This window comes from Aplidium turbinatum, chromosome 8 (assembly GCF_918807975.1).
Source record: "Aplidium turbinatum chromosome 8, kaAplTurb1.1, whole genome shotgun sequence".
NCBI classification, from domain to species: domain Eukaryota; kingdom Metazoa; phylum Chordata; class Ascidiacea; order Aplousobranchia; family Polyclinidae; genus Aplidium; species Aplidium turbinatum.
Genome location: NC_137479.1, coordinates 7617243 through 7745770, shown reverse-complemented (window position 1 = coordinate 7745770; position 128528 = coordinate 7617243). Strand labels below are relative to the sequence as shown.

At 37.2% G+C, this 128528-nt stretch overlaps 6 protein-coding genes across 9 annotated transcripts in view; 3 read left to right on the top strand and 3 right to left on the bottom strand.

Moving 5' to 3' along the window:
• The first annotated feature begins 22020 nt into the window (after positions 1 to 22020).
• On the top strand, positions 22021 to 34885 carry LOC145776349 (alpha-1,3-mannosyl-glycoprotein 4-beta-N-acetylglucosaminyltransferase A-like). The gene is made up of 7 exons (XM_082587744.1): positions 22021 to 22268; positions 23625 to 23810; positions 26085 to 26264; positions 27357 to 27569; positions 31327 to 31476; positions 31967 to 32082; positions 32560 to 34885. The coding sequence occupies exons 1-7, from the start codon at positions 22086 to 22088 to the stop codon at positions 32630 to 32632; spliced, it is 1101 nt and encodes a 366-aa protein (XP_082443870.1). The 5' UTR covers positions 22021 to 22085; the 3' UTR covers positions 32633 to 34885.
• Positions 34886 to 35090: 205 nt separating this feature from the next.
• LOC145776348 (sperm-specific sodium:proton exchanger-like) lies at positions 35091 to 81901 on the bottom strand. Its single transcript, XM_082587743.1, has 32 exons — positions 81523 to 81901; positions 73629 to 73768; positions 73169 to 73281; positions 72161 to 72357; positions 70802 to 70930; positions 66412 to 66581; positions 66043 to 66134; positions 65074 to 65214; positions 63173 to 63316; positions 54970 to 55169; positions 54233 to 54261; positions 53277 to 53358; positions 52842 to 53020; positions 52286 to 52324; positions 51354 to 51428; positions 50774 to 50871; positions 50375 to 50494; positions 49705 to 49861; positions 48790 to 48840; positions 48132 to 48286; positions 47711 to 47842; positions 46583 to 46734; positions 46108 to 46215; positions 44936 to 45073; positions 44443 to 44570; positions 42244 to 42368; positions 41656 to 41770; positions 41096 to 41224; positions 40667 to 40852; positions 38567 to 38666; positions 37894 to 38049; positions 35091 to 35573 (listed from the first exon to the last, which is right to left on the bottom strand). Exons 1-31 carry the CDS (start codon positions 81695 to 81697, stop codon positions 37898 to 37900), a joined length of 3951 nt encoding a protein of 1316 aa, XP_082443869.1. The 5' UTR covers positions 81698 to 81901; the 3' UTR covers positions 35091 to 35573; positions 37894 to 37897.
• Positions 81902 to 82041: 140 nt separating this feature from the next.
• Positions 82042 to 94642, top strand: LOC145775573 (uncharacterized). Of its 4 annotated transcripts, XR_014290161.1 has the most exons (8): positions 82042 to 82165; positions 85016 to 85140; positions 85731 to 86221; positions 87287 to 90210; positions 90292 to 90368; positions 91756 to 92096; positions 92896 to 92979; positions 94187 to 94642. XR_014290161.1 is itself a non-coding variant. In XM_082586880.1 (7 exons), the coding sequence occupies exons 3-7, from the start codon at positions 85073 to 85075 to the stop codon at positions 92048 to 92050; spliced, it is 3855 nt and encodes a 1284-aa protein (XP_082443006.1). In that variant the 5' UTR covers positions 82046 to 82165; positions 84224 to 84343; positions 85016 to 85072; the 3' UTR covers positions 92051 to 92261. The 4 variants fall into 4 exon arrangements, 3 of the variants coding, with proteins under 3 accessions (XP_082443005.1, XP_082443004.1, XP_082443006.1); XM_082586880.1 differs by lacking the exons at positions 92896 to 92979; positions 94187 to 94642 and adding an exon at positions 84224 to 84343 and having other exon boundaries at positions 82046 to 82165; positions 91756 to 92261; XM_082586879.1 differs by lacking the exons at positions 92896 to 92979; positions 94187 to 94642 and having other exon boundaries at positions 90292 to 90353; positions 91756 to 92261.
• Positions 94643 to 99360: 4718 nt separating this feature from the next.
• LOC145776015 (uncharacterized) lies at positions 99361 to 110388 on the top strand. Its single transcript, XM_082587425.1, has 12 exons — positions 99361 to 99500; positions 100291 to 100516; positions 101785 to 101898; positions 102090 to 102209; positions 103016 to 103139; positions 104065 to 104219; positions 104642 to 104906; positions 105477 to 105608; positions 105939 to 106052; positions 107269 to 107353; positions 109077 to 109204; positions 109757 to 110388. Exons 1-12 carry the CDS (start codon positions 99423 to 99425, stop codon positions 109962 to 109964), a joined length of 1749 nt encoding a protein of 582 aa, XP_082443551.1. The 5' UTR covers positions 99361 to 99422; the 3' UTR covers positions 109965 to 110388.
• Positions 110389 to 116366: 5978 nt separating this feature from the next.
• Positions 116367 to 119772, bottom strand: LOC145776014 (monocarboxylate transporter 12-like). Its single transcript, XM_082587424.1, has 4 exons — positions 119586 to 119772; positions 117477 to 117530; positions 116432 to 116868; positions 116367 to 116372 (listed from the first exon to the last, which is right to left on the bottom strand). The coding sequence occupies exons 1-4, from the start codon at positions 119770 to 119772 to the stop codon at positions 116367 to 116369; spliced, it is 684 nt and encodes a 227-aa protein (XP_082443550.1).
• Positions 119773 to 128322: 8550 nt separating this feature from the next.
• LOC145775929 (monocarboxylate transporter 14-like) overlaps positions 128323 to 128528 on the bottom strand; it is a 3972-nt gene continuing 3766 nt past the window's right edge. The window contains exon 4 of the mRNA XM_082587338.1: positions 128323 to 128528. This exon is cut by the window's right edge and continues 1546 nt beyond it. The gene's annotated coding sequence lies outside the window, so the exon portion shown is untranslated.

Here is a 128528-nt window from a genome sequence, read left to right as displayed (position 1 = left end):
CGATTTCGTCTCTAGCCACCCATGTCTATAGCTTAATAAGTTACTTTTAAGGCAAAACTCAACTTTGTTTTTTTTTAAGACTCAAGATACGAACCTCGAAAGAGGTTGGTCCAGTAGAAGAGGTTATAATTGATGCAGGCGTGTAAAAAAAAAACAAAAAAAACAATAGGGTGTTGTTAAACTAAAAGATAATTTGAAAAATATTTCAAAGCAACTGGGAAATATTGCCACTTATAAACCAAATTCCAACGAAATTTTGCCACTTATACACAATTCCTATTAAAATTCCAATGACTGAACGTAAAAGTCAAAAAGCGGCATTTACAAATAGGACGAGCCAGGAATGACGTACGATAGGGCACCGGTTCGACACCATTCGAGAGCATGAGGCTGTGCTTTTGGCAGGACACTTAATAGCATACCTGAAAATGGACAGGACGAATATTGGCTTTATTCCTTCTAGGTTGCCTTTGTCTAAATTTGCAAAGATAGGATGCAAGCCTACAAACAACACTGAGACTTACGCCTTCAATCTTGTAAATTTATCAGTCGAACATGTGCACAGACGAAAACGCCAACTCCAAATTCAGTCATAGCACTTTTTTTGTTTTTATCGATATTCTAATTCTGCTAAGCTAACTTTGTGTTTCAGATAGACCCGCAAATGAGTTGATTGGATGTTGTTGGGTCAGTGGTTTATAATATCATAAACGATCAATTGTTTTCGCATCACTAATGTGTGTTTCACAGTAATGACAACTGTATTCACTGAATGACACTCTCCAACAAAGTAGGCATGACAAACGCAAAGTAAATGACAGACGTAAATGTACAAACGGTTGATTTGCTATCTGGGTGGGTCTGTGAGATCTAAATTCCCTGCAAGTGGGAAACAATGTAATCACACGTAGTAAAACAGTTCATTTCACATTTATTCAACGTCTGCTAGTTATTAATGATGTGTTGTGCTGTTTAATCATCCATGTTCCTTAACAACTTGTCTGTGGTAAATGTGATGCATCGAAGCCTAGATTTCTTCTTCTTAAAATCTTTGTGCAAAGAGAATCACGGATTGCAGATGCGATGAGTTCGCAAGATAAGAGTGACAACCAACTTACCAGACTTCATTTATATTAAAGAAGCAATACTAGACCACAGAATTTTAGATGTGAGTGAGTTTACGACAGAAATGCGTGTGTTGAGCAGCTCTTGTGATTTGCTCACTAGCGCAACCCAGAGAGCAAATCAACCGTTGTTTACATTGGGACAAAATCAAAACATAACAAAAACTGTGGCAGCAGCCTTTCATCTACACAACCAGGAAGCTGATCGTGAGTTGAATGTCCAAAACAGTGAAAAATCTCTGTCAATCTACCTTGAGCCAAAATAACTCCGGCTCCGGGTGACATTAGACAGATAGGCTACGTGGCTTACGTACCGCAAACACTTGGTGTCACGCGCAAGAAACTGTCATTGCGCGCTACGCCTGGCAGACCCAGCTGTACGTAAATAGAAATTTCTTGAAAAACACATTTCGTTTGGTGTGAAATAAGAACAGTGAACAAGCAGGCATTAGGCAATGAATTATATAAACAAAACATTTTTTTCTTGAGGTTTGAAATTTCTCTCCTAATCAACTCAGGGATATCTAAAGAAAGGGATACGAAAGCTTTTGCAGCGACTGCCTTATTCTTACGATTCTACCATCAAGGCGGTAGTTTGTAAAAAACAGTTGAAAAGTTACCAGTAAGCTGTTTTTCTTATTAACAGAGCTTTTGCAGTATAGGCTAGTGGGCTAGATGTAAAGCAAGTAAACCGGTAGATGAATTAACAAGTAAATATGAGCATGCAGTGAATATCCAAGTCTGATGCTAATAGTGCAATGCAGATTATCATAAGATTTATAAAATTACTATCGGTGCCAATTGTCATTTTACGATAAACAGAGATAAATTACAATAAACAAAAGCCCTTCTTTTGTCAGACAATAAAAGCCTTCGTATCCCCTTCTTTAGATATCCCTGATTGAAATAAGCATACGCTTATGTCTGGTCATAGCGACCTATATAAACAGGCCTTGGCAACGTGCAAACTACAGTAGAGACCTGACTGAAGGATAATTTAGTTTCGATTTTGAAAAAGCTAAATTTGCTTTACATCGATTTGAAATGATAGTTTTGACAAACTAAATTGCCGAAGTGTGGTCACTGAATTTCAAATCACTGCAAAACTCCTTTTTTGGGTTAAATAATGTCTATTTTTCCATATAACTAGTGTTGTCAGACGCTATTTGGATTTTCAGCACAAGTGCCAATATCTAGTCCAGGGGTGACGAACCTTTTTGCGGTCGCGGACCACTTTGTCAATTACACGTCAGTAATCGGGCCACACAACTTTTTAATCATAACCTACTAAGAAATTTTTTAGAAGCGACTCAAGATATTATTCATGAAAAGTAACAAACGGCAGATGAAAGTAATAAAACCCACACAGTTGAAATTTTCTTAAGCAGAATCGAAACATACAACAGTAAAAAATAAAAACAAATCAACTTGAGCAAAAAGGATAGAGCAACAGTACTTGCACTGATAGTGAAGACAGTTTACTTTTCGAAGCGTTTGCTTTAATATGAGTATGATTTCTTTGGCTCTATCCTTTTTGTTCAAGTTGACTAAATGTTTCGACCATTATGCTCCGAAACAACAAACCAGTTAATGAAATTTCTTTTTCAAACAACAAACAACAGTCCATGCGAATCAATCAATCACAATCAATCAATCACTGGTTTATTTTTTTCTCAAATTATCACGACAAATACATTGGTACATTACATAGAAGTGAGAGAGGCAGGAAGCGAAAGACCTTATGAGGTCACCAAGTCAGCTTCCACCCCGGCGGCAGTACCGTATTTTACAAAAAGATACTACCAATGAAAATTATACTGAAAACACTTAGAGAAAATAATGAAACGTTGAATAAGGTTACAATCGCAATGTGGGGGTTAGTAAATGCAAGCCAAAACATGAGAAGATTGTGATTGAATCATACAGCTGAAGCTATCTAACGCAGCATTGAAGCATAAAATATTAAAAAATAACATTAAAGCATTGAGTTTTTTTGCTTAAAGGGATTTTTTGAAATTGTTTTGCTTGACTAAGCGTTCAGTATTAGGTCGAACAGACGATGTGGCAACTCTCAACTGCATATTAAGACTTTCATCTGTCAGCCTCGACCTGTAACGACTTTTTGTAAAGTGCATTTTAGAAGTGAAGGCATAAAACAGTTTGTCTTTTAATGCATGAGCGATTGTCAAATTGTTTTGCTGGCCGCACAAAATTCTTTGACCGGCCGCATGCGGCCCGCGGGCTACAGGTTTGTCACCTCATTCTAGTCCATTATTGGTATGGTAACAAGTAACAACAGCACAAAAGTAACAGGAAAAACACAAACAATATGCACCATGCAGTATACAAAGGCTACATTTATTAAACTAATACACAAACCATCATTTCGTATTAACGGTTTTGGCTACTAACACTGACAGGTCGGGGATTCAGTCAAATTTTAATCTGCACCTTGTCATGGCCTGTGAATAAAGGTCGCCATGTGCTTAGTTTGGCTTAGTTGTAATAAATATGAGCTAAATTATCACTACAAAATCATTTAGCAGTCGTAACTTTATAATGCATTTAAGTCATGATTTGATTCAATGATTTCCTGTGAATCAATGAGCGTGAATGCCAGTGTATAAAAATATTTTTGAGCACCGGCTAATTGAACATGATTCAAATGGAGGTATATACGTGCAAGCATTAATGACTTGTTGCAGATCTAGTTGGAAAAGACCTGACGTTTAAAGTGCTTTGTTGTCGCAAATGATCAAAAGTTACCTACCTTCCGCCATGAAGATAAATTCGATCCAATTCGGATCAAAGAAATGCTTATGACGTCTGTAATTTTCTACAAAATTTTAAACTTTATCATTGTGAAAGAACCATCTTTTTTACTAAGCCCTGGTTTACTACAACAGAGCATACTGCTTTAGACTAAAAGAGAAACGTTGGTAGGTTGGATTTTATATGCTTGGACTAATAAAAGCCTTTGATAGGTTATTCCTGGCAGTTTCGCATAGGCCTACTTGTAGAATGTAGAGGCTTTAAACTACTGACTCAGGTCCGGTCACGGAAATTGACAGAGTGGAGTTTTCATTTGTTGCCGGTGAATTATTTTATCCACTGGGTGCCGCTAAATGGAAAGCAGTCCTGAAATGCGTTGCTCAAGCGCACACTTCGATAGTCGAACCAGTGCCGCTTGATCTTGAGATTTCTCCGTGAGCAAAATAGGACGCTTACCACTAAGCTAACGAGCGTGCATCCTGTGGGCTGCAGTCGACTACGACGACTACGACAGGTAGTTTCCTACAAGTCAGCAGTTTAGAACTGAGCAAATGTCAGTTGAGCATGTGACAACTAAGCGAAGAACGTCTCAGCAAATGACTAAAGTTGGCATATGATAAAACTGAGCAAGTAACAGCTGAGCAAGCCAAAATTTGGCATGATTGTTAATCCTTTGAAGGTTGGGGGGGGGAGGCTGTCAATTCAACTTTTTTGTATGAACAGTTGTATCTCTAAAACCACTGAGGTTGCGACTACGAGATTTCTTGACTTTTCCTAACTTTTATTTACCTCTATTGAGCTGAAATTTTGAGCGAATAAAGGTTATAAATTGAGAGATATAAGGCATTTCTCAGCACCTCCTCTGAAATAATTCATATTCTATTTATATGTTATTTTGCATTATATATGTTATTTTGCATTATTATATTATTTTGCATGAAAAATATAGATTCAAATTGTGATTATGTAAAAAAAATTTAATCACAGCATTGCAATGCATGTTTTTCATTACTCTACCAAAAAATAATGTGTAAACTCACGCTACAATTACAGTCAAAAGTCACCTCAACATTTCAACGTATATGAGCAGTTCTAAAATTCACATAGTTTTAATTTTCGGATATGCTCAGCGTGAAAAATTTTACCAAGTGAATCCCAAATTTTGAAATCGTGCCTTAAAAAATAACAAAGATATCACTCCTAAAGCACAAGAAGAATCGACAGCCCCCCCCCCCCCCCCCCCCAAACTGAGCAAGACTCCAGGAGCCCAACCTTCAACATTAAAAGTCAGCAAATCCACTTTAGCAAGCGATGGCCAAGCAAGTTTGATGCCAGCTAAAAATCTCCATTTCTGACTTGACAGCAGCTGAAATATACTTGCTGAGTTGAAGCACTTGCTGAGCTATTGCATGCCGAGTAGTCTGACGACCTACGGCAGGTATGGTCGGCCATGTTGTTTGCGAGGCCAGGTTTCAAAAAGGCGAGCATCAGCAATGAATGACAAAACTGTTAATCGGCTAATCACAGTCTATGAATCGGTTTAAAGCATGGCAAGTGTAATTTTCATACTCTCTGTAAGGTTAATTTAAAATTTTCCTATGTGAAAAGCTTTGCCTTCCAAATTGTGAAGGCGAAGTCTGATAACTGTAAGTGCAGTATTTGATATGCAACATAGCTTACTCCCTGATTTAAGCTTTCCTCTCTAAAAAGATGTTGCCAATGTTTGCTGCACAAAGTCACAAGGGTCAGTTGCATCACAGTGGCACAGGTACTGTATATTCATTAGCTCTATTGTCTTTTAGTTTCGTGGCATCATTGTACAGTGCACACTGTATAGTGCACCGTAATGTTCAGCGATTAAGACTTCACTAACTTTGCTGCCACATGTCACAAATGTGGCTATGTCAAAACGCGACGTCGCCATGCAATAGTTTTCTGTGTAAGTAATATTGATTGTCGTTGCAGGGGTGGCAGTTGCAGGGCCGGTTGGGCCACCCCTGAAACGTGACATGTTAATAAACAAAAAAGGTTCCATGGCAACATAAGGCATGGCCAAGGGCGTAGTCAGAGAGGGGCAATAAGGGAAATTGACGGTTACTCTTTGCCGGGCTCACATGTGCAAAAATACTTATTTGCCTCCTTCCCAAAATTTTATCCTGGGAATCGCCTACTTTTTATCAGTTATTTTATCATTCATTGTTTTATGACAGAAGGATTGCAATGTGCCTTTAAACTCTCTCACAGGAACTTAGAACAGATGTAAAAAATGAAATAGTGCTCCAAAAAGTGACTTGGTGGTTCAGGAGATGAGTGCGAGTTGCAGTTCCACAATAAACTGGTTCAAGTGAAATAAGCATTGAAATTGTACCCTAAAAGCAATCTCACTTTATATATATTTTTTGCGACATCGCGATACTTAGAAGATTGCTTTCGTCCGGACTCGTTGCATTATTTCTGATGATTTCTTGAAAACATGATGTAGGCTATTGCACAACTTAAATTTGATCAGAATGTGCATTGTGCAAGGACTTTTTTGAAAGGTATACAACCTAGACAGCAAAATCAGTCGTTTATTAAATGCTGTTTTAAATTTTTGCATTAAAAAAACGACTAATTTGTTGTATTTCTCTGCAGTCGAGTGTAGCAACAATTGACAGCAATAGACACGTGTTCCGCCCGTGAGGCTAGGCTCATGAGTATCGCACTACTAATTCATGTCACATGGTTCTCAACGGCTGCTTTGGTCAGTCAATTGAATCCGTACCTTTGTAAAAAGAAAACAACTAAACTAACTGTCGCCAAGGATATGCACTGTTGAGAAGGAGCGATCTTTCTGGCGTCAGCACTACCTGACTACTCTATATAATTTGTTGTCTGGGTAGAGATTGATAAACAACATCTCAGCCAACAAAAATAAAGTTGAAGTGCGTCAAAACAACGTCTGTACAAGGTTAACAATCTGGCAACCATTGTGACTATGATCGTGTCTTCAAGTCTCCCTGTGAGCAATACCACGCCGCGTGAAGTCAACCTGGCGGTTTGTCTGCAGACGTTGAATCAATTTAACAAATTACTGGTTTTCTGGCAGAATGCAATCTTTTTTGAAAACACATTTTGCTGGGGATTTCCTATCAGAGATCGCTGCAGATGAAAATCAGTGCCAGACAAAAAGTATTCAAATTTATTGTACCAAAATGGCTAGAACGCAACGTGATTATATGTGTTACCACCTTTGTGCGAATATAGCACCGACACATGCCTGCAATGTGAAATTTCTATTGAAGAACTTTGTTGTTGATCACCACTGCACAGGAAAAGGTTGATGAATCATAAAACGACTCTTCTCCCTAGACACCAGGCAGTAGGTAGGTTATAGGCTTGCCAGGTTGGCATTTTTAATGCCAAATTACACAAATTTGGCATTTTTTTATGTTGTTTCGCATGAAAAAATCAAGTTTGGCATTTTTTCAAAATTTGGCATATTTTTGGCCTTTTTTGTTGTTCTTTTGCTCGAAACATTTTGTTTGGCATTTCTTAATTTGGCCATTTAAACGTTGTTCACATGACTAATTGTGATTGGCAATTTCAATAAAACCATGGATATTTTTATTTCCCTTTGTTGTCTTCACAAAGTTTTGCGTTAGTGACGTCATAGAACCTCGCCAAGCAATGAATGAAGATAGCTAGGTTGTGCACTAGCAGTAAGTGTAGGCTGAACTTTGTTGCTGTTTTTTTCATTTTTTATCAAATCTATTACTCCTTAATGAAAAAACCTTCGATTTTGCAGCGGTTTGCCTATTTGGCATTTTTTTAGGTCATTTGGCATTTTTTGACCAGTTGTTTGGCATTTTTTCCATTAGTGGACCTGGCAACCCTGGTAGGTTATATCTCAGACCAGCCAATGATATGGCACGATCTGTTGGTCTTCTTCGTCGTATGAGCTGTTCTTCTGGACTATATGTTTGGGCATGATGTCATCAGCCACTCGACAGTCTCGTCATCCAGGGCCTTCAGTCCAGGCGCTCCATGTGGTGGTTGATGGATTGGGCAGTCATGGACGACATGATCTACTGTCTGGTCTGTGGCGCCACACTCGCATCCCGGTGAGGGAGCCAGGCTCCATTTGCACATGTCTGAACGAAAGCGACCGACGCCGGTTCGTAGGCGGTTAAGCCGGACCCACGCAAGTCTTGCGAGGGACATTCCCGGAGGATGGGGATCGACGTCGGGTAGGAAATCACGGAGTCGGGAAGTGTTGTTTTGCCACTCCATGTTCCATGTGTAGTTCGTCCAGTGTGCCGCACTTATTCCAAGATCTTCAACGTTGTTCAGAAGCTGTCGTGCGGCGGGCACAAATGGGCGTCTTGATTTCAGTCGCTGCTGTCCTCCAGGTAGGCGCTGGAATGTACTGTGGAGGAGGTGGTAGGGGTCCAGTGCGCGACGAGCAAGGGAAATCATGGCTCCTTTACGGCGAAGCTCAGCAGGTTGGATGCCTGCAAGGATGGGAAGGCAATCCGTTGGAGTGGGACGCAGGCATCCAGTCACAGTGCGTAGTGCGTCATTGATGGCGGTGTCAATGTGGCTGGTGTGAGAGCTGCGGCACCACACTGGTGCGCAGTACTCAGCGGTAGAATGGACAAGGGCCAAGGTAGCTGTGCGAAGGGTTTTCGCATCAGCTCCCCAGCCGGAACCCGCCAGCCGCCTCAAAAGTGCAACGCGCGCAGATAGTTTTTTGCGCAGTGACTCCAGGTGTCGTCGGTACGTGAGTGACCTGTCCAGGGTTACGCCGAGGTAGGTGGGTTCGGCGCAGTAGGGTAGGTGTTCGTCATCGGTGGTAATGTTGATCTCACGTTTTGCTTCCTTGTTGTTTAGGTGGAAGGCCGCCGACACTGTCTTTGCCTTGCTGAGCTGTAGCTTCCATTTCTGGAGATATGTTGATATAGTTGACATGTCCTGGCTTAGGTTCCTCTCCATTGACTGCCAATCTCCGGCTGGATGCAGGAGAGCCAGATCGTCTGCATAAGCATACTTCCTGGAGATGGTGTCAGGCAGGTCATAGATGTAAGTGTTAAAGAGGAGGGGAGCCACGACAGAGCCCTGTGGGACGCCGTTCCTGAGTCGACGTAGTCTACTTCGTCGGCCGCTACCGGTGGAAAGGGTAAAGCTGCGGTTTTGCACAAGTTCCATAATCATATGGACCATGTGCCTGTCAGGAAGGAGACGGAGTAGTTTGCAGGTAAGGCCGCTGTGCCATACAGTGTCGTAGGCAGCCGTGAGATCGACAAACACGGCGCCAGCCTTCTTTTTTGCCGAGAAGCTGTCCTCGATGTCTTGGGTCATCAGAGTGACCTGGTCTACAGTTGATCTTCCGTGGCGAAAGCCGGCTTGTTCCCGAGGGAGCTGAGGGTCTATTATCGGTTCGACACGGGCGTAGATAAGTCTTTCGAGTATCTTGTTGATCTTGTTGGTTATCTGGATAAATGAGGTGATTGCCTGGTTTTCTGGTTTATGTCGGATTTGACGATGATTTACCTTGAATGGTCGTCAAGGATCATAAGTCGCCAGAAGAATTGTAATTATTAAACCTCCTGCTGCACTTTATGAACCGATAGAGGCTTGATGTGTTTGACTCATTGCTATCAAATATTATTTTCTGAGCTTTGGATAAATTGATGCTACTTTTAATGATTTATATCTTATCATTTTTTTTTAAATGAAGTGCACCTCAAGTAGCAATCATAACAAGTTATCTCATGTCGTCACTGTTTATGAGTAAGACACAAATGTTGCAATTAATGAATTTCTATGTTGTTTCACTTTCTAAAAATGCTGGTCCGCATTTTTGCTCAACTTTGCATAAATAATGACACTTCACACCACATGACCAACAATCATGGGCACCGTTAGAGGAGGGCCGGGGGGGTGATTACTCCCCACCAATTGGAGTGGGGGGTAACTAATGCCAAATTACCCCCCCCCCTCCACTAATACAAAAATAAAAATTTCATTTTCAATATTTTTAAACTCCGACTCGCAAGACAACGCCAAACTATGTATCCTGTCAAAAATATACGCATCACAATGCGTTATGTGTGACGTCATCATTTCTCACTGCTACAAACTGCTTAATTTCGCTTTTATCAGTCACGAACGAAATCCGTTACAGTTGCATTGTTTCAATGTCTTTCGGCGTTGAATCGTTGTAACTCAGCGGATTTTTCGCGGTGATAGCTTCTCTTCGCCTTTGTTTGAACCATGCTGGGCTTGATGGTTTTGCCATGCCTTGCGATTTTGCTGATGGCGAGACGATTGGTGGCTTTCAAAATTGATTGCAAGGGATAGCTAAGCCAAGGGATAGCTATTCGCTGAGTCAACTAAAATTCCTATTTATTTTTAAAGAATAGTATTATTTGTAAAATTCAATTTTTTTTGTTTAGTTTTGTTTAGTGTTATTTCTTACATGGCGCGGATGGTAGGCCTTTCTGTAGTATCGATCAAGATGTCTCCCTATTTTCAGTTGTTCTAAAAGTTAATGCATTTTAGCTTTAATTTTATTTTTTTCTGAGTTGAAAGTAAGCCTAGCTTTGACCTTAACGCTTTTGACCTTTTAAATCTAACCTTTTATCATCTAATGTGCAAAATTTGGAGGACTTGAGCAAAGGAAGAATACTGAGAGGGATTTTTGCGTACTTCTTCCAGTCAAAGTCTCAAAGTCCAGTTCAGTGAAATAATTTTTGAATTTAAATCGTGCTGAAAAGCAAAAACTTTGCGTCTTCGGCGCGAAACATGTCGCTAAGAGAAACTGAAGCTTTCAGTAATGCAAAGGAGGTCTGGGGGGTGACCTCCCAGAAGTATGTGATGCGATAATCCAATAAGCCCCCGGTAGATGTCAAAACATCGTTGCCGCCCCTACTTAAATTACCCCCCACTCTCGGGAAGTGTCCGGAGCCCCTGCTAACAATTTTACGCCTAGCCTCCGTTGTCCACTAACTGGGTAGGAACGTTTACGTGCCTTGGATGAAGAAAGTAAAGCCTGGCTGGTTCTTAGTAACATCTATGAGTAGTCCGAAAAACATCGACAATATAGAGTGGTGACTTTAGACTAGGGTGGCTCGTTTTTGAACCTTTTTTTTTAATTCATTCGGGGTAGTGGGGAAATGATGCCAATGAGTGAGAAAACGCTCATGACAAAATTTGAGATTCGTAACAAATTGTCTTCAGCCTCCTCATGGGGCCCAAAAATCGAAAAATGGGGTCAAAAACATTTTTTTTTAAACATTTTTAGTTTGGGTAAATACAATATTGTTTAGATATATCTAATTAACCTAAGAAAAAAAATTGGAGTCATTTGAACTATTCCTTCAGCTTCCTCACAGCTTCTGAAAATTTCTATTTTGCTGAAAATTTTGCATTTTTGTGGGTGGTTACATAATACATAATTGCATTAGACATTTTGCCAACCATAAAACGTCATTGTATTTCTCTTTATAGACCTGCCCTGAGCTGTTGCGTCATTTTGTAATGTAGGCTAATTGGGTTAATTTGTTAGAAAAAAGTGGCGTCTTTTACTTGAATTTACGTCACTGACGAAGTTTGTAGTTACAGTATGTAACCACAAACAAAAATGCAAAATTTCAGCAAAATGGAAATTTTCAGAAGCGCAAAAGAAAAAAAAAAAAAAAACTTCAATTTTTTTTTTCAGGTTAATTAGATATATCTAGACAATATTGTATCTACTCAAACTAAAAATATTTTTAAAAAAATTTTGTTTTTGACCCCATTTTTCGATTTTTGGGCCCCATGAGGAGGCTGAAGACAATTTGTTACGAATCTCAAATTTTGTCATGATTGTTTTCTCACTCATTGGCACCATTTCTCCACTACCCCGAGAGAATTTAAAAAAAAAGTTCAAAAACGAGCCACCCTACTTTAGACCCCGACGACTCATACCCAGACAACTAAATCGGTCATTTTTACATTGATTCAACGTCTGCAAATCAATGGAAAAATGACGGATTTGCTGTCTGGGTTGGAAGACAGATGACAACAACTTGCAAAAAAGCAATGAAAGAAAACAGCGCACTGTGATGCTGAACGTCAGCTGCATAATAATGAAGACCTTCTAACAACGTTTTGTATTCTTAGTTCTCTGCATATGCCTGAACAGTGAACATGGCAAAAATGGCAGAAATCACCGGAAACACAAGACAGGGCAGAACAAATAACTTTGTATCAAGATGATATGTGGCGTAGACTCGGGTGATCAAATTGCTTGGTGGGATTCTATGAAAGAATTGGTGGCCCATATGCTAGGTTCTACTACAATTACCACTTGTCAAGCATTGGCATCTTTCTTCACTGTGTAGATTGGCATCTTTGCTGTGGATTTAAAACAAATTAGTTGCAATGTAAAATAAATGCAAGTAATCGACAAAGAAACAAACTTCAGTTCAATAGATCGAGTTTTGCTTTTAGCAGCGTGATCGTTGCTTACTTCACAATGTAGGCTATTAATGACCTGTTAGAAAATCGGGCATGCAGGAAGTGTTCGCGGGCCGTACAAGAGCTGCCCGCGGCCAGCTTGACATGGTTTGGACCACCCTGATAAAGGGCTGCTCGCTAGTGTGTGCTACTGGACTGTAGCACCCCCAAAAATGTTTTCACAAAAATTTTCTCAAAGAATTTAGCGTTTCTTCTGCTCCATATGTGTTTTATGCGCTCTTTTCACAGAATTGCTGGCTGTTATAAGTGTAAATTATACTTGAAAACCCTGCGTGTTCAAGGAAATATTTTGCACAAGGTTACAATAAAAGAAACACTCAATCGTGACGTCGAAGAGCCGCAAGTTTTTTGAATTGTCAATATAAACAAATAGCAAAACGTCGTTCAGTGTCCAGAGTTCAGACAGCACATTTGAACAGGTATCCCAAGTGGAGCCGAGTGTTGCGTTGTGAAGTTCAAATGTCACGAAAAAAATAATTAATAGTTTACATTTTCGCTGATTTGTATTATGGTAGTCTTAGTAACAAAAGAATGCAAATATGAAGGAACTAGAAAAACTGATTCTTTTTAGTATAGGTCTACTTCTCACCTTTGGAGAAAACTGCTTGAACATTAATAAGTTATGTCATGCAATAAGCAACGTATCTACATCCAAAATGTAAAGTGACATCGACCACGGAAGAATTTTTTGTCGAGTAGGCAACGAAGAAAAACAATCGTTGTCTTTTTTACTATTTAGAACATGTTATTCACATTTGTTATAAGTCAAGCTTCATCTTAAATTTTTACCACAATTTAGAGCTGAAAATACGCTCAGAATGCAATAAATTAAATGCAATTTTTCAGAATTTTCTGAGGGAGGCACCCAGACCTCCCGCTGTTGTGTTCGCTTTCAGCTACAACCTGGGTCCTCATTTCTAGAACTCACCAGCCTCCACTGACCCTGACATAAAGTTTTGGCAATTGAAATGAAGTTTATTTCATAATCGCAGTATCAAGCTAAAACAGGCATTAATATCTACATTGTGAAGTAAACGATCACGCTGCTAAAAGCAAAACTCAATCTATTGAAATGAAGTTTGTTTGCTTTGCGGATTACTTGCATTTATTTTTTATTGTTTTCTCTTTTTATTGTTTTCCAGCTTTGGCATTTGCAAGGAATTTCGGTAGTTGATGGTATAGCAATTTGTCGCATTGGCTACGTCTTTGAACTGTGTAATCTTGACGTATACTTTCAGCAATTAATCTTCATAAAGTATTGTCTTGACTCTTGACACCATGCAACTAATGTGTTTTAAATCCACAGCAAAGATACCAATGCTTGACAAGTGGTAATGGTTGTAAAACTCAGCATATGGGCCACCAATTCTTTCACAGAATCCCACCAAGCAATTTGATCACCCGAGTCTACGCCACATATCATCTTGGTACAAAGTTATTTGTTCTGCCCTGTCTTGTGTTTCCGGTTATTTCTTTGCCATTTTGCCATGTTCAGGCCAGGGGCGCCAGAACGATTTTTGACTGGGGGGGCAAGATTACGAAAAAAGGGCACTTTTGTTTACTAAAAGGCCAATTTTTTTTCAAGTTTTAAGATAAGATATAGCGATAATGCTAATCTATCAGCTCACTATGTGTTGAGTAATGATAGCATACAAGTGTCCGGTATGCAAAGAAGGGCATCATGCTATGTTACTATAGGCTTGCCATACGTCCCGGTTTAGCCGGGACAGTCCCGATTTTAAGGCCTTGTCCAGTTGTCTCGCCCGGTTAACCAATTTGTCCCGGAGTTTTCAATTTAAGATTTGCAAAAAAAAATTCTTGAGCTAGTCATCTTAAACAATTCTTTCTCAAGTGGGTCTGCGGAAAATATCAACAAAATGTTTCAGAAGCAAATGATCAACATCGACTTCTTTTTCGATGAGCACGTTTTGGTAAAGAAATAGATGTCTAAGAGTGAGAGAAAAGAATCATGGCAAAATGCAACGACATCTCTTGAACAAAAGTAAACTTTTAACAAAAACATAACCATTCCAAACTTTCAAAACCTTGTCGAGTTTGTGTTTTGTTTGCCTGGGACATCAGCACCAGTTGAACAAATTTTTTCAATTATGAACAATATGTGGTTTGATGACAGAGGCCAAATGCTAGAACAAAATGTCAAAGCTCTCCTCACTTGCAAAATTAATGTTGATTTGACATGTAGTCAATTTTATGAAAAGATAAAATCTAACACTGTAGCCTACTTTCGAAAAAGGTACTTAGCACAGAAAAATATTATTAGGCCTGATTCATGTGCTCATAAATATTGTTAAGTTCCCTTGCTTTCGTTGGAGAAATAGGCTTAAATATATTGGTAATTTTCCCATATTAAATAATTATAGTTGCATTAAATTATTTTGTATTAGGCCTACATTAAGATTATTTGCAGTTTTATATGCGTCCCGGATTTGCATTTCTAAAAAATGGCAAGCCTATGTTATAATGATGTAACCTACTGTCAAGCCTTAAAGCAGCCTGCGGCCATGGCCGCTAAGTAGTGCTTGAATGACCGCCGGTGCTACCTCCTCAATCGGCCAAGTTTGGCCGCCAGTCTCTTCTAGCCAATTATTTAATTTCGCAATAGAATGATCGTGGATTAACTGTCGAAAATATGTAGTGTCAAAGAGTGACGCAAAATTAGATCAGCGCGTCATAATCGCCTTTGTTGCATTGTGCGGGAATATTTGTTATTGCTGGAATATATCCATCTGCGATCAGCCGATCAACAGCGCTGTGAGTCTTGTTTGTAATTCCCGATGTATATTTGAATAAAATCTTAATCGAAAGTGCTAATTTACATCGGCTGGCAATATTGTCGTTTTTATGTCGAATCGATGTTGTCGGACATTGAATCGTTGTTAAAAAGGAGAACTAGGTTAGTTGACATCCGAGGGGAAAACATTTTATCATCCTATTTTGCAAAAATTATGCTTCTTTTAGTAATGTCCTTCACATCATTGAAATACTTATTTTATTACCTTGCCGTCATTGTCAACACATGTCGAACGTTGCTTTTCGTTGCTAAAAATAATTCTAGATGAGTGGCGAACTTCTTTAAAATCAGCCACATTGGAGACACTCGTGCGAGTGTCGTTAGATGGTCCCGCAGTACTGGATTACAATCCCGATGAAGCAGTTATTGCGTGGTGCAACGATTCTATCGTAGGACGTCGCCCAGACCCAGACTTCAACAACGCTAAGTGATGATTTTAGCATTGTTGCAAGTTTAATTCTATTTACTTGTGCTATCGTTATTTTGTATTTTGGCCTCCAAGCACGCAGATTTGGCCGCCGAGAAGGAGCTCCCGGTAGGCCACGATGGCTGCCGAAAAAACAACGAGTTTTAAGGAGAAAAGCAGAAATTGTTATATTGCAGAATGTGCAGTAGCTTACATGACTTTAAAAGGGCACCATTGCCCCCCTGCCCCCTCATCTGCAGAAAAATTGAGGGCAGGGGGGGCATTCGCCCCCCTGCCCCCCCGCTTCCGGCGCCCCTGGTTCAGGCATATGCAGAGAACTAAGAATACAAAAATGTTGCTTGGTCTTCGTTATTGTGCAGGCAGAGTTGCTACATTCCTGCTTTCATGAGCTTACCAGAATAACTTTGATGCAAAAGGTTTCCAGGTGCAGGCAGCTGATGTTCAGCATCACAGTTGTCGTGTGACGAGCAAGAGCCTGCGTGATGCTCTGGGCTACGGCCGTGTGACACACGATGAAGAAGAAGCATCACAGTGCGCTGTTTTCTTTCATTGCTTCTTTGCAAGTTGTTGCAGTCTGTCTTCCATCCCAGACAACGAAATCCTTTATTTTTACATTGATTTGCTGACGTTGAATCAATCAAAAACTGACGGATTTGCTGTCAGGGTATGAGTCGTCGGGGTCTAAAGTCACCACTCTATGTTGTCGATGTCTTCCGGACTACTGTTAGATGTTACTAAGAACCAGCCAGGCTTTACTTTCTTCATCCAAGACACGTAAACTTTCCTACCCAGTTAGTGGACAACGGAGGCTAGGCGTACAAGTACAATTGTTGGTCATGTAATGTGAAGAGTTATTATTTGGGCAAAGCTGATCAAAAATACGGACCACCATTTTTAGAAAGTGAAACAATACAGAAATTCATTAGTTGCAACTTGTATGTCTTACTCATAATCATAAACAGTGACGACATGAGAAAACTTGTTATTTTTTAAATGAAGTGCACTTGAGGTGCACTTCATTTAAAAAAAAGTGATAAGTTATAAATTAATTATTAAAAGTAGCATCAATTTATCGAAAGCTCAGAAAATAATATTTGATAGCAATTAGTCAAACACATCAAGCCTCCATTGGTTCATAAAGTGCAGCAGGAGGTTTAATAATTACAATTCTTCTGGCGACTTATGATCCTTGACGACCATTCAAGGTAAATCATCGTCAAATCCGACATAAACCAGAAAACCAGGCAATCACCTCATTTATCCAGATAACCAACAGATCGTGCCACATCATTGGCTGGTCTGAGATATAACCTACATACTGCCTAGTGTCTATAGGGAGAAAATGAAATAAAAAGCCAATCAACAAAGAAAAGTTTAATTTCAAATAAAGCAAAAAACTGATTACAACTTTAGTAAGCCTTGCACTAGCCTATATGGTCGTCAAATCCCATTTGCCAGGTGTAAATGACTACAAACAACTTGCATGACAGAATCTCGCCATATCAGCGTTGAAGAAACGAAACAAATTTTAGAAAAATTTGCGTCATAAATTTTGTTACAGGATATTCTATTTTTCTTGCACAATTGACAACAATGTATCTACCAGTTCGCCACTAAAGCTCTACTAATTATAATATTGTTTTATATATTGTCCCTCTTCTTCATCAGCTAAGGTCTTTTAGCGGCAAGCTCATTTTTATTTTTATATCAGATGTACGATGTCATCACATTCTTCTTCTTCTTTTTCTTCAACTGCCTTGCCTGAACCAGGCATCAACGGTCTCGGATGAATAATGAGACAAAGAATTCAAAAGAGCGAACAAATTCTTACAACAATATGTTTCGTAATTTATAACATAGCACAATTAGGATCCCCAGAAGCGGATTCAGGAGGCAGTCGGTTACGTGCCATGCCAAAAAAAAGATCAAAGGATAACTTTTCCACGTTTTTGTTGGTCTTTTCTGAGGGCGTGGTGTTGACTGTTCAGAGATTAACCACTTCAAAGGACTTGTTGCTCTGAAATAAAAAATTTTTTTTTTTTTTCTTGAATATCATAAAACAAATTATGCGACAATTGTCAATAAATTCCATTAAACTAATTCGCCTATTTTTATTTAGGCGACACAAGATGGCTTCAAGAAGTTTTATTTTCTATTAGCAAATATTTGTTTAAAAACAAATGAAAAAGTAAATCGTTTACCGGACAATTGGCAATTCCTGATATAAGTTGGTGTTGTTGGTGTTGGTTTTGTCGGGTTGTTAGGTTAATCTACTTACTTAAACCAACAAACCGACAAAACCAGCACCAACATGCACCTAATGCACTCAGCAAACAACAGAGAATCTTGGAAACTTTTCATGCTAGAGGCAGTCAATGCTTGGAAGTGCGACAATGAAAGAAGCTAAATATGCCAAAAGTTTGGCATAAAAGTTTGGCATAATCATTGGCACAGCAAAGATTTGTTTAAAATCAAATGAAAATCGTTTACTGGACAATTCCTGATATACAGTAGATTATATGGACAAAAAGCAGCAAGGGTGAGTTTGTAGCACACAATTCTACCGCAAATAGCAGCTCTGCCCAATGGGTGTTCCAAAAATGATTTTATAAAAAACTAAATTCTGTGAAAATCGAATTTCATACTTCTACAGTATGATGGCAGCACTGAAGATGAAGACAGTGCAGTTTTCGATGAGTTTATAGTTTCTACATTTTGGCCTCTTTATTGTTTCATTCGATGATATTGTTCATGAAAACTTGATAAAATTTTGTCTCACGTAAGGTCTACGCTTGCGCAACAAACTTTGCCGATGATACATTTGCCACAAATAGATTTCGTCACGGTTTAATGCAAAGATGGGTCTGTGTAGAATGAAATCGCGCTTCCACTGACCAACTAAGCAGTTTATTTGCTGGAGGCAACAAAAAAAACTTCGTGAGCCTGAAACGTCACAGCAACTGGTTTGTGTCAGTAATTTGTCTAGTAAGCAGCTGGTAGGCCTAAGGCTTTCAGTAGTTGGTTACCGTATTTACATGGTTATTATTTGCTGGACCATTGATGTTAACAGACAAGTAGGTTATACAGACAAATATGAGATAGTCCAGTTGTATTGTGGACTGTGGTCAGAAAAAAGTCAAAAATCTATAGCCTACTCACACTGCGTGAAAGTGGACTTTTAGCCAAATGCTGCAAGGCATCTATCTTAATTTTACAGCTTGAAGTATCAAAAGGATTGAGACTTTTGTTTTAGTGTGCGGCAACCTTTGACAGTAACAGATAAAGACAAACAATGTTGGTTGTTGGACATAAACTGTTGTAGCTTGCCCAAACAAAAATAAGCGACACAAACAGAACACTCAAAAGGGAACGATTTAACAAAGAGAACTGATGGCTTTCCTAGAACTTCCGACAGCATTTCCATTGTTTGATCACTTTTTGCACGTTTTTTTACTTTCTATGAAGCTTCTTTTTAAATATGGATACTTTATAATATGTAGGTAAAGCATGATCATCGAGGCAAAACTGAACATTGCAGTTAAAAGCTTTAGTTTAACATTGAAGTTGTGGGTGTGAGATCGATTTCAATTCTACTTTACTGAATATACCAAAGACTTTGAAAATATATTAGGCTATTGCCGATTTTTTTCTTAACATCTTCTTATGAGTAATCGCATGGTATTTTGTAGGACTACTATACTGTACAGTGTGTTCCATTTAAAAGTATTTTTTTCTGTTTAAGACTACTTCAAACTGGAAATGTTTGCAACGATGAGTCAAATTTTAGGGTAGCCTACCGGTATTGTGTATTGCTGAACTAGAGCTTTCTCAGTAAAACAAAATTTATGAAAAGTGTTAAATAGTCTTTGTAAAATCAACCACTGAAAAAACTATCAAACAAAACTATAGAAAAATGAACGTCGCAAGGGACGCGTGCAAAAGCATTATGACCATGGCCTACCAAAAGTAGACCACAATTATGACCTTTACATCTTTCCTTAACCGTGCTGTGACAAATTAAACAGCCTACTGCAGGGCTACTCAACTGGCGGACCGCGGTCCGAATCTGAACCTTCTAGGTGTTGATGGTGGACCTTGAGCTTTTGGAAAAATAACCTCATTGCCACGTTTCTGGGCTTCTTTAAACAGATTTCTACTGGGAGGAAGCAATTTTACTGCTGGGGCTTCGCCCACCAGACTCCCCAAAACTTTCTCAAAAATCCAAGTCGAGTTACATTTTACCTAAAAAAATGGTTTGGTACCGATAGTTTGACTTTTGTGGTTGCGTGTGAAATAACGTACTCACCGGACCGCAAAAAATATTTATCTTGTCAAACTGGACCTTTGTTAACATTAGTTGAGTAACCCTGGCCTACTGGTTGATGTTCGTTATTCTTGACCCATGACCCACTGGAACACGGCCAAATATGTTGCTATTTGAAAACATTTCTAAGAGTCTGAATTGTTACAATCCTAGCTATGACAAACCTGTCATCTTCCCATTTCCAGAAGTAAGTAAAATAAGCAGTATTTGCACCTAGACATATGTTTGGCTTGTTTAACCGGAGATTATGTACATATGTTAAGCACAGTTTACACAATAACAATTTAATATATAAGACTTTTCAACTGCATCTTGGAGGTAGCATCGTTTGGTGCAATTGCATGTTCCATTTAAAATATCAAGGATTGTTTGGGAATTGTATGTTGTAAGCTGTTCATTCGATGTGCCAATTTAAATTTTAGTTTGTTTTGTTTTTCGTCGAGTTTAATTTTGCAAGTAAAATATGTGTTTTGGCGAAAGATCCTGCTATACAAAAAACCTAACGACTGTATGATGAGACTACAGTTGGAATGCAGTTGGAAAGTTTCCAACTAGGATGCAGTTGGAAAGTCTTACCTATTACATTATTATTGTGTAAACTGTGCTCAACGTACATATCTAATCTCCGGTTAAATAAACCAAAAATATGTCTAGGTGCAAACATTGCTTATTTTACTTACTTCTGGAAATGGGAAGATGACAGGTTTGTCATGGTTAGGATTGTAACAATTCAGACTCTTAGAAATTTCCTCAAATAGCAACATCTTTGGCCGTGTTCTAGTGGGTCATGCTTGACCCCAATGAAACGTAGTCCATAAACCAACTTCTCATTCAAAAGAAAAAAAAGAAGTCGTCAGCAAAAGACCAGTCATTGATTGAGACAAGCCCGTGGCTAGTCGTCACTACAAATATGTACACGGTTAGGCCTATTTGCGTTTTGAAATATTCTTCTCTAGTCTTCCTCTATTATTTCATGTTTACAAGAAAAGAGAATTACATGTCTAAAAGAGAATTACATATCTAAGAATTACATGTTACATTACATGTCTAAAGAGAATTACATGTCTACAAGAAAAGAGAATTAAATACTGAAAAGTTTGGGTGTTCTTCAGGACAATTATCGTTTCTAGCACTAGTTGCAACGTTCATCTGATAAAAGTGAAAGTAAAAGCAACGAAAAACAGGTTGATGTGAAGCAATACATCAACCATTCAACCAGTTTGTCGTTGCTTTTACTTTCATTAGATGAACGTTGCAACTAGTGATAGAAACGAAAAAAGAAAATACCTTCTGGATATGAATTCAAGGTGTGCGCTCGAACGCTTATTCTATCAAAAACCATTGCTTTTTTGTGACAACAAACCACCCGGCATTGAAACCGGCAACTGCGGGTGATGTTATCTGACAGAAAAGGGTGCATTAAGAAAACATCTCACCAGATGTTTGTTTAAATTCTTACAAAAGTGTTATTTTAAAATGGTGATTGCCCAATGCTTTACAAAATGTATCTTTTCTTGACACAACTTTTTTACTAGTTGAGTTGTATAAGACTGTTCAATAATGATTTACTTCAGCAACTGCAAAAAATCTTTGAGGTTTTGTACATTGAAAAACATTGGTTGCCGCAGTTTTGATTTCTTCTCACATGAGATGCTCTCTGAATTGGTTTTGTGTGAAGCCTATATAGCCCACTTCGAGTTTTATTTGAAACTTAACACGAGTTCAGTACTTTTATTCTGTTAGTTCTTTCAGCTCCAGTTTTCGTCACTTTTGTAAATTGAAAACAAAGAAAGCAAGAACTCTTTGCACAATTACTTCTGTATTTATCAACAGAGTATTTACTGAGCTTAGCAGCGCTATTCAGAATTTAGTTCTTTTGCTTGAAAGCAGCATTGCTTAGGGGTTATTTAGTTTTTATCTAAAAAATAATTTTAAAACTAGAGTTGCACAAGTAACTATGTATAACCTACTAGACAAAAATCTTGTGGTTTATTTGTTGCAGAAATCCTCAACGGTTTGCACATTAGTTTAAACGTTCCATCAAAATAGATGCATTAGGTTTAAACAGCCAAAAGCGAAGCTTTACTTCATCATACAAAGTAACAGTTGATAAAGACACTAGTCATGCTTTTTTATCGTTCAACAATGAGGAAACGTCGAGTTATGTTGGTGATTATAAGTTTTTGTTTTTTAATGATGTATCAGCTTGGATTCTTCTTCAATTACTATGCACAACAAAATGACAACATCGTAACATTTAAAGAAGCACGACATAATGAGACTGAGCACGTTTTTTTATCAACCCAGGTGAGTCTTAAAATATTGTATCTTTCCCACTAACTATCAATATGTTAATAATTTTGGAGACTTGTATGTATATTACAAAACATTTTCAAATGTTAAAAATGTAGCCTGGGGTTAAGATTTGATTAATACACTAGTGTCTTGTAAATACTGGTAACTTAAAGTAAGATAAATATTAACTTACATAAGTAATCTAAGCATTTACCCCTGAAAAAAAAATATTTCGCATGAATAATTCATTCAAATTATTCTATGCCTATACGACTAAAGAATAAAAATTATAGCCAACTATAACTTTTATTACTACGAAGACATTGCTATGAAGATCACTGCTTTCTTTGTAAAGGTATAGGTATATTTATGTGTTTTGTATTTCATTTAAGCATTTATACGCAGATGTTCACTTGCAATGTAACGATACAAATTGCTTCCTTGTTGACAGTATCGACCTAAAATTAAAGCAGGTTTTAAATTATTGATACGCATTTATGTATTCCCAAGATAAAACCATCTTGTTGCTTTTTGCTTGCACTCTACAACTGTGTGATGTGTTTCTGCTACAAAGCCTTAGGATCAATTCACAAACCCAGAATATTTAAAAATCGTTTCGTTAAACATTATTCTAAAAATTTCTATAAAATCCTTCCTGTTAGCTCAGCGGTTACGCGCCCGGCTCAAGATCACGCGGCGCTGGTTCGACTCTCGGGGTGTGCGCTTGAGCCTACGCATTTCAGGACTGCTCTCCATTCAGAGGCACGTAGTGATGAATAATTCTCCGGCAACAACACTTCAACAATCGGAAAACTTCACTCTGCCAATCTCGGTAACCGGCCTTGCGTCAAGAGCATGTACAAGTTTGCGAAACTACCAGGAATAACCAATCAAGGCTTTGTCAGTCCGAGGATGTAAATTCAAAACCAATTAACCAACCATCTTCAAATTCAGAGGTAATACGTTTGGAGATAAAATGAAAATCTGCAATAAAATTTAGATTACCTTGTGAGAGATTGAATAACTGTAACCAGTGGCCGAGTGGTTAGAGCGTTGGGCTCGCAGTCGAGAGCCTGCATGTTCGACTCCAGCCACTCGCACTTGCTGTTGTTTCTCTGGGCAAGAAACTTTACAATAATTGCCTCTACCCAGTGATAGATTTCGAGTAATGGGTAGTACCAAATTTAAGTCATAAGCAGAGTAGACAACCGGAAACAGACATTGCCGTCGGCTGTAGCGTGGGTCAGGTGTACGTCGGAAGGCGTACACCGATGCATAGCGCTCAAGTCCGCTTTCCCGCAATGCAGGATAAAGATAAACAAACAAACAAACCACGCATCGTTCCAATATATTCATCTTCTACTGCAGATAGGTCGAGACGTCGCCAACCCGAACGTCTACAAACCAAAAGATGCAGCAAGACAATATTCATATGAGCATTTGCTAAATCCAGAGTTCCCTTTAGCCGGTGGTCTGAAATCTCCAATGCCAGGATATAAATTAGGGAACTTGCGTAAGAATGCTGACATCATCATTGGGATAACTACAGTGCGGGTGAGATTTAATATAGTGTTAAAAATTTGGGCTGAAAAGTGCGTTTTTGTTTATCATTAGTGCAAAAGAGTTACATTTATAAAAAAAAATCAGAAGTTAAAAGATAAAAAAATTAAAATTAATAGAAAAGAAATCCGTTTAAGATTCCATACAAAAAGGTGGTTGGTTGCATTTCCAAAGCTTAAGTGCTAATTTATTGCATCGCTTCTAATTTTTAGACTTGCCTATAGAACTTGCTCGGTGGTAAATCCTAGATACGATGACCAAGACAAATCAACCGTTTGGTCCTTTTTTTGAACAAAAACAACAAGGAAGCTGTGTATTCTAGATTATAGTAGTTGCTCATAAACCGGTGTAACGGTCCAGGAGTTACTGCGATCTGAAAGTTACCGTAACTTCTGGACCGCGTATACGCGGTCTGAAAGTAATTGCCAGTCCAGAAGTTACTAAAACAGGGTTGTCAGATTTGACGCTTGCAGCAGATTTGTATAAATGATTTCGACATTGAAAACATGTTGAACTTGAAAACGTATCCACCATTGCATCTTAACAACATAGTTTATAGCAGAAACGTAATTGGGAATGAAGCGAAAATAAGATGAAAGTTAAAAGATGAGCTTTGTACCAGAAATTGTTGCTGTATTGGAATGAAATTTTAATTTGTAACCTAGCAATTTACGTAGGCTATCATTTTAACCTGATTTGTTTGTATTATACCATTTGAAGTTGTGTCCGTGCGTTGGCAAATAAATTTGCATGGGGAGGTGATTGACTAGATGACCACTTAGCCTATAGTCTTTTGCTGTCATCCTGATTGTGCTATGATGCAACCTACGATTCACAATGTAGTATTATGAGTGTTTTATTGACTCGTTGTAGGCTATATGGCTCTGTTGAAACAAATAATTTAATTGATCATCGCTCCAAACATTTCAAAGTTTGAATCGTGGCTATACGTGAATCGGTGACATTTAATAAGCTACAGGCCTTAATATATCGTGCAAAGTTTGCATTTGAAGGCTGACTTGTTATAACCGCTGGTCTTGAGTTGTAGTTGACGAACATAGTCTGTGACCATTATTTTATATATTTCATGAAAGTTAAAACCAAAGTTTTCTAGTGAATGAAGCACTGAGCCTATTTTTGGTCTGGTTTTTCATAACTATCGTTTTGAAGAAATATAAAGTAACTTAGGCTACATGTAGGCCAACCGGTAGTCAAAACGCCATCAACCTTCAGTGAGTAGGCTATCACAGTCTCACACGCGGGGAAGGCTTTAACTTTTACGAAAGTGTTGAACAGTTTGAGATTCCAATGAATTTCCGTTGGACTTCCATCGAAAACACGTGGCACGAAACTTAAAGTCAAGAATAATGGTTTCGTGGTGAGAATATTTATCCTTGGGATTTATCTTTCGCATACTTGCAGAAGGTTTAATCTACTGACCAAGTGAAGTTTCAGTCCATTTACAAGTTTTCCCAAACAAATTTCGAAAAAGCACACCCACTTACAAGAGCAGTAACTTTTGGACTGCTTCTGCGGCATTGCAGTCTGAAAGTTTCTGTCAGTCCAAAAGTTACCAGGGGTGCCCGGCGTTTTCGCAATCGATAGAAAAGCGAAAATTGTTTTAACTAAGTGTAATGAATTCATTGCTCTCAAACTAATGCAAGTTTGTCAATTAACATTACAAAATACTTATAATTATTAATCTGACCTTTTGAGGGGTTAAAAATTTAATTATTTTTCAAAACAAAATTAAATAAAATTTGAATGAAATATTTGGCAACCCTTGTAACTTTTGGCCTGCAGTAACTCTTGGACTGCTACACCGGCAATGTTTGTAGTCTGAAGCATGGACGTATGTTTTAAATGTTACAATCTTACAACTGTTACTACGTAGTTGTAAAAATACAAAGTAACATTTCTTCTACTAACCTATTTATTAAGATGCATATAGGTAATTAGGTATATGGACAAAAACAGTAATGATTTCGGTGGCACGTCTTCAGTCAACAGAATAGTGTATCTCAGCAACTGCCAAAACAACAAAATTTGTCCTTCTTACATTTATGCAATGTTTGTAGACGTTAAATATCATGAAGGACGGCTTTTGATGTGTTGGTATCTAACATCAATGACTGTAACATGGTTACAACAAGGAAAATGTTTATTGATCTGTGACGGTTTTATTTGAGCCGGCGATATATGATTGTATTCCATTTTATAACATTTTTTACTTTAATTCTTTAATCAATGTATGTATTCCATATACAGAGAGACGGTGGGGATTATTTGCTTGATACTGTAGATTCATTGCTACGAAACCGTTTGGACACCGAAGCAAGCGTTAGGATTCTAGTTTATATCGGAGATGCCAACCAAACGTACGTGCAAGAGAGGTGTGATCAAATTTTTGAAGCCTTTAAAAATCAAATTCACTTCGGAGAAGTGGAGGTAAGCAAAAGTTATATTTTTGAAAAAAAAGTTTGATACAACATTAGAAAATGCTTGATACAACATTGTTATGATTCCTGTGAGATGGTAAATGGTGAAGATTCTATGGCAGGTCCATCTTGACTAAATTAAAAAAGGAATACAGAAAAACGATGGCACGGTGGGATGGCGCAACGGATAAGGCGTTAGCTTTCCAATTATGCAAACCTGGTTCGACTCCCGGCATCAGCTGGTTGTTGAAAACACCGCTCACCTTTACCTAGGGTGTAATAAATTGGGTGGGCATAATTGCTGCAGGAAAGGCGGCCGAGAGAAAGGAACTGTACTCTCTTTAATGCCGAAGGCTTAGTACAATGAGAACCTTATCTTCTCATACCCAACACTTGAATCAAGTATGGGATCACCTTTACCTTTTTACAGAAAACCACCAGCATACTTTATCCACTTATCAAATAATAAATGCGATTTTGTTCAGAGTCAATTTCATTGGTTTAAATTATTTAATTCGAATCAGTTCTATTTTAATACGAATCACTGCGATTTTTTTCCAGAAGAACAAGCTTTCGAGGATACAAATTTTTAGTGTCTATACTGTATAGTAATTGGTTATTCTGTATAAGTTCGTATTTAAAAAAGCATAGATAGACTAAACGTGGCACCATATTAAGCATGATACCAATTCTTTTCAAACCGTTCTAAATAGTGCGGTGCATTTAACCGAGCGCATGCTTTCACATTTCTTTACATTATGCAAAAATCAAAAGGACTAAAAAAATTCTTTTATCAGTTCCAACCATAGTTGTGGAGTCGGACGAAAAAATACGTCTCCGACTTCATAACGTTGACTTCAGAAAAACTGTTTAAGCATCAAAACTATGCCCACCGACTAAATACTTTATGTCAAAATGTTATTACAGCATTTGCCTTGTTTATCCGCGAAGTTGTATTTGTTACCTTTTGCGTAGTACAGTAGAGCTACCTTAACCTGCAAATATTAAATTAAATTGAAATTGCAAGCTTATAACCACAGTGAAAACTAGTGAATCAAGACAATTGTTATTAAACTTATTGCTTTTAAATTCTCTTATGCAGGTAATAAGGCCTCCAGATAATTATTATCCAAATTGGGAAACAACTTTAAGAAGCACTTTAAACGATTCCTTAGCAAGAGTAAAATGGAGATCAAAACAAAACCTGGATCAGATTTTTATTATGATGTACGCCTATAACCTCGATGCCTCTTATTACTTAATGATGGAAGACGATGTTATTAGTAAGCCTGGCTACGACCAAAAGATATTTAAGGTAAATTTTTGAAACTTTTTTTTGTGCGAAACAGACAGCTATTGGCTTGTAATAGTTGCTTTATGAATGATCGCATTACAGATTTTTTAAGTTGCTGTAGTTTTTGTATCCAGTTCAACCAATAGGCCAGTTGATGTAATTTTATTTTGGCTGAGTTTTCGTTCTAGCAACTTTCATGTACAGTACATTTTCGATAACATACCGCTCAGCGCTCAGTCTAAGGAAGATACTTAATCGCTTGCATGATGGTGGACATGAAGGTTAGGCTTTGAGGGTAAGTCCCACTTAAACCAAAAGTTTTCAGCAACTTTGACGGAAATCAATGTGGCTTCAATTTACTTAAATTCAACGTAACTCGACCTGTTATCAGCCGGGACCTGATCGTCCCGCCCTTCACTAGTTTTGAAATTTTATATAGAAGGAATTTTCCTGAAACGCTGATATTTCTTGACTTTTACTTTTTATCATTTGAGCATCGTTTAAACCTAATTTGGTTATTTTTGGAACATTATGTGGTTCACAATAAGCATTTTGTCACAGGTTGTTCAGAAATTTTGTCTAAATTTCTATATTTTGGCAATCGGCCTCGAAATGACTCATCGCTTCTGCCATTGTATACACAGTGGCCGCAGTCAACCGCGAGTCAAGTCATCAATCACACATTTAAACTTAGAACTAAACGCAATGGGACTCATAGTGTAATTTATCGTTTTGTCTAAATCCCAGGCAGTTTTTGTTGCGTCATTGCACAATCTCGGCAAGTGAAGTTGACCAGTTTTTACGAAGATTCGACGTGTTCAAAACATGAAAAGCAAACTTTGGCTACTAGGAATGATCTGTTACTTTAGTAAGGGTTGTCCAAAGCCTGGCCCGCGGGCCGCATGCGGCCCGCGACCTCCTTCAATGCGGCCCGCCGCCTCTTCTAGAAAACTTTTAAAAATTACCGTATATCCTCGCATATAAGCCGACCTTAGAAAAACAACCTTAAAATGGTAAATTTATAAAAATCCGCATATAAGTTTTATGTTTAATTTGTAATGAAATGATATCTGTTATGAAAGAGTACAGTGTACAACGACACTACAGCACTCTTCATGTCACTGGCTATGATAAATACACTGGTGAGGCGCGGCGAGCCCTACTCAATGATCTCAATTCAAACCTGCGTAAGCGTCAAGAAAACATGTTTCAATTAGTGAAGCCTTCGTCTTCTACAACCATTGCTTCTTATGATGTATCACTTTTGATGGCTAAATCCAAAAAACTTCAATGTATTCAATGCTCCGCTGACTATAACTATATCAGAAGCCGATGACAATTTGCAGCTTGAATTGTGTGACTTGCAAAGTGACCAGTTTTTATTAAGCAAAGCTACACTGCCAATCACTCAATTTTGGCCTCTTCTTTCTGAAGAGCATTATCCTAATTTACGCCGTTTTGGATTGCACTTGCTGTCAATGTTTGGCAGTACCTACCTTTGTGAAGCAGCATTTTCCGCAATGAAGTCGATTAAATCCAAAGAGAGGAATCTACTTAAACAAACATCTCTCGAAGCCTGCCTTCGTTTAGCCTTAACCTCAGTTGACATTGACACAAAGGAGCTGGCTTCCAAAATGCAGGCACACCCATCTCACTGAATTTTAAGTAAACTGTACCGTTTTACGTACTTCCTTAAATATTGTTTACGAATAAATTTATGGTTTATTCTTATTCATACTTGTCAGTTATTTTTAAGGTTTCCAGACTCACATTGCCAGACTCAAGTTAAACAACCCAGACAGAAAAACCCGTCATTTTTACATTGATTCAACGTCTGAAAAATGACGGGTTTTGCTGTCTGGGAAATTTAGCAAAAAGCAGCAGCCCAGGCAGAAAAGTTGGTTTTTATATCGTTTCAACGTTTAGCTACATTGAAAAGTATCAAAAAGAAGCTTTTTTTTCTGATTCTAAAACATTTTGGCAGGTTGAAATGAAAGCTACACTCTAGTCTATGTTATGAAATGAAACGCCTGAAAAAACAGCTGACTGGAAATCGTGTTACCTACACTTCTAACCCAGCCAGTAAATCAACCACTTTCAACAATGATTCGACGTCTGCAGACGTTAAATAAATGTAAAAAGGACCAATTTTGCTGGCTGGGAAAGAATGTGATAACCTAGAGTTCTTTCAACCAGAAAATCAATCTGCGAAGGTTGAATCAATGTAAAAAAATGATTTGCTGGCTGGGACGCGACAACTATTTTATGCTTTCATTCATCTTGATTTGTCATGAGAGATACTGCGATGCTAAGCAGCCATGACCACATGTGGAGAACCTATCAGTGCAATTCATCACAATAAACTCAAAATCGCTTGATGTAGTATGAATATGAAAAATACTGCATTTATTGTAGGAAAAAATAATTTGTTTCAAAGTATTTTTTTGAATGTTCACAAATCATCAAAATTAAAATTCGAACGAAGAAAATCGGATATAAAATGACTAAATGCCAGCAAAATTCGCGTTTTTAGAGCTTTTTTGCAACATATGTTTTCAGAATACACAAACTAAGCATTTATTTCGAAAACAAATAATTACAATATAAAATAAAAGCATTTGACTATGTACATGCAAATTTTCTCAAATGTGCGATATTTAGCGGCTGAGTTATAAGCCACTAATCAGGGCGTGGCCAAATGGTCCCGTCTCGTGCTTTTCGCGTGTCTTTGACACGAATACCAGAAAGGGCCTAAGAAAGGCCGTAGGCATTTCTCTCTAGAATCGACGGCACACCTTTAGGTGTCTTGCCAAAGGCACAGCCACATGCACTTGAGCGATGTCAAACCGGCGGCTTTTCGAACGTCCAACCAGGGTGTTGATTGCTGTCGTCTCTATTTAACGAAAAGACAATCAGGGATTTATTGGGTTTGATGCTGGCTAATACAACGTTCACCTGGCGAGACAAATAGCAACTGAGTAGACAGAACGAAAAGTAACACAGATTGCGCAACAAGGACAACGTGAAGGTCACGTGATTATACGCACACCAGTTCGTGTGTTGCAGATGCAAAGGGGTAACATCCATGTAAACAGTCTACATTGTTTACAGTAATTGTAATTGTTTACAGAAAGTTTGTACAGATTGTTTACAGAAAGTTGGTACATAAACCAAAAGGCACGACGTGTTCTTAACCGGAATGATAGTCAGAGCTTTCCCTCTGTGTACAATAAATTACTTTGACTTGGTGGTCACTTTTTCCTTTGCTCAGAGCTTTTTCACAATCGCTGTATTTGCTAATTGCATTTCTGTCTTGTCGCATATTATTTCAACGTTTTTGTGACGTTGAGATAAATTTACGTTGTTGGATAGTAGCCTACTGTTGTTAGGCATCCCTGCTTTATCAATTAAACTGAGCTGTAATCTTGTTGCGTTTTTTAACTCTGATTCTTGCTACTTTATTGATTTCGTCAGTAGCCTACGTTTTTTGTGTTGTGCTATTTGTTACGGAACAGGTTGTGTTTACCTGGTTCAGCCCACTTGATAGCCAGTCGTGCTGACCGACGAAACGTCGGTAATAAAATCTAGGTATCATCCTTAAAATCAGGAGGTAACCTAGTAACCTTCAGTCACCAGAAGAACTCAAGTCACTTTAGTTATTTATTGATTAGTTTTTTTATCATGGCCTGTAGATCTACAAACTGACAAGTTTCGTCAACGAACCGAAGAGCTTGTCATGAGCGAAGTAGGCTAACTCAATTTATCGTTTCAACAAAAGGAAATCCAGAAGCGAAAGGACAACAGTTGGTTTTTTCTCTCTTTCTGCGGCCTGGGAGCTATCGGAAAACTCTTTCGAAGGGCTACTCTTCCTTCTTATGCTTCCTTTATCCACACGTTCTGGAACAAAAAACCTCTGGACTGGTTGCAGGTACGTAAGGTAGACTTGCTTTGAAAATCTAAACATAATATATCATGGAAAGCTAAGGCAGTTTATTTTAAACTTTTAAACTAAATCGCAATATACGAAAGAGACCTAGCCACTGTGAGATCAAATTATTTAATCACAAATGCTTTTAAACAATTACATATGGCAAATTCTAAGATAAGTTGAAGACTTTTGCACTCAATATGTTAGTCTCCTATCATATTAATGGTGACAGAGAGGTTTGTTTTCATCACCGTTTTTAGGATAAAAAATGCTGATAAAGAATTCTATAAAACGGTTTATGGATAACGCTTGCATAGATTTTCATAGAACTGTTCAGGAGCCTGGGGAATCAAACCCACCAAACAGTTAAGGGTTCAGCGAATTTACCTGACTTAATTTATTGACTTTTAAACCGACGTGTAGATAATTTAAACAAAAAAAACACTGTTGTTTCAAGTTTTCTTGGTTGATAATTTTTATTACGTTTTAGATTGACTATGTAAAATCAGGCTACTGTAGCCATGATCAAATTGAAAAAGATTGCTTCAAAATAAGATTAAAGAAAATGGTGGGCATTTCACCAGCTTTATTTCAACACATTGGAAAGTAAGTGAAATCATATTACCATAATGATTTCTTGTTTAATTTTAACCAATGCTTAGGCTTACAAATTTATGATGAACCAAGTACGGTAATTTTCCATAATTGGCAATGAATTTACACATGATAATCATTTAATTTAAGAAATTGTTTTATGTATCGTACCAGACATTGTCTGTGTCGGTGGATTAACCTTTAATCAAATATTAAACAGTTTTCCATCTTTAAAAACCAATTTCATTTAAATTTTTCTTTCCAATTGTATCTCGCTTTCTCCTAACTGTAAGCTATGATTGAAAAAAGCACAAAAAATCGCCCAGCTTTTCAGCTTACTTTGCCTTATATAAGCACGGTATCGCTTATAGTATCTTATAAGTTTTATTTGAGCTTTTTATAAATTTTCTAAACTTGGATAATATGTATTTTATTCACTGAATGTCCTATATCGCTTAATCTAAATTGTTTATATGATTGTATTTTTAGATTTTCATCACTGAAAGGAAAGATACAGAAATTACAGGACAAGACATACAACGTTTCAGTCAAGTCAAGTTGAGAGGAATTCGGGCTTCTAAAATATTTCAAAAATATTACAGCAAATTTTACCTTTTGTAGAATTTTTTTGCCGTAGGCTACAGAGTCTTTGGTCTAGTAATTGGTTGAAAATTTACATGAAGTGGATGAGAAGACAAAAATCACGACCTTCGTGTTTATTTTCAAGCAATAGCGTTGACAGGGGGACCCAGGGGTACTTTTGGACCCGGGCCCGAGATAATTTTAGGGGCCCGGAGCCTTTCCAAGAGGCCCGGGAATTTAAAGAAACCACCGCGTATTCTTTGGCTATTGTGTGTTTTCTTAGAAGCATCTTGATTCGAGGCCAAAGTATCTCATTGGTACTTGCCTAAGACATTCTCTCAACGGTCTTGCCAAGCATATCATTTGCTTTTTGCCAAAAACACTGCCCGGTGCTTTGGATAGGTGTCGAACCTATGCCCTTCCGAATGTCGTACAGAGGTGCACAAGACTACCTAAGATACCACATCAACCGTTTTTTTACATTGATGCAAAGTCTGCAGACGTTGAGTCAATGTAAAAGAGGGTTGATTTGCTGTTTGAGACATCACCGTGAAGAAGGTGAAGTCCATTGAAGGGCGCAGTCAAAAATTTATGCAAATCAAACAGTTATATTTTGTTTTCTTAATGTCGCTTTACAATTCGTCTGCAATGTTTAACATAAGTACTGTATACTGTAGTGATATTCAAATCACATGAAAAGGACCTGTATAGCTTCATCATGAGCATTGCCATTTGAAGTACCTAGCGGTCATTCTTGATGGTTTTTCATTTTCAATTCAGTGATATTTCGTCTGTTTTATAATTTGGAGTTGAACTTCCACAAATTTTAATCATTTTCTTCATTAACGTTTCCGTTGTTTGTCAAATTTCTCTGTAACGTCTGTAGTGGTTATGCTTCCGATTTAAGATCTAGCGTCGCTGGTTCGGCTCTGAGGGTATGTACTTGATCAACGCGTTTCGTGACTGCCCTCCATTCAGTAGCACCACTCGATGGAATAATTCTCTGGCAACAACACTTCAATGACTATCGAAAACCCTACTGAATCTCTGTAACCGGCCCTGCGTCAGTGGTTCAAAGCCTCTAGAAGTATGCGAAACCGCCAGGAATAGGCCCTCAAAGAAGCTTTCCCAGTCCGAGGATAAAGATCAAATCAATCGACCACAAGCGGTAAATGTTGATTGCTGTTTCATTTTACACTCTCTTGCCAAGCAATATGTTTCATGATTTCTTTCGTTTCATGACGTTTACAAACACTCAGGTTATTTTACTTTTACGTGATAAGGAGATCAAACCTTACACAAAACATTAATTTTTTGTTCCTCGCTGCTGTTCTTACTTTATATCAACAAAACTACTGAGCCGTCATTTTGATCATTTTACTATATATTTAAGTGAATAGTATTTTGTTCTTTTGAAAATCTGAACTTTTAACTTTCACGATCTTTTTTTTTAATCTTTTTTTATTTAAAATTTAATAAGTTTACACAAACGAAACATTGTTTTGTGTAAAAACACATGATATCGTTAATTTAAAACAGTTGACGTAAATTACCATTTGGATCGTTCAGGAAGTTGTGAAAATTTTTAGTAGTTCTACTGTTTCATGTACGTACATATGTTTGCAATTTTAACATCATAGTAGGCCTAGACAGAGCACTGCATTTACAAAGTTCAGCCGATATTATTCCATCATTTTGTGCCTCCTTACTTTCTTGCTAAGTAGGCTACTGCTTTTTTGTGTTACAAACAAAAGAAGCTGTTAAAAGGTATCATAAGCATATAAAAACGGTTTATGAAGCAAAAGTATTAATAACTGTTCTTCCTAATGTACTGTAATTCAATTCGCTGTTCGTCTATCTGTTGTCTATTTTGCTGGTTTTCGAGTGCTGTGTTTTTCCCGTTGTTCAGTTAGCTAGTTACGTGTAAGAAGTTGAAACTTATTGCATTTTTTGTAATATTTTTAAATTAATTAAGCCAAAAACGATGATATATTTATACCATCAAATAAACAAGACTCCAGTACAACACTAGCAAGTAAAAACTTGATTTTCAACTTCTTTTATGACAGGAGCATTTTAATAAGAATTTGGTTAGATTTCTGATTTGATCTCTTTTTTGTTAAACATATTTGCGTCTGACAAATAAAAGATTAAAATATATCGACTCCGCAACTTAGGCCAAGTAACGCTATGCAATCTATATCTTTATCGCCTCAGCCCCAAGTCCTTAGAAATTTAACCAACGCCGAAATTGTTTCCACTTCAATGCATGAAGACTTGGGCGTATGAATAAATAAACGATACGTTTAAGCAATGTAAATGCAACCCTAGGAGTTGCTTCCGACCATCATGTTCCAGTATGGCAAATTAATCTAGCACTTGAAAGTTTATTGTATCTGACCTGCGTTTAAAATAAATTAAGAAACACATCATCTATATTTCATTTTATTTGCTGATCTCATCAAATAGAGCATTTTCTTAATACGTAATCACTTGACTGCTATGGATACAGCAGACCTTGAAGTTAAATTCGTATGTCTACTGTTTGCATGTAAACTGTCAAAAACCACAGGTGGACAGGACAACTCAAGTCAGTGCATATTTTACATAATTAAATGTTGTCATTTGCTCAAGAAATTAATTTTATATAAAGCTACAGTGCCAACACCTGTGGTGTCACAAAGAAGCAAAATATTCGATTCGAAACCTTGCATTTCGAAAATTGCACGTCAGCAGGCCTTGGTGCCTTAAAGCTTTTGGCAATCATTTTCTCGTAGAATTTCGTGACAAATCATCAAATAGAATATCGCGGAAGACAAATAAGTCATTAAAGATCCCATGAAAGCCAATCTTGCGAAGTAGCCCCTACGCGACATCTTTGGAATGCTTACAATCTTGTTCTGCTCCATCGCCAAGTCCATCTGCGATCAAAGTAACAACTGACAAGCTGATTTTTCAAACCTGAAAATCCTTAAGCTGACTCAGACTAGTAGTAAGCCATTAGTATTAGTTGCACGAACTTCGGTAGCAGTGTTCCCTTTAAAGTGCTCAAATACGCAATTGCGCAGTAGCACTAGGTCAAGTGCGCGGTGAAGTTTTATTCTTGCGCAGTTGATGAAAAAAAATTACTCACCACTCTGCATTTGCAGAGTAAAAGTGTGAGTGAAATCATAATACTTAATACGCTAAAAAAAACAAAATCATAATCCTTAAAATCATAATACGCTAAGAAAATTATTTTGCGCAGCTTAAAAATTTCTTTGAAGGAACACTGATCAGTGGGCTAGTATGTAAAAATACTTTTGTTTGGGCACATTGTTCTGTGAGCTGCATATTTTGATGAAGTTTTATAATAAAAACGTTGTGGTGCATAGAACTGTACTGAGAGTTTCAAAGTGACGATTATGAACTATGACGTAAGCTCTGTCACTGAGTAGGAATTGAGCAGACGATAAGTGGTAAAGTGTCTTCTGATCATTATGTTGAACAGGTTCCACTGAGAGGAAAGCTGTATCTGAAAAGCGCTGACAAACTTCGCCAGGTAGCTCAATTGGCTTCGCGCCTGACTTCACAACATAGAAACTGCAAGACCAAGCAGCGTTAGTTCGGTTTTCAGGGTGTTCGCTTGAGCAACGCATTTCAAGGACTGCTAGATCCATTTAGCGGCTATTGGTGAATGGAATAATGCACAGACAACAACACTTCAACAATTGGAAACTTTACTCTGTCAAACTCGGTAACCGGTGCAGCGTCAAAAGCCTCTGCTAGAATGCAAAACTACCGGAATTGAGTTCTCAAAAAAGTTTTCTCAGTCAGATATTCCCACAATCTACCTGAGTTTAATCACTCACCATTCTAGAGTATACATAATGTAAAAACGATTAACATAATATTGTACAGTATATTGAATGATGCTGTTGAAAACTAAGCTTATTTTAAATGCATTTTAAAAAGAACATGCAGTCCCAGCCAGCAAGCCCATATGGGCTGATGTACGGGCCCCATGTGAGCTGCCCATACGGGGCCCATACACATTGTGTCCGCGGGCATCACATTGCCCCCATATAGGCTGCCCATATTCATTTATGGGTTGCTCACACTCAACCCACAAATCTAATATGGGCTGCCCATATGTAACCCATAATTATAAATCTAATACAGGCTGCCCATATGTATATCAGGTATATATATAACTGCAGACAGATGCCAAAGTGCTCAAACTGCAAGCAGTGAACTTTGCGCAATGCATAGCAAGGTGCCCCCAGTAAAGTGCTCAATCGGCGTAAGCCAAGAGCGTCAACAGACAGTGCACACCGTTTAGTTTATACACTGGAATGGCCATGAAGGTAACAAAAATAGTTAACATTAAAAAATAGTTAACAAAAAAATATCTCCATGTGACATTTTCCTATTTGTGGTACGTAAGCACCAAAAATAGTACTAATGCCAACCTTGCCAAAGTGCTCCAACTGCAAGCAGTGAGTTTTGCGCAATGCATAGCAAGGTGCCCCCAGTAATTTTGCTTGTTCAATTTCATTTTGTGTTTATTTAAAAGATCAATAAAAGTCGTTTGTGACAACTAAAAAATCTCAAAGTCTAGACAAATGCTGATCGAGGTGTATATCATATTAGTATGGGTTGCCCACAAACCTTTGAATCACTGTGTGGGTAGCCCATGGTCTGCCCATAAAAAATGTGGGCAGCCCATGGTCTGCTCATAAAAAATGTGGGCAGTCTATGGTCTGCCCATAAAAAATGTGGGCAGCCCATAGCCTGCCCATGAAAAATGTGGGTAGCCCATGGTCTGCCCATAAAAAATGTGGGCAGCCCATGTTCTGCCCATAAAAAATGTGGGCAGCCCATGTTCTGCCCATAAAAAATGTGGGCAGCCCATGTTCTGCCCATAAAAAATGTGGTCTGCCCATAAACAAAGTGGGAAGCCCATAGTCTGCCCATAAACAAAGTGGGAAGCCCATCAATATTTCATGCTTAGCCCATGATCAATAATTTTATGTGGCTAAATTTATTAAAATGCATTTATATGATCACGCATTTGAAGACTGGAAGTTTTATATTCCACCTTGTCATTTAGCAACACATTCTGCAAGAAAGCCCATATTGGGCACATATGGCAAAAACACAAAAACCCACATAGAACCCACATGCCCACAAGCCCATTAAAATAGTATATGGGGCCCATATGGGCTTGCTGGCTGGGGTGAGAGCAGGACTTAAACTTACCCCATTAATGCAGTTTCTTAAAGGAATCCATGTCCTCATCTTCCGATGGGAAAACATGACCAGATTTTCTTCCAGTAAAGCTGAGCACTGGTATTTTTAACATTGACCTTGAGGCGACTCGGCTGGACGACTCAAGGAAAATACGAGATCCACCATCTAAATAACGTTACAGTTTTAGTTTTCAAATGGTAACATGAAAATTGATTTCACACTTCGAAAAAAAAAAACGAAACAAGCTACGGTTGTGTCAAAACAGCTTGTCGATACAAAGTTGAAGTACGCGAGGAAAAAAACTTAATGTTAAGAATAGGTTAGATTCACAAAAAAGTATGAATATTGAAAAGTTTGAGTGATCACTAGTTGCAACGTTCATCTCTTGAAAGTAAAAGCAACGACAAACAGGTTGATGTATTGCTTCACTGACGTTTCGTACACCACGACAGTGCGCTTCCTCAGAGTGAATAACATACAAAATAAAATTTACAAAGTTATATAGGCTACTGCAGTGGGGTTGAAAGCACAAAAAAAATAAAACACACATCATTTTAAAGATTAGCCAAAAAGTAACCTCTCCACTCAAGTTATTCTAGAACTCAGTTTTTTAGTTATACAAGTTATATTATAAACTACAGTATATTAAGCTGTGTATTAAAACTCTGATTTCAAAGCTCACGGGATCGCATGATATCCATAGCACTTGTCGTGATATCCAACGCATGAGTTTCTCGAGGTATTACCAGTAGAACAGCACTGGCACATTTGTTTATCCGAATCTAATGATTGAATAGATACAACAATAAATGCTGTTAATACAACATAAAAAGCGCTCAATGTCAAGCAAAAAAGCGAAGCAACGCGAATTACATCAAATTCAGTTACTACTCACTAAAAACCTTAACAGCCTGTTTCACCCTTATTGGAATCATCATAAAAAACTTATTCAAAATGAATCATATAAAACTCAAATGAAATTCTATTTGAATAGGTATCTTCTGATGATCTTAATAAGGGTTGAACACTGAACAGGTTGTTAAGGTTTTCAGTGAGTAGTAACTGAATTTGATGTAGCCTAATTAAACAAATAAGTTGGTGTTTAGCCTATCTTACGCACAGTTAACCAAGGAAAGAAAATAATTTTACCTTCACCGCTAAGCTATATAGCCATGTGGTTGCCACTGATCAACTGATGCACAAATGCAACAGATTTCAAACCTACGAATAGCCGGATACTAACATTCAGAGTTACATCCATAAATGCATCACAGAGATGTGAACGAATCAATCAAGCAACTTAGCTTATAAAAGAAAAGTTTTTTTATTGATTGTACGCATCATTATCATTGAACCGAGAAAGTTTTTTTGAAGAATAATCTTCACATTTCAGAAAATTTCTGCATGTTGCTATGAACCATGCGATGGCCTTTTTGGCTTTCTAAACCTGGAACAAGCTCGGTCATCGAGACTGACAAAATAGTCTCAGTTTGCTGTTTTCTGTAAATTACTCCATCCACTCAGTGCGAAAATCCAAGAGATGTTCTTGAATCGGGTTGTTCAAGGGCACACTCGGACAGTTGAATCAGCGTTGCGTAATTTTTTTGTTCCTTCAGTTAGAAAATGGTCAAAACTAAAATGTATTAATTAAATGAAATGTAAAGGGTATTTCATTAAGACTGATCGATAAAAACAGTAAATAAAACAATGTTAATGGGTAAATTTTATTGATTTCTTTATGGAATTATGTTATTTGGCACATGGCAATTATGTGTGAAAAATAATATCGCTCAAATGTTCGCCAAGGCTTCGGCGGCACACCTCCACTCGATGGTCAAAATTTTTAATGACATCTCTGCATAATTGCTCCTCGATCTCACTAATATGCCTTATTATCTCATCCTTCAGCTGTCCAATTGTCGTCGGCTTGTTGGCATATACCTTACTCTTAAGGTAACCCCAAAGGAAGAAATCCAGAGGCGTCAAATCGCACGATCTTGCTGGCCAATTCACTTCGCTGTTTCGAGAGATGTGCAACCTGGGAATTTCTCATTCAATAAAGCCATTGTTGCATTGGCCGTGTGGCATAAGGCGCCGTCCTGTTGGAACCACAAATTCTCGACATCCATAGCATTCAATTCAGGAAAAAAAAAGTTGGTTATCATGGCACGGTATCTCTCGCCTGTCACAGTAACAGAATTACCGGCATCATTTTCGAAGAAAAACAGTACAATTATCCTGCCATCAAAAAATGCACACCAAACAGTGAAATTGTCAAAGACTTAATTTGTTAAATCTGAAAAGAAGAGGTTAAAAATTATTTAACGTTTAAGCCTAATTCACATTTAGCATCGTTCCAAGCTATTGGAACACCCTTTATAAGAGTGAAACGTTTTTCATTCGTTCGCACTTTCATCATTTGCTTTTGTGCTGTTTGCTTTCAGCTTAACTGAAGATGATTTAGCTGCTAGCTGATCGAAATCGATTTTTAGCTGCTTATGATTGAACTGACTCGTGTGAAAATAATTCCGCTTGTATTGCAAGACATGTAACCGAGTCGTTCATATCAAGCATTGTTGTGGGTTTGAAACATGTCAGAAAATATTTCATTTTCTTGATTAACTAAAATGTATTTAGGGTGTGTATGAAGTTTTTTAAATCTCAATGTAAGCTATGTCGAGGTAGCCTAGTATCTGCGCGGAAACTTTTAATGCCAGCTGCCTTGAAAGCAAAATCAGTTCTACCAGTAGCAGTCGAGCTTCGTTTGGCAATAGTAACTCACTTCTTCAAATTCTGGCGAGATGAGATATGGAGCGTCGATTTCTTCAGTGAGTTTAGTTGAAATACTTCCGTGAATCAGAGAAGCTTCCATTATCCCTTCATGGAAGGTGAAAACGTGATTGCTTTCGGTTAGCTCCACTATGTAGCCTTGTGACAAATGGATGTGAATTTGTTCCAAACCTATACCCTATTGAAGGAAAGAAAGATATTTGTCACTTTTTGTTTAGTTAATTGGAAGAAAAAATAAATGTTTATCTAATATTCAAACTGTCCAAACTTAAGATATATTGTATCAGCTGTGCTTCTGCATGTAAAGAATGGTTGGAAAATATAATTTCATGATTATTTACAACACACTTTCAATTGGGTAATATTAAAGATAGTAATAATAATTAGTTCGATTCAACTTGTAAGCCATTTTTTAACCTACTTGGTATTCAATGTGTTCCAAATACAATGGAGACGCAATTCTGATCGCTGCCACCTTCCACATAACCTTTTTAAGATGAGGAAACAGTTTGAATGCTTCTTCCATGTCCAAATTTGAAAGGAAGTATGTCTACAAATGAATAGTATTATAATTGAAAGTATGTTCCGAAAGTGCTGTTTTTTGAACAATAACGCACAGTTGCAATATTTTGTAAAAACAAAATAAATAGTCATTATCCAGTAAAGAATCGTGAAGAAGGGAATGTTCTTCCTGGCTATCAGCAAAAGGCTGAGCACTCATTCGTACAGCGAGCAATTGTGATTCGTTAACCATAACGTGTAGACTACTGTATATAATTCACAGTCAACCTCGGGGTTATGCTTCTTGACTGTGCAGCAAACTTCCAGGTTCAATAAGCCACTGTAAGTGTTTGGTGTCGGAACGGTGTATGTTGTTTCAAAGTGTGTTGCAATCATACACGAACATCGCAGTCAAGATAGTAACTTTCTAGGAAAAACTCTGTAACACAAGCAACTTCTTTCCATTCATGACATGTTTACCTGGACAGCTGTCTCACAAGTAATATTACAAGTGCGATGGCCCTGTGTAAGAAGAGCAACGTCTCCAAAGATGTTTCCAGTGCCCAGAAAGTCTTCTTCTTTTGGTGGTTCATCTCTGCAATGCAGAGAATAAGGTTCCCTACAGTTTTATGCACATTTATTGCATTGCTTTTTTTATATATAAACGTCTTTCAAATAAATTTATAATTGGATCTATGAAGGCGAAATGAGTTTTAAACAAATAAAAATTATGTTCGATTTCAATTGGACACTGAGTCTGAGCAGTATGTTCACAACTCATTCAAAACAGTGGCTGCCTAGCAGTGGCTACATTAGCGTGTCCCGCTTTTAGGCGACTTTTCAGGAAAATTAGATGTATATGGTGTGCCTGCTGAGTGTTTGGGCGTGTGGACGACTCCCGGAAGCGGACGCACAAATGTTGAGCCAGATAACAATTCTACCTTGTATAAAACAAAAAGTATAAACCTGCAAGGTATATTCCCCGAGATGTCAATCTTGAGCACTAAGCTTTACGCGAGAAAAAACATCACGACCAAATAGACTACAAACTTCAAAACATAGTTTTACTTTATATCTTCATCTTCTTCGGATATCACCGGTGTTTCTTCATAAGGTCTTTCAATTGTGACCCTTTGCGGCATGGAATCTGTCCTATGTAGGTTCTCAACAGGACCTTGCAGTGAACCAACTAACTGCAAACCAACCAAAAATTGGGGTAAACGCTTTAACATGGTCATAGATTTAACAAAGAAAAGCATAAGCGGAAAGGAAAAAAAGTGTGGTTTTCGAAACCGATAGAATAAACAGAGAGGTTAACATTTAACCGTATCTGTTACTGGCGTAGACCCTGTGGTCTCGCCCTCTGCTAATTCAGCAATTTCACATAGAAGCAGTGACGCTAGAAACCTGAGATTTCTTGACTTTTACTTTTTTTTCTTGCCTCAATTTTTAATCCCGATTATGTTGGTATCGGATGATTGTGAAGTTCACAATAAACCTTTTGTCACAGCCAGTTATGAAATGCAAGAAATTTGCTGATATTCAAAAGCTTGATTGACAGTTTACTATTGGCGTGCGGTTTCATTTTGTGTTTGTTATTCATTACGCGACGGCGCTAAAATTCCATTCTATACCCAGGCAGCAAAATCCATCACTTTTACATTGATTCAACGTCGATTTTGCTGTCTGGGTAGGGAGTTGGTCTTTGACGCGATATGAGTCATTCTTTGCTGGCAAACAATAATTAGGAAGGTAATTTGTTAGTTGAGCAAATTGCTTTGTAGTGCAAAAAGTGCATGGAATACTGTTTGCACAGAAACGGAAAAACAAAATTGATGAAATTCTGTGTTCAATGTAAAAAGACTTTCAAAATAAAATGTGAACTGAGAAATTTGACCAAGAAATGGCGAAAATAGGTCAAAAACCGAGTCTTTATCACCTTTTTTACCTAAAATACACAATCACGAATATATTTTGCGAAATTCATTTATAGCTTGTCACGCCAGTGTCGGAGCCAGGTAAGAGCATTGTTTGTGATGTTTTTGAGGTCGTTGTCATCACATGAAGGGCTAAGGGGGCAGTTGGTGAGGATGTGCTTCATCGTCTGATTGTCTAGGCCGCAATCACACGTTGGGTCAAGAGTCATCTTCCATCGGAAAAGATTGCTTTTATTTCTCCCGACTCCGCAGCGGGCTCTGTTTAGGCAGCACCACTCTCTTCTCTCAAGGGTGGGAGTTTGTTGTAGACTTTCGGAAGTCTTTTTGCGAAATAAATTGATTGAAGTGATAGATAAGGCTTGACCAACGTCATACTTTTTCCCGTTGTTATTTGATATAAGCCGACGGAGTAATTAGCAATAAGAGAGATGTAGACCTGATGGTCTCGGCCAGTAACTCTTGACGCCAAAAGGAAGCAGTGACAGATACGGTTAAGAAAGTGGTCCTTTTATTCTCTCGTTATCTATTTCTTTATCTGTAATGTTTTTCTTTGTTAAATCTATGATCATGTTAAAGCTTTTACAAGATTTGGCATACTACCCTACTTGTTGTTTTTATGCCATGTTGTTTTTTTGGACGTTTCCGTTACAAGCATAACAATCAATACAAACAACTGGCACCATGAAACTAAAGTCCAGAAAAAGAGCAGCGAATGATTATATGAGTCATCAAGTCAGTTGATTTCTATATCCTTGATATTAGATATGTAATTCTGGGTCTGTATCTAGAGACACGTTTTGAGCATATAGCATAACCGTGTCTTGCTGAAAACATTTAATGCAGAATAGAGACGTTCTTCAAAATTTCACTCTTTACTACAAACAATCATTCGCATGTTCAAAGGCTTTAAACCAGTCATAAAAAAAGATTTGCAAGTTTTCTTGAAAAATATTAGTTTGTAATAGAAATAAAAAGTTGTGGCTCTGTGAGTTTTCTTTTAAATAATGATTCAAATCTGCACCACAGTGTGGAAACGTTTATGAGAGGATTCCACTATTGGTACTCTTACTTATTTTTTTTGTTTATTTTTATTAATTTATTTTCTGTTTATATATGCCGTTCAAAAATTTGAGTGTTTTTTATTTAAATTTTAATTTAAAAAAACACTTTGACTAGGAACCGCAGGGTTTGTGGGAACTTCTTGCCTATTTGCTTTTTATGTATTTTTGTGGTAATATTGAATGGCAAAAAACGATCTCTCACTCTGTCACTACTCTCTAACAAACGCAGTTGATGTATTGAGTATAACGACTAGCAGCTGCATACTAACCCTGATCATTCCATTAACTATGATATGAATGCCTTGAAATTCTTCATCTTCTTCTATAATTACGTCACCAAAGTCATAGTCCATGCAAACTGCTCGTCCTTTAATAAATTGCAGAAGTGCAGGATTATCTGAATAAAAGGATTTTCAAGTAAAGATTAAGCAATGCTATCCAAGTGACAGAAACGTAAAAGAAACAATAATAGTTTCCATATAGTGGTCTCCATGCAACGTTTAAGTAAGTGAACTGCAGCCTATACTGTACTTAGTATACTGTACAATGAATCAATGATACTACAGTTAAATTTCATTTACCAAGAAACAAAAAAATGAAGCCCAAAGCTACGACTTAACTGTGCTGTTTGCTATATCGAGTTCTTATTCACAATTTTTACCAATTATGTTAGTTTCAGGCATGTTCTGCAAGTCTCTTCCAGACATCAGGTCACTTTTTAACACTAATTTCTGAAATAACCTTTGACTTAAAATTTCTAACCTTTAACCCAAACAATGTTTTCGATGATGTCCTCTGGATCAGAAGGAGAAATTGAAGAAGGAAAGTTGGCAAGTCTCTTCTGCTGAATTTCTATTCCCCTCTCTAAAAGTTGCATCTCAGTTTCATCCAACACTCCTCCTGAGTGAAAGAAAGCAGAGTTGCCATCAAATAAGGTTTGTACAAGAGAAGACAATAAATAAAAAGAAAATCGGTCACGATAAAAACTATAAAAATAAGCAAATTGTTACAGTTTCTGAACACAAAATTAATCATTATTTGATTATGTCTCACGTAAGATTGTAGCCTATATTATGGGGATGAGAAACTTCATCCGCTTTTGGCCTATTAGCAACACTAGAAGGGTTACTTTTTCTGATTTACCAAATAATGTGATTTTTATGGGTTCTGCAAGAAGAGTAAGTTGGTTTTGAAGTAATTTGAAATTTTTAGTTGAAATCAAGCCAGTATAAACAAGTAAACAATATGCCAAATTAGCAATTGACCCTTCTAATGTTGCCGAAACAGAGAAGTTACGCGTCCGTAATATACTGTTCCTAGTTTCACGGAGTAGCTAATACTGGAAACTTACAAAGATATAAAAAATATTGTTGTAAACCAATACCAAAGTCTTGTGCACAAACTCCTTGATAACGACTAACGGATAGGCTAATCGTAGAATGATGAAAAGATGAGCAACAGCAAAAATTGTGAGATAATAAAGTCACATTTGTCAAAAAAAAATAGGCCTACAGTTTTCTTTACCATAAAGTAGGGTTATTTACAGCTGTTTTTTTAAACGAACAAATTTTCCCCACTTGGTTTGGTCGTAGTCTTCATATAATGTTAATATTCTCAATAGCATTTACAGGAAAATCCAAAGGTACTTTTGAACTTAGGCCCGGTATATTTTTAGCGGCCTGGAATCTTTTCAAAGGGCCAGAAAACATAAAGAAACCACAGCGCATAGATATAGTGCGTTTTTCTTATAAATGTCTTAACTTGGGGCCCAAGGATATGATTGTCTACCGGGCCCAAAATGTCTTCTCAAGGGTCCTGAATAGCATTGACCACAAGAGCAGATGTAGCAAAAATAGGCTAGAATAGTACTGCAGCAATATGAAAATTTTGTTGACTCAGGTAAAATGTTTCATTATTCTGTAATATTCACTAACCTGCACATAACTGTTGTACGGCATCTCTTGAATGATTTAGAACAGTTCGAATGGCATTTCGTGTTTTCACACTGATTGCAATACCGGGGTGATCTCTTTGTAGTAATCCTGAAAATTTAAACATTTTAATTTATAAAATCATTATTGCTGTATGTGTATTGTGTATGATACCAAAGTATTGTTTGGGTGGTGGGTATTAAGGGTTGATGCTTCACTCGAAGACCTCCCAGGTCATTTCACAGTCCCCACATTGCAACAGCCACGTATTTTTGATAATATTGCTTTGTGAGTGGAACTTTTTTTGAATATAAACTCTTTTTTTCTTTCAACCTCTGTGTTATTATATTCGCACCAAAATACACCAATCAATCAATTTACTTCGAATAGACTGTAGTCAAAATAAAATTATGAGATAAATCAATATTTGCAATAATGTGAATTTACACAAAGTGGCTGAGTATCCGAATGCTCTTACCCATCTCTTTGGTCACAATTAATCTGTTTTTGTCTGAGGCATTAAGCAGCTTTTTCTGAATCTTTGAGTTTTCGCATATGCTGCCAATCAATTTGTTGACCTCTTCTTCAGCAGTCACAAAGCCTTTACCGACGTTGTAACCGAAGCTAAGCCTGTAACGCATTTTTCAATATCTTCAATGTATGCAAAGAATTCTACCATTTGTTTATTGCTTTTGACGTTGTTGTACTGATGATGCTACAACAGTATTTAGCACAGGGGTTTCCAACTTGGGAGCCTTTTTCAAGAAGGCCATGAAAAAATTTGAATAATAATAATGTTTTAATTTATCATCTCTAAGTCCACTACAACACTATATAACAAAAAAAAAAAATTAAAATTTAATAAAAACACTAGTACATTTTGCCCAAATCTCTATGAAATGGTCTTTAATTCCCGGTTGTTTCAAAAATAATAATATAAGATAACGTTTCTTAATTTTTTCAAAAGGTTAAAAAAAAGGGAGGCCATTGATTTTTCAAAATTTTCAAAGGGGCCACGGTGTAAAAAAGGTTGGGAACCCTTGTTTAGCAAATCAATTTTTAATTATAGAAATGAGGCAATTAAACTGTGGTTGCATTGAGAACAAAACATCTAATACTAATTGATTATGAGATAGTCAACCGTTTCATCATGACAGTCTACTTGGGTTTGATGCTCAGCAATAAAAAGGTTTTAATAGACGCTTTGTTTATTGCACATTAGGCTACATATCTACAACAGGTAGATATCTCATCGAAATAGACAAGCACTTGAACAAATTGCACTCTTTTCATTCTTTTCACAACATACCATCCTAGCAAACTTTTACACTGGGCAGAGGGCCCCATCTTACACACAGCTGGATTATCGATAACAAATCTGCATTTTGACAAAAACTAAACTTGCTTTTCAATAGCACACGTTAGCGTTGAGTAGCCAACCTTGGCGGAAATTTTTTTTATTCTTTCTTTGAGTCACGTGTGAACAAAAATGTAGTTGACTGCAATTGTTAACAAAAATCGCTTTAACTGCATTTTAAAAATAAAGAATGTAATAACTAAAACTTCCTACTTTTCGGTTTGCATGTCACACATTATACCATCTTACCTTTTGTTAATTAATTGGTTAATAAAGTTAACAATTCGAGGCATGATCGTCTTCGACAGCCTGAGTAGCCGAGTGGCTCGAAGAGTCCGAATGATCTTGGTCGCTCTGCTAAACTTCAAAACCTTTGTCGTTCTAAAAACAAGATTGTTTCGTATCAATTGAATCGCATTGTTGAATAACACAAGTGAATGAAGGCGAAAATTTTCGTTTGAAATAATTAAACTTTATCACATGCAGACTTGTATCAAAAATAACTTTAACCCATTAAGCGCGTGTGTAGTTTTTAATACAATTTTGGTAAAGAGGTGATTTTTTGAAGCATAGACAAATAAAACCTAACAACCAGACGGCATTTAACATAATATAATGACAGTATTGACTTTAAATAAACAATTTTGTAAAAAAATGCACAGCTTCTTACTTGACTGTTCTAACTATAGTTCCCGTTCCGCCCCCAAATGCATCCTCTACCAGCACAAGGTCAATGATGATTTCAACGAACGAGAGTAACAGTATAAGAATATCAAACTGTATCCAACCGTTACGGATAGCTTGCTTCGGTCCCAGACCAAGAAACTGATTGAAGGGAAAAACTATGATATTTGAGTGAATGACAAGTTTAACGTTCGATTCTGCAGCAAAGCAGTGAATACTTGCATGGCGTTTAACTTTTCTTAACAGACATCATTATTGTTTGAGTCATTTTATTAAAAGTAAAGCTAATTATTTCTTTCCCAAGTAAAGTTTTACGTGTAGGCTATGTGAACAATTTCATGATGCGATTGTTTTTTTTTTGTAGAGAAATTAAAATCTTCCAAATGTTAAAACTTAAAATAAAACCTTATTGAAAGTTTGATGCAAATAATTCTACAGTAAACTACTTCAATTTAAAAGACAAAGATTTTCAAAAAATTTTGAAACATTTTGGATATTTTTGCAAAAAAACAGCTGTTTGCTGTGATCTACAAAAGTTTGGCTGACGTAAATCAACAAGAAACAAACAAACTACTTTCATTGTAGTTAGGCTATTTTTAATTGCGAATAGTTGCAGTCTGTGCATGTATATTTACTGACTATACCTTCAGCAGAAGCTCTAAAAAGTAGATTCCTATGAACGCGAAGTTTACAATCTGCAAAATAATGATAATGTTACTACTATGAGAGAGAAAGAGAGAGAGAGAGGGAGATAACTTTATTTGCCAATCAGATTCTATAATAGTACGATACACAATAAGCTTACATCACAATAACAAACAGTTCATGAACATAGAGGAACGCATAACTACACTCAGTGTTAACAAATTCAATCTGATTAACCAGGAGCAGCGAAAGACCATTTGGTCGTCTAGTCAGCTACTCCCAACTGGTCATTAATGAAGACACAAATGGATTGAAGAAAGCACTCGAATTGGCTAATGGCATTAAACAATAAACGGCAATAAGTCAGTGTTTGATATAATCAACTCAAACAGCGTAATTGTTTGTAGAGATAGGCTAAGTTGCTTTTCATGTAGGGAACTGGTTTGTCGTCGTTTTTAATAATGTAATTTTAGTTTATCACTGAAGGCTTTGACGTTGGAAAGTGTATGAAAATGCAGGTTTTACAGCAGCACTGCATTTAAGAGTAGTATACGCCCGAATTTGCAAACAAAAGAGCATCAAAACCAAGCAGCGCTAGTGCGACTCTTAGAGTTCGCTTGAACAACGCATTTCATGAACTGTTCTTCTTCAAGATGCACCTAATGGATGGAATAATTCACAGAAAACAAAATTTCCACAACTATGGAAGCTTTACTCTGCCAATCTCGGTAACCAGCCTTGCGTCAGTGGTTCATTCAATGTCTCTTACAAAACTAGCCAAGAATCCCCTTTCAGAGACCTTCTCAATCCGAGGACAAAAATTCGAAACCACTTTACCGTATCTCGCTGTACGTAAGCTACAACATCTTCAATACAAGCAAATTATCAATAGATTTAAAATTAGGCTACTATACCTCCAAAGCAAAGTACCACGCTTCGTCATTTGTCCACGTGTCGTCGACAGCAAAGTCAAGAGAAATGGGAACAATATTGAGAATAATGATCAGTTGCATGAAAATTTCAAATTTTCCGCTAGTAACCAGCCGAAAAATTCTTCTTCTAAAGCGATTACTACAAAACAATAAATAATTTTTCCAAAACAACCGAATTGGTTAATACCGGTTTAGGTGCAGAAATAGCATGTTTGTATGTCATACAAAGTATTACTACAATATTGTACAGTTGATTGGTTTCACTAATCTGACGTGACTAAACGTTTTTCGCTTTTACAAAGTTTATCTGTTTTCTAGAATGCACTAAACATTGTTTATTTAGTGCAGTTTTTATTTTTAAAAAACTTTAAAAAAAATCTGAATTTGTAGAACACCAGCAATGCCCACTGCCCAGTGCCCAAGCACATTATAAAACATATTGATAATGTTATTACAATGAATAGTATTAATGTCACAAAGAAAGTGTTACATACCAAACACAATGTCAGTAAGAACAAATTAAATAAAAAAGTAAAATCTCTATACTATTAAAGTAAGATAACCTTTTTAATTGCATTATCAATGATATTTTTACATTGTTTCAAGTCGACGAAAACGTTTCTTTTATCAATTAAATTTATTATTATTTTACCTCGGTTGAATCAACGTGGTAGTTTTTCTGCCATACATCCAAGATTCAATCTTGCGTTTGGCGTAAGGCAAACTTCCAGTCACAGCCCACGTTTTACGAACTAGGCTTACGTCAATGAATCTGTTAAAATAGCGTCAATGATTAAAAGCAGTTTAATTTTTTTTTCTTGCAAACAAACTTGCGGTACAGCAAAACGTTGTTGATCAAGTTGAACTATTGCGAAAGGTTAAGTTGGTTTGTTTTTTTAAATTGTCTATATCTTTTCCAAAAACCAGATTTTAAAAAGCTTTTCATTGTTACAATTTCTTTAATTCAATGTTCCTATTTTCACGTCATAAATACAATTAGTGAACCATATCAGTATCAAGAACTGCAATGTCACTACTCTCAGTCACTTACTTTCCTGGTTTATCAGCTGCACTATCCGCAGCGGCAACTAGCACTCTTGCTTCCTGATCACTTAACAAGCCATGACTGAACTGCTTTGAGTATGACATCTGATAAGAAAAAATAATTTGAAAAAAAAATAGTTTATTTTGTAAAAAATACACAAAATAGTCTCATAAAGTTAGTAGGCTATATTTGGTACCAACAGCAAATTGCGGAAAAATGTTTCAAACGATGGCAGATATTCGCATTCAGTGTTCTTTGAGTGAACTAAACATGGTGATTTTTAAGTCGGGATTAAAATCTTTATGCTTGTTAGTTCTTTCTGGGTTTGAGAAATTTTTTGAAAAGTATTCTTTTCAATTCAAGCTATTTATTATGGCCAACCAACAAAGGTTTTAAGTATCAAAAAATAAGTTGTTGCAAAATAGTAATAGGCGATTACTAAGTTTAATGTTTAATAATAATAAGTTTAACATTAACGAAAAAGTTTAAAAATAATAACATTATAAACATTCTTTTCAAATTAGAAATTAGACATAAAGACAAGACTGATAACAAAAATTGGAATGTTCAAAATCTGACTACCAACTTTTAAAGCTTTTATCATTCGAAGTCGTGCTTCTTCAAATAAATCCTTAAACGTGAGATCTTCTGATCTGCTTATCTGCATCAAAATATTCTCACAGTTACAATAAGGCTATTTGATAACAGGTTTTGATACTTGTAGAAAAAAAAGAAAAAAAAACAAGATTAAATGTATCAAAATTGTTATACTTTTTAATGCTACTTGGGTTTCTTTGTAACATTGCAGACTTTGCAAATTTTGTTTGACAATATTGAAAGGTTAGTATTTAATTTTGATAAAACTTCATAAAAGTCTATGATACCTCCTCATGTTAAAACTAAACTTTAGTGAAATGGTTGCATTGGTCCATAAGTTGAGCTTTCGTTATCTGTTTGTCTGATTTCTTTAAAAAGTAGGCCTAGCCTACTGCAGATGAAAACGTCACTTTTTGTTTATGGCATTTAAAGTTCAAATAATATTTGCTACTTTACTAAAACACTTCAAATATGTAGCAAGACTGCTACAAATTGTTTTCTGGTTTTGGTTTCATCGTAAAAACACAGAAAAGTGGTAATTTTACTTTGCGCGCACGAGTACGCGCATGCGCAAAAGCGTGAAATCAATGCATACAGTTTGTAGCCTATGAACCTGGTTGTATTTGAGCCGCCGAAAATTGATTAAAACCTATCTCTAAAAACTACTTTTCAAAACACGAAGTCGCTATAAGTTTTTCTTGTTATGATAACTGATTTAAGTGATAAAACGTTTTTGGCTTTGTTTGCAAAAATTCATTCCACATTTTTGATTCAAACCCTCATTGAGATTCTCCGCTCAATCATTACCATCTACCTGTCTTTTTATATGTCTTTAAACTATGCCAACCCGTGTAAGCAAACATTTTGTTGTCATATTTACACTTTAATGGATTCTTGGTCCCTATGCACCATTACACTTACATGCAATGCGAGTTGTGATGCATCATCGCCTCTAGATATCTGAAACAATTCAAACAACAGACTTTTTTTAATATAAATTGCAGTATCAATCAAATAAAATGTTAAGCATATTCAGTTTATGTTAAATAGTCACTATTAAGATGATTTGATGTTGGTTACCTTAAAATACTTATACGTATTACGGGTATCAAAAAATAATTTTCGTAGTAGTGAAAGTGTTGGCATAACTCGAAGCGCCGTCGATTCGACACCAGCCTAAAGCACGTGGCTTTGTATTTGCCAATTTGATAGTGAAGAAATGCAAAAAGAATGTCAATATCTCAACATTTTTAATTGAATTAGATAATGTTTTATTGAATTAAATTTTCTTACTAAAAACAAATTAGGCCAATTTATGTTCAATGGAAAGTGTCTTTTAGTTGGAAAGTATTTTGAAATGTCAACGTAGCTGCAATGTTTTATCAATACAACAAAAAACTTCAATACATCATTTTATTATTCATATGAAACCCAAAAATTAAACTTTTGAATCATAACAATGGGGTATTTTGATTACCTTTGGGATGTGTTTATAAGGATATTCTACCCGTGTCATCTCATCAACTAAGCTCCATTTAGCATCTGCCAGAAACCTTTCATATTTTAAAACATTAACTGTTCTCTTGAGGTTGCCTTGAATACGGTTGACTGCATTTTGCATCGTCACCTGTTGTGCATGCGTCACGTCAAGCATACCTGATTAAAAAAGAATTGACTATTTATTTTTTAGTGAAAAATATAAATTTTGTACTTTCACTGTTTGAAAAATCAATGAAAATGTTTAACTGTTTTTTACAAAACGCTAAAAACTTTTGAAATTTCTTTTGCTCGTCTTTGAAATATTGCTCAACTCTGTACCATGTTGTTGCTATAGTGAAAAGCTGTAGGTCTACATTTGTGGAACAACAAATCAAATTAATTATCTGATAAAGCTGTAATTATTAAATTGTACCTAATTTCTTAAGCACGGCTTCAATTGTACTGGCATTGATGACGAGCGTCAACAACACTACTCCTCCCGTGTGCATGAGGATCTGAAACAATTAAAGCAAACGTATGCAGCTATGTATGTTATTTGGAAAGGTGTTATACTGTATATAAGTCACACTAGTTTTAAATAACGATATACATTCTTCTGGTGCAAACTAAGCTGATCTATCACAAGATGTATGAAGTGGCAATCTGCTTTTATTCCGACGTTTCGTCAATCTTGCACGACTGACTTCTTCAGTGAGCTATAGGTCAGGTAGCCTATAGTCACTATATGTCTAGCATGGCAAAACACAGGACCGTGTTGTTGTAAACCAACCAAACATGCAAACTGAAATTCAACTTCCAAACAAAAGTTATCGCTCGCAAATTTTGAAACTACAAACAAAACTTTAAATGTTATCGATCAGCAAGAAACTTAAATAACGGCAAAGCGAGGAGAAAGGGAACAGTATAAGTCATGAAAAATCAAATTGTGTACGCAACACTGCACAGTTTTCAATCAGTATGAAACCAATTTAAGTACATCAAACAAGCACTTATAATAGTTTTTTTTATAAATAGTAAGAAAAGAAATACCATCATTACGATTCATTACATAGGGCCTTAGATTGATAAACCAACTTTGCTTGTCTGATGTACTTAAATGGGTTTTATGCTGATTGAAAACTGTGCAGTGTTGGGTATACAATTTGAATCTTCATGACTCATGACTCAACACTAAAGCACTGAGTGGCAATGAATCAAGGATTGATGGTAGACTATATAGCATCACAGTGTAATTTAGTCCACAATGGTTACAGTTTTATGTCTAATTACAAGGATTAGTTGATTCCTAGCAAAGAGTTCGTTGTGTTCACAAATTATTCAAATACAAGTGGGCAAAATTTTGCAACTTGATGCTTCAAATTGACAAACCTTTAAAAAGATCTTGTCGAACTCGATGTCTGCAAATACAAAACACTGCCATCATAATTTCAAAATGTTCACTTCGTATAGTCATATAATAGTTGGCATAAAAACGTAGTAGCCTACCTAAAGTTTCCTAAACAAAAGTTTATTACAAACAGTAAGCACAACCTGAATTTCTCAAAGTATAAAGTGCGAAATTATCTGCTCAAAGTGGGATGCATTGCACAAAGCTTTGACAAATGATCTTCAGCTAAAATTATTTCTGTAAGCAGCTTAAAAGTTACAAAATTTTAAAAACCGAAGAAAATTAAATGCATATTTCCCCTATACCAGTCTAACAATGCAATACTGTTTGTAAATTTAATGCATATGTTTGTACGTTTATCGCGGATTGGAACCTATTGAGCTTCCATGTTGTATTCAAGCTTATGTTTGACTGATAAGTTGGTAAAGTTACTTTAGATTAATTTTGTATTCAAATGTTGGACTGCTTTTAAAAAAAACTATAGGTCTGTAAAATGCTATTTAAAAAGAAAATATACCAAATAAAAAATTAAACGATTTATTTATAATCTGCTCTCCCACAATTAGTAATGAAAATGAGCAATGAATTCTTTCTCTTCTTCCATGACAACATACAGTATACGGCTACAACAAGCAAAATTACAGGCTACATTTTAGCTTGTAATTTTAGCGTATTGATGGACATTATGAGCGGCCAAGCCCTTGGTAACTATACTTACTTTGTGTAGTATAGGAAACTCCGAAGGTATCGTTGTCATATACTATAAGCTTTGTGATTGTATTTCGTTCTTCTAAGTCCAGAGGGTCAGGCTGATCAATTTGTCTTTTGCTTCTCGCTAGATCGAGAGCAAACGAGTGGATTGGTTCGATTTCGACTGTTGTGTTTTCAAAGGAAACACTTATGTTTCTTGAGAGTGTCCTGAACATTACAAAAATTGCCATTACTAAGTATTTCGTTGCTGATTTCAATCAGTAATATTTATCCAAAATGAGATGTAGGCTAAGGACCAAATTTAAGGTTTCTACATGAAAATATACCAAACTAAACAAAATTAGTATTAACTGTTGATAGATATTGGCTTTGATCTTAGGCTACTTCCAATAAATTATTTGTTTACAGAGAAGGAACAAACAAAAGAATGAATTGTTTTCGATTTTCGATATCTTATCTCAAACTCAAAGTCAAATGTTTTTTACCTTCTCAAGCAGTAAAGCCTGTAAAGGGTCAAAGAGTCAACAAAAAAATCACATCACAACTTTTTTGTAAATGCACAGCATCATTTTTTAAGCTTTGTTACTTGTGGCCTTGACAACGAGATTTTCATTTGAAGTTGTTTATGCTTTCTGTGGAGTCATGTGATTTGAAAGAAATGTGTTTAGATTTGAGCAATCAGAATTCGAAAGCCGATAGGATTTACCCTTTGAAGGTTGGGGGCTGTCAATTCAACTTTTTTTGTATCAACAGTTGTATCTCTAAAACCACTGAGGCTGTGACTACAAAATTTCTTGACTTTTTCTAACTTTTAGTCACCTCTATTGAGCTGAAATTTTGAGAGAATAAAGGTTATAAATTGAGAGATATAGGCACTTCTCAGCACATCCTCTGAAATATTTCATAATCTAATGTTCAAAATTTTTCAACCAGCTGGATGAAAGTAATTAATTTGGCCCATGTCTCGTTAATCCTAACTGTTTCACAGCGTGAAGGGAATTGGCTGTAGGCACGGGCGTCCGCACATAGGGGCAAATGGGGTCAGCTGACCCTCCCTGGAAAATTGTTGGATGAAAAATGAAAAAGCGAGCAAATGCAAAAATAGGCAATTTTATGAAAGGGGGGGGGAGGGGTGAAGGTGATACGAGTGATGACTGGCTGGTCAAGCTCTCCGATTGTGATCATCACCCTTCTTCAGGAGTATCTCACTTCCTCTATTAATTTACGAAGATACCTACCAGCTACCCGTAATCGCAAAATTCGACAACTTGAGCTCCTGTAGCCTACTCTCAGAACCACATTACTAGTGCGGGCACTGGCTTTATCTCACATAAATCTGAAGAAGGATAATTCACAGTTTCAGATAAAATCATCTCGTATTTCGTGAATTCAATGAAGCTTATCAAGGATGAGACAGCTGATTTCTACTACACATTATATCTTCCTAGTTAAGGTCTCTATTTATGGGCCCCCTAAGAATGGCCAATGGCCAAGCTTTTTGAAAAAACACTGAACTTTAGCGAAAAAAACGTGCTTTAATGCTTTACTGACTTACTGATTACTTACATTAGTAAAAGGAACTATTTAATGCTTGATATCACAATTATGTTCTTGAACAAAGTTCTACACGTCACATTGGTCTTTCGCTTTATTGCAAACAAAAATTTTTTGCCACGTTTTGCTACTACTTTGATATTTTCATTTGATACAGAGACCGCACAAATTTCAGGTTTTGTAAGAAGGGAGTGGTTAGATTATAAATTTTATTTGAGGACTAATGAAATATTTGACAACGTCCCAAAATTTATCTGAAGTCTTTCTTGCATTACTGAACTGAACATTACATTACAGAACTGAACATTACTGAACATTACATTACTGCATTACTGAAGCGCCTGGCAGGCTCTAGCTGGGGGGCGAGGGCTGACACTTTGCGAATAGCAGCCTTAGCCCTTGTCTACTCTTCAGCAGAGTACTGTGCACCTGTCTGGTGCCGCAGTGCTCACTGCCACAACATCGACACTGCCATAAACAGCGCCCTGCGCACAGTGACCGGATGCCTGCGTCCCACACCATTGGACAATCTCCCCATTCTCGCTGGCATCCAACCTGCTGAGCTTCGTCGCGAAGAAGCCACTCTGTCCCTCGGTCGACGGGCACTGGAGCCTCATCTTCTCCACCACAAGATCTCTGCCTTCCCAAACGGGCACCCCCGCCGACTGAAATCAAGACACCCATTCGTGCCAGCCGCTCGGCTTCTGATCAACGAAGCTGATGAACAAGACGTCTCTGCGGCTACTTGGGCGGACCATAAATGGAATTCTGAATGGAGGTCAAGCACCACCAGACTCCATTCATTCATCCCCGACGCCGACACACGCCCCATCGGCCTGACACTACAGAGACAGGCATGGGTGCGCCTCAACCGTCTCCGTACGGGCGTCGGGCTTTTCCGCTCAACCATGCACCAATGGGAATGGCTTCTTCCTCCTCCTGTGAATGTGGTGCCGAGGAACAGACCGCAGACCACATCATCAATGACTGTACCATCTTCAAGCCACCTAACGGAGTGGAAGGTCTGCGCGTCATGGATGATGAAACTAAAGACTGGCTGCTCTCTAGCAGCCTTCCAGTGTAGTCCGGAAACATCGTGAATCTGGGGTGGTAAAAGGATAGACCCTCGGCCCCAGAAGCTCAGACGACGACGACGACGAATGAAGCTGTTCGTAACATTGAATCAAACAGAAAAGAACAATCAGCAACCAGTTTAGTTAATCAGTTCTTGAATACAAAGTGAAGTCGACATGGGTCTTTACCGAATTTTTCGATGACTTTTTGGATAAACGAATTTTTGTCTGAGTTTATTCGGTTTCTGTGGACACTCATCATACACAGCCCGGATAGCCTGTCGTCAGACATGGTTGATCTGAGCCATGTTTTGACCCGCCTCATTGTGCTGAATGATCTTTCTACCGTACAAGTAGTGGCGGGGAGGGTCAGTAATGTTATCATCGCTTGACGTACAGCGGGAAAAAGTTCCATATTTTTCACCAAGTCCACAAATTCCAATTCTTCCTGGTCTTCGAACTGAGGAAATTTTCCTTTTATGGTTATGTCATACCACGACATGGCGTCCTGCTGATTGTCAAAGTTGTAGAATTGGTGTATGGTTTTGACCAGGGCTTTGTAGTCTGAACGGTCAATTTTCTCCATCTGCGCTGGATGCAGTCGGTATAACATGAATGCCGGCATGTTCGTCTCTGAGAAGCGGCTTTTCAGAGACTGTATTAAAGAGCCTATGTAAGGAACGTAAATGGAGCGGCGATAGTATTCCTCACTGGTGCCACCAGTATTTGCTCTGAATACTTGACGCTAATTTTCAAATTTGCTGTTGATATAATAACAACTCATAACTTTTTTCTGTGTATGGTTTTAAAGATAATAGACTCCCAAATACCATCGCGTAATTGAAATGCTTCTTTTTCTCTGTTCTTACCTTCTTTTACTACTGTATCTCTTCTTGGAACTATTAGCTACTAGCAGTTGGTCGCTGCGGAAACCAAACAGTTATGACAAAACAAAGTGCATTATTACGCCAAATGTATATATTACACCTTAAGCTTAAAATGTAGGCTATATATTATATGTATATATTAAAATGTATATATTACAGGTTCACTTGAGCACAATAATAGTATGCAATAAAACGATTATATAACTCTGATAATTTTTGCTCTGGCCAATTTTGATAAAAATCCGTAGAAATGTAACCACTGATAAAAATGCTAAATTGTCTGGATGGTGTAATGGTCAAATTTTCAAAAAAAATTTGCATCCGGCCGAAAGGGCGGAGTGAACCCACCTTGACCCCCCCCTAACCGAAAACCTGCGGACGCCCTTGGCTGTAGGCTATGTAAAATTATGTAAAAAAATTTAATCACAACATTGCAATGCATGTTCTTCATTACTCTACCAAAAAAATAAGGTGTAAACTCACGCTACAATTGCTTTAATCGCAAAGTCATAAGTCACCTAAACATTTCAACGTATATGAGCAGTTCTAAAATTCACATAGTTTTAATTTTCGAATATGCTCAGCGTGAATAATTTTACAAAGTGAATCCCAAATTTTGAAACCGTGCCTTAAAAAATAACAGAGATATCACTCCTAAAGCATAAGAAGAATCGACAGCCCCTCAAACTGGGCAAGACTCCAGGAGCCCAACCTTCTAAGGGTTAATGTATGACAGAAAATCATGCATAGCCTATCACTTCCAAATTGCATGCCGTACAAAAGCGTGTACGAATTCATAATTGTGCAATCTGCGGTAGCGTTGACGAGGGGCTCTGGGAGTAGTATTGGGTCAAGAGCAGAATGATTTTTGGGGCCTGAAACTTTTCCAGACGCCTAGTAGTTTTATACTACAGTATATTGAGATGATATGCAATAACAGGATTGATTTAAACGTTATATCCTATGATTGATTCCAGGTCGGGTCATACCAAAGACTTTAAAATGAAAACCGATTGTGTTCTTCCTTGCATAACGCAGTGAGGATAAATCGGGTAATAATCTGGTGACATATCACCTTCTTCCAATGTTCCTTGAGCCAGCATGGAAGCAGTACGACTCATAAAATCACATGAAACCCTGTCAAGTAACCCATGTTGATGCGCAATCTGCTGCAAGCGGAAATAGCGAATGATTATTATCCTATGATTACAGTATATCACAAAGACATCACCTCAAAGTCGTTAGAAAAGAGCCATAAGCAATTATTGTCCGTTTAATAAACTAATCTGGATAAGTTTTTATGCTTTCGTAGTTACGTAGCATAAAAAATATTGAAAAAAAAACTTAAAAGTAGGAATTATTTACACCAGAACTACATGAATGAACAAACAGTAAACTGTTCCTGCAATAAATCGCCTCTAAGTTTAACCCTTTGCTTTTCAACGTTTTTTTGGAAGTTAACTGCTCAAGGGGGGGCCGTTTTTGGATCAAATTCAATCAGCTGTTACGAGTTATCCGCTGATGCTATTTCAACAGAAGTTGCACTGGTGTGAAAGCAAATCATTTGTCTATAAGTTTGAAAAGTCATTATTTTAAAATTTTATATGTTAAACTTGATATTTCAATTTTTGCAAAGGTACCCAAAAACGACAATTTTGATTTAACTTGCCGCCTTTAATTAACCGTGCTAATCCGATTTCATGCAAACTTCTAAATAACAAAGAGCTCGATCGAACGCACGAAGTGTGTGTGCGGTGTGCCGAATCATTGCATTGATTAGAATTTACGACTTGCGAGCAAATCTTATTGTAAGCTACTCACTGATTCTAAAATAGTTACAGTCAGAGTAATATTGTTACACGAATTTGAAAAAAACAAAACTGCGTTTGTTGTCTTACATTTTTATCCTAAACTAATGCATTCCGAAACTCATGGCTAGCTTCTAGTTTTATGGAACCAAATTTCTCATAAGTAACACCTTAGCCTGCTTGAATAGCTGTTTACATCTTCGTTTGTGTATTTTAGGTCTACAATTGAGTTTGTAGTATGAATATTTTTAGTAGAGAGAAGACAATTGAACAAGTTGTTGAAATAATCTGAAATTTCTAAGTTCAAATTAGGTGCTTTTGAAATTGTGGATTTGTGTCAAGTCGCATCACAAATATCATGCAGGCCACATCATAAGTCATTTCGCTTACGGGTGTTTATAAACATGACTCATAAATTACATCCACAAAAAATACAGCATTTACATCAACAAAGCTAAGTTCGAAGCTCACTTTTTATTGAAGATTGTGTCAATCAATTTGAAAATACATTTTTAGTCAGCCAGCGTCGAAATAATGCAACAGCGAATTGAGGAACATGCGTAAACAAAGGAAATGTGAAATAACCCACAGTCAGCAAATCTACATAAATTTAACGTTTACAAATGTTGAATCAATGTAAAAGGACTGGATTGCTGACTGGGTCCTTATTGTTTGAAGCACTAAAAATACGCGTAAAAGCGACAACGTCAGCAAGGCAGTGATTATGTTTCTGGCCAAAAAAAAATAACGTTTGACTTCAAAGATAAAAATGATTATAACGAAGCTTCAAAGTTTGTCGTAAAACATTTTACTGAGATACAATAAACATAATCATTTTGTGCCAGATTGTGAGAAGACTTCCTAGATTCTTTCCAGCCATTTGCATGATTGCAAATTATTTTCTATAACTTTACATTGCTAAAAAATGGCTTCTTTGTTGAAACAACGTGGCTACAATTCTATAAAAAATTCTTAGGCCTACTACATTGAAGTAATGAAATGTTTTTTTGTGATTTTGCTGATGACGTTTTACAATATCCGAGAAGTAAAAAATAATAATGATGAATTATTTTACAAAACCGTGGTTTGCAAGTGCTTCACAAAAAATTGTTGGGGGAAAATTTACTATTAGACGTAAAATGTTTGTAAAAGAAAATTGTCGGTTTACGTATTTATAATGTTTATTGCGCTGTTATCGAATTATAAACTGCCTGTAGGCTATTGTCTACCTTTGTGGTTGCCGGCCAGCTTAGAGCAGCATGCAAACTAAGCGTTTATGGTATTTGCATCGTGTTATGATTCTCGAAAATTTCCCACAAGGTCTTTATTTTTATCGTGATATTTTGTGCCTCTTCTGTCCTAAACTTGAAGTTATTGTGCAGCACTATCCACATCGGTTTTTAGACTCAGTCTTCATTGAAAATCTTTTGTGTGGTGCATCATTTCAAGTAGTGTCTTCCCCTAAACTGTTACACAAATCGCCCAGAACCAGGTTGATTATTATGTATCTTACAGCAGTTGAGAGCCCGTTATTGTATGTGTGGAATTATTACTGTAGATGTCTGACTAAATTCATGCCAAAGTCGAGCAAATTCTGCTTTCGGGATCCTTGCCGTTATTTACTGTATTTTTTGTTGATAAGTTTAGGCAGCATTTTTCCAAGATAAATGAAGACATCGGTATTGTTCGTCACTTAGATTTAGTTTTCTCAGCATTATTTATTCATTCTTTGATCCACTAGTTTGTCCCACTTTTGGTATAATCGGATCGTTTATAAATGGCGGGTCTTCACAATAGCCGGCCTCTTATACATTGGCGCAACGTATTCAGATGTTGAATCAATGATGAAGAAAGCTGATTTGTTGTTTGTCTTATGTGACGCCTAAATTTATGCCTCGTCTACAGTACAAAATATTTTGTAATGTACATTGTGTACATTGTACATTTTGTTTGTAGGCCTACATTACAAAATATTTTGTAATGTAGATGAGGCATTATCATCTTTATTTTGCGCTCTTTGGAACAAAACACAGTGCACTGTGAAACAAAAATACAGGACATAACAACAAGTAGGCGACATAAAGCAGTGAAGGGACGCCATCGAGTTAGCTGCTACGTGTAAATGGAGCCTATCTCATAATTTTGAGTGTATCTCACAATTACTGTTTGCAAAAACGCTATTTCTCCGGCTTCTCCCAAAAGCATTTGCAGTGATACATTTCCTCAATTGCAAGTTTTGTCAATAAGAGCATTTCCATTGAACGTTTATTTCGAAACCAGGTTTTCGTGTCTTTATCCAAGAGAAGATTTCTTATTGTAACGTTTTTTATTCGTCAATGAATATTATCTGCTTGAAACAACTGTTTTGACTAGTTTGTGGCCTCCATAGCCTACTATTTTGATCGTGGATTGCTATTCTTCTTTGTAGTGCTGATAACGCAAAAAAGCTTGCTATTATTGTTTCTAATTAACAGCTTTGCGATCACTGGCTTTTCTTTGTAGCATAAGAAATAACGCGCTTTGTATTATTGAGGTCAAACCAAACAAAGGAAAGCAAGAGGATGTTTCTCTCTGCTCGCGCATATCGATGCACGAAGCAATTATGAGCTTATGGCTTGTTATCGCAATGTAATCCATTTCACGCTTTGCTGGAAGTTAGCTAGAAATAGCAAAAATTCACCAAAATCTTGAATTTACAAGAAAACTACACAACTTTTAGCATCAAATTTAATATCATCAGATCCGCCTGGCAATTTTAGGAAAAGTCAAGAAAAACCAAGTGCATGGCGTTACTGTGCTTCAAATAATTAAAGGAAATATGAGGGGGGGGCCAAATCTGGCCTCCCTTTGAGGAGCAAAGTGTTAAACAGGGCACATTCAGTACTTACGTGGCGTGGCTATTCAGGTAGACAGCTAAAGCTAAGCCAACTGCGCCTCTTAGGCCTCCCCAAACCATGACCACCATATGCTTCCAATTGAGTTCAAGGCCAAATCGTACCATAAAAGGATAAAATGCAAAAATACTCACTCCTCTAAATATAAAAAGTTTAAATTAGCTCAAAAAGCTGAGCCTTTAGCGTAGAAATATCGATGTTTCTTTTGTGTTATCAGAACGTGGTGTAGATTTGCAAACTGGTGATGTAAAAACTTTCATAAAAAAAAAAACTCGTAAACCGTTTATAACAGGGGTTCTTAAACTTTTTGAGCCGCGCCCCCCTTTGACGTGCCATCCAAACTTGCGCCCCACCAAACTACAAAATTAGCAAACATTAAAGTGTAATGACTACAGGAATTTATATTTAGCTTTCATCAATGTGAGGGATGTCATTGTTTTTCGGAAACCAAAAGTTTAATTCGAGGCTTTGTAGCTGATAATGCACACCTCAGCTCAGAATAAGATCGGCTTCACAATCAATAAGTTTGTTTCGATGTTTTGTTTTTATGTTCAAAAGTGTAGAAAAGCCACTTTCGCACAGATAAGTGGACGAAAACGGAAGAAGTGTGCGTATCGCCACGCTACCCACTCCCTTGTATATGTGCAAATATTGTATATGTGTGGTTTCTTCTGTTGAGCAATCATGTGAGCGATTTCGAAAGAGGCTTCTACTACTTTCGCAGATGACGATTTGCGAAAGCACTCGCTACTCGCAGTTTTCATTTTTTTAAATGAGTCTTTCTTGCTTTGAAAAAAAGCCAAAAGTTTATCTTTATGACCAGGGTGTTTTGTCTCAAGATGACGCTTCAAACGACATGGTCGCAATGTATCGTTGCTCAGATTTTCAAAACACATCACACATTGTGGTACGACTTCACCATTCGCTGTGGCATCTATAAAGCCATACTTCAAATACTATTCATCATATTTTCTCTTTTTTCTACTCATTTTTATGTCAATATATTTCGAGTACTTAGTAAAATTTAATATTTAAATCAATGCTAAAATTAGCAAAGTCGAAAAGTTAATTATAGGCTACTTCGATGATGCCGTTACCTTATACCAGGGCTTCTCAAACTTTTTTGTTCTGCGACCCCATTTTGAAAAATATATTTCTATGCGACCCCATTATGGGGACATCCGCGTTAATATCCCTTTTTAATTTGGAGGCTTTCAGGTATTCCGTAGATAAACTTTTATTACAAATTAATTAACATTGTTAAACATTGTTACCACATTGTTACATTGTTGAACATTGTTATTAAACATTGCTACCACATGAATCTACGGAACCTAACCACTGATCCATACTCAATTAATCTTGTACAGTAACTACTTTAAACTTAGTCCAGGTTCCTTCAGAAACTAGTTGCTAGGCTACTTTGAAATCATACTGCGAGCGGTAAGGTTACTTTTGGTCAGCACGTTACAGCAATGATAGCGTAACAATGCATCAATTGTTACGATTGATTATATTTTATCGTTCGACATTTCATACCGACGGTTGCGGTTTGACATCATGGTCAATGCGGTCAATTGACAAGACTACAACCTACCGGCACTAGACTAAATTAAACTATTTCATAACGACCCCAAAATTTCATTACGCGACGTTTAGTCACATGAGTTTAGTCACATAGTTTGACATCGCTCGCGCCCCCCTTGTGAACCTTTTGCGCCCCCCAAAGGGGGCGTGCCCCCCAGTTTAAGAACCGCTGGTTTATAATTATTACAGTCACAATTGTCTATATAAACAAGTTGAAGAATGATCTACCTTAAACATTCCTGCACTGTGGAATAATTTAAGCTACAAATTCATTTATCCGAAGTTGATTACTTTGAGTTGAAACTCACCTGATCACAGTAAGACCTAAGTAAAACAAGAAAAGGTAGCCAACATCTGCCCAAGCAAAGTTATTAAAGTATTGAGTGATGATGGCTCCTACAATCACAAAAATCAAGGTATTGGCTAGATAAGCCAACATCTCCCAAAACCTGAGAACAGAAATGGAGGATGTTGTGATGTGAACGAAAAAAATAACAAATAAAGCAAACAGTTTTTAAATTGCGAAGCAGCTCTCGATACAATTAATAAACCTTAAGTTGATTATGACGTATACAAATTCGCAATAGTAAAATGACAAGTTCTAGTATCCAAGACGACAGACTACTCTGTTTCAATGGGCCTCATCCATTTTCGCCAGTTGTTTCATCACCCACGATCTGTTGGACACCCTCACCCTCATGTTTTATCAACTTTGCTTGATGAAACATCATATAAAATTTTGTAAATAATGCCAAGCGCAATGTTGCTTTTCAGAACTAAATGTTTGCGATAGTAATAATAATACAGGATGTTTCAAAAAAATTGACATCATTGTACAATGCAGGCCTACAGTGTTGCAACTTTGCCAATTATCGTTTATATACGAAATTTAAGAACATTTTTGAAAACCGATAACACATGTGTTGTGCCATTGATAGCGTGCAAACGACAATTTGAGTTGATAATTGCTCATGAAATTTAATATGTTTATCCTTGTAGCTGTCAAGTTTTATTAGCTTGGAGTACATACTTTTTGAGATATTTATTTCTCAAATGATGTCAAATTTTTTGCAACCTCTTGATTATATTGCTATTGGCTCCTCAGCGCTTTACAAAGCAGATAGCGTGATATCAGATATGACAACGTAAAATGGAAAGCAAGTCTGAAGAATGGTTCAAACGCAATGCAATATTGTGGTTTTGTTCACTCTACATGTAAAATATTTAGGCTACATACACAAACTGTACCATTGAAACTATCGATTAACGTTTCTAACCTGTGCAGGAAATGATCGACTTGTGGTGTTATTGAAGATCTGTCAAGCGCCAACCCGAACACCACAACTCCAAGTACACCCGAAGTTTTCAACTAAAATATAGCATTGCATTAATATTTATCACAAATATGCATTTTCTGTGGATGAAATAGTTTACTCAGTTACAAAACAAAGAGTTTTTAAATGTTACTTAAGAAATCATTTTAATCTAGCACAACAGCATGCTGAAAAATATTTAAGCCAACTTATTGTGGTAGAAACGGAAAGGTTTATTTCTAAGAAAGATTTCACAATAGCCTAGTTAAAATATACATGCAAAGTGCAATTATCTGCAAACAAGTGCTTTATTGTAAAAAGTATTACAATTACCACTTCCCCAACGTAAAACGTGATGTAGGTGAAACTAAGTGTGACTGTGATTTCTGCAAGGGCGTCATTGTAAATCTTTTGTAAGATAAAACTTCCAACTTTTGCCATTGCCCATCCAATCACCGGCCCAAGTAATGATTGTTGCATAATCACTCGAAAGGTGTCTAACGCTGTTGACCAAAATACATGCAATGTAATGTAATAATTTTTATAGGTTGTAGCTGAAACACCAGCAAGTAATAGGCTATGTGCTCACAGCAGAAACGTGATCAGAATCGAACAATTGAAGGCCTGAGTTGTAGAACTACTGTCACAGTCACATTTTGTAGACATTGAATTGTCACTAAAAATATGTTGTAGGCTATGATGATCAATGCCTGTCCCGTGAAAGATTTAATTCAAAAATAAAAAAAAAACGGCTTAATTTGACAATAACACACGCGAGTGTTTTGCATAGAAATAAAATATTAAACAACGTTGAAAGGGCGTTAATTAGCTTTATCTTAAAGTCGTATTTTGGACTTAAGTACAATAGTTCTTCAACTCGGTTTTCAAGTGTTTTAACACTTTGCTCCTCAAAGGGAGGCCAGATTTGGCCCCCCCCTCATATTTCCTTTAATTATTTGAAGCACAGTAACGCCATGCACTTGGTTTTTCTTGACTTTTCCTAAAATTGCCAGGCGGATCTGATGATATTAAATTTGATGCTAAAAGTTGTGTAGTTTTCTTGTAAATTCAAGATTTTGGTGAATTTTTGCTGTTTCTAGCTAACTTCCAGCAAAGCGTGAAATGGATTACATTGCGATGACAAGCCATAAGCTCATAATTGCTTCGTGCATCGATATGCGCGAGCAGAGAGAAGCATCCTCTTGCTTTCTTTTGTTTGGTTTGACCCAGGCCACGGTTTGACCTCAATAATACAAAGCGCGTTATTTCTTATGCTGCAAAGAAAAGCCAGTGATCGCAAAGCTGTTAATTAGAAACAATAATAGCAAGCTTTTTTGCGTTATCAGCTCTACAAAGAAGAATAGCAATCCACGATCAAAACAGTAGGCTATGGAGGCCACAAACTATTCAAAACAGTTGTTTCAAGCAGATAATATTCATTGACGAATAAAAAACGTTACAATAAGAAATCTTCTCTTGGATAAAGACACGAAAACCTGGTTTCGAAATAAACGTTCTATGGAAATGCTCTCATTGACAAAACTTGCAATTGAGGAAATGTATCACTGCAAATGCTTTTGGGAGAAGCCGGAGAAATAGCGTTTTTGCAAACAGTAATTGTGAGATACACTCAAAATTATGAGATAGGCTCCATTTACACGTAGCAGCTAACTCGATGGCGTCCCTTCACTGCTTTATGTCGCCTACTTGTTGTTATGTCCTGTATTTTTGTTTCACAGTGCACTGTGTTTTGTTCCAAAGAGCGCAAAATAAAGATGATAATGATAAGATGATAGATGATAGATAATGATAATAAAATGATGATAATGATAATAAGATGATAATATAAGATGATAATATAATAGATGATAATGATAATGATGATAATAAAATATTACAAAAGATGATAATAAAATATTACAAAATATTTTGTAATGTAGGCCTACAAACAAAATGTACAATGTACACAATGTACATTACAAAATATTTTGTACTGTAGACGAGGCATAAATTTAGGCGTCACATAAGACAAACAACAAATCAGCTTTCTTCATCATTGATTCAACATCTGAATACGTTGCGCCAATGTATAAGAGGCCGGCTATTGTGAAGACCCGCCATTTATAAACGATCCGATTATACCAAAAGTGGGACAAACTAGTGGATCAAAGAATGAATAAATAATGCTGAGAAAACTAAATCTAAGTGACGAACAATACCGATGTCTTCATTTATCTTGGAAAAATGCTGCCTAAACTTATCAACAAAAAATACAGTAAATAACGGCAAGGATCCCGAAAGCAGAATTTGCTCGACTTTGGCATGAATTTAGTCAGACATCTACAGTAATAATTCCACACATACAATAACGGGCTCTCAACTGCTGTAAGATACATAATAATCAACCTGGTTCTGGGCGATTTGTGTAACAGTTTAGGGGAAGACACTACTTGAAATGATGCACCACACAAAAGATTTTCAATGAAGACTGAGTCTAAAAACCGATGTGGATAGTGCTGCACAATAACTTCAAGTTTAGGACAGAAGAGGCACAAAATATCACGATAAAAATAAAGACCTTGTGGGAAATTTTCGAGAATCATAACACGATGCAAATACCACAAACGCTTAGTTTGCATGCTGCTCTAAGCTGGCCGGCAACCACAAAGGTAGACAATAGCCTACAGGCAGTTTATAATTCGATAACAGCGCAATAAACATTATAAATACGTAAACCGACAATTTTCTTTTACAAACGTTTTACGTCTAATAGTAAATTTTCCCCCAACAATTTTTTGTGAAGCACTTGCAAACCACGGTTTTGTAAAATAATTCATCATTATTATTTTTTACTTCTCGGATATTGTAAAACGTCATCAGCAAAATCACAAAAAAAATTTCATTACTTCAATGTAGTAGGCCTAAGAATTTTTTATAGAATTGTAGCCACGTTGTTTCAACAAAGAAGCCATTTTTTAGCAATGTAAAGTTATAGAAAATAATTTGCAATCATGCAAATGGTTGGAAAGAATCTAGGAAGTCTTCTCACAATCTGGCACAGAATGATTATGTTTATTGTATCTCAGTAAAATGTTTTACGACAAACTTTGAAGCTTCGTTATAATCATTTTTATCTTTGAAGTCAAACGTTATTTTTTTTTTGGCCAGAAACATAATCACTGCCTTGCTGACGTTGTCGCTTTTACGCGTATTTTTAGTGCTTCAAACAATAAGGACCCAGTCAGCAATCCAGTCCTTTTACATTGATTCAACATTTGTAAACGTTAAATTTATGTAGATTTGCTGACTGTGGGTTATTTCACATTTCCTTTGTTTACGCATGTTCCTCAATTCGCTGTTGCATTATTTCGACGCTGGCTGACTAAAAATGTATTTTCAAATTGATTGACACAATCTTCAATAAAAAGTGAGCTTCGAACTTAGCTTTGTTGATGTAAATGCTGTATTTTTTGTGGATGTAATTTATGAGTCATGTTTATAAACACCCGTAAGCGAAATGACTTATGATGTGGCCTGCATGATATTTGTGATGCGACTTGACACAAATCCACAATTTCAAAAGCACCTAATTTGAACTTAGAAATTTCAGATTATTTCAACAACTTGTTCAATTGTCTTCTCTCTACTAAAAATATTCATACTACAAACTCAATTGTAGACCTAAAATACACAAACGAAGATGTAAACAGCTATTCAAGCAGGCTAAGGTGTTACTTATGAGAAATTTGGTTCCATAAAACTAGAAGCTAGCCATGAGTTTCGGAATGCATTAGTTTAGGATAAAAATGTAAGACAACAAACGCAGTTTTGTTTTTTTCAAATTCGTGTAACACTATTACTCTGATTGTAACTATTTTAGAATCAGTGAGTAGCTTACAATAAGATTTGCTCGCAAGTCGTAAATTCTAATCAATGCAATGATTCGGCACACCGCACACACACTTCGTGCGTTCGATCGAGCTCTTTGTTATTTAGAAGTTTGCATGAAATCGGATTAGCACGGTTAATTAAAGGCGGCAAGTTAAATCAAAATTGTCGTTTTTGGGTACCTTTGCAAAAATTGAAATATCAAGTTTAACATATAAAATTTTAAAATAATGAGTTTTCAAACTTATAGACAAATGATTTGCTTTTACACCAGTGCAACTTCTGTTGAAATAGCATCAGCGGATAACACGTAACAGCTGATTGAATTTGATCCAAAAACGGCCCCCCCTTGAGCAGTTAATTTCCAAAAAAACGTTGAAAAGCAAAGGGTTAAAGACATCAACCTGTAAAACGCGTGATTGGTTATTTCTTTCTTGTGTCTGGGGTGAGATTGTTCTGTTTAAGAATTATCGCTTGCACTGTTAGTATAGTAAAATCCAAACTCTCTAATCAACGCTTTATCATATCAATCTGTTTCGAAAATCTGCCTTTCATTGTTTTTTTATCAATAACTTATATACCAATTTAGAAATATCACAAGTTACTCTGCAAAGTCAAAAAAGCAGGTAACAATAATTCATTTTTTTAGTTTTTCACCTCCATACTCATTACCCAGATGTCTAAAATAAAATCTTATTGATATAACTCAGAACAGTCCAGAAGGTTACTGGTATACTCTAAGCTTCTAATCACTCACTGTAATTAGAAACTCAGCAATGAACGCACATTAAGGAAAAAGTGCAATTGTCAGTTTTAAAGACAAATACAGAAATACCTGTTAAATCTTCAAAGAAGGGAGTCATGGATTTCAAAAGATCAAGACAAATCTTAAACACCACGATTGCTGCTCCGTCGTTAAGTAACGCTTCTCCTTCAATAATAATGCTCAGGTGCTTTTGACATCCTAATGCATTGGAAAGGTTGCAATATAATGAAAATTTTAAAACAGGCTTTTGTTGTAAGCAAGATAACTGAAAAAATGCAAGATTATTGATAAGACTGATAGGAGGCAAAAAAGAACAATAAACAGATGTAGTTAGAAATGATAACTGACAACGGCAAGGCAAAATCATGGTTGCAATCTAAAACGTTAAAAAAATATAAATAACCAATATGCTAGGCCTACTTGTTGCAATGTTTGAGAAAGTGGTTTGGTGTATAAAAAATTGTAGAATTGTTTTTAAGTCTGTGGGAATATGGGGTCAGAGATTTACAGCTCGGTCTATCGTTTTCCTATTTATGTTGGGTTTGCAACTCTGTAGGTAATTTTCTGTCATATGTTGTGACGATGAAACTCAATTAAGTTTTTAAAGTCATCGGATAATTCATCATGACGTATTGTGAGCAGATTTAATGAAAACAGAGTATTTAAAATTAAATAGATCGTTGAGTTATTGAATAAGAAGTTTTTTTTTTGCATTTTGCAATGGAGAAAATAAATAAGCTATAATAAAAATATTCTGCATAGTTTAAATTAATGCAGGTGAAGTGCCGGAAGGTTTATCCCAAATAAGGATGGAAAATTGTATTTTTGAAAAGAACAAGGCAAAGTAAAGAACATCATTCCCAGAGTTGCAATAAGCACAGTAGGCCTACATTAACAATTCTGCAAACTGTAGAAAGGGTGATGTGCAAATAGGAAAAATGCACATTCAACTTGTCTGTTGTCAAAATAGGTTTCTAAATATTTGATAGGCCTACTTGGTTTCTAAAATGTTCATTTCATTTCTGCCTAGGTTCAATATAAAGTGGTTAAGGTTTCACTAAAGAGCATGAAGTTTCTTTTGCTGTAGCCTACTGTAATTTTCCGAGCTTTTATTGCATTTCATCGAATAAAAATCTTTTTTTTTATAGATGGTTATCATTTAGAGTGTTTTTAAACGCTTGTTAAAAATTGCAAAGTTTGCATCATCCGCGAAAATTATTGATTTGAATTGAACATTGAAACATAATAATTAAGAATTATAAGGAACCAAGAAAGGATCCTTGCAGTACACTGTAGGTCATACTTATACTTCTTTAAAGAAATGTTGCAAATGAGGTCTTGCAATCTTAAACACGTAACATTTCCATTACTGTTAGAAAAATCTTGTTAAGAAAGCACCAAAAAACGTACTTTAGACTCCAAACTTACCAAGTTCCTTAAGTAAAGCCACAACAGCCACTGGGTCAGTTGCGCTTATTATGGCCCCAAATATAAGAGCAACATAAATCCGCGCTCTAATGTCATCTATCCCACTTATCTCTGGTAACAAAAGGGACATTAATGCAGTGAGCCCTGTAGCCAGGAGTAGTCCAGGTACCGCGAGAAGACTAACGTGTCCGATTGATCTGTAGAAACAAAAATCATTGACTTGTTTTCATAGTTGGCCCAGCAAGGCGTCTGACATTACTCCTTTGACCTCTTAATGGAAGCCTATTTGTAATCTGGAGGGCGCTGCAGCAGATGAGGTTTGTTGACCAATCAGAAGACAAGATTCATCTCGGCTGAGAAAAATTTCGCGGAGAAATGTTTGAGTTTTTTTTTTGCAACATTATTATATTTGTCAAAATCGAACCTAAGAAGAATCAGACGGCGAGTTTTAAAAATGCTATAAAAAGTGCTATAAAAGTTTTCGTAAATCAGGTTTGTGTACAAATTTTCGAATGCTAATTTTTCAGGTAGGCTACTTGTCAAATTTATCAACTGCGCTAAATCTTGCTTTTTGATTGGTCAAAACACCTCATCTGCTGCAGCGATTTGCAGATTACAAATATGCTTATCGGAAAGCTACTGTTGCATTGACAAGTTTTGACAATTAATTTATCTCTGCAAAAGCCTAGATTTTGATCTTGCACTCATTTGGTCAGTTTTAACTTTATTAAAACTACGTTAATGTAAGAGATAGGCTACGCTATGTTATATGGTTCTTTTTTTCATTCTTTCTTAATGAATAATTTAGGCTTTCTTTTGAGCATTTACAATAGCATCAAATCTTCATTTCAACTGTGGGCATTTAAGCAATTTTCTTTCGGTATTGGAGGTTGCTCATGCCTCTGAACGACGTGCGGAGATGAATAACTTCAGTCTATTGCATAAATGAAAACAACTTTGAAGTTTACAGGATATTTAAGTATTTTTACGGAGGCTTTAGGTCCATACCTCCAAAATACGTGAATGTCGATGACGTAGGCAGATTCGAATATGACCACCGGAAGAAAAACATGAAGAAATAATTCTGGATCTATTTCGGTCAGCAAATAAGGCTGAACTTGCTGAAAATAAAATTTAATGTAATATGCTACTGATCTCATTAAAACCTATAATTGGCTTCGTTGCCAAGAGGTGAAAAGATTTAACTTTTACACCAACCAAAAATACGCGCCTGCTGTGCTTCGGAATGATACGAACAACCAATAGTAAAACATAAAAACTTCAGATAAAGCGTTTAAGTTAAAATTCATAAAGGCACACTTTTCCATATTTTTATTCAAAGTCTTGCTGAAAGTCATAATGTATACGTGATAGATATCAACTAAGTTTTTACACCAAACAGGCCTTGCAGTTAGATTGTCTTGTATTTTGAAACAACAGCCGACTCGCCTACTTTTTATTTGCTCACTTCAGGGAAGGCGATTCCTATTCCAGCAACTGCCATGCCAACTAAGAGAAGAAAAACAGTGTAAGGTAGTTTGATGACGCTGCCCCATTTCCATCCGGTCACAAAATTCGCCCATTTTCTCAGTAGAATGCGCAGCAAAGCTGAACAATAAGTTATAGGAGCCCAGTAAACAATGGATGTTCAATGCTGACCATGTCCACCCTAGCATAACATTTCAAACACATCTTTTAACTGAATTTCCCACAATAAATGGAAAAATTTACAGACATTAGGACTTTCATAAAATACATCAACAAAAATCGTCCTGTCTCAACAGTGAAAGTGATTTAAACTTTTACAAGTAAAAAAAGTTCGGTCATGTGCGTTCTACAAATGAGATAAAGTAGCCTACTTTATTAACAATTTTTTCAGGCCAAGAATGAGATTGATTCCACGATTGTAAAAACACTATTCTGCATAAGTAGAACGAGAATCACAGCAAAACAATCGACCTAATAGCAATTTGATTCCAATATCGATAATAGGCTACATGTACGCAAAGATTTGTTGAGCAAAAATAACATTCGATTTGCAACAAAAATAAACAGTTAGTGCATAATGATCAAAAATTTAGTAAGCTAATAAATTTACGACAGTTCGTCAGGATAGTTTTTTACTACTATTTGTACGATAATAGTAGGCTACCATTAGGTTAACTTTATTCCATATGCAGTCACGCGCAATGTGGTAACATAATTGTTCGGCGCGTTAGTTAAAATTATTAGGGTACAATAGGTTAGTGGCAGGAAAATATGCTACAGCAGGTCACATATGAAGAGAGTGATTTTTGTGCAGTGATGATTTTATTTTAATGAAAGCAATTTCTGTCTAAAATGTGATACGACCCAGACAGCAAAATCCGTCATTTTTACATTGATTCAACGTCCGCAGAGGTTGAATCAATGTAAAAACCACGGATTTTGCTGTCTAGGGAGGTGTTCAAAGATTAAAAAAATGCCACATGCATATACGTACAAAAAAAGGAGATACCAAATAAACAGAGCAAGCCAACATAAAGTAGGACCCAACTTTCAACAGCAGCTCAGCTGAGCTTTCAAAGGTGGTTGACAAGTTCTGTAAGTTACTGATATACATTTTGTTCAAAATTTGCTTTTACATAATAATAGATTCTATCGTATTTGTAGTGCGCTTGTACACGTATACTGAGACACTTTCAAAGTTTTTGTGGTGCTGCGCTGGTGCAGTGTCACACTTTCAGATTTTTTGCTTGCGATGCAGTGTGAGAGCACACATTTACTGTGCAATGCAAGCAGCGGGCAGATTTTTTTGCTCGCGGCAGTACTACAATGTGGTGTAGTTTAAATACCTGTTTTTAAATCATTTCTTATAGACCGAGAGCCTACGACAGAAGATTTCACCCCATAAGGTACAAAAGGTTTGAGCCCTTGAAGTTACTGGGGTCAACCATGTCACTCACAAAAAGTATGGAAGATTGACCGCACCGGGTGGATCTGGACCCTAGAGCCCCCTAAAAAGCCCAAAAAGGGGGTTAATTTCACCCCATAAGGTACATGGACCAAACTTGGTGAAAACGAAGTTCTATGTCAGGACATCACAAAAATATCAAATCTAACAATATTTTCGAGTGGAAAGGTGATGTAAGACTCCCCCCAAAGTGACCCCCCAGGGGGTTAATTTCACCCCATAAGGTACATGGACCAAAGTTGGTCAAAACGAAGTCTTATGTCAGGACATCACAAAAATATCAAATCTAACAATATTTTCGGGTGGAAAGGTGATGTAAGATGCCTTCAAAGTGACTTCCCTTAATGTGACCCCCTCGGAAGGTTTATTCCACCCCATAAGGTACATGGACCAAACTTGGTCAAAATGAAGTCTTATGTCAGGACATCACAAAAATATCAAATCTAACAATATTTTCGGGTGGAAAGGTGATGTAAGATGCCTTCAAAGTGACTTCCCTTAATGTGACCCCCTCGGAAGGTTTATTCCACCCCATAAGGTACATGGACCAAACTTGGTCAAAATGAAGTCTTATGTCAGGACATCACAAAAATATCAAATCTAACAATATTTTCGGGTGGAAAGGTGGTGTAAGATGACTTCAAAGTGACTTTCCTTAATGTGACCCCCTCGGAAGGTGTATTTCACCCCGTAAAGTACATGGACCAAACTTGGTCAAAACGAAGTCTTATGTCAGGACATCACAAAAATATCAAATCTAACAATATTTTCGGGTGGAAAGGTGATGTAAGATGTCATCAAAGTGACCCCCAGAGGGTTTATTTCACCATAGAGTACATGGACCAAACGTGGTCAAAACGAAGTCTTCTAGGGCACCACAAAATATCAAATCTAACAATACTCTCAGTTGGAAAGGTGATAAAAGACCTACCCAAAAGTGAATCTCCTCCTATAGTTTAATTTACTTCATCCCTTTCTCGAACCAACCTTGGTGTAACGAAAGTGCTATGCCAGGACAGTACGAATGGATTGAATTTAAAAATATTTTTATATAGGTTTTGATGAAATACATTCACAAGCTGTCCCATGATGCATGAAATGGAACTATAGCCTACTTTACAAAAAGTTTTTGTATAAATCATATTAAGTCAATCGAAAAAAGGCAACAGGACATGACAATACATGGCTTTGTAACACCAAAAACAGAAAGTACGTAAGAAGCATATAGGCTACAGTAGCCAGAAAATTGATCCAAGATCTTGATACCACCACTAAATGTGGACTTAATCGAACAACTGACTATCCAAATCAAAACGTTTCGAAATGAATCATTTGGAACGTTAATTTAGGCAGTAATGAACATTTTCCAGCTGCTACAATAAATAACCCAATAAACCCAATGTAGTAAATTTTTGTTTAATGCCATTTGCTTCATGTCTCCAATCAGTTATTGTAACTGTTCATTCATAAACAGAGATTGTTTGTGTAAATGTAAACGGTAACTCAATTGGTTAGCGCGTCACTTCTGGAACGAAGAAGCTTCAAGATCAATAGCGGCGCTGGTTCGACTCTCGGGGTGTGCGCTTGAGCAACGCACGTTAAGGGCTGCTCTCCATTCAGCGGCATCTAATGGATGGAATAATTCCCCGACAACAAGCCTTCAACAATCGGAAACTTCACTCAGTCAATCTCGGTGACCGGGCCTGCGCCAGTGATTCAAAGCCTCTACAAGTATGCGAAACTGCCAGGATTAAGCTCTGCAAGAAGCTTTCCCAGTTCGAGGATAAAGATTCAATCAATCAATCAATCACTGGTGTCGCTTTTACTTTCTTCGTCTTATTCTTCAGATTCATACAATTCTCCTGTTATATACAGAGAAATAAAGACTGTACGAAACAATTGCTATTATGCACTACAGATATGCGTAACATACAATAGTAATTTTATTATCTTTTACAGACGTCTATTTTTCTTCGAATAATGCAACATTGCAACTTACTATTAACTGGAAAAAGTTCAACATTTATTTGTTATTTAGTGCACCCAGGCATTTTTCTCAAGATTGCAGAAACTATTGGTTATAGGTTCCTAAAACGAAACTTTACAGCCAGTTATTGGCTAATGTTTACAGTAAGAAAGTAAACGACTGATAGACCAGGAGAAAGTTTTATATTTATAAAGGGTAACCCAAGCGACATCCAATGCTGTTTACCTTCTTCTTGACTTTCCTGGATGAGATCAGATTCCACGCAGAGACATCTAAAGATGCTTTATACCTTTACCTTCAAACCACACCACTTTATAAGAACCTCCTTCTTCTTTCCAGCCATACTCTAGCAGCAACGTTGCTGCTTGTTCACTTCTAGTTGAAGATAACCACCATCTTGTGATGAGATGTGTGCGCCTTGTCTTCTGGAGAAGTACTCGTAAACAAAGTGGTAGAGTACTAATATCTACAGTAGCTTCTGGTATGCATGATATCCTTTCATTTTCTTTTTTGGGTTTGTAGCCGTCTAAAAACATTTGTAAACGGACTTCGTTGACATAATTAATTTTCTTGTTTTTGTACATGTTACACACAAAGTTCTCTATGGCGATGATAGTGTCTTCACTAATTTCTTTGTCGTGTCCGAGTTGGCTAAAAGCTGCCTGCGCTTCGTGGTTTCCTTGGAGTAATTTTAGCGGCCGCACTTTCCCTTTCCTGCTAAATGACGAGGTGTAATCAGAATCTGTAAAGGCATGATATGCAGGTAAACACTTGCAAATCGTCACTCCAAGTGCGGTAGGCCTATGCAGCTGGTTGATGTTGATGTACCGCTGCGTGTTATTGCTTTGCAAGCCAGCTTCTATCCATATCTTTAATGAAGGATCAAAAGTTCCATAGCAACCTAAGCCAATTACAAGACAGTCAGTGTCAGACGTGCGGATAACCACATTGCTTGGGGCTGGTACATCGCAGACAGCTTGCTTTATCTCTGTATATAACAGGAGAATTGTATGAATCTGAAGAATAAGATGAAGAAAGTGAAAGCGACAGCAGTGACAATGAAGAATAAAGAAACGACCGTTTACATTTACACAAACAATCTCTGTTTATGAATGAACAGTTACGATAACTGATTGGAGACATGAAGCAAATGGCATTAAACAAAAATTTACTGCATTGGGTTTATTAGGTTATTTATTGTAGCAGCTGGAAAATGTTCATTACTGCCTAAATTAACGTTCCAAATGATTCATTTCGAAACGTTTTGATTTGGATAGTCAGTTGTTCGATTAAGTCCACATTTAGTGGTGGTATCAAGATCTTGGATCAATTTTCTGGCTACTGTAGCCTATATGCTTCTTGTGTACTTTCTGTTTTTGGTGTTACAAAGCCATGTATTGTCATGTCCTGTTGCCTTTTTTCGATTGACTTAATATGATTTATACAAAAACTTTTTGTAAAGTAGGCTATAGTTCCATTTCATGCATCATGGGACAGCTTGTGAATGTATTTCATCAAAACCTATATAAAAATATTTTTAAATTTAATCCATTCGTACTGTCCTGGCATAGCACTTTCGTTACACCAAGGTTGGTTCGAGAAAGGGATGAAGTAAATTAAACTATAGGAGGAGATTCACTTTTGGGTAGGTCTTTTATCACCTTTCCAACTGAGAGTATTGTTAGATTTGATATTTTGTGGTGCCCTAGAAGACTTCGTTTTGACCACGTTTGGTCCATGTACTCTATGGTGAAATAAACCCTCTGGGGGTCACTTTGATGACATCTTACATCACCTTTCCACCCGAAAATATTGTTAGATTTGATATTTTTGTGATGTCCTGACATAAGACTTCGTTTTGACCAAGTTTGGTCCATGTACTTTATGGGGTGAAATACACCTTCCGAGGGGGTCACATTAAGGAAAGTCACTTTGAAGTCATCTTACACCACCTTTCCACCCGAAAATATTGTTAGATTTGATATTTTTGTGATGTCCTGACATAAGACTTCATTTTGACCAAGTTTGGTCCATGTACCTTATGGGGTGGAATAAACCTTCCGAGGGGGTCACATTAAGGGAAGTCACTTTGAAGGCATCTTACATCACCTTTCCACCCGAAAATATTGTTAGATTTGATATTTTTGTGATGTCCTGACATAAGACTTCGTTTTGACCAACTTTGGTCCATGTACCTTATGGGGTGAAATTAACCCCCTGGGGGGTCACTTTGGGGGGAGTCTTACATCACCTTTCCACTCGAAAATATTGTTAGATTTGATATTTTTGTGATGTCCTGACATAGAACTTCGTTTTCACCAAGTTTGGTCCATGTACCTTATGGGGTGAAATTAACCCCCTTTTTGGGCTTTTTAGGGGGCTCTAGGGTCCAGATCCACCCGGTGCGGTCAATCTTCCATACTTTTTGTGAGTGACATGGTTGACCCCAGTAACTTCAAGGGGTCAAACCTTTTGTACCTTATGGGGTGAAATCTTCTGTCGTAGGCTCCCAGACTATTAGCATTTATCTTATTTTCACTTTCATGCGTCGACCTACTGAATAATATTTTGAAACTGTATGGCTTGTGTATTTTTATTACAAAGTTAGATATCTGTGTTGTATCTAAATCTATATATGCTGCTTCCAGTCTTCTTCTTCTATCGTTTGAGACCAGATCAAATCAAATTTCAGGGCAGGTGATGGAGAGCCAGGTGAGTGTAGCTTCGTCCAGCGTTGCTATACCATGCGTTCCATTTGGTGCCTTATAGATCGGACATTCGAGAACGACATGGTCAGCAGTTTGTTCCTCCGCGCCGCATTCGCAGGCCGGTGAGGGAGCCAAACCCCACTTGTGCATGTTGGAATGGAAGCGACCGACTCCGGTTCGGATTCTGTTGAGCTTGACCCAAGTCGGCCGAGGCAGGTCCATACCAGGGGGGCGCGCCACCGGGTGAGGTATAAAACGATGTAGTTTCGTGTCGGTGGCACACCACGCTGCATTCCAATTGTCTTCCATGAAGTGTGCTGCGCTGATGGCATGATCGCTGAATGGATGTAGTAATTCAACAGCAGCTGGCACAAAGGGGTTTCTTGACTTTAATTGCCGGGGAGATTCCTGAGGTGGGATTTTGAGTTTTGCATGAAGCTTCCAGTCTGTTGTGGAATTTAGTTTTTGAGGTACTCGTTTTTCTCACACTGAATATTGTACTGTACCATTTTTACAACAGACGGAATAAAAGTTTTCTCTTTCAATGTGATATTTAATGACAGTTTATTCAAATGTTTTCACTTGCTAAAGTAAAACCTTTTGTTGAAGAGCTCGGCACGGATAATTATATTGATAGACTACATTTTAATCAAAAGTTATGTTAAACAGTGGCGGCTCGTCCATGAAGAATGCAGGGACAACAGACCTCCGATAGTTTTTGTAGAAAAAGACGTTTTCAGTATAATTTTGGCTGAATTAATTAATTAGCTTACTCTAGTGAGTCTATACTTTGCCTCCAATACTATTCGAAAATACGTTGTTTTTATGAAATCCTGGACTGCAATGCATCCCAGCTCACTTGAACAATGTTTTCCATTAGATACTATTAGTTAAAAATGGGTTGTTTTCATGAAAACATAGGCTGCATTGCATCGCAGCTTCTATGCATGACGTATGTTTATTGTGACGTAACTTGAACATTGTAAGATATGGTGTAATAAAGCATTGATATTTTATAGTTTGTGGGCTGCAAGTCAAATAGCCCTAATTGTGAATCGTAATGAGAGACAATCGCCTTGTTTGTGAATGAATAATCAAGAAGTTGCTGCGAGGCTGGTTTATTAATTAAATCGCACAGTAATGAAAAGTAACTTGCCTCAAACCTAAATATGACTATTTTAAAATGAGTTATTGTGAAGAAAGCTGGCTAGTTGACATTGAATTTGTTTCCCAACAAATAGACGATAAATCGAGTTTGATTAACAACATTAACCTCAGAAAATTGAGATATTTCGCACACATAGCAAGAAGCAACTCGTTGAAAAATTCAATGTTGACTGAGATGGTGCAAGGCAAACGAACAAAATGACGACAAAAACGAAATATTTTGACAATATCAAGCAAATTACAGGAATAAAAAGCATGCCGGAAGCACTAATAAAAACAAAAGACAAAACAAAATGGAGGCAGTTCATAGGCCTATAGGTGATCACAGCTAATCAAACATGATCAATCTGTTGAAGAAAATGTTGACAATGGTTGCGTCAATGATAACACAACAGAGGTTGTGAGATGTTTTTAGCTAAACTGTCGGCAACGAAAAAATTCACATTTTTTGGAAATATTATGCTGCTTTCGGAAATTTGAAAGCTTTTTTTTGAATTTTTTACTTAAATTTACCTTTTACACTAACGTTGTTGGATTTTTTACGTACCTCCAAACCCAAAACTGACGAAAATGAATAGAATGTGATAAGGAGGCTCTTCAAAGTGCGGTTTAATGAAAACAATAGGTTCTGTAATGTTGGTCCCGTTTCCCAACAGTTGTGGATCTGTTTCGTATACAATCTTATCCACGATTAGGTGAACATCTTCAATATTTTCGAGCATCTTCTTTTTCTACTTTCAATTGGTTGGTTTGTAAAGCAAAAATGACTCTGTACTGCACGACAGGGCTTAGTTATTTTCCTAGACTAGAGCATTTTTACATTTTCTTCAAAGGTAGATGCTTAACAGCAAGAAAAGGCTACTAGTAGATAAAACTAATATTAACAACATATTTAATGGCAGAAAGACTGCCAAAGACCTACAGTTCTAGACTACTCAACTGAAATACCAATACCCTTTTGCCACATTGATCTACTAGCTGCTTGTGACGTAATAAGAAACCAATTATTATCCAACATAGCTTACTTTGAATCAACATCACAAAATTTGTTTTCTAATTTATTGTGGAAACTTTCCTAATGGTTTGCGAGCGATTGAACTACGCTGACTGAAATAATGTTAAATCCAGATTCAAAACTGGAAGATGGGACTAGAACTGACAAGTTTGGTGAAGTTGTAACGCACATTAAGGTAAAGTAGCCTATAGGCCTACTCTGTACTACAGATAATCTGATTTTGTTCTAGTTGTGGCATTTGATCACAACTTTTTATGTTCCAATTGTTTTGTTTTATTATACTCCAATATGATTTATAGATAGGGTGGTTCCACCGATTGGCGGACACTTTTTTAAAACTTGAAAAGGACCTAAAAATAATGGCATTTCTTTCAATTTTTTTCTCCCTGCCAATGCATAAATGTTTGTCAATAATGTGTTAAAGCATCATTTTTTAATGCCATCGTTTAACTTTATTCCTGTTTTATGCAAAAACGCTTTTCAGCAATAATTATGAAACATGCTGTATTGGCCTACTATTCGGGGAGTGTAGCCTAGTTGTGAACAGGCAACTGCAGTAATGGTTTCAGTAGCAAACTTCACTGAAACTAAAACGAGGACGTACTAAACACCTCTATATTATATTCGCAATGGTAGTTATGGCCCTAACTAACAGCACAAAACAAACCAACACAAAACATGTCTGCATGAAATATAACACAAATGCAGCGTTAGCGGAAACTAAAAGGCCCACCGATTAAATGGTAATTTCTGACACTGCGTTCATTCTGCATTTAGGCATTAGGTCACATTCGAATTCTATGAAATGTAAATCTGCGCAAATTCGCACCATCTTAAAATGCTGGCACACTTTTTGTGGCCGTTCAAAAAATGCTGGCACATATCCATTGCCGTTCGTTTTTCCCACCTTTGTATACTTTTTGGCAGGTATTGCATTTCTTGTCTTCTTTCTTCCAAATAAACTTAAGTTTCTTTGCTTTTCAACGGACTGTTGATCTATTTTAGTCTTTTCTTATTGCGGACTTGAGTTTTCGCAATTTTTTTTCCTCTTCCTTCATCTAATCTTAACTTCTTCCAAACAACTCAATGCCTCAGCAACCGATAGATTGAATAAAGTTTTAGTTTCATTACATTCTCTTTTTGTGACCTGTGATCTGATAAAGGGTGTTGTTTTGAATTTCTTTTCCTTGCTGCATTGCTCTCTTTTCTGTGCAAAAATCTGCTATTTTTATTTTCGAAAGGCACACTCCCCATCACACTGCTGCCTCATCAACTTCCACTCTCTAAAAATGTTTCCTTCCACATCCTCACCTCTCTCAAATATTTTTCGTAAAACCTACCACCTCGTTTTTTGGAAACGCGTTTTCGATAGCTTTCAAAACACGATTTGTTTTGTTCTGTACCGGAGATAGCTTCTGAAACAGTTTTGAAACCAGTGAAGGACTGCTGGCTTAAATTCCGAGAGCAGACAAAGCGAAGAGTGTGGAAGTAGGATCTAAAGCGCCGTTTCCATTCAGCCACTCTCTCAACTGGCCGGTTCGTCCGGAAATGATATATACCTAGGGCCGTAGGCAAGATTTTTTTGAGATGGGGCATTCGATTTAATTTGATTTTTTTTTGTCAAAGAGTAGTCCTAACAGTTTAACGTCTTTCTGTTATCCCACACTTAAATTCAAGTTATTTGATTCATTTGAACAAAGGGTAGGATCTAACACTTTCATATTTAAGGTACGCATACCTCAAAGTTGAAGCAGACCACTGAATTATTTCAAAATTTTTGGAAAGTCGTTTTCCAATGCCCCCCAATCCTGCGCACGCCAGGGTATTTAAATTTTAGTGCTAAAAAGCGTGAAATCTTTGGGAATTTGGGATTTCTTACGTGGTTGCAAAATTGCAATTATATTGATTGCAAAAATGCAATCATTATACAGTAGCCTACAGCCTAAAATCGAAGTAGGCTAAGCCTAGGTGCTTTATCTTCCTTGGCTGCGGCTACTAATTTGATGAAAACGACAACAGTTCGTTGTACGGTACGTAAAATAGTGACAGTCTCTAAAGCTTTTACTTATTCTTTCTGTCGAGCTGGGAGTCGTTGTTTTGCTGAAGTTATGGGATGCGTGACGCATCAACGGTATATTTTCAACACCTTATTGCAAATATATACGTTACAAAAAACTGATTTGTAATGCATTTCAGTTAAATGGCACTGATATGTCTAACACTACCACAACAGTTTTTATAGATTACCAAGCCTCTGGACATAGTCGAAAGTTTCTAAACAGAATTCAAGAACAGCCGTCTATTCCGATTGTACCAAGATTCTGCCACTTTGTTGAGCTCCTATCTTAGCCAAGTATAACCTTTTAGCACTGGCCAGTTAAAGCAACTCATCAATATTTTCTTATTGTAAAAACGTCGGCTTTAAATTGGTGGTATAAATAATATCGAAACGCCTCTCCAATTAACCAATGAAATTTTGAGAGAAAGCTGAAGCCAGATTTTAAGGTCATGTATTTTTGAAATACTGTGTATCGAGTGTTTTAGGCTGGTACAAATCTCAATATCCTACTCAGATAAACAAACAGGCGCTAAATGTAGTATAAGACTACCATGTGGTTTTGAATGGTATTATTTCGTATTAATTTATGTCTTGTAGCCTACTCAACTTTAACAATGTATTTCTGATTTAGTCTGTTCTATTGAAAGGTTCTTAGCTGACATTGCTGTTCCAGTGATAAAATTTCATTTACTGGAAAAGGAATATTTGTAATACTCTAGCAACTGATACCCCATTTCCACGCACAATTAAGAATACCTTTACTTAGGGTTGATATTATACATACAGTAAATGAGCATACTTTTTTGTTGATAATTTTGTTGCTAATAACATAATATCTTTAATTTGTGCATAACCCAAATGCCTATTAAATTACTATTAGGCCTACATCCTTATGTCCAATAATAATCATAACCATCTTGAATTTAATGAATAATAATAGATTTCAAATATACCTTGATCTGGCAGAACGTGCACAATATACTAGACCGCGTTGGGCTTGATATTCATTCACTGAAACAGCGCATGAAAATGTCTCCGATGTCTTCACCAAGCCTTCAACGTCGTAACAGAAGCAAATCTATAGACCTCAAGTAAGTCTAGCAATACTTTCACTTGAATTTCGATAATATTTACTTTTGGTTAGATGCCTAGCTCATTCATTAAATTGGTTTATCCTGTACGTAAAGACTGAACAACATAATATTTTTTACCTTCCCATACCCTTTGCTATAATGGGCTGCATTGGTTCAGTTTGCTGTGGTAAAGACGATATGATAATATGAATTAGATAGGCCTGGTAATTCTGTGTAGTTTCACTAGTTTGGCTCAACAATAACACAGCCTATGGTAGTGATTGAAACAAGAGAATAGATTTAAGATAGCTCGAGCCACTTATATGTGTCACAATTAGTAGCCAATCGTTCAATCCACTTGCTTCATTTCCTTCATTGGGCAAACAGCAAATCCAAATGGTTTGAAGTGCATCAAAAATACACAATAGTAAATAAAACAGTAAACAGCGAAGGCTCAACTGTTGTGATTTTCCGTTTGTAAATTCTAATCAGTGATCATAAGCTACATAGTAAACTGAAATCAGAATTTAAAAAATTAAAAATGTACGAGAGATCAACAACTTTAAAAACACTTTATTTGAGTCGACTCAATCAAACTGTTATTTCAGGTGTTTGAATGACCCGAAAGACAATACTTCGGAAACGTTTTCTGCCGATCGGAATTGCCAAAACCGGACAAAACTTGCCACACCTCTAAGTCACCACAGATCCACGTCAGCAAACCAACCACTGTCACTTTCAAGTCGAAAGCCCTTGCCGTCCAGTTTCGGGTCCGGAGAAGCCCCGCGAAAAGTCGGCCATCGTGAGTTGTCGAATTTGAAGAATTCCTTTCGACGACATAGTCAAGCAAAAAGCAAACAAGCTGATGGTCAGGAGGTTTCTATGTCTGACCAAGAGCCACCCCGAAGTCAATTTACACCAAGGGAACTTCTTGAACTCACAAGGTCGCCATCAAATCCACGCAGTCGGGGTATACCGGCGCCACGTAAGAAAACCTCGATGGCGTTTGATCGTAGTACGATAAAGACAACCTCCCAAGATTCATCCTCTCAGCAAAACATTGAACTGTGTGAATCAACTAGTGATCTTACACAGACACGTGAGTGGGTATAGCAACAGTTTTGAATTTTTCTGTACGGAAGTGCTTGTAAGGTATAGGGTACTTTTTAAAACCTTTAATGCATTTGAATAACTTGTTTTCGTGTAGGTTGTATCCATCACAAATGTTGCGTTGATTGATTTCCAGAGCTCTACAATAACAACACATTGCTAGTATTTTGTATACTGGCCCTCTGAGCATAATATGACACTAATTTATGTAATTTAAGGCTGATGGCTAAACAACACAAAATTCTGAATAAGGCTAGTTGCTGTAAACCTTCATCAAGCGAAAAAGACGTTAGCACTCTGTTCACTGGGCTAAGGAGTTTAAAATAGTTTTTAATGCTGATCGGGTATGTAAACAAACCAACTTTTAATGGCGCGCCAAAACAGGCTACTGTATTCTGAAAATGTGTGTTGTGTATGAAACAAGGGACTGATATTTTTATGTATTCTACAAAATATATTTGACATAATCTTCTTCTTCGTATGAATCTTTATCTTTTTCGCCATTCTAAGGGTGAAGGAGCCCTGCCTTTTACGACTCTTGAGCAGTGGTAGCGACTCGGTCTAGATGTTTAGACAGGTGTCGAGAAACTACTAAATTAATTCGTCATACAGTTCAAGCAGACCATGCACACCACTTGGCACACCGTAAATGGTGCAGTTTCAGGTGGTGTAGTCTGCGGTTTGTTCCTCCATGCCACACTTACAGATTGTTAATAGAGCCATCCCCTATTTGTGCATGTTGGAGCGGAATAGCCGGACGCCGGCGCGCAAGCGGTTGAGCCGCCTATAATGAATTTAACATAATGAAAGCGATCGTACATTACAACTTTTATCTGCAAGATCAGCATTGAACATCGATGCATCAGGCCAGTGACATTTCAATCGTTTTTTTAAAGCGTCATAGACTTCTCAAGTCCTAAGAAAATCAGAGCGGACGTTAAAAGCCTAATAAGTGTACTTTTTTTAATTTGTAGGTATTTCCGTATTCCTATTTGGTTGAATTAGATCGCAGACTTGCAATAACTTCTATTAAAATATTGCTTTAAAACTTCAGATTCTTTTGCAACGCAAGCCAAGAAAAAGTCTCGCAATCGGTTTTTGGAAGCTAGGCAGTCACCTAAAGGAGTTGGAAGAGTTACTAAAGATGTAAAAGAAGTACTTAAAAGCTCAACCAATAACGTTACAAATGTCACAGTTAAGGAAATTACTTTACCTGGAGAACATCAGCATATTTCAACAAGCATATCATTTCAAAAAACTGCTGAAAATACCTTGACAAACGACACCAGTTGTCGTGATAACACTTCAACTAAACAAGATTTACTGGAAGACACCGGTAATTTTCTCTACACCCCAAAGGAGAGGTTACAGGTACAACAACATGATAAAGTATTTTCTCCCACCACAACTGGGCATTCCAGCAGCATTTCCCAACCCATGAGCAGTAATGAAAACTTACATACTAAAATCGAGCAACCTTTGAAGTCAACCTCCAAAATTTGCTATAAAACTTCGAATGCAACAACCCATTCTCAACAAGGCTCACGCATTATCTCGCCTTCAAAAGATGCAAATTATTGTTCCGAATCGACTCAATCTATTGTCAAAAGTTCCCCATCGTCTAAACTACCAAAACCTTCCTCCTACGTTGTTCGGAGTCCTTCTAGAATTCCCCGTCCTGCTTTCAATGTATTTCATGCCTCGCCGAAAAAATCGTCTTCTTTGAACTGTAGTCCAATCAAGCCACCTCAGCCAAGTAAGTTGGAATTGCAAAGTTCGTCGCCAACTCCGCATTTTTCTCATGCCACTTCTGACGTACGCAGCGGTTTTGAAGAACGGCTTAAAACAGTACAAACAGCAAATACACCTCCCACTACAGTCAACAATCCAACTCTGTTTCATGGTACTGCGTTGAACAGTTCATTTGTTAATAAGGCTAGCACCATATTAAAAACAGAAACAGCTGAAACCAGCAACAATATTACACCATGTAGTCGAAAGAACAGATTGAGAACTAAATCTTGCGATGACAAAAAGCTCTCCAGGATAAATTGTTCCCCCTATCATAAGTCATTGAGCAAGAACCGAAATTACGATGCGCAATGCAGTGGTGAAGGCACAGGAGACCGATCAGGTCAAACCAAGGTGCCTAACTCAAATTGGCTACTTGAAATGACCACTGTAGAACAAAACTCATGCGATCATGTAAATGATGCGGCAGGACACGTGTCCACTGACCAAAACGAAAACGAAGGTCCTTCAGAGAAATCTGATTCATCTGGTCAACAAGTAATCCCAATACAAAGACCAACACCGAAACCGCGTCTGCTTTCTCCGACGGAAGAAAGTAATTCTAATTTTCCATCGACTACACAAATTAGTTTGACAGTCGGGGCATCGGATAACCAAAATGATGCAACAAAAATCCAGAATGATGTGTCAAAAAGTCCAACAGTGACACCAAAAGCAAGCCCAAGAAATCTCATGCGATATACGTCTGAAATAAATAAGGAAGAATCTTGTTACAATGAGCCACCTTTCAAACAAGATTTTTTCCAGGCGGATCTGGAAAGCAATAGTGAGTTCGATGAAGACGATGGTCAAGCTACACCGAAAAACGTCAGTACCTTAGATGCAAAATGCCCAATGACTAATGATGCTCTGTGGTGTGAAACTACAGAACTTCACAGTAAGTTCATTGCTGAAGATGAATGTCCACCTCAAGAGCTCTCAAGCGAAACTTCACGAGGAATGAAAACAGATCAAACAAAAAGCAGCAATTCAATTGCTTGCAATGCCGCTCCAGTGTGTTCCAACTTGAAAAATAGTGAGAATGATATGAATATTTATGATCAGCATTTGCTGGGTGTTTCAAGCCAGAGCGAACATAGGTGGAAAGAAATTGAAGCTAAAATTTCGAACTCGGCATTTACAAACGTTTCTTCTTGGCAGTGGATGCATAGGAATGATGCAGAAAAGGTTTCGGTAAAGTCAATGAATTCTAAAGTTGAAGGAAAACGATCTTCCATAGATTTATACCCTTCACATTTAACAAATATGAGAACAATGTCTGGAGCATCAACACCAGCAAGTATAACATCTTTGGAAGTGTCAAGAGTTTTAGAAAACAAAGCAGCTTCCGATAAGAAAAAGTTTCTTCGCTGCATTGTCGACTCTCCAACAAAGCCGAAGTTAAGATCTGCACAATGTTCGCCCAAAATAAAAAGATTAATGAGTCGATTCGAAGATTTTCCTGAAAGTCTTTCATTTGAAAACTTGAAGAAAGTAAAAGAATCGCTTTGTGACAAAAACCCTGTAGAAACGGTGCAATCAACGTATGCTACGTTTTCAGATGCTACGATAATTAAACATCATTCAAAAACTCAAAAAGTTGGAACTCATTCAGGGATGTTAAATGACATCTATACCCCGAATGAACTTGTTTGCATAAACAGATCGGTCTCTGGGAAGCATTCATTTGAGTCGAACTCTGCTTTTCAGTATACCCAATCCTCTAGGCGTGACAGCGACTCTGAATCGTTCCAGTCGTGTTCCAGTGACAGTACTGACTTGGATTCTATGATGGACTGTTTACATGAGCCTGTGGCTGTTGCATGCCAGGGAAAAACACATACTTTTGATGGGCTGTTATCTAACCTTGCGTTTTTTGTGAGTAAGGCTCTAAACTTCTGTCTGAGTCGATTACGAGGTCTGCGCAATTCCAAAGTAGTTGCAAAAACCCAAGACACATTTTTAGCCCATTTGCCATTGATTGCATCAAGTGCAAACTTGTCAAAGAAAGTCAAAGAAAATCCTTGGATCACAAAAGAGTGCAAATTATTGTGGAGGCAAATTGCCATTGAGTCTAATCAACTCTTGAACTTATTAATTGATTTGTTGCCTACGCCCTCCCACATACGTCACGTGGTCAACAAGCTTTCCAGTTTTGGTGCGGCATTGAAGGAGCAATTCTTTCAGGTAACTTTTTGGATTAAATGCTCTTTGTCCTGTTGACAATTTAGAGTGGTGCCGATGCTCAATGTAAGCTTGGTATTTCAGGAAGTTACAATTCATCGCGAAATCATGGAATGCAACAGATCTAAAAATGAAGTAGATCATCGGTACGCTGACATTCTGTGAGTCTATTTGAATATTTCCTGTCTCTTGTGAATATTGTTCAAAATTTGCATGGCTCTTTATAACCAGTTGCGCGATGCTATCGAGTTGATATCTAAGCACATAAGTGTCACATCGTAAAACCCGATAGCTCAGTTGGTTAGCGTGTGACTTGATGAACAAAGAAGCCTCAAGATCAAACGTCGCTGGTTCGAGTTTCGGGGTGTGCGCTTGAGCAACGCATCCTAAGGACTGTCCCCATTCAACGGCACCTAATAGATGGAATAATTCCACGACAATAACACTTCAACAATTTGAAATCTTCACTCTGTCAAATCTCGGTAATCGGCCCTGGTCATAAGCCTCTAACTTACAAGTATGCGAAACTACCAGGAATCCCCTATCAAGGCTTTATCATTTCGAGGATAAAGATTCAAAACAAATTAACCAAAACCAAAGTAGATATGCTAGATATTAGACCATTTTTCGGATGCAGTAGCTTCACAGATCTGAGAAAAAATTGCCCATCATAACTTCTGATAAGTTAAGCATTGCAAGAAGGAACACGAAAGAGACAAAAGCGATGTTCAAACGGGTGAAGTTAAATTTTCCATCTAGGGTGACCGAGAATATTTTAGTAGGTTGCTTTCTTATGTTGGATAATTTTTACATTATGTCATGTTAGGCTACATTATGTTTTACATGTCCATGATAGCACATGCCTCAGCCTAGATCCGTTGCTTTGCTAAAGCGCTGTTGACTACATGATATTTTTTCTTTTTTGTTTCTTCGAAACAAAATGGTTGTAACGCCTGGTCAATCCAATCATAAAAATAAGGAGCCAAAATGAAAATACTAAACTCAGTTTTCATCTTCAGTAGAATACTACGTTATATCAATAAATAGATTAAGGCTTGTTAGTCACATATGGTATTAAGTAATGGAGCCTGATTGCTTGATTTGTAACCATTGCAAAAATATTAGGTTTATTTGGTTAATTCTTCTGGTCTAAACATTTTAAATAGAAACTAATTTAACATTTCTTAAACTTTCCGAAAGCATACCAATATCGCACAATAATCACTTTTCATCAAGATGCAAAAATATCTATTTTTCTATTTTTCAAAAAATATAGCATACCAGCATAATGAATTTTCAAACGCAAAACCTTACGGTCTGTTGCATTAGTCAAGAAGTGAAGCTTGTTTGCTCTGTCAGTTGAATAAATTCTACCTTTGTAGGCTATACAATATACATATACATTAAACAATGGCGCAACAAACAAACTATACGCAAGTAAGAAACTTGAGTCAAAATTGTAGTACTGTACGTACAAACATTTAGTAAGAAAGGTTCAGTTGGTCACAACTTGTCTGTTATTATGCATTTCTGTTTTTTTCTTCACAGCGGTCAGCGGGTTTTGGAGCCTAGGCCTGCTTCGTTGGTGCGCCTTGTGCGTGCTTACCAAAGAGATACAACACCGGGGAGCTATTACTCCAGACGTGGGCACAAAGCTTACCACTACCTTACCCGCTTTGCCATGCACACTCTGTACAACGTTGCAGTTATGATGGCTTCCATCACCGTACTATGGTTCTGCTGCTCCGAGACTAGTGCAGACGACTTTTTCTATCACACAGAATTCTACTTGAACAACGTGATAACATTCACCCGGGGACCAGGACATAGAAGCATTCATTAGCGAAAACTTTGACAGCAATGGATGGATACTCGGAATGGCTTTTAAGGCACGAGACTTGTAATATCACGTGCTTAAATTGTACAGATGACGTATATTGCTTTCGCTCGGTCTCGAGATACAGCGCGAAAATATTTTGCAATTTTTTTGTGAAACTTTTTGCCATTGGCAATGTTACGCGCTTAAAATCAAATAAAGCTAGTGGATATCTTATTCTTTGGAAACAACTGCGTATTCGTGAATTTAGTTCTTGACAGCTGGAAGATTAGTTTCGGGTTTCAGTGTTTCTCATAGGCTAAAGCCTTGCATTAAATGACATTCATTTCATGGTCATATTGATATGTTATTTATTTTTGAAGTCCCATCTGGTGGTTTTTTATTCCTGGCGAAACTCATCCACTTCCAAACAAGCAGCAAAATTGCATTTTACATTTTTAGCGTTATTTCAACTTCAATTAGATGCGAAAAGAGGTTTCATTGAGCAGTGAACACCCACAACTAGTGAAAACCAAGAACAGCGGAACTAATTGTTAATCCATTGAAGTTCTGCTTCAGTTTCAATTTCCGCTTTAGCAAACTATAAATGACACATTTTTGTTAAATTTAAAATGTGAGCTATTAAGTTTAAAAAAGGTTTGATTCGAAATTTTTTCAAAATTGGATGAGTGGTTGTCACAAACGCTTTTTCCAAGCATTCAATGTTTCAGTGAGATTGTGTGACTGGTTGACAATGACGTATTCCTACTGATCTCTGCAAACTATCTTTTCCAATACAGTCAGTAAAAGGAATGTAGCCTAGCAATAGACGTAACTTGACCCATCTGTTATAAAACGAATTTATTCTTTAGAACGGGCTTCTTGCACATTACAAAACGATTACTTTTTAGCGAAACTTGTAAGAACGCACAAATAAAGATGCTGAAAAATATCAGGTAAAAATTAAATTTTATGTTATTGTTTTTATGGCAATATGCAACTTATTCTCATTTTTATTAGTTTGACTTGTAAATACTTCTTGATATGATTTTTTAGTAGGCTATTTCGTGCAAGTTCATAGTTTTCGATCTGATTTTTACAAATTGCTGGCATGGCTAAGCAGACCTCACTACAGCATTGTGTTTAGTTCCAGATAAGGAAGTGTGCGGTGTTCGGTGATTGTTTCTATGCGTTTTACCATGATTAATACTCAGTAACTTTCAAACATTTTATATATGTCAAGTAAAATGGTTATAGGCAAATTGTTCGTAAAACAATTGTTCGTAAACTGTTTTTCGTAAAATGAAATCCGTAAAACAATTCTTCGAGAAGTATTTCTTCGTATACATCAAATTTTAACTGCATGCACGAAAAAATGCTTTAACAAGAATTGTTTTACGAAGAATTAATTTTACAAACAATCGTTTTACGAACAATCGCTTACGAACAAATACTTACGAACAATTTGTCGGACACCAAGTAAAATGTAGCCACATGGCCAGGTAGATTACAACTTATGCTATCAATCTGAAGGAGTAAGGCCATTGCATTTCATCGCTGCATTCCTACATGGTAGATTAGACTTCTAAAAAGAACTATGGATCTGATAAGATAAACCAAATCACTTGCTATCAAAAATAAACTAATGTATGTAAAATTAAACTAAGTTACGTTTTGTAATACGCTAAAATTTTTCATTTCTTCTTTCAACAGGCCAGTCATTATGCCTTTATAAGTCCAAAGCAGGAAAACTCTTAACCAATAGGCCTTACTCGTGGATCGGTAAAAGTCGCCCTGACAAAATGCACCCTGGAACATATTCTTTCTGAAAATTAAGTTTTTCCCTGGAAATTATTATCTCCAACAAATAGCTTTTTTTGCGGGAAAGATATATACCTGAGTGATTTTATCCGGGCGATATTTATCAGGGTGGATTCTTTCCAGGGAGATATTTGCTAGTGTTTTTTGTTTTTTTTTCTGAAGAGAAGCTATTATCTACCAAAATGGATTTTAGATAAATTTTTTCTAGGGTAGCCTATATTTAACAGGGTAGAATGTTTCTTGGTCGATATATTTCCTACATTCGTCAAGCTCTATCTACTTAGCGTTTAGCCTATGACAGTGTGATTAGAAAAACAGACAAACGTTTTAATTATTTTTCAGGTCACCTGACTCCTAACAAATACGTCTTTGATGTTGAATAAACATCGCAATCCGTTAAAGCGCTACGACAATGTAAACTTCGTTGAGTCACACGTGACATTGTAGAAAATTTGTACAAGGAATGCACAGCATTGTTTGACCGACTTAACGCTCTGTAGCCTACAGTGTAATACATTACCAGTTGTTCAATGGCTAGCCTATATTTAAACTTTAGTGGGATTTAGCTAAAGTAGCAGAGCTGCGAGTAACCCTCACACAGGACAATTACTTAACTTGGAACAGAACGATACATTTCAAGCAGGTAGCCTAATCCAGTTTTGTTATGAAGGGCTAAAGAAAAATGAGATTTAAACTACGGTAGCTTTAAAGCTAAAAGGCTTAAACCAGATTAATCCAACCCAGATTAGATCAGAAAAAAAGCAATATTCAATAATTCGTAGCAAAATAAAAATTTGCAGTTGTCTTAGAGATAGTATTTTGTCAGCAAAATGCAGTAAAGGGTTCGGTTGTGAAATTACTCTCTGACGTCTTCACTCACGTTTTCTCGCCTGTCTGGTGACACCAGACGTCATCTTTATGTACAAAGTACAATATTGTTCATTTCAAATTACAGTTTAATCTTGCTACTTTTGCGTGGGCTATATCTGATTCCAGTCATAGTCTCACCCAGACAACCGGTTCTTTTTACATCGATTTAACGTCTGAAGATGTTGAACTAGCGTACTGTAACGTAAAAATACACCGCTTTGTTGACTGGGACGTTATCAATAAACGGTGAATTAGGAGCCTGAATTTACTCCAAATCTTTTTCATAAACCACAAAACCAGGACCAGACGTATCAAAGTTCATTGTCTTCAAACGAAGCGTTAACAGTTAGTTTACCTGCCCACGCTAATGCGTATCAAGGTGAAAGTGTGATGATTCATCGACCAACTTTTCAAACAAAATGTTCGCTTCATTTGCCAAACCAAAGACAAGAATAAAAACTTGTTACGAGTCTATAACTTTATCCCATGGCAAAACTCAAATAATATGATTTCCTTTATTTTTTAAAGTGAAAATTGAACGTATGCAAAACAGATTTAGAAAGTATATACCATCAAAGCAATGAAAGTTTGCTGAAGACAAAGTGTAATCCTAAGTGAAGCAAATCAAAGTAATTTTACGAAAGAGCATAGCAGAATTAGACCTTATCATTTTTTTTTTAATTGAAATGCGTTTTATACCACTCACTGCAGTTAGGCGGTTTAATTACAATTTGAGTTGTTTTAGTGCTTTTACTTTTGTTATTAAATGTTTGATTCAATGTTTTTTTGGCTACCGATGTCCATTTCTTCATAATTTTTAAAACCACCTGAAGATCTAGTGGTTTGATCCAAATAAATGAGTTTGCAGTTAAAGACTCTGTTTTAATACACACTGCTACACAAGAAAAGGAATCTACGTATCGAAAGTAGAGCCAGGTTTATTATAATGCAACACATATGGCAAAACACGCAGTCAAGCGATATCATAGATTTCTTTCCATGGAATAAACATCATGCAGGCTACAGTATATATGTGGTAAGCAAATCTGTAGACTATGTTACAAAAAAGGTGTTTCAGTATAGAATTCCCAAGAAGCAATAATACTAAATAAGCACTACTAAATCATTTGATAGAGCTTATAAGGAGATTTTAAAAAAGTTTTCAAGCTGACTTGTAAAAAAATTTCACTATTTTAGTAGCCTATGTGGTTTAAAAGAAATGTTTTGACTGTATGCTTATGAAGCAGCAAAAGCAAGCAATAACACATAACATGTTTTCCACAAATGACAAAAATTCGTGTACAAAAAGCTTAAAAGTGATTCGTTTAGCCAATTTTACACAAAAGGTTTTTCTGGTATATTGTATCGGAGTGTTGAGGTGTGTCTTTAGTATTCATGTTGAAGAGAAGCACAACGATAAACCTTTTAGTTAACTTTTTAGAGAATCAAACCACGTTTGAGTGAGTGGGGTAGTTCGATATGCCAGCTTCTCCAGCAAAAGTACCCCTCCAAAAAGAAAGACTTTCAAGGAAATATTTGATTAATAAGATCTTACTGTTGAAAGCCATGAGCACTCGCGTTTGGAATGGAAACGCTTTAAGGTTTTTGCTTGTAGTTGTCCAGGGCTAAACCTATTATTCGGTTATTTACAACTGAAATGATGTAAGTACGTGTATAGTTTTCTACAGTATAGAAATCTGTTATGCATTCACAGTGATTAAACAATAAGTCTTTACCAAAGAATCTCAGACGAATAAGATTCATGTACCACAAGGTTTGAGCCAGAGTTAACTGATCTTATAGGCTGTTTTTTGCTTGCCGACATTGGTATACAACCGATAGATTTGTTAGAGAAGCCTGAAGTTCAAAGTTGGAATATTCTTTTCGATTCCTCTTCTATTGTGCAAATAATGTGCGTCATAAGAAACACATAAAACCAGAATGATCTGCAAGTAAGTAATGTATATATCATATTACGTTGAATTGACGTAAAATATATTTTGAAAGCGTGCATAAAAATGAACTCAAACGCATACGGATACAAGCACAAAGAAGTACCCTTCAAACTATTAAAGCACCTATTGCTCGCTCGCGATATATTTGTTATTCTCAAATATCGAAGCCTTTCGAAAGTTACCATAGGCTGGTCTAACTAGTAAAATAAAGCATCACGTAGTCCAGGAAGTTCTTCACTTGTGGTGCTTTCCCCACTAAGAGGTAACGGACTTGTTCTTTGGCGGAGGTGCGAAAACGCTGAACCATAATGGTTAGTCATGAAATGACTTAAGAAACAGTGACATGTTAAACGAATTTTTAACTCACGTTTTGAATTGGTGGTTATCAGTTTACTCTAGCCATTTAAGAAAGGAGTGTGAGAACTAGTTGGCGGTTTCGTAATGCCACGAACAAGACAGAAAGGTTGAGTACCGGTAATACTAATTTAGCTTATTATAGCACAAGCTGTAGCCTAACCTTTATAATATTTCGAAAAAAGTAAATAGCCTATTACTAAAGTATTGTTTTCTACATTTGTTGACTTTTGTTGGTATGTTTGCCTCAGCTCGTGTACTAGTTATTTCTTCAGCCAACACTAAAATGATGATATATCGCAGTTTTAATTTACTAAAAAGGTTATCTTGGGTTCGATAAGCCTGCTTTAGAACCCTAATTCTGATGAGTAAAAATGGGACATATGCAGAATATTACCCTCAGACGAAAATTTTAAGCTGGAGCTAAAGCAACTTAACATGCAGGCAGCTAAAACAGAGAAAACATTCTGCAACTAAAATACAGTGATAAGGTCAAAGAATTCAAAGAAAGTATATGTGCTTCTTGATAAAATCGGCTAGACTTTGATAAGCATAAGAGAGTTTTATGAAAACCCAATTTTACGCTTGCAGTTCAAATCACATCAATTTTGCACAACCACAACTATTTCAACACGTTCATGAGCTTATATTTAGTAGGCTATATTTAGCTTATATTTTTCTCACTCAGAAAAAAAGTAACAGTTTGTTTTAGAATGGCAAGTTCAACGATACCCAACGTCTGCAGACGTTGAATCAACGTAAAAATAACGGATTTTGCTATCTGGTGTAGTTGTTCCACAGTCAGGTCACTTGCGACCAGCGAGAGCCATGAGGTTGGTTGACAATGACTTTTCATGTGGCTAATTACAACGCTTTGTACTTGGGTAATCATTGACTAATGAACAGTTTTAAAATGAACAAAACTTTATCAACAGCATCACAAAGTAATCGGCAGCCTGCCAATTGGCTAATAAGTCCGACAACAAGTTATGATATAGACTAACAGCTAAAGTAATTCTGTTATTTGGATTGAAAGAAAAAAATCATTAAATAAGTCAGAAAACTTTGTTTCTTAACAGAAACAGATGAACAAAATTTCTCGTAACGTTTTAGGTGTGAACTCAAACGGCACAACACAGCCTTATACTGTGCAGTAGTTCCGTAACTTCAGCAATCGGGCAACAATCAAGAAGCAAATATTATGAAACTGGCAGTTTAGTATTTGTATCCATTTAGAGTGTAGACAATGGTAGACTACAAATACATAGTTGACTAAGCAAGATGTAAGTCTCATTACACATACTTTTTGTTTTAGTGTTAAGATGATATCGCTAGTTGAAAGTTGGCTAAGTATAATGAGGTATTACTGTCTTTGTAATTCTTTTTTCTTTAATCCTATGATGTAGAGTCGATGATGCGGATTATTTGATGTCTACAGTTTCTATTATACGCATCCTCTTCTGTCAAGGTATCACATGTCGCCATAGTAGTTTGCGCCGCCACACAGACAAAGGCACTTCGGATAAAATATCAAAATTGAATGGTTTAATTTCTTCATGTAAATAAAACATTCAGACTTCAAACGTGGCCGATCTCAATAAAACTGTTTTTTAACTCACGTGGTAAACCTTTGTAAATGTAGCACGAGCTCACACCGTAGCCTACCCATACCAAGTAGCAAAATGCTTTCCAAGAAGAAAAGTCATCACAAACTTTATGATTTTTCAGTCACCTTAAGCTGAATGTTACCTAACTAACTAAAATAGACGCTAAACATTAGTTAGAATTTTATCGTCGCCAAGCTTGTTTTTTTTTCTGCTTAGAAATGGCTACATGACTTTGAGAGTTGTGATTCGTGTAACCACTAAATCTTTAAACTACGTAACTGATATGGGTCTACTTGACGGTTGCAATGAGTGAGTTTACACTATGCAAATAAAAACATCGCTGTGAATGCATCAGCGCAGAGCTTAACAATAACGTTGGACGTCCCACGATGGGAAAACAATTTTGCAAAGTTACGTCGCGACTTCGACAATTATCATGTCGCAAAATACAATTAAAATGGCTTATCCGAATGAGCCGTAGTTAGAGAAATCAAACAAGATATAAATGAGAAGTATTTTTATGAGTTGTAACGCTCTTATCAAAATGTGGTGTCTACTGTAATATTTTTTAAATGAAGCAGTTAACCAGTTAATAAATTTTATTCCTATGCGTTTCAAGTTTTAAACGAACACCATCTTTTGAATATTGCCACATTGAAATTTAAACTGTCGTGTACGTTGCATACTGTAGAATGCTGGTTAAACCTACCTCAGGGACGGAAAGTGAACTGAGCAATGTTAAAAGTTGTAAAATAAACATACACTGTGATAATATCCCCTCCCCACATCGATATGAACGGAAATTTAGAGACGAAAAATGAATCGGCACAATTCATTCCCAGAAACGGAGAGACAAGATTAAAAGATCAAGTAAGTACATTAGCGTATATTTTTATGTATTTTACGACTTCAAGTATTTTTGGACGTTTTGCATTGTAACATAAATCAAAATAGTCAAATAAAGTAAAAGCAAACGTACCGTTCATTCCGGGCGTCTTTGTAGACCATTCGCACACATTGATTCCCAGACAATTTCAGAGCAAATCAGGCGTTTACATTTTACGTTTTTTACGTAGTAGACGATGGTCAATGTGAAAAACGACATATTTGCTGTCTGGGTTGAGACTGCACAGCAAAGAACAATTTGCAAATCGCAAAAATGATATTGTTTATTCGTAACCACTTTTCTAATGTTATGGTTTTATTTATTGTAGCTCTACAACTGCAAAGGTCTTTTAGCGACAGGGCTCATTTTTAATTTTATATCATGTTTACGATGTTATCACATCATTGCCGGCCTTATTTTCACTGCATTTTGCAAGAAAGAATACAATGGGCTAACAACTAAGCTAACAACTACTATGAACAACCAATCACCCAGTACGTTTTGAGCAGAGTCATATGTTTTGCTTTTTACAGCACATAGTAAAAATTATTGCAATTTCTAAAGTTAAAATTGCCTGCTGTTGGCTACAAGTGCATATTTGTATTTTTCTTGCCTTTTTCAAACCAAAGAATTTACTTATATCTTGAATGCAACAAGTCAATAATTTTTACTGCAATTTTTTAACCAAATGGTAAAATCTTATCATAATACTGTGAGCATGAGTAATTCAAACCAATTTGAAACCAGGCACTTAATGATTTATTTACTGTGCAGATACTCTTTGAAGGCTTGGACCAAGACCAAAACAAGGGCAAAGGAAAATCGTATCATGAACGCTATAAAGAGAAAGTCAAAGTAGCCCGAATGCTGGGCTGCGTAGCTGCCGCATGCTTTATTCTCCTTCTAGCCACCATCACTGTAATTGTATACTTGACAGTGCAACTTTCTTTCGCAAACACTAAACTGCCTGAGCAGACTACTGTTACCGTTGTAACATCAGGTGTGGCATTTGCAAACGTTTTCATAATGACGCTTTAATGCTTACTCTATCGCAAATCATACATGGTATTTTTCTCTTTATTTGTTTATCATTTAAACTCGAGAATGATTTTTCAACTACGCCTACTTGTAAAATTTGCGATATACTACCGTATATGGCATGTTTATTACAACATTTAAAATATCAAAAACACTGAATTGAAATTATAGATGTATTTGGCAACACTGTCGTGACTTTGCAAAAGGGTTCATCGCATTCCACATTTTCTTACCGTATAGAGATAGTACACAGATTATTATTATTCGTGCACACATGTTTGAAGCTTGAAGCTGCAGAAATGTGGTTTTACCGAAGAATTCTCAAAATTCCATGGACAGCTTTTCGAACCAACAGAGCAGTTCTTCAACAGATGGGCCAGGAGCAGCAGATAATGAGATCTATAGAAATGCGGCAACTGAAGTTCTTGGGTCACATCATAAGGAAAGGAAAACTTGAAGATTTATCTTTAAGTGGAAAAATACTAGGAAAACGGTCAAGAGGAGCTCAAAGATTTACATTTTTGCACAATTTTCAACCACATACCAAGAACCCTACTAAAATTTGGCAAGACGCACGAGATTGATCAAACTGGAACATCATTGTACATCGAGGGCTGTATCAGCCATGATACCTACAGAGAGAGAGTTATAGGCTACATAAAATATCATATCTTTCACGCGTGTATCAATATCTTGGGCAAAGTTCCGCCCAAACTGAATTGTAAAACAAGAAATTTGAATGCACAAACCGTTTCAATAACTGAAATGAGCTGATAATACAGCAAAGCAAGAATTCATTTAATCAACGACTTATTTTGAAGAACAACCAAAAACAAACTGTTATAAATCTCCAACAAATTGATTTCAGCATATGCAACTGAAATATACTTGTTAAATACTATGAATCATACAGAAGCACTAAAACCTGACTAAGGTTTGATGTTGTAGCACATATAACCATAGTGGGACCAAGAACTGTTATCATCCAACAAGCCCCATAGCAATGTATGTGGACTTTTATGATGCTACGACGTAGCATATCACACCAGAAACCAAAATCAAACTTTGATAAGTGTCCCATTGATAAGGAAACTCTATGGATGCAAATTTGCAGCTCTTGAACATTTAAAATCCTTAGCTGAATTTAGACAATTTCGAAAGTTAGCTTAGCTTTTGAGATGCATTATGTTGTAGGGTAGACTTTAACAAGTATCTTTACATTTTATGAAGGTCACGACGCTACTTCTTCATACGAAAATACGACTACTTTGAAAAAAGAAGTTGTAACAATATTTGGCAAGTCTACTACCCCACAAACTGCTCAGCAGACATCAACAACATCAGGTGAATAGTTGGCAATACTGTATTAGGTGTCATAAAGTTATGCAGTGCATTTTTTCATGGTTCAATATAATTTATAGTTTTGCACACATTTAGCCTAATATCCTCAGCTAAGTTTAGACAATTTCAAAAGTTAGCTAAGCTTTTGAGATATATTTTGTAGAGTGTAACAGGCATCTTTACTTTTTATAAAGGTTACGACACTACCTTTTCCTTCAAAAACAAGACTACCCTGAAGAACGAAACTGCAATAACACCAGGCATGTCTACTACCCCACAAACTATTCAATCGACATCAACAGCATCAAAACCAGGTAAATAGTTGACAAAATTAAGCGTCATCTTTTTGCGGTTTCAAAATAATTTGAAGTTTTGTACTTATTGTAGCAAGTCAAAGAAAATATGATAAAAAAAATGATATCAAGGTACGCTAGCTGGCAATATTGTGGATTCATTGTAGTTTTAATATACTTTTCTTTGATACGATTGTTTCAGCCATTTACACCATTGCGCTCCTTTCCCTTTCTAATGATTCTATAGCGATGCGTTATCGTATTAAGAACAACAATGTCCCAATTTAAAATATAACGCTGTGGAAACCATTTTCTTTTGCCTTAATGTATAATTATAACAGATTATATTTTACATGTGATTTGTTCTTATGGTTCAAGTTGTCATGGGGCGTGAAACGTCACCGATTCATCAAAATAATTTACAAGCTTACGGTACGCTTTTGCACAATATTGTGAATCATAAAAACAACACTTTAACTACAACTTGAAGTGAATATGTAGGGCCTACTGTGACCCAAATGAAGATCCAACCTTTTCATAGCAAATGTTGTTCTCCAAAATGTTTTCACTGTAGCCAAAATTAGTTTGAAAATAGAACAAACAGACAGTATTTTGTTAGTTTATAAAAAAAAATAGCCTAATAACAAAAAACAACCAAGTTAACAATTTATATGCGTGTAAAGCACATCTTCAAAATACTGAACCAAACAAAAGTTTTCATAATTTATTGACTGCACAAAATTTAGTTCACTCATTAAAATTAGAGTCATAAACACTTATTTTCTGAAAAGGCTTATACTTTCAAATACACAATGCTACGCTTTCAGATCCAATTGTTTTCGTTCGAGGAAAGTTTACATTTTCACAAGCTTCAGAAGCTTGTTCGGACATCGGAAAAAAACTTGCCTTAAAAGAAGACATGCAAAAGGCTTTTCAAATAGGTTATGAAAGGTAAGAAACTATTTTTTTTTTGTGACATATGTTGCACATATCGCAACAGTAAAGACTGGACATACCAACAGTAAAATATTTGCCAATTAAGCAAGTCTTACGATTAAACACTACAGTTTCATCCACAGACTAGCTTTTCTTCAAGCACTAATCGTAATCAATTGATTAGAGCTGCCTATATTATAAGTACCTATTGCTGATCCACCAAAAAGTTCCACCCAAACTGATTCTCTATTATATAACCAGACCATTAGCTCAATCAAACGCTTAAAAGATTCGCTCTTGGTACATCCTACCGTAAAGTTTGCTTTTAAACCATAACTTACTCCCTCCCAAAAGTCAAAACAATGCAAACACTCATTTTTAAATTTATAAATCACCAAAAAATAATCCATAGTTACGCGCTCGACTCAAAAATTACGTGGTGCTGGTTCGGCTCTCAGAGTTTGCACTTTCAGGACTGCTTTCCATCGGAAACTAGTAGATCGAAATATTCCCCGGCAACAATTATCTGAAAACTTCACTCTGCCAATCTCGTAACCGGCCCTGCGTCAAAAGCCTCTACAATACTGTATGCGAAACTACCAGGAATAACCTATCAAGGCTTTGTCACTCAGAGGATAAAGATTTAGACCAACCAAACCAGCCATCTTTCAAACGCTTTATTGACAATTTAATGCAGTAATTTTTGCCTGGTTTAACTGTGAAGATTAATGTAGCTTCCTCATTTAATTTATAAATGTAAACAAGATATTAGACAGCATGAACCTACGATGTATTTTTTATAAAGCAAAAAAAAGCTTTTTCTTTGCCTCACTTTTGTTATTCGCGGCGCATCAGTAGGCTACTAGGCTAATTTATAATTTCAAAGATTGTTTATAGGCCTAAGTGGTAATAGCTTTCAAATGTAGTCAATCATTTTTAGATGTCGTTATGGATGGTTAGGAGACAGTCACGCTGGATATGTGATGCAGGAAAGTGGTGCAAGACCTGCATGTGGTGAAGGTGTTATTGGACTCATTTATACACCTTATAAAGATCCGCAAGCAATTGTTGGAGGAGCATATTGTGCTCCAAAAAGTGAGCGATCTTTGTTTAATATTTCATGTGAAAGCTGTCGTCTTGTACCGGATTTGGTTCCTAGCAATAAGTAAAGGTTGCATAAAAGAAAAAATACTCAAAAAAAAGAAGAAAAAAAACTTTAGTGTGCGTTTAACTTACTAGCAAAACAAGGACTTTGTATTCACAGACTACAAAGCAACACAATCGAATTGCACAAATTAAAACAACCTGTATTAATTTATCAATTAGTCGGATATCCAATTGTATGTGCGTTAATTTCATGCGCAGAAAATCTCAGAACATCCACCGCTTTGCAATGCTATTCTTTTCTATCACACTAATCACTTTGTTTCTCTAAAAATATTGACAAGATTTTCTTTTACATTATTTAACCTTTTCATTAAACTTCAAATTGGTCTGAACTGAAATTTAACATTTAGGTGAAATCCTACAAATCAAAAGTGAACCATCTGTACATAACAAATCCGTCAATTGGTGGGTTACTCTGGATCCAGCAGACGTCTATGACCTCAAGTATCTTTTGCAAATGAGCTGGAAGAATGTGTCTTCTCCTGCTGAAGCTCAGAAACGACAGGAAGACCGAACGAGACTCTTGAAGTCGTTTCGAGTGGTATACCCTTGCTGCAATTTCCTCAACATTGCGAAATCAAATCATGGAAACTCAACAGTCGTTGACATGAGAATGTAAGAGAATATTTTGAAACTATCTGGTGATGTTGTGTATTATCTGTTAAACCCAGTGGCGTTACCAGGGAGGTACTCGATTGGTTCGAACCGGAACGACGTTTAGGGGCTGAAACATTTTCAAGAAGGCTGATGAGGACGTGAAAACACTTCGCGTTTTTTTGCTATCGCGCATTTGAATTCTTTATTTTTTTTAAACAATCCCTTTTTTTTATAGACAAAAACAATTTTTTCCTCAATCTTTCTATTAGCATTTTGCTTTTTTTGGGTTAGTTTTTTTCCATTATTTTAAGAGATTGTCTTGTTTTTAAGTTCTAAGTATTTCCTTGGTGGAGTACCAGACCCGAATTATGTTCTCAATAAGTCAGTCATTTATTATTGGTCGGATGCAAAACAAAATGTACATAAAAAGCAAACGAAAACATATAGTGTGCATCCAATGAGAGAGTGTAAAAAACCGTATAGCCCTGGATAAGCGTTAGAGGCCGTTGAGTCTGCATTCTCTCGATTATACTGGATAAATTGCAATGGTTCGATGGAAAAACATTGATGCTAGACTGTGTATTGCAGACCAGCTAGTCGAATGAAGATACTAGTGGAATTGTACAAGGATGAATTTAAAAGCAGTAATTTGAGCATCTACCCCCATTTGAAAGCTAGCCATGAAGCGTTCATACTGCATGGTGCAGCTACAGTCAACAGGTAAATTTTAATTTTAGTGCCAATAAGAACAACTACAGCTTACTTTAGCAAAATAATTTTATTTCTTTCATTCTTCTTCTAAATATTCTAGAGTCAATGTTTGCTGGTGCATAACATGATCCTGTTTCAGGCCAAACTTTTATGGTATGTGGCTTATTCGTGGTTATAAGCATCACCGCTGCATATTACTGTACGTGCACAAAAAGTACAACTGTTTGATGTTTTACATCTTTTTTAAATTAGTCATTTGCGCAATTATTCTGGTATAAGTTACAGTATAATTGGTCTACAACAAATAAGAGCAACTTACATCTAAAACGCGTTGTACAGATCTCAAACCATCGACGACATTGTATTCAAAGCAATTCTTTCTGGTGTTGATGGTCTAGTTATGGAGTACGAACCACACACGGATTACACCAGAGCACACGCCGAGATATACAGGTGGATGGAATTTGGAAACTATTTGTGGCTGGTCTTTTCAAGCAAGAGTTTTTTTAACTTATTTCGGTTAACCGCTAGAATATAAAATCAATGACAAAGTTTTGGCTTAATTTTTGTTACTTATGCTTGTTAAGAGTGCTGGTTATTTGTCTATCATTTAACTTGGTCGAAACTTAATACAAAAAATCTTTTGTTTAAAATATCAAACTATTTTCAATTTTTATTTTGCTGACCTCTCTAACAATATGCCGTTAACCATTATCCTTTCATTTGCAATGAATGTTTCGTGTTTTATTCCCACTTACCACAATCAGTTGCCGATATACAGTACAATACGCCCCATATCAACTTTAGGAAGTTTGACAGTTCGCTTTGCTTGGTTTCAACAAAGTGTTTATCATTTTCGTATTTCAGGTATGCCTATATTACCTTGGGCGATATCTTTGGACCTGTTTTCTTCCTCAGAGCATTTCTTCTGTTTACTTTATCGTGAATAGTTTTTGAATAGTTTTTACTGCGGAACGTACCACCTCTCATAAATTCCTTTGCAATACAGTGTAAAATGGTGTTTTCATTTCGTTTTGGAGTCCTAACCCCAATAGCTGGCGCCAATCATAAAATTGTGCCGCTTGCACAGAAGCTGCAGTGACAACAAAAGAATTTCATTTACAAAAAATAAACAGGCATTAAATCAAGTCTTTGTAAAAGAAAAATAAGAAAGCATTTTTCTTGCTAAAATTAAGCAGAGAACATCACAGTGTGAAGACAGTGAAGCTCAATTGCTACGCATTTCTACATTCTGATTCCTATTACATGTAAATGCAACTTGCATTACTGCCACGATCTTGAGTCGTTGTTCGTAGTCGAATGCTCACGAAACTACAATATTAAGCGGAAATGTTATTCAGACTGTGTCTTCTGGCCTCGTCAGTGCAGTGTGTAGCCTACACTGGGTAGTGGGTATGGCCACGAAGGTACTGACACCACGCTTGTATAGACAATTTTTTCATCACAAACAATTAATGCAGGCTAAACGTATTATTGCACCCAGCAAAGAAGCAACTTATTCTTCAGCATATTTTAGAATAATTGGATGTAGGCAAACCTGAATTACAACGACAAGATTAGCAAAACGCGTTGACTTTTTTCTCAAGTCAAGTTTAACATCTTTACAAGAAATGATTTTGTTTTTAATTCCGAATATTAATATTTTCAGAGACTTCCTTGATGAGCTTAACAGTAAGCTTTCCCAACATGGAATAAAGCTTGGAATGGTGGTAGCGTCTTGGGGGATATTAAAAGTAACTAAAATGGTGTTCAATATTGCTTGTAGTTTCATTGCATGTCACTGTCTAAAAAATTGTCACTGGCCAAGTGGCTATTGTCACTGTCTAAAAAATACATTTTGGTCGTATCCAGGCTTAGGGGAAAGGAAGGTAATTTGATACGGAAGGTAATTTGATACACCCCCCCTACAGAAATGTGCAAAAAATATTAGACAAAAATATTGTTATTAGGTGAAAGATCTGTGAAAATAATGCCTACAAAAATTGCACCATGCAGCTAACTCGTGTTTTTGTGGCATAAATTTGTAAAAGTGTGTTTTTTGAGTATTTTCGTAAATTTTTTAACTCATGATTATTTCCGTCTGGAAAATGAAAGAAAAGTTCCTGAAAGATGAAACCAAACTCATTTGACAGTTCATTGATAAGGCTTCAAGGGCATGTCACGTTTTTTCTGCAATGTGCATCCAAGCATCCAAAAATCAGAATTTTATAATTTTTTTTGAAAAAGGTAAATTGATACACGTGGAGAAGGTAAATTGATACAGTATATTAAATTCTTTTTTGTGACTGTAATAAATGTTATTATTGATTTAGTTGATTTAAACAAGTTGTTCTTTATTAACTAGACCTGCTACTTTGGGAAACAACTATTATATAGGCTTTCGTAGGCCTACACGCTATCTGCTGTCAAAAAATGAGAACAGCGCAAAGCACCTCCCCTTGAGTAAGAACTCCAGCCAATCATCCTTCCCATGTCCATCCCGCTGCAGAAGCTTCGCCGCACACATAGGTCTCAACAGTCATCCTTGCACCCAAGCACGCCAACCACATATTAAATTTTCATTTATTGCTTTGCTGTCAAAGGGGATTTCTGTGTTAGTTTTACTGTATCAAATTACCTTCCGGGTGTATCAATTTACCTTCCGTGGAAGGTAAATTGATACACTTGAGTGACATTTTTAAAATTTCAATTAAAAAAAATGTAACAAACATAGAACCGTGAAAATGCTTTTAAAAAGTGTGTAAAGGATCAGACTTTCATTTCAGCTTAAAATCAATAGTTTGTGTCACGTAATTTTCAGTTAACAGGCAAAAACGTTAAAAGTGTATCAAATTACCTTCCCTTCCCCGCCCAAGTAGTTGAAGATTTTGTAATAAGTGGAAAAGAAGTCAACAAAACCAACTGGATTCTAAACTAGGCTAAGTCCACCTTCAAGCATGCCATTTTTTAAGTGTTTTTTTTTTTTTTGTTAAAGATACAGCCACATGCTAAACAGTGTTGAGCCAACCTTGCATCAAAGCTTTCACCATTTAACTATGCAGGCGACAAGTAGGATTTAAACTTATCGTGGTTTCAACAACCTGGTTTTTTTGAATAAGAAAATGTAAGAAAGTAGCCTAACTAGAGATAACATTATTTTGTGGTAGCCTACATGATACTAGGCGGTGGGATGGTGCAACGGCTAAGGCGTTGGCTTTCCAATTATGCAATCCTGGTTCGACTCCGGCTTCAGCTTGTTGTTGAAAACACCGCTCACCTCTAGCGACGATGTAAGAAATTAGGTTGGCATAATTTGCTGCATGAAAGGCGGCCGAGAAAAAGAAGTTGTCCACCCTATTCTCCTTTGTGCTGAAGGCTTAGTACAATGAGAATCTTATCTTTTCATACCAGACACTTAAAACAAGTATGGGACCACCTTTATTTTTGTACAGTGACACTTGTACAACAATATTTCAGTATTATGACGTGTACAGCAAAAGCACTGTCGACATCATTGGCTCTATGTCAAGCACTTACTATGGTCACAACATCATAAGCAACATGAACCATGTCGACGAAATGATGAAGTGGATAGATTTAGACAGGTGAGGGTTGCAAAAAATGTTGGAGTAGTATTAAAACATTTGTTTGGGGAGAGAGCAAAATAAAACTTTGGAAGTGATTGCTCCCATCCCCCCCAAGCCCTCCCGTAGCTACGTCCCTGAACTACCTTCCTACAAATTGTAATGCAGCTCACAACATTTCTAGCAACAAATTAAGTAAACTTTGAAACATCTTAAAACTTAATTTGTTTCCCTTGTAATAGTTTTCTACTTGTTATAAAATTGTATAATTTTTTGACATATTTAAAAAGGGTAACTACAAAAATGTTTATTTTCTAAGTAGGTCCTGGTCATGTTGCTTAGTCGATGTACGTTACAGATCGGGTTTTCCTGTTATTTGATAACCACTTCCGCCACACTGCTTGGAAAAGATTTTCTTAATAGCCGTAAACTCTTGATACGAGTGAAAATGCAATGGTGGCTTTGTAGAAAAAATACTTGAAAACTAAAAATGAATTGCAGAAGCATATTTCATTGTTTTCCAAACGCCAATGTTGTTCTTATTGTTTTCTTAAATTGCTTTTTTAATTTCAGATTACAAGTGGGCATTGGGGCAATGCATATGAGTAGCCGAGTTAAGCAGACATCATCATTCGGGTGGAACCAAAACCAACTAAAGCTTTTTATTGATTGGTTGAAAAGAAAAGGCGCCAATCATCTGCACATATGGCCCGAAAAATGGGGTAGAGCTAGATGGGTCGAAAGATATTTTATTAATGCATTTGTTAGCTTTACAAAGTAATAGTGATCAGTAAAATATGTTTCTCGGCAGCCGATTTGTAGCAAGAATTGACAGCGATAGACACGTGTTCAGATGTTCACGTTCAGATGTTCGATCACAGTGATCAGTAAAACTAAGATAATAAATTTGTAATGAACTGTTTTTCGTTGTTTACACTTATTTCCTGATTCTCTTTTTGTTACTTTGTACTAATCGCACAGTATTCTTCCTTTTCATCAATTGCTGTGTTTTGTAGGCCTATACTGTGTATCATGCCCATCAACTTTAAAACCGTTAAGAGATTTTCAGAATCAGCATCTCGCAATTGATTGCATTTTCATATACGTATATATATGTTAACTTCTCGAAACCGTCTCGCTGTTTGGAAGATACTACAATGCAGTTTGTCACTCAGTAAGCAAATATTACGTAGGCTAAGTTCAAAACCTTCCAAATTTCCTCAAGTCCAAAAATGTATGTGATTGTGTTTATACAAGGATGTTCCTTTTTGTGTGAATTCCGTTTATCAACATTAAATAGCAGTGGGCTATAAATGGGCAATTTTTAGTTTTGCTTTAGGGACAGTTTTTTCGCATTCCATTTAACCTATCTCAACATGAAATGACAAAATTTTTGGTCTGAGTTCCAAGAAAAAAGTGTGCAGGGCGAAAATTCAAAATGGCCGCTATTTTCCCTGAAAATCACGATTTTAGCCATAATTTGGTCATTTTGGGGTATTTTTACTTGGTTGTGGTGTCTTACCCCATGTTTGTGGGGTCAGGCAATCTGTTTAAGCAATAATAAGTAGGGTTTAACTTTCACGTGTAGAGTTATGATATAGTTTGACAAAATTACCCACTTTTTTAAATCTATTTTGTGGTTTTTGTTTCGAGCATCAGCAGACTACAAACTGTATGAAATTGTCCTGCCTTCAGCTAAATCAATAAAAAACTTCAAACACACAAAGGCACTCTGTCAGGAAGTAGCATCTGCAAATGCACTTGTAAACAAGAAGCCCACAACAAAAGTAACTCTGTACAGAGTAGTAGGATAATAGACGGTGATTGGCATCTATCCCACTTCGGTGATTCTCATCTTAAATTTTTTTAATGATGATTGCAGTGAATATACGATGATCTCTCTATGTCCTCTCTTCATTGCTTTTGAAGATAGAGACCAAATAGTTGCCTTTATTGTTGAGACGATGAAGAGACTACGGGTAGCTGCCAATGACCCTTGCTGGACAGCAGTACGTCTTTGGGAGCAGATTGATGCCCTTACGACAGCAGCCGCAAGCAAAAATCTCAAGATTGAGATATGTGTTGCAAAACAACTGGCATTAAAGCATGTGCCATATCATTTGCTTTGTAAGTCCCATACATGTGAACGGTTTGATACAGACAATCTCACAGCTATGGCTGCTCTTGAAAACAAAACTGGTCTTCGTAAACTCATTGTCAAGAGAGAGCCAGCATTGCAGGCCTAAATCCGGAAAAAATCTGTGGTTGAAACTACTCTGGCAGCTCTTACAAAGCTCGCAGCCCATGAGGGAGATGGCAAAACAGCATCTTTAGCAGAACAGTTTAGAGGAAGCTGGAGTATATAAGTCGATTAGCCTCTACAAAGAGCGACGTTTTACCAGACTTGAATATCAGGCAGGTGCAGTCTATGATTGCATTCCATACATGAAGCATGTAGTTACTTGCCAAGACACCGCTTAATAATCTTGTTCGAGCTTGTAAAATTTACCTTGAGAATGATTTCATCATAGCAGGATTCAAAGCACTTGCAAATTTTACATACCAAGTGACAATGCCCTTCCTTGGATGTGTGGAATGAGCAAACCAGGATTTGTTAATTGACATCCTTCTTCAGCTCTGCAGTGACCTTGCTGAAAAAAAGATACACACCCTCCGGGACTACTATGTAGAATGGACACATGTGAAAAAGGAAGACAATGCTCCACAAAGCGATCTTGATCATCTTCTTCTGGGAGAGATGTGCAATTGTCCATCCAGGCTGGAAAAGTAGAACTGCAGTGCAAGCGTAAGTATTGGGATGTTTATCTTAATGCTGCTCGAGCAACTCCTCTCCATACACTGGTATCCGACCAACAAAAAAACCTGCCGACACACAACTTGAATGCAGAGAGGTACTTGGTCAAATTTAGTTATCTTGCTTCACAATCGGCCAAACACTCAAACATGATGTTCAAGGCAAAGAGGATCTAAGATGACCTTATGCTAGCCTGTAAGAAAGACAAATCAATGAAGTTAAGCGGCCAACCACTACTATTCTCAAACAACTAGATTTAATGGAAGTGACCTGGAGCAACAAGCAGAAAGAGAAGAAAAAGCATAAGTTGAAAGAGAATTCACAAAAGAAAGTGAGAGCCAGTGATTTTATTTACCAACTCCTTGTGAAATGGAAAAAAACATGGGGGGGCCTTTTACATCTGTCCATGAAGTAAAAACTCTTGTTTCTAAAACGCCACCTTAGCTAAAGAGATTCTTAAGGCAAGAAATCCAATATCAGAGAGAATCACCCACCAACATGATGCAGAATGCAGATGTCCGCAGAGATCTTTACCAGGTCAACAAGGTATCCCAAAATCAGATGATTGAGAACCTCACTGTACTCCTTGGAAATGATTTCCAAGTTGAGGAAGCAGTGGTCTTCCCTTGTGAAGAGGAAGAGGTAAAGAGGCAGAGGGTCAGGATAAGGAAGGCCTGGTGTTCCAGCTAAACCAGTCACTTACCGTCATATGGGATGTGGGAGAAAACAAAAGATGGTACGCTGGGTTTTACCTCAAAGATAATGGGGATGGAACATTTCGAGTGGACCATCTGATGCGTGCTGGCACAGGAGATGAAACTTGGCAGAGACCACCTGGCACTGATGACATTCAGGACACTATGGAGCAACAGATTATCCCTGTGACAATTTCAGGAACTTGGGTCTTTTCTCGGAGAAAACCATGTTACATTTTAAACAATTCTCCTGAAATTGAAACGGTGTTTAAAGAAATAACACAATATAAAGGTGAAAAAAAAACGATCAATTTGGTAAAAATTAGTATTAAGTCAACCTCCAATTGTCAGTGACTTTTCTGATATGCACTAACATATTGCCTGACCCCACAAACATAGGGTTGGACACCAGAACCAGTGAAAACAAGCCCAAAATAGTAAAGTTATGACTAAAAATGTGATTTTTCATAGAAAATAGCGGCCATTTTGGATTTTTGCTCTGCACACTTTTTTCTTGAATACAAGATCAAAAATTTTGTCATTTTATGTTGAGATAGGTTAAATGGAGTAGAAAAAAACTGTCTCGAGTGAGGTTAAATGGAGTAGAAAAAAACTGTCCCGAGTGAAAAATAACAAAAAAAAGTATTTTTGACCTACGTATAGCCCACTCCTACATTAAATCTTTTCCGTGTTTTTAGTTCATTTATTATTTATTTTATGTTGTTCTTTGTTGTTGTATCTGCTGCTGAGAATAGAGAATTAATACCAATACGCTGATGGAAACATATTAATACTTGTACGTACAGTAGCTAGGCAGCATATTCGTGGGAGTAACGCATGTATGCAAAAAGAAAAACGAAACGTGGTTTCCAGTCGCGTAGCCAAGGGGAGGTTTTAGAGGTTTCAACCGCCCCTTTGGCACGCGTGTGACGTCACGATATCGAAAATGATGCTTTCAGTCTCTTTATGTCTCAACAAAGTTTGCCTAAATTTAAACGAAACTACATTAAAAGAGCGAGTTTTGCCAATACCAAACATTTAAATATCTCAGCCAGGAATTAGCAACAAGAAAACATACTTAGCTTTACAGTATTTCCAAAAAATGCCAAAGAAAACATGATCTTATCCTTTTGCTATGCCACCATACAGCACCATTTTACAGGAATATTCATACACACATTTTTGTTGAAAATTCTCTCAGAATGCACCAAATTCAAATTAATTTTTCAAAATTTTCTGGGGTGCACCCCAGACCCCCCGCCGCTGGGTGTCGTCTTAGGCGAACACGCCGTCAACCTTCTCCACACTTTCAAAATTCCTGGCTACGCCACTGGTGGTTCCCATACTTGCGTAACGTGTTTTCGCTTGGTTTAAACATGAATTTAAATTTAATACTTCTTTGATTTCGTACGCTACTTCTGAGTATTTGCAACATCCTAGTACTGTCGGCTAGATCAGCGCTCTCAAACTTTTTTTCATCCCGGAACCCTTGATTTATCGTCGCGTTTGTCACGGAACCATCCCTCGCTATCACAGATTTGAATTAAAACAATGACATTCTTGTTTATAGTATAACAATCAACAAGTGATGCAACAACAATCAATGTTTCTTTTTCGGCTATTGACTGCATTCAATCTCTTGTTTAACTAACTGGCCTACTTGGAGTGTGAATACGGCATGGTGGTCTAACAATTCAAACTGATGCGTCAATCTACTGAAGCAAAAAATCAATTCTTCTAAAGAAGGAAAAGCTCTTTAAACTCATGAAACCCCACTCCATGTTCCGTGGAACCTCTGTTGAAGAGCACTGAGCTAGAGCGATTTGAATGTTGTACCGTAGTCTATAAACTGTGCAAATGTTCTTTTAAAAAATTGTTTTCAAGAAAACTATAAACGAACACGATCTGAATCATTTTCAAAGCGTTAAAATGAAATCGAATCAGCAAGTTTTATTAAAAGCAATGGAGTGGACAATGGACATTGATGCAATCGACCACTGGACTGATCTACTGTACAGGTTGAACAACATACATCAGAATACGTATTGGCGAACAGGCATAGGCTACGTGTTTAGAGTATAATACTGCACAATATAAACGTATTGTATCGGTAGAAGTTGTTGCTTTTTTTTAGAAATAAGCTCAAAATTTAGCAATTTGCGACAGTTTCATATTTCCCGCCACTGTGAGTCAAAACCACTCCAATTCGAGTTCCCTACACCAGGGCTAATCAACGAGCGGACCCTGGTCCGAATCCGGACCTTCTGGGTGTTGAAGGTGGACCTCGAGCTTGTGGAAAAATAACCTCATTGCCACGTTTCAGGGCCTTTTTAAACATATTTCTGTTGGGAGGAAACAAAATTTTCTGTGATTATCTTAGTAGCTAAGCCATCAAGACCCCTGAACACTTTGTCACAAATTCAAGTAGAGATACATTTTACCTTAAAAAAATGGTTCGGTACTGGTACTGATAGTTTAACTTTCGTGGTTGCATATGAAATAATTTATTCACCGGGCCACTAAAAATATTCAACTTGTCAAACCGGACCTTTGTTAACACTAGTTGAGTAACCCTGCCCTACACAAATAACAATATATAATGAAACTTAGGTTATTTGAAAGAAAAAAAATAAACAAGTAAAAGGCGTCATTTCAAATATCTTGAGTTGCTTTTTCAAGCTAAACCGTCTTCATTCTGAGCTGCTGAGATTTTGTTTTACGTCACTTGTTTTGTCGACAGAGTTGCCAGTCGGCCAAGCTTATTACACACAGCAAATTGGTGTTCCTTCATTCCTTTGTTTCCGTCGATGTTCGTAGTAGTGGAATAAAACACAAGCACGAAAGGAGATACAAGATAGCCGCAGAAACAAATCCTACTCGCGCGTCCTTGTAAGCATCCACGAAAGATCCTGAAAAAGTAAAGCACTTTTTCAAGCCAAAAACAATGGTAGGTGCTGTGTATAAAAACAGCTTCAAAGAATCGTTTCATAGCCGTCTCAGTTCCAACGAAGGTGTGTGATCTACTGCATGATAAAAAGTTCATGCTTCGTTTCAATAGGTTATAGATTACACCAACAACTTTAAGTGGTGTACCTACCAACAAAGCAACTTCAATTTCTTTGGTAAATATTGTGAATGTGACGACAAGACAAAATAGGATAAATGAAATAGAAATTATGAAAAATTGTGTTAGAAAAATCAAATAGATATTCATACTAAAAAAAATCGTCACTACAAGTCGGTATTTTATTTAATGTTAGACTACTTAAACTTCCATTAGAAAAATGACGTTCTTTGTCAAAACAGACAATGGATGAAAGTTTACTTTCCTGGTAGCTTCCTTCAGAAGAGACCAAGTTGAGCTGCTGCTACAACAACCAATTAAAGCAATTATTACATAAAAAAATCTTCCTTGACTGGATGCTCACCTGCTGCTGGCATGATGGCTGACGCGAGAATAGTGCAAAGAAAGCCACTCCAACTCATTCCACTCTGTAAATTTTCTTCTCCTAAGGCACGTGTTACAGCAGGTAAGTGCACAATATGATAGGTAACAGTTGTGATACTGAATAAAACACAATTGACAACTAACCAGAAATAGCTGTTTGCAAACCACACAAAACCACATACGAATGCAGTAAGCAACATAGATACACAAGTCATCAATATAATATCAACTCTTTTGTGGTCGCCAAATGCGCTTAAAACTCCTCTCATGCCCATACTAGATCCAAATGCTATTGACAAAAGAAGAGAAGCTGCAACAGGATCTACATCCAATCTATCAAGAGCTAAAGGAATGAGATAGCTTAAATACAAACGATAACCTCCATAAGCTGTCAAAAATATTAAAACAATTATCCAGATTTTGTAAAGTTTTAAAACACCGCAAGAAGAGATCATAGAAGACTTCATGTTTTGTTCTTTATCCGTATGCAGACGGATCGGTCGAAAGAGAGCTGAGGACACAACGCAGTTAAAACTCATGCCTCCTGTTATCAAAATAGCTCCTCTCATTCCATATTGGTCGATGAGTATTTGGAGGAAAGGAGCCAACAACAATGTGCCAAGCGGAGTGCCGATTTGAGTCAGACTTAACGCCATCATTCGTTTCTTTCTAAAGTAGCGTGCAACGATAACCATACATGAAATAGTAAGGCTTCCGTTGACGTATCCTAAAAAAATAACACAATAAAAGCATAAAGGCGCAACCACCAGTAAAATTTTACGTGAATAGCAGTAGCAAACTATATTTGATATAATTCGCTCTGCTTAGCTGTTTTGTTTGGCATTGAGCACTTTTATAGTGTTGACAGTGTTTATTGATGACTTTTATTGTTGCACTTGTTTTGAAAGATAATTAAGCTAGCTCTTTTAATATTTATCTAAAGTTGCTGTTCAACGGCTCTGGGATAGACGCTTTGACTACTTTTTAAGCAAAAGTTAAGCAGCGTTCCAAATTTCAACTAGTGACGGCCTACAGTAAATCAAGATGTAAAAAAAGTGTTAGATCTGGAACTTTTCCTTCTGGTAGCCTACTAATAAAAGTAATATGTTTTGTTCTATGCATACGCTATTGAATCGAAAAATGCAAGACAGCCAAAACAAATAAAATATACTGTAAATGACTTTGCTGCTTGAAGCAAAATAAAGTAAGCTAATAGATAAATACGTGGATGAAAATGTTTAATTCAAGTTGAAAATTCAACAACTTGATGTTGTAATCTAATTCACAAACTTCACATTTAGTTGTTTATTAACAATGAATCAATTGCCAACTTACCTGGAATGAATCCTACAAGAATGTAAACAACTATGTCGTTTGTTGCTACCGACGCTAAAGATATACCAAACGCAGATAGAGCAGAGAGAAATACACATGGTTTGCGGTATCCAAATCGGGAAGCGATTAGCGGAATAAACAAATCTAAAAAAATAAATCAATAGGCCTACATGGGGTTACTAAGATCTACATAGTGGAAAAAACGAGCTGTTTCGGATTGCGAAAAAGTAGCTCCAGAGATAAAAATAAGTAAATAACTGCAAGTATAGATCATCGTTCTCGTCAGTATAGACGGCTAGTAGGAAAACTAACCCTAGTGCAACTACCGCTACCAAAGTCAGTCCTACTTCCAACTGCACAGCCGAGAGCTTTGGTTGGACGTTTAGAAGGGCAACGGTTTGACACCGCAAGAACATGTGACTCTGTTTTTAGCAAGTCATTTAAAGGCATGCCTGAAGGTGGACACGAAGATTGGGAGTCTACATCTTCAACAACTAGATGTCAATTGCTTGAATACGACAAAAATCACTGAAACGATTCTTTAGCACAATTTTACTCCAAACTGATCTCATCAAAGGAAGTAGGCCTACTGCTTTAAAAAGTAAAGGAGAAAGCAATTTCCCATTGAATGTATGTATTTGTTCTAGTTCTAGCATGTGAATTGGTGAGAAACCGGCCACAAACCATTATAGGCCGCACCACCAACAATAGCCTATGCTTTTATTCTTGATCGATGGATACTCTTGATCTATTGAAGACATATTATTCTCAGACTGACAAAGTTTGTTTCAGAGCTTAATCTTGGCAGCTTCACTTCACTTGCAGAGACTTCGAACCATTGATGCAGGCCCGGACACAGAGTTTGACAGAGTGAAATTTTCAATTATTGTCGAATTGTTGCTGTCTCCGAATTATTCTAACCACTAGGTGCCACTAAATGGCAAGCTGTCCTTGAAATGCGTTGCTCAAGCGGACACTCCGAAAATCGCGGTTGCAGTATCTTCGTTTGTGGCCGACTTTATTTAACAAAAGGAGTAAACTGTGTTTGAATTTTGAGTTCATAAATAAAGAAGAAATGAAATGTAAAAAAAAAACAATAAAAAAGATTAGGATGATGATGAAGCAGGCTGTGTTTTTTTGTGATAAAACCAAAGCTAATTTTTTTTTCGCATATCAGTGCCTTTCTCGTGGCGTCATAATTACAGTAATCTGTCACTGACGCAGGCATTATCTTGCTTTATTGCGACTTGCAGTGTTGTGTGTTTCCAACTTGTTGCAGCCTTGAGTTTGTTAGCTGTGTTGGGTTTTTGTGTAGCTAGTTGCAAGCTCTTGTTTGTTTACTTGCACAGGGCCATTGAGAGGATAACTATAGGGCCAGGTACTAATGAAATATTTGGTCGTCAAAATAAGACGCTTCTAAGAAAACTTTACTGTATCCAAAGAAAGCGAGATGGTTTCTTTAAGTCTCTGGCACCGTAGAAAAGCTACGGGTTTCTAAAGTAATCCAGGGCCTGGGTTCAAACGTATCCCCTGGGCCCCCTTCACAACGCTACGTACATATTTATGTTCTGCACTTAGATATTTTGCGCTAAAGTTGATATTAAAATTAATAACTACTGAAACCTCTGAATAATAGTTTACAAAATTGACCTTGATATTTTCAAAACGTTTTTTACATCTTTTATTGTTCCGTATGACTTTTCAGATAAGGCATATTCAAAGTTTTTCTCGTCATTGCAACCTTTTGGTGTTCTTTTGTCTAAATTGAGAACAGAAAAGACGTCTTAAAGACGTGAAGCTATTATTTCCGTTTTTTGTTTTGCAGGGAGAGGGGCAAGTTATATCAGTATGATCAAAATCGTAATGGATCAAAGGTTCATTAAATACAATGCTTTTTAACTTGTCACATATTTTATTTCTAATTTTCATCACACTTGACATAATTTCTTTGAAAAATGATTAATACCTTCCATCATCCACCATAAATATAAACTACGAAGAAATAAACTCTTTTTAGAGCAGAACAGTTTTTGAGGCAACAAATTATTGTGAAAAATACAAACAAAAATCTTGAAAAATAACAGATGAATAATGTAATGAAATACTCACAACCCAATGCTCTTCCAATCTCATATGCTCCATTTATCCACGTGACCTGCCCAAGACCAACATTGAATTCACGCATCAGGGGTTGATAAAACAATGGATAGCATCCCATAATGCCCCAGGTAAAAAATCCTTGAATTGAAACTCCAAAAACGACCATCCAACCCCAACCCCCATCAGGTGGATCCATTGCTTCCATCAGTAAGGTTACAGATTCAACGGAATTATTAATATTGCTAATCTCACCTGACTTCGCTTGCTATGGAGATATGACCGCTTGTTCAATCAAATTAGGCTATAAAATTATGATAGGAATGAAAAGATTTTAAAATATCCCAAGTTCTATCTTAATTCTTGTGCTGCCAGAGAAACATTATTAAAAATCAAGCAGTGCAATCATGTTTATCTAGATATGCCACCTGATTAGTCATAGTTTGTGTAGGCTATTGCTGCGCAAAAAGTTAAAAATGATTGTCTAAATCAGTGGCTCCCAACCTTTTTTTAGTCATGGACACCTTTTGATAAATGTTCAAGCCTACGGATCTTTATGTAACGTTTTCCAGGAATTTGATTAGAAAATCTTTAACGTGTAACCTACTACTGAGGGATATTTATTGTAATATCGGATATGTTAAGTGGCGGGTCTATAAAATGTTTTGGGAGGGCACCAGATTTTCAACGATGTGAAAATCCGTATATATTTATGTATAGCTTACTGCTGAAAATAAGTGATTTTTGTGCTGTTAGTGATAAGTCAACGAAATGTGATCTTGCGAGCCAAGTGAGCAAAACGTTTTTGAAAAATTAAGGGAAAATTGCTTATTTTTATCTGTTTTTGGTGGGCACATGACTAAGTAGGCGTTACTCCCACACTCTAGATCTGCGACGGGGTGTACGCTACACGACAGCTGCTGAAAATTACAATGAAGCAGTGTTGAACTTCCAAAAAAGACTTTGGCATATGAAAACAAACCAAATGCAAAAAAATAAGACACAAGAACGATGATGATGGCTGCTGGTTTGTCAATTTTGATGGTATAGTATAGTCTATTGTGATTCATGTTTGATTTTTTTAATTATTTTCTTCTTCTGTTGCGTAAAACAATCAAGATTTAAAGTAGCCTACGTCAAGCAGTGGCGGATTCAGAACGTAATTTATGGGTGGGCCTAGGAAGTATCTTGATGGGCCTTCACCAATAATGCCACGGCAGGCCAACATATAAAAACTTAGTGTTACCGGAGCTGCTACACAAGGCGGAGTCTCCTAGGTTTCGAGTTAGAAAAGTTGATTATGTCATCATAATCCGAACTGTCAAAGAGTTGTCTTTCAAAAGACAAAAGTGTCAAGTTATAAAGGCGTCCAGTCAGCATAGATGATCTCAAGCGCGTTTGGATCCTGTTTGTTGCGGAGAAAAGTCTCTCAACGCTGCAGGACGTGGGAGGCAGTGTTACGATGGTCCTTAAAACACTGTTCATGTTCGGGAAAATATCAGCAGGGCAGCTGTACAGTAGGCCTACTTCCATTAATGTAGAAAAGTTTTCCGATCCATTTTCCGTCTGATGTGTTGAATGAATACAGCACGTTCAGCATCTGCGATCTCAATGCCATACAGTGCACACGGACCATTTACAGTAGAATGTTTTTTCGCCAAAAGTGGCAGATTCAGGTGCGAAAGAGGCCGCTGCTCTCATTAATCCATACGTGTCGTCCATAAAGCGGAAGTTTAACTCCGTTATCTGCCTTTCAAGAATACAGTTCCACGCGCCCTTAAATCCTCATTGCTCTTGACAGCCGACGTTTTTCCCAGCGTGGTGACAACCCAGCAAACATCACAGTAATGCGCCAATACTGTATTTGTGTCGGCGTGTATCGGGTGTATCGGTAACGTTTGCACTGTATCGGGCCAATACCGGCAATGTACAGTATTGTATCGGCAAAATGGTACAGTTTGTCTGATACAAAGCCTGTATCGGGCCGATACAATGTTGTAAGGGCAAAACTGTACAGTTTGTGAAAGGGCAATCCGGTATTGGCGCAGTACAGTTTGGTAATGGCAAAACTGTACAGTTTGTGTAAAGGCAATCCGGTATTGGCACAGTGCAGTTTGGTAATGGCAAAACTATACAGTTTGTGTAAGGGCAATCCGGTATTGGCACAATACAGTTTGGTAACGGCAAAACTGTACCGTTTGTGTAAGGGCAATCCGGTATTGGCACAGTATAGTTTGGTAATGGCAAAACTGTACCGTATGTGTAAGGGCAATCCGGTATTGGCACAGTACTGTTTGGTAATGGCAAAACTGTACAGTTTGTGTAAGGGCAATCCGGTATTGGCACAGTACTGTGTGATAAAGGCAAAACTGTACAGTTTGTGTAAGGGCAATGCGGTATTGGCACAGTACAGTTTGGTAATGGCAAATCTGTGCAGTTTGTGTAAAGGCAATCCGGTATTGGCACAGTGCAGTTTGGTAATGGCAAAACTATACAGTTTGTGTAAGGGCAATCCGGTATTGGCACAATACAGTTTGGTAACGGCAAAACTGTACAGTTTGTGTAAGGGCAATCCAGTACTGGCACAGTACTGTGTGGTAAAGGCAAAACTGTACAGTTTGTGTAAGGGCAATCCGGTATTGGCACAATACAGTTTGGTAACGGCAAAACTGTACCGTTTGTGTAAGGGCAATCCGGTATTGGCACAGTATAGTTTGGTAATGGCAAAACTGTACAGTTTGTGTAAGGGCAATCCGGTATTGGCACAATACAGTTTGGTAATGGCAAAACTATACAGTTTGTGTAAGGGCAATCCGGTATTGGCACAATACAGTTTGGTAATGGCAAAACTGTACAGTTTGTGTAAGGGCAATCCGGTACTGGCACAGAACTGTGTGGTAAAGGAAAAACTGTACAGTTTGTGTAAGGGCAATCCGGTATTGGCACAACACAGTTTGGTAATGGCAAAACTGTGCAGTTTGTGTAAGGGCAATCCGGTATTGGCACAGTACTGTTTGGTAATGGCAAAACTGTACAGTTTGTGTAAGGGCAATCCGGTATTGGCACAGTACAGTTTGGTAAAGGCAAAACTGTACAGTTTGTGTAAGGGCAATCCGGTAGCCTACTGGCACAGTACAGTTTGTGTAACGGCAAAAGTGTAAAGTTTGTGTAAGGGTAATCCGGTGTTAGCACAGTACTGTGTGGTAAAGGCAAACCTGTAGGCCTACATTTTATAATGGCAATCAGGTGTTGCAATGGTACAGTACAGTTTGGTAAGGTGTTGGCACAGTACAGCCGATATTGGCACAGTACAGTTTGGTAAAGGCAACACTGTACACTGTAGCTACAGTTTGGTTGCAAATTATTGGGCTTGTTTTTGTGTTGATTTGGCTGTTTTGGGCTTGTTTTTTAGATTCACTTGCTTGTTTTCAAAAACCAACCTGGCATCACTGGTTTTCAGTTTACTACTAACGGGAACACACTTCGCGTGCGAGTTAAGCCAGGTGGCTACATTCGTGCGTGGTAGAGAGAGAGAGAAAGAAAACTTTTGAGAAAGCTTGCAGTCGAGTTTAGCTGTTTGTCGTGTGATTTGCGTTGTATGCTACAGTAGAAACTCCTGCCGCGTTCCACGCATAATGCCTTTGGCCAACGCAACTGTTGAGTTGGCGCTCCCACTCTGTTTACTTGCTTGCTATGTTGAGGTGCGGTTCAGGTTGATAATCTTATTGTCTGAAGTACTAAGCTTAATTCATTTGTTTATATTTATTTAGATGTTCCATTTAGTTTCTTAAAGCTAATATAAGCTTGCGTAATAAAGTATGTAATAGTTCACGGCAATTTAACGAACTAATTGAAGATGGATAGCAAGGTTATAAAGCCCAATTTGTTCAGCGCTGATCCCAACTCTAGTCAAGCTAGTAAAGAGTGGAAACATTGGCATCGAACATTCGCGAATTTTCTTGCAGCATTTCCAGCTGAACCAGAGATCAGTGATGACGATGAACTGCGATGTTTGATCGCCCACGTTGATAAGGATGTTTACGATTACATCAGGGAATGTAATACTTAAGACCTTGCAATAAAAGCCTTAGAAAGATTATACGTGAAACCAAATAATCTCATATTTGCCAGACATTTGCTAATGACGTGCAAACAACAGGCAGAACAGTCATTAGATGATTACGTATTAAACTTGAAGCGGCTATCTCGAGATTGCAATTATAAAGCCGTAACCGCGGAAGTTTGCCGCAATGAAGCGATTCGTGACGCTTTTATATCAGGGATATTGTCTGCATCAATACATCGGGTGGATAACGTGACACAGTCATGCCTTCTAAACACCTTGCTTTTAAGGTGAGTGGGCGTCGTCAGCAGTAGCAAAGTGCGCCTTTCTACGACAAGTTCCATGTCGCACTTCTCACGCCATCACGGCTGGACTGAATAATAATGTTTTTGTTTGTCGTATCCAGGCTTACACCCGGTGGTTGAAGATTTAGATTAAGTGGACGGGAAGGCAAGGAAGCCAATCTTCGTGTCCACCTTCAGGCATGCCTTTAAGTGTCCTGCCACAGACACAGCCGCATGCTCGAGCGGTGTCGAACCGGCGCCCTTTCGATTGCCGTTCCAGGGTTCTCACCGCTCGGCTATGCAGCCGACTAATAATGGTTTTGATGCATGATTCTGTAAACATTACTTATTCTGAGACAATAAAATATCTGCTTTTACAGGTGCTGTTATGCGAACACCGAACTTGGATGGTGCTACTGAAAGTGCCATAGAAAAATGTATCAGTACTTGGATGCGAAATTTTAATGACCGCGAAGGGGAACGGAAAAGACGAACCATCGGTTGCTCATATGTTCAATAAATTTTCACATCAGAATTTTCTTGTTTCTGTTTGAAAGTACGGGTTAGGGTTACTGATGCAGGCTTGGTGATGGCATTGTATATGCCTGTACATTTGTAGGTATTGGCATGGTGTAGGCGCAGGCATGGTATCTTTTAGAGGTACAGGCAGATAAATGGCATTGCCCTGGCCCATTATTGGCATCGTATAGTGATATTCGCTGAGTAATGGCATTGTACAGGCCAGAACGAGGGTGTAAGGTACAAATAGCGGTTAGGTATTTAGGTAATGGCCTTGTGCCGGCAACTGTAGTAATACTGTATCGGCCCAGTATAGAACTTGTTTGCACTTTCTTACCGGGCCTGTATAGATTACCTGTATCATGCCAATAAAGGGACCCGATACAACACTGCATTGGCCCTATACCGGCCCGATTAGGGTATGTTAAAGGTACGAATACCGGTTGGGTAATGGCATCGTGCCGGCAACTGTAGTAATACTGTATCGGCCCAGTATAGAACTTGTTTGCACTTTCTTACCGGGCCTGTATAGATTACTGTATCGTGCCAATAAAGGGACCCGATATAACACCGCATTGGCCCTATACCGGCCCGATTAGGGTATGTTAAAGGTACGAATACCGGTTGGGTAATGGCATCGTGCCGGCAACTGTAGTAATACTGTATCGGCCCAGTATAGAACTTGTTTGCACTTTCTTACCGGGCCTGTATAGATTACTGTATCGTGCCAATAAAGGGACCCGATATAACACCGCATTGGCCCTATACCGGCCCGATTAGGGTATGTTAGCTGGGAACAGACTTGTGAAACTTCGAATGCAGTTTGCGTTCACGAGAAAAAACCACGTCCCAGTTAGTTATCTAATGTTTTACCATCAGTTCTTCTGTCAGTTTGAGCACGTCACTAAAGTCACCCTTCTAATCCTCGCGAAAGTTGCATATGCAGCTTTCATGACAGTGTTTCAATCAGTGATATACAATCTGTCACACAAAGTTTTGAGCTCTGTAGTAGACCCTTGATGGCAAAATCGCTGTTTTTAAACAGTTTGCAAAAAGTCACAAGCATGAAAAAGAACTTTTTTGTTTGCATCTGCTGCAGGAGCTGCTCTGTTTCTATTTTCGTTTGTCCACTGGTTTCGGAAAAGCCAGCCAGAGCTTCTAGTAATACATCAAGCAACTGCAATATCTTAATTATGCACTGACCCTGATTTTGAATTCCACCTGGTGTCACATGAGCGCTCCAGTTCCAATGTCTGCCGGATGGGATGCGTTTCCTTTTGTATCTCCATCAAGCGAAAGTGCCGGTGGGCCCCGGTAAAAATCTGTGTGTTTGATTAACAATGTCAAAAAATGTGCTCACATGTCCGGACGCTTTAGCAGCAGTGCACAGCACTAAGTTAAGCCGATGAGAGTTGCAGTGTACATAGATGGCTTTTGGAAATGTTGGTTTCAAAATAACCTGAACCCCTCCCGTGTGCCCGGACATGACCGATGCTCCATCGAAACAGAACCCGACACAGAGACCAGGATCCAATTGTAGTGGTTGAAGCACCTACAGAATATGCTCTGATGTTTCTTTTGCGGACAAGTCAGCGGTCGCAACAAAGCCCACTACCCACTCTTTGATGACTCCTCCGTGAAGGAATCGCATACACACGACAACCAGCTCAAGTAAAGTTTAGTTAAGACTTAGCGTTTAGCTAAGACTTAGCGTTTAGTTAAGACTTATCGTTTAGTTAAGACTTAGCGTTTAGCTAAGACTTAGCGTTTAGCTAAGACTTATCGTTTAGCTAAGACTTAGCGTTTAGCTAAGATAGCGTTTAGCTAAGTCTTTATATTCATTAATATGTTTTTTTGATGAATCTGATTTTGGGTGGGCCCACTGTCAATCTGGGTGGGCCTGTACCAATCAAGCCCACCCAGTAGATCCACCCCTGACGTAAAATCAGTACCAAGATACTCGCGGACCTCTTCACACTATCTAATGGACCCCAAGGGGTCCACGAAACCCAGTTTAGAAACCTGTTGTTTAAATGTTAAAAACTCCGAAATTGCCAAGATCACAAAGCTTTAACCCTTAAACATTCCTGTGTAGCCTACGCTGATAGCCTATCTTGAACAAGGTTGCAACAGTAAACCAACTGCTAAAATCTGAAACAATAAAATGTAAGTTAAGTTAATTTTGATGCAATACACGCACAAAGCCTGTGTCAGCAGGTTAGACTTTGCTTTCTGACCTTCTACGTTTGCTGCACTACAGCATCGAATGCACCGGTGCAATAAGAAACCTATCGCAGACTGAATGGATCTGACTGAATGGAGAGTCCTTGACGATGTTTAATGAAACTTTAGTAGATCATTGACTAAAAACTGCATTTTTGCTTCAATGAGCTGGAAAGTTATATAAGATATGACAAAAGTGATACGATTTGTCAGCCTTGCTCTATGGCCTACAAATGCTATTCTCATTTTTTATCTTTCATGCACCATTTGAAATTAACCCTGTTGTTCCATACACCCTTGTAAAGTGAGATTGATGTAGCCTAACTAGCCTTGCTGATTTTTGGGTGTTTTTGTTTTCGGCACTCTGGCCTTCGTAATTTTTGCTTGTCATAAGTAACTCGTTTAAATAGGCCTATGTGCTACATTTTGTATAATTTCAATTAATGCGCCCAACAGTAATCATGGTGTACCGTATGATTCAAAGTCTTATCATTTCCATATAACCTACAACTACAATTTTTTTGATTAACCCATGCACATCTTTGTACTCAAGCGAATTTGTGACTTTTATAGTGCACTCCAGGGTTCATTGAGCATTCCAAATGCAGAGCGCTGATCTAACCTGCGATATTTTAACAGACTACAAAATAGCAGAGTTGTGAAATCGGAGGCAAAAGTAATTTTATTGGTTTAATTCAGAGGTCACCAAACTACGGCCCGCGGCCGGAACCGGCCCGCCAACTGATTTCATCCGGCCCACCACGTGCTGTGGAAATAACAGCTGCACTACAACTGTTAAGAAAAAAAGTTACCAAACTTTTTTGTAAAGAACTGACGTTGCTGTTGAGCTACACGCAACCTGCTAATGATTTTTCCATATTGTTTGTTCTTATGTTTCTTTTATCATTAGACCACCACAAATGGGGAGAGCCTAGGCCAAATTTGGAAAGATGTAATGTTTTTTCAAAAGCACGATGCCATGTAGTGTATCACAGCAGGGGATAACTTTTCCAGCAACCTTTCGATTTTCATCACAACTTTGCTATTCCACCGCTGACTTTGTTATTCATTGTGGTCAATTCAAGTCAATGGAGATTCTAAATAGTTGTATATCTTTTTGCAATTTGCATCCGGCCCGCAGCTATTAATCTCGCAGCAATCCGGCCCTCAGAGAAAAAAGTTTGGTGACCCCTGGTTTAATTGATAGCTAGATTTATGGTGTGATGTAGCCTATGTCTCCAACTTGCCACGCAAGGAGGAACCACATGGGCCTGGGCCCACCTACTTTATTTTCTGGGTGGACCTGGCCCACCAACTTTTGAAAACCAAATTTCTTTGAAAAGGTAGCGAAAACGGCAAATCAGAGAGGGAGTTCCAAAAAAAGGTCTTCACTCATTTGATACACACTAAGTTGATTATCTTTGATATAGCTCAATGATGAAATCCAAGTTTTAAACTTTTCTGTTGAGCCCACTATTGATGGGCAGCACGTGTGGGTGTGGTTGCGTGTGATTGGTTGAGCAATCTATCAATCACTATATTTATTCTCCTTGGTCTCTATGGTTAAAACAATGATATCATTACATATGTATGTACTGTATAATGTTGCAAATTATTACTCCTGTGTGTGTATTGTTTCTTTTTTATTTGTGTGTACATCGCCATATTTTGTACAGCGCTATAGAGCAATTTAACAATTTTGTAGTTTTTTTGGGCCAAATTGGGCCCAAAAATGAAATATTTTTGCTTGTTGGCACGAAACACAATCATGAAAACACAATGTATAAACGATTTCAAGTATTAGGAATGCAACAATGATATTGGGGTCTGGGAGGCAAAGTTGGATTTACTTTGACTGCTGCGCCT

What these genes read in the sequence shown, in the direction of transcription:
- LOC145776349 (XM_082587744.1), top strand. Translation starts at nt 22,086, where the DNA reads ATGCTTTTTTATCGTTCAACAATGAGGAAACGTCGAGTTATGTTGGTG. An exon ending in TTCACTTCGGAGAAGTGGAG is followed by an intron (nt 26,265 to 27,356) that starts GTAAGCAAAAGT and finishes TCTCTTATGCAG; the next exon opens with GTAATAAGGCCTCCAGATAA. An exon ending in ACGACCAAAAGATATTTAAG is followed by an intron (nt 27,570 to 31,326) that starts GTAAATTTTTGA and finishes TTTCAACAAAAG; the next exon opens with GAAATCCAGAAGCGAAAGGA.
- LOC145775573 (XM_082586878.1), top strand. Translation starts at nt 82,091, where the DNA reads ATGTTAAATCCAGATTCAAAACTGGAAGATGGGACTAGAACTGACAAG. An exon ending in TAGTGATCTTACACAGACAC is followed by an intron (nt 86,222 to 87,286) that starts GTGAGTGGGTAT and finishes TTAAAACTTCAG; the next exon opens with ATTCTTTTGCAACGCAAGCC. An exon ending in CATCGGTACGCTGACATTCT is followed by an intron (nt 90,369 to 91,755) that starts GTGAGTCTATTT and finishes TTTTCTTCACAG; the next exon opens with CGGTCAGCGGGTTTTGGAGC.
- LOC145776014 (XM_082587424.1), bottom strand. Translation starts at nt 119,772, where the DNA reads ATGGATCCACCTGATGGGGGTTGGGGTTGGATGGTCGTTTTTGGAGTT. An exon ending in GATTGGAAGAGCATTGGGTT is followed by an intron (nt 117,531 to 119,585) that starts GTGAGTATTTCA and finishes GTATATCTTTAG; the next exon opens with CGTCGGTAGCAACAAACGAC. An exon ending in TCTTGTAGGATTCATTCCAG is followed by an intron (nt 116,869 to 117,476) that starts GTAAGTTGGCAA and finishes TTATTTTTTTAG; the next exon opens with GATACGTCAACGGAAGCCTT.
- LOC145776015 (XM_082587425.1), top strand. Translation starts at nt 99,423, where the DNA reads ATGAACGGAAATTTAGAGACGAAAAATGAATCGGCACAATTCATTCCC. An exon ending in GCAGACATCAACAACATCAG is followed by an intron (nt 101,899 to 102,089) that starts GTGAATAGTTGG and finishes CTTTTTATAAAG; the next exon opens with GTTACGACACTACCTTTTCC. An exon ending in TTTCAAATAGGTTATGAAAG is followed by an intron (nt 103,140 to 104,064) that starts GTAAGAAACTAT and finishes AATCATTTTTAG; the next exon opens with ATGTCGTTATGGATGGTTAG.
- LOC145776348 (XM_082587743.1), bottom strand. Translation starts at nt 81,697, where the DNA reads ATGCTCGAAAATATTGAAGATGTTCACCTAATCGTGGATAAGATTGTA. An exon ending in GCAGCTGATAAACCAGGAAA is followed by an intron (nt 50,495 to 50,773) that starts GTAAGTGACTGA and finishes CTATTTTAACAG; the next exon opens with ATTCATTGACGTAAGCCTAG. An exon ending in TATGGATATCATGCGATCCC is followed by an intron (nt 38,050 to 38,566) that starts GTGAGCTTTGAA and finishes AACGTTATTTAG; the next exon opens with ATGGTGGATCTCGTATTTTC.